General features: G+C 41.8%; 1 pseudogene across 1 annotated transcript; it reads right to left on the bottom strand.

Annotated features, from left to right (window-relative positions):
* Positions 1 to 28,667: 28,667 nt before the first annotated feature.
* Positions 28,668 to 100,591, bottom strand: LOC308353556 (ras and EF-hand domain-containing protein-like; annotated as a pseudogene). The gene is made up of 17 exons: positions 100,170 to 100,591; positions 77,964 to 78,110; positions 74,128 to 74,218; positions 67,930 to 68,025; positions 64,707 to 64,784; positions 62,110 to 62,225; positions 59,990 to 60,058; positions 58,290 to 58,374; positions 57,301 to 57,389; positions 46,570 to 46,804; positions 46,105 to 46,256; positions 45,841 to 45,988; positions 44,515 to 44,596; positions 43,161 to 43,275; positions 39,576 to 39,695; positions 36,684 to 36,760; positions 28,668 to 29,019 (listed from the first exon to the last, which is right to left on the bottom strand). The product of its transcript is annotated as a ras and EF-hand domain-containing protein-like (transcript).
* Positions 100,592 to 144,179: the final 43,588 nt, after the last annotated feature.

Below are 144,179 nucleotides of genomic sequence, written 5' to 3'. Positions count from 1 at the left end.
TTCTGGAATTGTTTTTAAGTAGAAAGTGTGGTCTTAACTGTCCCTAAGGCCCCTAGGACACACAACTCTAAAAACATCCTTTAAAGTCTGAGCAAGATAAGTTCCACCCCCCAAAATTTCCGGGTGAGAAGGGGTTATAAATATGGCACAATGATTTGATTTTTCAAACCTGGCCTTGTTCTGAAGGAGGCTGAGAAACTGATCCAGATTAAAGGAAACTAAAGATACACAGCAACTGGATGTAGTATGTCATCCTAGACTAAATCCTGTAAAGAGGTTTACACACACACACACACACACACACACACACACACAAGACATTACTTGATAACTTGATAAAAATGGAATGTGAGTGGGAGATTAGTTAAAAATTTTATGTCAATATGAAATTTACCAAAGGAGATAACTGTGGTGTCAGAGAATAGTCTTTTTCTGAAGAAATACACAATGAAATATTCAGGGAGAAAGTGCATGGTGCGTGAAATGTATTCTCAAATATTCAAGAATGTATGCATAGTTTTCATAGGCATATGTATGTCTTCCTATATAGAGAGAAGGGGAAGGAAGAAAGGAGAGAGAGATTGTAAACAGGTCAAAATCTTAATAGGAACATCTGGATAAAGGGTATATGGCTTTACCATCTATGGCTTTACCATCTATGCAACTTTTCCACAACTGTATTTTCAAATACATTTTAAAAATGAATTTAACCCAACCTTTGAGATTTCTGACTTTTTTTTAAATTTTTTATTTCTTTTCAGTGTAACAGTATTCATTGTTTTTTCACCACACCCTGTGCTCCATGCAATCCGTGCCCTCCCTAATACCCACCTCCCACCTGGTTCCCCCAACCTCCCACCTCCCGCCCCTTCAAAACCCTCAGGTTTTCAGAGTCCATGGTCTCTCATGGTTCACCTCCCCTTCCAATTTCCCTCAACTCCCTTCTCCTCTCCATCTACCCTTGTCCTCCATATTATTTGTTATGCTCCACAAATAAGTGAAACCATATGATACTTGACTCTCTCTGTTTGACTTATTTCACTCAGCATCATCTCTTCCAGTCCTGTCCATGTTGCTACTAAAGTTGGGTATTCGTCCTTTCTGATGGAGGCATAATACTCCATAGTGTATATGGACCACATCTTCCTTATCCATTCATCCGTCGAAGGGCATCTTGGTTCTTTCCACAGTTTGGCGACCGTGGCCATTGCTGCTATAAACATTGGGGTACAGATGGCCCTTCTTTTCACTACATCTGTATCTTTGGGGTAAATACCCAGCAGTGCAATTGCAGGGTCATAGGGAAGCTCTATTTTTAATTTCCTGAGGAATCTCCACCCTGTTCTCCAAAGTGGCTGCACCAGTTTGCATTCCCACCAACAGTGTAAGAGGGTTCCCCTTTCTCCACATCCTCTCCAACACACGTTGTTTCCTGTCTTGCTAATTTTGTCCATTCTAACTGGTGTAAGGTGGTATCTCAATGTGGTTTTGATTTGAATCTCCCTGATGGCTAGTGATGATGAACATTTTTTCATGTGTCTGGTAGCCATTTGTATGTCTTCATTGGAGAAGTGTCTGTTCATATCTTCTGCCCATTTTTTAATATGATCATCTGTTTTGTTTGTGTTGAGTTTGAGGAGTTCTTTATAGATCCTGGATATCAACCTTTTGTCTGTACTGTCATTTGCAAATATCTTCTCCCATTCCGTGGGTTGCCTCTTTGTTTTGTTGACTGTTTCTTTTGCTGTGCAGAAGCTTTTGATCTTGATGAAGTCCCAAAAGCACTTACTTTTAAATCCTTTACTTGTTTTAACAGCTTTATTGAAATACAGTTCACATACCATACAATTTACCCATTTAACATGTATAATTCCTTGATTTTCAGTATAGGCATCACCACAGTCAATTTTAAGATTTTTTTTTTTTTTTATTTGACAGAGAAAGATCACAAGTAGGCAGAGAGGCAGGCAGAGAGAGAGGAGGAAGCAGGCTCCCCGCTGAGCAGCAAGCCCGATGCGGGACTCGATCCCAGGACCCTGAGATCATGACCTGAGCCGAAGGCAGAGGCTTTAACCCACTGAGCCACCCAGGCGCCCACCACCACAGTCGATTTTAAAACGTTGTCATGACTTAAGAGAAACAAATCTGCAACCTTTTGCTATCATTCTCCTCTCTCTCCTCCCTGGAGCTCTAAGATGAGTCTATTTTCTGTTTTGTAGATTTCACTATTCTGGACACTTCATGTGAATGGAGTCATATGTGACCATTGGTGACTGGCTTCTTTCATTTAACATGTTTTTAAGGTTCATCCCTGTCGTGGCATTGGTTGGTCTTTTTTATTCCACAAAATATTATATCAGAGGAGTATGTTATATTTAATTGACCCATTTCTCAGTTGATGGATGTTTGAATTGCTTCCATCTTTTGACCTTATAAATAAGATAGCTATAAACATTTGTTTACAAGTTTTTGTGTAGACCTGTGTTTTCCTTTCTGGGGAGTATATACCAAGAAGTGGAACTGCTGGGTCCTGTGTTAACTCTATGTTTAACTTTTTGATCAACTGCCACACTGTTTCCAAATTAGCTGTGCCATTTTTCATTCCCACCAACGTTGCATGGGGGTGCTAATTTCTCCACATTCCCACCAACATTTGTATTCTTTTTGATTTTAGCCATCGTTGGAGGTGTGAAGTTTTGGTAAATATTGATTTTGATTTGCATTTTCCTGATGGTTAATGATATTGGGAAGTTTTCATCTACTCTTTTACTTTTAAGGGCATTTTGGGAAAGAGGGGAGTGTTTGATCTACTCCATTACAGGCGAAACACAGTAGTTTATTTGAACAGTAACATGACAAATTTTTCTTCCAAATATTTGAAAACACACAATGTCAAGCCTTTAACAACATATACGGTGTTCTTCTATACTTTTTGCATATTACAGTTACTGAGAGATTAAGGGACAGTGAAATTCTGCCCTGAATTTGCTCCATAAGATTACTTCTTCTGTGGGGTTGAGGAATTCACTCAGATGGCTCCTCGGGGTTGACTATAAGGCAGAGCAGAACTGATTGCCAAAGCCTCTAAAGCCCAGTGCCTTCTCGACACCAACGCTGCATACACCTGTTGTGAATAAGTGTGTAGCACAGGTGGTAAATACCAAAGGAATGTGAGAGCTTTGACGTGGACACATAGCGTATGTCTCAGAGATGGATGGCAAGATTTTTTAAAGGGGCTTTTGCACTTGAATCACAGTGTATCACACCCGCCCGATGATAATAGTGCAAGATGGGTGGCAGATATGTGGGAAGTTATATTGTTATATGTGCTCTTGGACATGTTTCTGTAGTAAAAACCATTAAAAAAAAAAGATGTAGTAAAACCATTTAAAAAAAAAAAAAAGATGTTGGGTGCCTCATAAGGACAGGGCAGAGGGGTCAGAAGGAGACCTGGCAAGGGTGGATCAGTCCATCAGGACTAGAAGTTAACTCTCTCTCAATAAAGACATTTCAGAAAGTATATTTCCTTTGAGATTGGGAAGGAAACCTCTTTCCGTATAACAGGAAGGAAGAGGAAAAAGAAAAATGGGGAGTTTGTTTTTTTTTTTTGAAGGATTTGGGTTTGTTTTGTTTTGTTTTGTGAGAGGCTCGATTACTGCTTGCTTGCTCCTCTGTGAGCTGTGGTCCAGCACATCTGCTGGGCACGTGAAGATGGCCTAAGTTTGAGGAAAGTAAAGGGAATTGGAAATAGATCTGAGGGCCACCTGGGTGTCTCGGTCGGTTAAGAATCTGCCTTCAGTTCAGGTGATGACCCTGGGGTCCTGGGCTTGAGTCCTGCTCCCTGCTTGGTAGGAAGCCTGCTTCTCCCTCTACCTCCGCCTCTCCCTCTGATTGTGCTCCTGCTCTCTGTCAAATAAAATTTAAAATAAAATAAATCAGATCTGGGTACACTGAGGAGAGCATGTACTAAGGAAATAGTGACCTAGCTCCATTTATTTTGACCCAGTTAGTAAGTCTTGGGTAAGTATTTGTGGAGTGAATGAATGATTTCCAGGTAGTGCTGGGGCTGAATTTCATGTGACATCAGTAGACTCGGTTGTGAGTAGACTCGGTTTTCACATGGGAGATTTAATCCAACAATAATCAGTTACATACAGAAAGGCATTTCTAAAAAAGGCAGAGAGACAAGATTTTGCCAGACAGGAAGCACTGAAGGGGATTAGATGGGGTCGTCCCCTTGTACTAGAGCCCGTTTTGTGTTGCTTTATTTTTTTAATTGAAGAATGGATGATGCAATATCACATTAGTGTCAGGTATGCAACTCTATGCTGTGCTGTGCTCACCATTACTGCAGCTACCACATGTCACCAGGTAACGCTGCTACAGGACCATGGACTCTATTTCCTATGCTGGACTGGTGCTTTTTACATGTTGGTTACCCGACAAGCCATCAGTGAGGAAAGGAAGAACAAGGCCTTGCTGGATAGGCAAGAAGTGGAAAGTGGATGATGTGGAGTCGAAAAATTAACAGGGACCTATAAGCTGGAAGGACAGGGGCATGAGGCAGAGGCACAGAGTGTCAGACTACGTGGTATTCCCGATGGCAGAAGTATTGCCGGGAATAAGCTCTACAGGGTGGCACAAAGTGCACTGCATTGGCCATAATGGACTCTAAAACGAGATTATGTAGGAACCGGCAGGCTGGGTTACTGGCTGATCTGTCCGCATAGATGTTAGAGCCTCCTGTACCCCCGCCTCACCTCTTCGGGTTCCCTGCCCGGGGCCCCTTCCCATCTATTGTCCCCCTCAGTGACTCCACAGCGTCAGCTCTGCATTCTTTCTGTGACCCCAACATTCAGATAGTGTAGGGCCAATGATAACCGGGACAAGAAGCTGCACGTGTGGTAGTGAGAGAGGTCATGGACATCTGGCTTTTTGTTTTAGCACTGAGCAGTCCTGAGACTGTCCAGAAGACTACTCAGGTGTTCTCTAGCACACTCACCCCATTTTGAGTCCCGGTCTGAGGTGGAGTTCCCTTCCCTCCAGAGCCCTGTTTTAAGTGTGGGAATGTGTGCCTTCTTGGCTACCCCCCTCCCCCCAAAAGAAAGCATTCCACGGAGTTCCATGATAAGTCTCCAAACATCTGTATCCTGGTACACAGTCTAGAACTCACCTCTGGTTCATAAGTTGCACGTCTTCTGGGGAAGAGCTACCAAGGCTCCACTAAGGCCGTGAATATTGAAGGTGGCATACCGCCAGCCTAGCCATAGTAAAGGCAGTATCTTATATATTGCCATCGAGTGTGGATGGAAGGCAGCCACCGAGATCACCTTCCCCCAAAGGGGATGCCATGCCTGACAGCCTGCAGGTATTGCTTGCATACTCAAGGAACAGAACCATGCCTTTTTGGTATAAGGCATCGGTAGGCTGTGCCAGATTCCAGTCTGCCTTAAAGTGGCGGTGCCTGGATCAGACTGAGGAAGGAGGGGAGCGGGACAGGGTCCTGAGAAGGGGATGATTAGACATAAACTTTTGTTCTACCAGCAAGGTCCCTCTTTCACCTTTCACTTCTTCAAAGGTGTCTTATCCTGGAAGGTGGTAGCTGCCTTGTCAACATTGCTACCACTAACAGCTAAGTGATGCTTTTGTTCTGCAAAAAACATCCTCAGTCCAGCAGCCTGAGGACACACCCAGGGAAGGGAAGCACTTCCAGTGGGAAACCTCAATGTCAAGTGTAACGTGACTCACAGGACAGATTCTTCAGCAGCATCTAGGGTATTCTTTGACGCTACCCCAACCAGCCCAAGATCAAGCCGAACAACACCCCGCCCCCCGAAAACACTCCCATTCAGAGTTCATCCACCTGTGGGATCCTCGGACCACTGACTTCTAAGTAATGATTAAGCTACTGTAACACAATAACAGTGAAGTAGCAACTGTGTCTTAATCATTATTTTCTGATAACTATGCCCGTCTTTGATCCTCCTCAGATATAGAAGACTTACTGTAAAGGGTGTGAAACATTCAATGAGGGGAGAGGTGTGAGCTACTATACATTTTCAGTAAGGCTAAGCCATGGGACAGGAGAGCCCTCCCATCTCCGCAAACTTCATCAGAGAGGGAATGGGCTTTTGGGGGCTTTGGGGAGCACATGATACATATTTCCCAAGAGGTCCAGGAGATTAGATTGGTCACCTTTTAGAAGCCGAAGGAAGCAATCAGTAACAGCTGAACTGATTTACCCCAAACCCATGCTCCCAAGACAGTACACACAACAGACATCAGTTTACTAGAGAAATATTGATTCTTCACAAGGGATTATTTTGGGGTAGGAAATGCCCCCCCAAACCCTCTCCCTGGAAATTCTGGAGAAGTTTCCTGTGTAAATAGTAGAGATGCAGTAAATGGTAGAGACACATCTTTGCCCACAGTGCCTGCAGGAGTCGTGAGAGTGGCTGGAGGCCACTGGGCAGCCTGATGCCCGCAGGTGGTCTTTCGCTGGGGCGCAGGCTCCCTGAGGGGCATGGAGAGGGGATACTTCTGATGCGGTAGCTGCTCCTTAAATGCCCCAACGTTCTGGGGCTGTCTGTCCTTGTTTCTGAGATGTCTGTTACTTCCAATAAGGCCTTGGCCAGCAAAGACTTCTTCTTGCTGGCAGGACCTGGTATTTGTCTCCTTACGGGCGGGAACCCTGTAGTTGAAAGGATACCCTGGGACAGGCTGTGCCTGGGCCGGCACTTGTGCTTTCTGCTGAGTTTTCCCAAACTTGGTTGGGGAGGGAATGGGCTGCTGAAGGCAGGTGCTGCCTGTTGCACGCAGACGCCCCATTCTCTCCTCTTGGAACTTCCCAACAGCTGTCATGATTTTCGGAGCTTCGGGCATCACGGGAAAGGCAGCTCTACCGTTAAGTAGGCCTCTGCTTTCCACAGATGATAGGGGACTGCGCTTCTCCTGGGAGTTTTCTTTCCGTCTGTGTTTTATAACAGGAGTAAGCCATTGTACAAAATCCCTCATCTTTTTTCTGAAAAGGCTTTCAGAAGGAGGCTGACCCTTCTGGGAAAGGCTTTCAGGAGGCAGCTGACCCTTCTGTGATAGGGTCTGGGAAGGCTGGCTTCCCAGCTTTACCTTCCATACCGCGTCCTGAGTAGGGAACCTCTTCTTCGATGCCCCATCTTCAGTAGGGAACCTGTTCGTCCTCGGTTGGCATGTTCCCAGTCCTGCATCCCCTCCACCACGCTCTTGTGCCTTGGAACCCGGAGGCCACATGGCCTTTGCAGCCGGTGGGGGATTCTTATTCTGGCACCTCCTTAAGACATGCTTAGGGACCCAGGGCTCCTGATGCTGTTCCATAGTAATTCCTGTGTCCTCTGGATGGACATGCAGCACCTGGGAAGCTCTCGTGTCCCCGCGGGAGACACCCTGAGTCAGTGAGGCCTTATAAGGCAAATGATCTGAGGCAGGGGGCAGGCCAGTGTATGGGGCTTGGGCCTGGCTACGCTCCCTGTCCTCCAGGGTAAGATTGAACTCATGCAAGAGTGGTTCCTTGACATGCAATGATTTAGGATCGTGCGGAATGGGTGTGTTTGGTGGGATGGTGGTTTTGACCTGATGCTCATTCCCCTGTATAATTTGGGAGCTAACTGGCTTGTCGGTTGTCAAGATGCTAGGTTGAGATTGATGTGTATGAAATTCCTTGGTCCTGAATATCTCCCTGGACTCTGGGGGCACAACAGCAGGTTCTGGATTCTTCAAGTTTGTGTCTTGTTGCCGTCCTCTTCCCTCACCAGAATTGGCACTCTTACCCTTTGGCCCACGTCTCAGTGCCCCTTGCCTTGTAGGCAGCCTTGGGGGCTGTCTGTTGCCTAAGGTGTCCTGTCTGACCGAGGTAAGAGCCTGGCTGCCGGCCTTTGTTTTCAGAGCATCCTCTGCCAACTGATGGGTGATATTAGAGGGCGATTGCCTCCGAAGTCTCTGTTCTTCCTTGCCCACAGTGGAGGTGGCAGGGAGAGGATGATCCGGGATGGGGGCCGAAGTTGCTGTTCCTGCTTGGTCTCCATGGAGAGATTTCAAGCTTCCACCAAGGGAGTATGTGGACTCTTTCGATTTAAAGTGCTGTGTGGATTCAAGGACCCTAGGGGGAAGGCCCCAAGTCACCCTCTTCTTAAGCCTTTTAATATGGTCTTCCAGCTTCTGGGCTGCACTAGGTTCAACAAAGGGACGCTCCTGGAAGGAATTCAGGGAGTAGTCCTCAACCTCTGATGGTGGCAAACTTCCCCGTTTTATTTCAGTCTGGGATCTCTCAGAAAGAAGTGGTGTCTGCTTCAGAGTATGCCATGAATTATGCACAGTCCCAGGCAACTGACCCTCACTGATTTCCTCAGACTTTCTGCGTAAATGTATCTTCAGGGCATTTTCAAGTTGTCTCTGACCCATAGTCTCCACAGACACCGTGGAGTTTTTCACGGATGGGCTTCTAAGTTCTTTCTCAGAACCATACCCCATATCATTCTCTGGGTTGTGTCCCTGATCCTTCTCCAGGTCATCTTCGTACTTTGCCAGGCCACCGTCCTCTGGCAGAATTCCTTCTGGGTCCTCCACATACACGCTTTTTGACATAGTCCATCTGATCTGACTCTTATTAGAGATCTCCGAGCGTCCGCCATGGCGCTGAGACTCAGGGAGCTGTGGAAGAGTCCTCGGACCGCTCATCAGTGCGAGACACTCATAGATCCTGCAGGGCAGGCGCCACCGGTGTTGGATGAGCCTCTTTCGAAGGTGACTCTCTAGTTTTCTCCGAAGCTCTTCATTCAGGGGAAACTGTCCGGGAGGGACAGAGATGACAACTTGGGCCTTGGTGGCCTTGTGACTGAGAGAAGGGTTAGGAGCTGAAGGACAGTAGTCCTCCTGGGATCTTTGGACTACAGTGGGTAAACCCCACACATGTTTCTGTACCTTCTGCAACACGTTCCATTCCAGATGGTGCGTTTCTGTTGACGTGAGACTCTGGGATTCATTCTGAGGTCTGTGAACACGCACTCCACAGATCTTGATGTCGGGTAGAGGGCCAGAAGGCAGGATTGGGAGTGGGGATTGAAAGTGGGCCTGGGGCTGGACATGAGGGCTGGGTAGGGGCTGGGTTTGAGGCAGGAGTTGAGGCGGGTTCTCAGGCAAGGATGGAGGAAGTGGATGGGGAACTACTGGGGATTCCTGCTCTGGGGAGACATTCGAGATGTTATCTGAGGCATCAGCCGCGGGTGGAAAGGACTCACTGTGCGGGGTTTGGAGACCCCAGAAGAACTGGATGGGGGTGTGCTGTAAATGGCCCTCCTCCAAGGTTGTAGGATATGGGCGCTGCTGATGCATAGGCAGCTCCTTTGATTGGTCTTTGCTGCTCCAGAAAGGAAGGGGGGATGCCAACTTGTGCTTATCAGCAATCCTTTCCCTTGGAAAAGAACCCTTTGTTTCCTTCCCCCTGACGAAGTCACACCTCTTTTGGACTTGTTTCTCTAGAAGTGCCGGGGCATCAGGGCTGAGAAGCGAGAGGTTACCAGGCTCTACAACGTTGGCTGCAGGCTCTCCCCTAGAAGAAGCCTCTGAAGAATGGAGGGCTTGATGGAAATCACGTGGAGCCAGGGTTGAAGGGAAGAAGTCTTTGGCATGAGTTTGCCAGTGAGGGAGGTCTAAAACTGACAAGCTGGAGGGGTCAATGCCTGTGATTGCTGGGACATAAGTAGGCAACCCACCAGAGCTCTGTTGGGGTGAGCTCTCTGGAACAGGCTTCCTTGAGATGGAAACAGAATCCAGATCTCTGGCCAGGGGTTGGAGAATTTACTTCAAGTTCACACCACTTTGCAGGGTGAACGTTTCAATATATCATAATTATGTTTTTAAATTATTTTTTGATATTAAAACATACAAATCAGGAGATAAGTGAGTATAGAGTAACACTTCAGAAGTACTATGCTGTGATCAAAGAGGCCTTGGCTTGAATCTCAGCTTTAGCATTTTCTACCTCATAAACTTGGGAAAGTAATTTGACTCCTTTAAATCCAGTTTTCTCAGGGTGCCTGAGTGGTCAGTTGGTTTAGTGTCTGCCTTTGGCTCGGGTCATGATCCCAGGGTTCTGGGATCACGCCCTCAGTCGGGCTCCCTATTCAGCGGGGTGTATGTTTCTCCCCCTGCCTGCTGGTCTCCCTGCTCAAGCTTTCCTCCCCTCTCTCTATCAAATAAATAAATAAATAAATTCTTTAAGAAAAAATAAAAATAAATTTTAAAATGCAGTTTCCTCATCTATCTACATTATAGAATTATTATAGTAATTGAACGAGATGAGGTACCGATGCATATTCCATATATTTAAAACTTATTTTGAGTACATCGAGCTCAAAAATATTATTTTTATCATTCTTTTTCATAGATTAACTTTTCATCCTTTTTGTTTGTCTGTTTGTGTCTTTTCAGACATCAGCAATACAAAGTTGGATAAAAATGAGTGCCTGCGGGGGCATCTGGGTGGCATGGTTGGGTAAGTGTCCGACTCGGTTTCAGCTCGGGTCATGATCTCAGGGTCTTGAGATCAAGCCCCACGTCCAGCTCCATGTTCAGTGTGGAATCTAGTTGAGATTCCCTGTCCTTCTCCCTCTGCCCCTCCCACTTGTGCTCGCTCTCCTTCTCTCTCTCTAACACACACACATACAGACAAATAAATAAATAAATCTTTAAAAAAACAAAAATGAGTGCCTGCCATCAAGGAGATTATATTCTAGGGGTGCCTGGGTTGCTCAGTTGGTTGATTGCCTGCCTTCAGCTCAGGTCATGATCCCAGAGTCCAGGGATCAAACCCCACATCCGGTGCCCTGCTCAGCAGGTAGCCTGCTTCTCCCTCTCCCTCTGCTCCTCCTCCCCACCCTGCTCATGCTCTCTCTCTCTGTCTCTTTCTCTCTCTCTCTCTCTCGAGCACTCATTCTCAAATAAATAAATAAAAAACCTTAAAAAGAAAAAGGAGACAGTATTCTATCAGAATAGATAGAATAGCACAAAATGGACTGTGGCAAATGCAAAAGCATCAGCATGAACAAAGTGCCACAAAAGCACGGAAAAGCAGCAATTAATTTTGCCTAGAAAGGGAGAATAGGGTTCTCAGAAAAGATTCCATAGCCTTATTTACCTTGATGGGGGGTTGGGAGGTGATCAAGGTATTCAATTAAATTTAGTTTTTGAGGAATTAACATGCACTTGGTATTGACGGCTGAGGGCACTAAAATATAAATAAGCTAACATCTCAACAGAATTACAGAATCAGAAAATACAGAGCTGGAAGGGACATAGGCTGGAGGCTGAGATGCTGACCTAGTACTTCCCCCACTCCCTTGCTGTTGAGTGTATCCACATAACTAGTTGTAAACGATGAATGGGGCAGAAGTGATGTGAACATTCCAGAACAGAGTATAGAAAAGAAAACCTAAGGGCACATATTCCCGTGGTGCAGGTACAAGATGGTAGAATTTCCGTGATAATGTGTCACCCAGGTTACACCACTGTACAAGCTGGGAATTCATTTTGGTGGTAGTAAATCACTCAGACTGGGGAGTTGCTTGTTACCATACCCTAACCCGAACATCCTGACGCACTCAGGTTGATAATGTTCAGGGAGCATGATGCCTCATTTTAAAGTGGAAGAAAACATGGTGTCAGAAGGAATAGGAGACGGGGCGCCTGGGTGGCTCAGTGGGTTAAAGCCTCTGCCTTCGGCTCAGGTCATGATCTCAGGGTTCTGGGATCAAGCCCCACATCGGGCTCTCTGCTCAGCAGGGAGCCTGCTTCCTCCTCTCTCTCTCTGCCTACTTGTGATCTCTCTCTCTGTCAAATAAATAAATAAAAATTTAAAAAAAAGAAGGAATAGGAGAAAGGATTGGCCTCAGATAAAGTGGGAGGTGGGGGTGGTTATGAAACCAACCGAAATGTGTAACTAAGCTGCACTTTCTAATATTTTCCCTCCTCGCACGTCAGTATTTTTCAGAATTTAATCTTAAGATCCTACTAAGGACATACACCCTCATTTGGCCAACAAAACCACAGTATGTCACAGGGTCGTAGTGCATATCAAGGTTACAAAAGCAGTTAGGAATTGCCTTAAGAAAAATCCATCTGTGTGTCTTTGCGTGCTACTTCAAAGCCACTCGACCCTCTGAAATCAGACTTCTTAGGATTAAATAGGCTATAAGTTTGAGACCTAGAGAATGTCACTTTTAACCTCTAGCAAATTTCCACAGCCAAGTGGTAAACTCTTCCCAAACGACATTTCTAACGGGAGGCCGACAGACTTCTAACTAAAGCAGTTCCAATGTGCCACTGTAATAACCTACTTCTTTTGATTGCATTTATTTTTAATGATTATTTTCCCTGCATGCCAATCCAACCTGTGCTGCCAACCCAGAGCGAGGGTGAGGGGAGGAGGCAGAAGACCAGGCACGTTGTCTTGGGCTGCACTGCCACCTAGAGGTTGCGCTGCGGAACTGACGCATTGCTATTCAGAAAGGCCTGTGGCCGCTGTTAAAAGGGGACCTTCCTCCACTGCACCCTGCTGGCTCAAGGAACTGAAACAAAATACATTATGCGGGGCGTGGGGGCGGGGGGCGCGGAGCATGACCCCTGCGTGCTTTCAGTGAAAAATTATTGCCTTGAAGAGGAGCCCCTTTAAGTCATATTTGCGACTTGCACTTGGGAAATGCTTTTCTCTCAACAGTTATTTTCAGCACAAGGGTTACAGTTGATTTGCACCTTGAACTGAATTGACAGAAAATCATTTGGAAGCGGATTGTTACAGAGTCTGAATAGGTCCATATGGTCGGAACTACAATTCAATTGCAAAAATAAAATTTATTCAGAACTTATTCAGGCTTGACTCAGAAGCCAGGAGGTGTACTGAGGGGATGGAAAGGACAAGGCCAAGGATGACTTGGTGACAGCCTAAATCCAGCAAATGAGAGTTTGACGGGAATAATCTTAATTGTTACGATTTTGAAGACAAACTCGAAATTCTTTCTCCTCAGGCAATGTCAACTTATATACAATGCAAAACATTTTCAATAACCACGAAGGACCTATATTTCATGAGAAAGTTATTTTCAACTGATTAATACAAACACACAGGTTCTGGGAAAAGATCATTTAGGCAGGTTTTGGGAAAGATAATGATTTAGTCAACATTATCAATGATACTGTCTTTTTTTTTTTAAGATTTTATTTATTTGCTTGAGAGAGCGAGAGAGAGCAAGGGGAGGGGCAGAGGGGGAGGGAGAAACAGACTCCTTGCTGAGCAGGGAGCCCAACTTGGGGCTCCATCCCAGGACTCCAGGATCATGAGGTGAGCTGAAGTTAGACATTAAACTGACTGAGCCACCCAGGTGCCCCCCAATAACACTTTCAATATGAGATGGGCAGAAACTGAGACAAATCATTCAAGAGCTCACGAATTTTCAGCTGCAACCTCTTTGTGACATTTTAAGACAATAATGATGGCACCTCTTAGAATTTAAGAGACACATCAATGTTCTAACTCCGGGGACGACCGATCACATGGCTGTTGCCATTTACATCATTGCCTGTGATCAAAAAGTGATGTGGAAAGGACAACAGAGAAAAGCCACAAAAGGGGGGGAAATGTATTTTGCAGCACAAAAAGCTTATTACCCATACAAGTACAAAATTCAAAATTAGGTGAATTAATAATTCCACTCATTGGAAGACATGGTCATTTTGAGAAGGGCACAGTTAAAATAACTGTTTCCATTTTCAAGTACTTATGCTTCCTTTGCTATTCTAGCACTTTACTCATTTAGTCCTCAAACAAGCCTACATGGTGTGGACTCTCACATCCCCATTTTACAGATGAAGACAGTGAGGTCCTGAGAAGTTAAGCAAACTTACAGGGAGAGCCTGAATCCGAACCCGGGTGGTTGGTCTGTCCTCAGAGTCTGTACTATACTATTAAACTAACTCAATAAAGAACACTTTCTATAGGGCAGGCAACTCAAGAAACCTGCTGCTTTTTTCTGTGAGGTTGTTCAAGATGGTTCCTCCACTCACGAAAGCCATTGCCTTCCTGAGGTCCATTCTGGCTGCCACTCTGGAGCTTTCCTTTACTGCTTGGATGACCATTCAGATCAGAACACCTCTGATAACAGGAGCAATAAGCCTTATCAGTGTCCAGGGACCTAATGGCTTTTACCACTGGATCCTTCTCTGGAGCTGAGCCAGCCCATTCTTCAGTCACCCCACCAGGAATTTCCCTTTCCTGCCCCGTGTACGTGTGTGCCTTCCCTCTCGGGCCTTGGGCAAAGGTGACTTTTCTGAGGTCAATTAGTATACCCTGTCTGAGGGAGATGTTCAATAAATATTTGAATAGGATCAATGAAGGTATTTCCGAAGCTTAATCAAGCCAGAGGCATTTTCAATATTGATGGAGTTCCTGGCAGCACTTCTAACCTCACCCAAGATCCCTGGTGGCTGAAGATGGAAAGTGGTCAATTGCCTGCAGGCATTCATTGTTCTCCCTAAGATGTCCTCTGGGAGAACTGGAACACTAAAAAGCTTTAATAAAAAGGATTTTACTGGTTCAAAAAAAAAATTTTTTTTTCAGCCAAGGGAAATAAGGCTCATCTGCAAATGTCATTAAACTAAATGTCTCTTTGTTGTACCTTTTAGATCCTTTCTGGTGAGGGTGAAAGGGAGGTCATTTAATTGTAATTCCCAAAAGCTGCCAGTCTGCATACAACATGTTCAGTTGCTTTAATTATTAAATCTCATGCTATCAAGACATAATAAAATCTAAATTATCCATGGGGTTGGAGGAAAGGAAAGTAGAGGGCTATGAAATCTTTCCCCTGGCACACCCCTAATATTATCTGTCAGGTTCAGAAGTATTGAGTAAACAAAAGAATGAACAAAAGAACCCACAAATCAACCAATGAAGAAATAAGTGAATGAAGGAACCACATATTCTGGGTCAACCAAAGGGTAAAACGTCATTAGAGGCAGCTGCTCTACTACACCCAGACAATGGACAACCAACCATGTAGACCATTCCCTTCTCGTACCTAGGCAGTGTCTGCAGCCAGGTGCATGCTGTCTAGTGACCTGGCTGGCCTGACCAGGAGTTGGCGGGCTCCAGGAAGCCAGAGAGCATTCATGGCACCATGCCCAAGAGAAGTGCCAGAGATAGAAGCCAGAGGAGTCTGTCAAAAGTGGGTTGTCAGGACAAAGGAGGCTGGTGGTGGGTATTGGGAGTCAAGAGAGCCAGAGTGAGGATCCAAAATGCTAACAAGCCAAAGGAGATAAGCCAAGCAGATTGGAATCAATGGGCAGAAGGGCCATTTTTGCCAGCACCAAGACCACCAGTATTTTGTTAGGCTGAGTTTTCGTTTTGCTTTGTGACTTTTTTTTAAAATGGGTAATATTTAAATATTATTAAATATTTAATATTTGCACATGAAGCAAACCTCAAAATGCTCTAAAGGATATACTGAGGGGTAAGCTCATTCTCACCCATGTCTCCTAGCTCCCCAATTTTCTTCTGGATCTTTCCACAGGTAGCCTGTACCTATATAAGCATGTGTGTATCTATAACCTTTATATCACAAACCATATCATATTATATGTATCAGACTCTTTCTTTTTCACTTAATAATGTCTTAGAAATGGTTCATAGCTGTATATGCAGAGCTGGGTCATTCTTCTAGAAGGCTACGTAATATTCCATTGCACAGGCACGCCATAATTTATTTACCCATTTTTAAAATATGTATTTAGTTCCCATTCCAAACTTTGCTACAGCAGATAATGTTGCGATGGTAGGCATTCTGCATGAGTGTGGACAGATCTGTAAAAGGGAAACTTTCACATCAAAAAGTATGTATATTCAGGTCCTTGAGAGCCAATGATCTCCACACCACATTTTTCTCTTGAATACTGACTAGAAGTATTTCAGAGAGAACTTTCCTACCTTCTTCTGTTTGATTTATTCAGTTTTATTCATCTTGGCCACGGACCCCAAAATAACCCAAAACAGAACACTCAATATCACCATCATTCTTTTAATAATTTAAAATTTTGGCTTTCAGCTCTCTGAAGCCAATTTAAATTACTGCTTGATTCTAAAGACTTACTCACATTTCCTCTCCTCACAGTTTTCCCTGGGATCAATCCCTTGCATTAAAAGTATAACACAAAGATGTCACCATAGGTATCACCTGCCCTTGATGGCATCTTCTGAAAAGTGGATATACCTGTGGGTGGGAAGGGGAAATGACAAAGCTTCCTAACTGAGCTGCTAGACTGTGAGTTCCTAGAGACTAAAATATTGTATCATATTCACCTGTCTCTTTCTCTCCTCCCCATCACATACCCCGCTCAATGCTACTGGCTATAGCAGGAATTCTGGAAATGTTTGGTGACTATATTATTTTCCTAGGGCAACTGTAATAAATTGCCATAAACTAGGTGGCTTAAAACAATATAAATTTATTCTCTTACAATTCTGGAGACCAGAAGTCCAAAATCAAGGTGTTGGTAGGGACATGTTTTCTCTAAAGTTTCTAGGGGAGAATTTGTCCTGTACTTTCTTCTTAGCTTCTGGTGTTGCTGGAAATGTTTGGTGTTCCTTGGCTTGTAGACACATCTCTCTAATCTCAGACTGCATCATCACACTACGTTTTTCCTGTGCGTCTCTTTCTCTTCTTATAAGGACACCAGACACATTGGATTAGGGACCAGCCTCACCAAGCATGATGTCATTTTAATCTGAGTACCCCGGCAGAGACCCTATTTCCAAGTAAGGTCATATTCACTGGTACCAAAGCCTAGGATTTTAACATATATTTTAGGGGGATACAATTTAACCCAGAACAGTGACTTAATGAGAAAAAATAAGTAAGCCCATACTTCATAGGAGAAAGAAGAGTAGGAAGGAAATTAAAAAGGAAGGGAAGAGGGGCGCCTGGGTGGCTCAGTGGGTTAAAGCCTCTGCCTTCAGCTCAGGTCATGATCTCAGGGTCCTGGAATCGAACCCCGCATCCGGCTCTCTGCTCCGCAGGGAGCCTGCTTCCCCCTCTCACTCTCTGCTTGCCTCTCTGCCTACTTGTGATCTCTGACTGTCAAATAAATAAATAAAATATTAAAAAAAAAAAGAAGGGAAGGAAAAAAGAAGGGAAAATCTGGATTTTTTCTTAAGACTTCAAGTATCATATTGGTGGGAAAGAAGCCACATGGAGTAGGTTTTCTGAATTTACATTCTGGTGAGTCACTACGTGATTTGTATTCCTTCATATAACAAGTTCACATGCACAGTTCTTTCCCCCAAGATCAGTAGTTAATTTCCTAAGTTTTTGCCATTATAAGGCTTACTTTTAAAAAATCACCTGATGGTGAGTACTTTGCCTTAAATACCCAGAGTATGGTAGGTTAGGGTCCTATTTACTTGTTTTTGAGGGAAAGAATTTTACTTCTATGCCTAACAGGGGAGTCACTAATAACCAGACCATATGCCTCTAGTTCTTCTCTCCTCTTTCTGCCTTGAAGCAGAGCCCCACACCCTCACACCCTCATCTCTGCACCCAACAGAAAGAAGAAGAAAGAAAAAGAGAGAAGGGAAGGGAAGGGAAGAAGGGATGGAGGAAGGAGAGAAGAAGAAATGAAGAAAGAATTCCTAAAAAGCAGGAGGAAGTGTGGTATCTTGAACTGTTGGCCTGAAGAGCGGAGACCTGGACTCTGTGTCCTGCTCTGAAACCACACAGATAATCTCAGGCTATCCCTGAACACCAGTTACCTCACCAATTAAAAACAAAGTGTCGCCAGCTAGACCCCACACACGACCTTCACTGCCCACCTGCTAGTACTCATTGACCTTGGTCCCACATTTTTCCTTACGCTCTTCTCTCTACAGTATCTCTTAGGCAGATATAAAGTGAAGTTGCCCCTGGAGAGAAGGCGACAGCCAGGACAGAAACTCCAGCGGGTCCAGACCACTCAGACCAGTCTGAGCTTAACCTCTGACTCGTGCCTGTGCAGATGGACTGTGGAGTGACCTCTAGAACGACCAACAACTACCTTTACCTCATTGTAATGCTAAAATCTCTGCCCAAGGAGGAGTACAAGCTGCATTTACATAACATACTATGTGTGTGCAGGAATGTTTCCTTAAGGTGCACTCATGACCTTATGCCTGCCTCTCCATATGGTGACAAGGCTGCTCTATCTAAATATTCATCCTAACCCTAAATAAAAGGAACCCATCCACCCTTGCTCGGGGAGTCACAGATTTGGAAATCATTCTCATTCTCCGTGATCTCCTTATTTGCTGCAAATAGAATCTTTGTGTAACAACTCAACCTGGCACAGTTTCTGACTCACCAAGGAGTGAAATCACGTTGGTTTGGTTACAGAGGCGCTTGGCACGGATAAGCTCTAAAATCCCTCTCAGCACTGGCATTAGTTCTATCCTGGACATCCACTCATTGGATTGGGTCCACAGAGAAGATAGTGTTTCTTCAGGTCACTATCCAGTTGGGAAATCAAGAACCAGTTCTAACGGGAATTTGAAGGCTTCCAATACTCAAGACTGAGGGAGAAAAACCTTATACAAACCATCCTCATTCTAAAACAAGAACTTTAAATGTCCTGGCCTGCCACAGGGAAAAAGGCATTCAGGTGGCTTCTTGAATTTGAATCAGAACAGTAGCCCCAGTACAATGTGATCGGTTCCTCTGGGCTCGGTGAGTCAAGACAATAGAAAGAAAAGATGTTTCCTATTCCTGTGCCCTTTTTTTTTCTAATATTTTATTTATTTGACAGACAGAGATCACAAGTAGGCAGAGAGGCAGGCAGAGAGAGAGGGGGAAGCAGGCTCCCTGCGGAGCAGAGAGCCCAATGCGGAGCTCTATCCCAGGACCCTGAGATCATGACCTGAGCCGAAGGCAGAGGCTTTAATCCACTGAGCCACCCAGGCCCCCCCCCACTTTTTTAAGTGAGATATTTTCTTCTCCAAGACCATTTAGACTCAATAAATTTGGGTGACCTTTGAGACGTACATTGTCTGAGATAGGGTGCTATTGTGGAAAGACTCAAACCAACCTGGGTTGGAAGCCCAGCTCTGCCACTTAGGCCCTAGATCCATTTAGCTAAGTCACTGGGCTTAGTTACACCCATTTCCTCATCTGCTAAAACAGGAGTTACTGCCAAGAATAACATGAGAAAACATGTAGAAAGCTTGTAGGACACAGAAAACACTTGGGAAATATGAGTTTTCCTATCTACAATAAGAAATATACATCCTGTGACTTACCCATATCTGAGCAGACCACAGGTCTGGTTTATGCTCTATTGGTATGCTCTGGTAAATATCTCACATCCCTTAGGATAGACCATCTTCATAAGGTCATGCTATGATATATGTTTTTAGTAATTTATCTGTGTACTTGCTCAGTGCTCCCACTGAAATCCCATCAAGTCTACAATCTCGGGAGTTTTAAACTCCTCAAAGGGCCATATCTGTTTATAGCCATTTGAATAGCCTCTAAAATGGTAAGAGGACAGAGTACACATCAGCCCAGTAGCTGATGGAGAAACCTGTGGGAATGCACATTCTCCTTTGCTACACGGCTGGAATTTCCAATGGCTCTATTTTCTCCAGTACTGACGGGATGGCCTCTTTTGTGATCTTGTCAACTAAATGATACATTCTTCAGAAAGAGGGAATATACCTTTTTTTTTTTTCTTTCTGCCCAGACTTTCAGAGAGTACTCCCCCTAATCCGTGCTATATAAATGTTTAATTGGCCAACTCTATGTCAAGTTGTGGCCATTTACATAAACGTAATGTTTAAAATGATAAATGTTCATTTCTTATTTTCAGAGAGCATTTGGAATTTTTTAAATCACCCGCATATATTTTTTTAAGTGAAAATTTTGGGTTGTGTACTTACTTATTTAGGTTTTCCAAATTAAAAGATTAAAAGGCAAAGTATTCAGGAGTCAAGCATTCTTTTTTTTTCTTTAAGTCACCCGATACTTGCAAACTGTGAAAAGAAAAAGATCATGGTATAAAATTATTGTGGATGTTGCAGTAGATAGAATTATGGTCCACCAAAGCACTGATCCACAGAACCTGTAAATATGTCACTTTATTGGCAAAGCTGGAAAAGACAATGAATGGATTATCCCCTAGAGCTACTAGAAGGAATGACTTCCTACTGACAGCTTGATTTTAGTCCCTGAAACCTATTTTTATACATAGGGCCTACAGAACTATAAGAATAAATTAGTGTTCTTTTTTTTAATTTTTTATTTCTTTTCAGAGTAACAATATTCATTGTTTTTTCACCACATCCAGTACTCCATGCAATCCGTGCCCTCCCTAATACCCCCCCAATACCCCCCTGGTTCCCCCAACCTCCCACCCCCCACCCCTTCAAAACCCTCAGGTTGTGTTCTTTTCAGTCATAAAGTTGGTGGTGATTTGTCAGATGGAGTAGAAAAATAAGACATTATATATATATATATATATATATATATATATATATATATATATACACATACACACACACACACACAACAGACTAATTATTTCCAAGTTTGAGATCAAAATTTAGAGATGCCACATGTAAGCAAACTAGAAAGACTGATGAATTAATTGCATTTTACATTCTTTTTAATTTTTGAAACTTAGAAGAAATGATCTTATCCAAAGGTCATGGGTAACACAGAATCAATAAGAAGGCTCAAGAACTCAGTGGAGATTATAGATGATAAGCAGAAACCAAGGGTAGCTAGGCTCTGGGGACTGTGGCCAAGGCCATGCCCTAGAGGGTCTGGGTTCCCTTACTATGGTGTGAGGAGTTTCTTAAGCACCCTCAGGTCTAGGTCACTCCTTTAGAGCACAAGGCTGGGTGGGAAGACAGTGAGAAGTCTAAAACCCTGGGTTTTAGGTGATGGGGAGAGGGAACATTTGTTCCTTTCAGCTTCTCTCAGGATCCATGGGGTTTTGTTTCTCACTAACATTCACGTCTTATGGGATTCCTGGTAAAGAAGAAGGGTGTTCAGATGCTGGTAGGAAAGGAAAAGACAAATGTCTACCACTGCTTCTGATCGTCTGAATTATCCAGCACAGCATTTAATCAAGAAATTTAAAATAGTGTTAAGACCCTTTTGTCTGTAGTTATAAAAACATAAATAAGTAACTGAAAACTTTTTAATGAAATTCAAATATTTAAATTAGAGAATGTTTTAAAATTGTGTTCCATATTGCAGAAACATTCCTCTTTTTCTCTCTCCTTCCATCCTTCTTACCTCCATCCCTCCCACCTTCTAGGTATATCATTTGAAAATTTGATGAGTTGGTTTCTGGAAAGAGGGTTTACCAAATATTGGCAATCTGGGAAGATATAGTGTGAGCTGCATACCGGATGTCTACAGCAAATATACACAGGGAGGGTATACAGCTCGTGCACGTGCGTTCTCTCTCTCTCTCTCTCCCTCCTTCTCTCTTTTTTTTTTTTTCCCCTAGCTACCTATGGCCTCCCACCATCTCCCAAGAGAGGAAAAAACAGAACACTCCTATGGAATGAGCAGCTAGTCCAAGCAACAGGGAATGAAGCAGCAAGCAGGAACTTCACCAGCATAAGGCAAGGACAGGAGTACACAGATCAGGATCAGGGCCGGATTTACCCTGCCATTCTGTCCTCAGATAAAAAGATGATGTAATGGCACTCTGTGGTGACAGCTCTCTTAAGTCACACTGTTCCAATCAGGATCAGTATCCTCTAGAACTGGTGATGTCTCTCAGACTGGGATCTTCCTTCACTGTCTCCCTGGATATTGGACTTTATACCATCCTATGCTGAATGTCTTAACTCTTGTATTCTGAGTCATACACTTTTCCTTGGTTGGAGCAAGTTCTCCTCAAGCATCTTTGAAAAGGTGTATAGTGTATAAGACAGAAGGTTTTTGAGACCTTGAATGTCTTGAAAATGTCATTATTACTGACCTAGTTTAGCTAGGTATAGAATTACAGTTTGGAAATAATTTTCCTTTGGAAACTTAAAGGTATTGCTACATTGTCATTTTGCTTCTGGTATTTCTGTTGAAAAATGCATAACCATTCTAATTCCTGTTTTCTATTTTTTTTTTCCCTCTCTGCAAACTTGGAAAGTTTTTTCACTGGGCAAAGAACCCTAATGACAACATGCTCTACGTCCATCCATTCTTCTGGGTTTTAGATAGGCTTTTCCAATCTAGCAAGTCATGTCTTTCAGTTCTGGAAATTTGTCTTGAATTATTTGACCATGTCACCTTATTTTCTCTGATGTCTCCTTGTGGAACAGCTGTTTTTGGACATTGGACTTCTTTCCACTCCTGGTTTCTGTGTGTTTCTTTCTGAATGACTCCTCAAATTTATCTTCCAAACTCTATAATATACTTTTTTTATACTTCTGCTCCCATGTGACTGTACCATCAACAAAACCATGGATATTCATAATTTACTCTAGATTGGTGTAGCCATCTCAAAATACAGCTTACATTCATGACTGCATCAAAAGTACGGTGCTTATTAGCTCTATCACCAGATCTTGTGCCAATAAAGCAATACGAATACCGCATTATTGCAAAATTTTTGAAATATCTTGAGAATAGTCTTTCAACAACGTTGGTTTCCTTTATTAGAAACATTAATCTGAGGGGATCCTGGGCTTCAGAGGAGTCTGTGGTGTAGGAAAGCTGAGACCCTGACCCAGAGGACTCAGAAGAGTCATAAGCCTGCTGAAGTATGCTCCAGGGTGGAGAAAGTTTACTTCACTCAGTCAAGTTTAAAGGGCTGCAGGAGGCAGAAATCATCTAGCATGGCAAGTACACAAGTCAGCTGATCATTGCAACCACTGATGAAATGTTATGATGGGCACTACAGGGAGACATCATGGAGGAAAGGGTCTAGCTCAGACTTCAGGGTCTGAGGAACCTGCTGGGAGGAACCGAGACACCCAGGGTAGACAGGAATTGGGCAGGCAAATGGACACGAGCAGACAGATGGTGCTCCAGGCAGAAAGCAGAGCCTGAGTAAAGGGTGGGGGAGAGAGGGTATGGTATGTCTGAGAACAGAGTTCCCCAAGCCGAAATATAGACTCTGACGTAGAGAAAGGGGAGGAGGAAGCAGAATGTGGATCTTCTTTATTTGTTCACAAATTTGTTGTCAACATCTACCAGAATATAATCTGCTTGAGAGTCTACCTTATTCACCCTCCATCCCCAGTGTCTAGAATCACTGTGAGCAAACAGGTAGGAGCCAGATCACAGAGGGCCTTAGAGATCATGAAAACTTTGGGGATTTCATCTAAGAGGGAAAAACATCTGTTTCTGGAATGACTGATCAAGAAAAGAAAATAGTTGTGGTGAATCAAAGAACCCCTAAAATGACACTGGAACTATTCATGAGATGCCCCCTGAAGGGATCTTTATCCAGCTCTTAAGTTCTGCCCTGCTGCATAGCAATGCGAGTGCCAGAAAACCGGCATGGAAAATTTTTCAGAAAGCCAAAATCCAAAGGTACAGAGAAACCCTACAAATGTATATGTCAAATGCTATGAAATATGGCTCATGAACTGCCAGCCTGAGAGGTCACAAGTTAAAGGACATTACAACTAAACCCCTATTCTACTAAAATATAAGAAATATAAATTTACAATATTTACAAATAAATCTGACACAGATACAGAAAAAATAAAGGAAATTGCTTAACTATTTGTAGAATTTTGCATTTGAAAATCCACTTGACCCTGTAATTTTGAGTTGAGGCATTTTTGCCTGTTTTCCATTTTCAGCTATGAAAACATATTTTAATATCTAGATCTGGAAAGAAAAGATGTAATTTTTACTTTAAATCTTGCAAAATAATATACTTTCCTGGAAATTAATTCCCCTCTTGTGGATGGTTGCATATACCCACTGGAGATCCTTCTCAACAGGCTACCTGTCATGGTATAAACATAAAGGTTACTTTTTATTTAGTTCAAGAGCCCCCTTACCCACTACCATGTCTACTGTCATTTACATTCACACTCTCAAACAGAGCTCTGGTGTTCTTCCCATCCCTTCAACTACTTGATCCAATTAGACTTTAATAAATGGCGGTCCTACACCTGAAAGGAATCCCTTCACGATTTCCCATTTTAACTTTCAGACCTTCACTTTTCTCTCAATGATTTCCTCCTCTTTCAATCCATCATACAATATCCTATGCCATGTGATACCCAACTTCATGTCCATTGAAATATCAAGAACATATATGGGAAGTAGTCAATGAACTTATGTCAAAGTGAGTCTTCTACAATGCCCCATCCCCCAGGTAATCTGGTAAATTTGAGTTCTGCTACTCATCCATGGCGGTTCCTAAGGTCCCGACCAAAACCAATGCAATCAATGGTGTTTCAAAACATCTTTTTAAAAAAGAAGGAAATTTTCATTTATTTATTTGAGAGAGAAAAAGAGCATGATTGGGAGGAGGGGCAGAGCGAGAGGGAGAAGCATACTCCCCGCTGAGCAGGGACACTCCCCCCTAAATGTGTCGCTCATTCCAGGACCCAGGGATCATGACCTGAGCTGAAAGCAGATGCTTAACCAACTGGGCCACCGTAGTGCCCCCAAAACATCTTTTTTTAATTGAGGGTGATCCAAGTGCCAGGTACTATTCCAAACCCTTTATATACATCCCGTGAGAATGGTACTTTTAGGGGCACCTGGGTGGCTCAGAGGATTAAGCCTCTGCCTTCAGCTCAGGTCATGATCTCAGGGTCCTAGAATCGTGTCCCGCATTGGGCTCTCTGCTCAACAGGGAGTCTGCTTCCCACCCCACCTCTGCCTGCCTCTCTGCCTACTTGTGATCTCTCTGTTAAATAAATAAAATCTTAAAAAAAAAAGAATGGTACTTTAATCTCTATTTTATCAAAGAAGACCCTGGGGTACACAGAGGGTAAGCCCCTTGTTCACTGTTACCCCAGTATTAGGAATATGAAGCTGGGTTCATACCCAGGCAGGCTGGCTGCAGAGCTCAGAACTGTGGCGATTAAAATATGCTGCCTCTTATTACACCATCCGTGACTACCGCATATGTGCCTCTGTGTGTTTGCAGAAACTCTCTGCAAAGCCTGCCTTATTTAAAGTTAATTATTTGCTCAGCCATTTCAGCACTGCATACAGCAGAAGGGAGGCAGCAGCAGACAAACGGCTCATGGCTCCAGGTATACGTCTAGTTCAGCAAGTAAAGGGCAGTAAGGATGCTGCTCAGTTAAAGAGGGTGCTGCACAGGTGAGAGCAGGTAGCCTCATCCTAGTTTATAGGGGCGGAGAGGGAAGACTTCCTGAAGGAAGTGATGTTTCAGCTAAAACAGGGGGATGAGCAGGAACTGGGGCCGTGTGGGGGATGGAAGGAGCAGAATGGGTGGCAGAGAAAGGGACTAACCCCTGAGGTCCTGAGGATGGCCAGGACACGTCCTGAAATTTTTCTACAAAAGCCTCACTGTTTCTAGCTGTCACACACCAAGCTGGTTGACCTGATGCCCCGCTGGCCACGGTGACACAGCTGGGCCACAATACCAAATGCCACGAATTCATTCTTTTCTCCAACCAGCCAGCTGCCCAGGCCCGAAAAGACAACTGTTTTAAAGACATGGTTTCATGCAGGCACACCCTAGAAATAAAGTTACTTCAGGGATGCCTGCGGTAAAGCTGAAGGGAACAGCCCGAAGACCAAAGGAAGCGTGCTTTATTGAATTTACAATGCATAAAATATTTGTAGCTCCTTAGACATTTGTATTGCTATAAAAATTATACTTTATGGTATAATTATTAACGGTTTGAAGAGAAATAAACAGTATAAACGAAATATGGCCGATACTATGAAAATGTAAACCATGTAAATCAAAATCACGAAACAATTATTTTATACTCAGAGGCCTACTTAATATACACATATGAAATTTCTTACACACATATACAATAAAAGCCCACAAAAGCCTTCACTCTGAAGCTGATCACTGTACAAATATGAAAAAAAATCTTTATCTTTTAACCTCAATTTTATCTTCAGCAAGAGGGTTGTGTGACTTGAGTTTATGCAAATCACATTTGGTATTAAATAATCAAATGTCACATATGTCATATAAAGCAGCAAGTGGAAAATATAAATTATGAAAATGCATGAGGCTAAAAGTTAACAGTGAAAAATGTCTCCTTATCCAACATTCTTTTCCATGATGAAATTAAAATATTATCCAGTATGTCAGGATACATTAAAAAAAAAAGAGCAGTGTGTAATTGTGATTTTAAAAGCCCTCAAAGGAAAAACTGAGTCAAGATGAATTAGTTGCACAAGACTATATGAATGTGCCACATTAATTCTAGGTTAAAAACATTTTTTTAATCAAAAATACACTTTGAAAACACTTTCCTGAAATGAAATGTTGGTGATAATGATGATTTCCCACTAATGCAGCTGAAAGAGCTTCTAAGTAGCTTTTCTTTAAAGAAGATTGCTCACCAGAGCTCTACTTCTCTGATTTGGGTTTTGTTACCAAAATATTTATCCAGGTTTGAATAAAGATGAGTGCTTTGTCTATCAAAGGCACCTATGTAATCTCCGTCCAAGTCAATCTGGGTGTACTAGCCATACGAGCCAGACACAAAAGCCAAGACAATACTTCTGTATCAAAGATATATTCTATGTACAAACTATCAGACAAATACAGAGAGACACCCTGGGGGGAAATAAAGGCAACACAGTAACAACTATACTCATAGAGTTTTGTGCAACTGCACCAAACACCTGAACAACCGTCCCATATGTCAACACACAGATCCTTTCTAACCCGGGTTCCAAAGATGCCGCAGAGGCAACCAGCAGTGGCAAAACGTGCATCTCACGATGGCACAGAAGTAACACCTCCTCCACCGCTCAGTTTGACACTATTCGACCAGCGAGGTGCTCTTTCTGGTCAAAAATGTAAACTTGGTGCGACCTAAGCCACTGAACAGAAATGCATGGTAGAGTTGCCAGGGATAGATCAAACTTTGCGGTAAAAACACCTAGATGTCAATAGAGAGAAGGCATGCTTTTGCAAACTCGAGGATGTCGTGGCTCTTTATAATCTTGGTGTGTAACATATCTGGTCAGTTTTCACTTAAAAGAAAATGAAGCTGGGGAATTAAAGATTTGATCATAAAAATCGTAAACAGGGGGAAAAACTGCCCATGGAATTGTTTTAATTCAACAAAAAGGAAAGTTATGAGCTTATGTAATACAATAAATAAGTTATTATTTAAGGTTTTTCCAGCAGACTACTTGGAAGCTGGAACTCTATGAACCAAGGTAAGTTCAAACCTCTAGTTGGGGATAACTTAATTGGTTCAAGGCCACTGAGAACCAAAAGCCAAAAACCAAAAACCAGGCTTCTCTAGGGTCAGGTGTTGACTCCTTCAGCTGTTAGACCTTTAAGTGGGGGAAATCTGGGAGGCACTGCAGGTTCTAGAAGGAGAGCAAGACCCACCACATTGTTGGTGAGGAGTCACTAGTCATATTAAACAAAGGACTATGATTTTCTATTCCTGCACCTCTTGTGAAGAGATGAGTTTCCAAAACTATATATAACATCTTTTTCACTGTTCATTATTTCAGGTAGTGAATGCTGGGCATGACAGAGTTCAGAGATTTGTACCATATTGGAGATTATGCTTGTAAATCATGGGAAGGTCTGAAACAATCATGCACATTTTCCTTGGGCAAAATGTTAAAGTGGTAGTGGTTTTTTTTTTAATGAGATATAATTCACATCCCATAAACTCCCCCCTTTAAACAATTCAGTGTTATTTCATGTATTTACCGAGTTAGCAGCCATTATCAAAGTATGTATTCCAGAACATTTTCATTCCCCAAAGAAACCACATCCCCATTAGTGGTCACTCCAGCTCCTGTCTTTCCTTAGCCATGGCCATGACTGGCTGGTATATATTTTTAAGTGAAGAGTGACAACTTTCCTGAGCATTGTACTTTTACCAGTGTGTGGCCTCCTATGATTTTCATTAGAATTTTTAACATGAAACTCAAACCACAGACTTTGTGGAGATGTCAGTACCTTGTTTTTTTTTTTTCTAACTTTTTGTCACACAAACATTTTTTCCTCTGTATATAAAATTAGATTTTTCTGTCTCCACTGAAGCCTCCATTATTTTTTCTCAATTCTGTTGTTTCAGAAATGAGAAAAATCAATGCCCCAATATTTAAAAAGTCCGACTAACCAGAGTCCTTATTAACTGTGGGTCATCGTGGTCTCCTTCCCACTCCTTACAGTGCACAGAATCGGAGAGGCCAAGGCCTGCAAGGCCAAGCTGCTTGTTTTGCAGGTGAGGAAACAGATCTATCGTGGGCTGCTGACACGTCTGAGTCCACAGGCTAGTTAACAGCAAAGCTAGGATGATAATCCCCTTTTACTAGTATTCTAGTAACAGATATTTGAAAAAAAATGTTGTTTTAGGTTATCTACAAAGTCAGCTACCATGTGAATCTACATCAGGACGTTTCTTCTATAGCTTTGATCTGAGCATATGATTTTTTTACCGTTTTTTTTTTTTTACATGTTCTCTTTTGAGACTCTGTAAGGACAAGATAAGTACCTTCAACCACAGGGCCCCAATCATTCACTGAAACATAGCAAAGAGCCAGGGCTCCAAAAGGATCTAAGAGCACAATTCCGAGGCCCACACTGTCAGCTTCCACCGGGCCGTGTCTGGAGGACGCACACCTCTGTGAGAAGCAAACAAGTCACAGACATCCAGGACTCTGGGCCTGAAGACCTGACAGGCCAAGGATGTTTGGGATTTAACTACTGCAACAGTTCTTCATCTGCGTTGACATTCTGGAACTGGTCCCGGTCAGATTGGTAATGGATTTGCTGTCATCTTCATCGGTCCTTTTTTTCACTTCCCTGGGGGAAGGGGGCAGGGGAGAGAGGGAGAGAGAGACAGAGACAGAGAGAGACAGAGACAGAGAGAATGCATTACTGAGGTACAAAACTAAACCACAAATTGTTCTGTAGAAATAAAAACAAGACGGCTGAAGCACTAGCTGTATGTCATCCGGACACTGTTCTTGCGAGGACCATGTGAATTTGTTGGGCCCCATTTTATACGTGCAGAAGCAAAGGCAAAGAAAGAAAGGTGAAGCGATTTCCCCTCAGCCACGTGGCTGGAGAAGCCACAGAGTCGGCTTGGAACCACGCCTGAACTCTGAGCACAAGGCCATGCTCATGCATGCACAAGGCAGGCACACATGAGACACACATGCACAGGAACACACACACACATGCACATGTGCACACACACACACACACACACACACACACCCTACTACTGCTCTCTCCTGTGGTCTCACATGCTTTCCAGTCTGCCACACGCACAGCTCACCCCTTAGCACTCTGGAACCTGGCTTCCATCGCCAACTAGTACTTGCTGGCCTTAACAAAAGCAATGATGACTTCAAAACCACTCTTTAATTATACAGGATCATGGAGACAATGAGGAATGCTTAAAATCCAGGAAAAAAAAATTCCTTCTGCCTCTTCCTAACTTTCCTTTAGAATGAACAGCTAGAGGCTACAGTGACAAAAGATCTCTAAAATCTTGTGAAAACCTCCTAGGCATAGTATCCTTCCAAGTGCATTCCTAGGGATGCCTGTGAAACATGTAGCCCCTGAATGGCACTCCTGACTGTGACAGCTCATCCCCAGAAGGCCCCCAAACAATCCTACCTTCCCCATCAAGTCTGGGGAGCGGCCATCATCAGCTATCCCTTCACAGTACTGGCTCTGTGACTGCTTAGATCAACAGAATGCAGGGGAAATGGTGGGCTGGGACTCCAAGCCAAGCATTAATAAGGCCTAGCTGCTCTCAGCTGCCAGGGCTCCTCAGTGGAGAGGGCCAGCAGAGGGACAAGGACCCTGGTGGCAGACACCCAGCCTCAGCTTTACCCCCACGGCGCCTGACCACAAATGCATGAGACACCCCAAGCAAGAACCTTCCAACTAGAGGAGACTTCCAGCTGAGATCAGGCCAATTCTGATAATTTCAAGAAACTAAAATGTGGTAGTTGTTTCAGGCAACCACATTTTGGTTTATTACAGAGCAGCAGATAACTGAACCTACTAAGAATTGGCATATTCCTAGTACAGCAACACTGTTCAAACAAAATATAATGTAATCTACATGTAATCTTAAATTTTTTAGTAGCCATATTAAAAAATGTAAAAAGAAACAGGTAAATTTAATTTTATTAATATATTTTAACTCAGTATAGAAAATATATTATCATTTAAGCATTTTATCAATAAAAATAATAATGAAGTATTTTATGATTTTTATACTGTCTTCAAAATCTAGTACACACTCAGTACCTACAGCACATCTCAATTTGGGTTCGTCACATTCAGGTGGCCCATAGCAGCCAAATTAGTCAGCAGGATTCCAGAAGGTGCTGATATGTGCTAACTTTTGAAAACCACTATACTGTGAGTTGGAAAGAAGATATCTCAGGAGAAGAAAAAAAAAAAGAAGAGGGAGGAATTAATTCTTGCTGAAGGCCAGCTAATAAATGCTATACTATATGTTTTCACATTTTTCTTATTTAATGCACATAAACAATTACACAACACAAACACACATGCAACCCTGACAGGTTACAGGCGAGATTATCCTCACTTCACAGACGAGGAAACAAAGACCCAGGAGAAGAAGGAAGGTACACAACACAACCCAGAACACTCCATAAGACTTGTTTCAGACTCCTGACCTCCAGAACTAGAATGTGATACACGTGCATTGCTGAAGCAACAACACTTGCGGGAATTTGTTACAGCAACAACAGAGAACTAATACAACTTCCAACTGCATCATCTCAGACATTTGATCATTCAACAAATGCTCAATTTATGCCAAGCACTGGGACCCTTTATTAGTGAGCACTGAAGGAGAGAGAGAAGGCTAAACAAATCATTCCCAGGTCCTGAGACAGCTGCTAACACACATGCATGGTACACAAGTCATGCTGGTCTGCAGGGAAGGAAGGTGTTGTGGAGATGGGGCTGTGTGGACACTTTGACACTGGAGGGACCTCCTGAAAGAACAGGAATTGACCTTCGCTTAATGAGGAAAGGAGATTCTAGGTGCAAGGAACAGTATGCATAAAGGCAAGGAGACATAAAAGAGCTTGGCCACAAGTAGAATTAAGTTTGCTGTGTCTACATGGACCAGTGGAACAGAGTAGAGAGCCCAGATATGGACCCTCAACTCTATGGTCAAATAATCTTCGACAAAACAGGAAAAAATATCCAGTGAAAAAAAGTCTCTTCAATAAATGGTGCTGGGAAAACGGGACAGCCATATGTAGAAGAATGAAACTCGACCATTCTCTTACACCGTACACAAAGATAAACTCAAAATGGATAAAAGACCTCAACGTGAGACAGGAATCCATCAGAATCCTCGAGGAGAACATAGGCAGTAACCTCTTTGATATCAGCCACAGCAACTTCTTTCAAGATATGTCTCCAAAGGCGAAGGAAACAAAAGCGAAAATGAACTTTTGGGACTTCATCAAGATCAAAAGCTTCTGCACAGCAAAAGAAACAGTCAACAAAACAAAGAGGCAACCCACGGAATGGGAGAAGATATTTGCAAATGACAGTACAGACAAAAGGTTGATATCCAGGATCTATAAAGAACTCCTCAAACTCAACACACACAAAACAGACAATCATATTAAAAAATACGCAGAAGATATGAACAGACACTTCTCCAATGAAGACATACAAATGGCTACCAGACACATGAAAAAATGTTCATCATCACTAGCCATCAGGGAGATTCAAATCAAAACCACATTGAGATACCACCTTACACCAGTTAGAACGGCCAAAATTAGCAAGACAGGAAACAACGTGTGTTGGAGAGGATGTGGAGAAAGGGGAACCCTCTTACGCTGTTGGTGGGAATGCAAACTGGTGCAGCCACTTTGGAGAACAGGGTGGAGATTCCTCAGGAAATTAAAAATAGAGCTTCCCTATGACCCTGCAATTGCACTGCTGGGTATTTACCCCAAAGATACAGATGTAGTGAAAAGAAGGGCCATCTGTACCCCAATGTTTATAGCAGCAATGGCCACGGTCGCCAAACTGTGGAAAGAACCAAGATGCCCTTCGACGGATGAATGGATAAGGAAGATGTGGTCCATATACACTATGGAGTATTATGCCTCCATCAGAAAGGACGAATACCCAACTTTAGTAGCAACATGGACAGGACTGGAAGAGATTATGCTGAGTGAAATAAGTCAAACAGAGAGAGTCAAGTATCATATGGTTTCACTTATTGGTGGAGCATAACAAATAATATAGAGGACAAGGGGAGATGGAGAAGAGAAGGGAGTTGAGGGAAATTGGAAGGGGAGTTGAACCATGAGAGACTACAGACTCTGAAAAACAACCTGAGGGTTTTGAAGGGGCGGGGGGTGGGAAGTTGGGGGAACCAGGTGGTGGGTATTAGGGAGGGTACGGATTGCATGGAGCACTGGGTGTGGTGAAAAAACAATGAATACTGTTATGCTGAAAATAAAAAAAAAAAAGTTTGCTGTGTCTACAGATTATCATTCCTTTGGGAAGTAAGATTAAGAGATGCAACCAGAAAGGTGGGTGAGGCCAGGCTGTGAGCGTTTGCACATGTTGGATACAGTCACGCCTCTGGAATTTCCTCTTGGTGGTGGGTGGGGATGTGGTTATGGAATTTTAAAAAGAGGTGGAGGTAAAAAATACAGAAATTGGAGAAGTCACCAGCTAGAGACAGTTCTAGAAGCCCTGGGGATAGACATTAGGCAGAGAGAAAGTAAAGAAGAAGAGAATGTGGAATGCAATCCTGAGATTGCCAACAGGGAAGCAACAAGCCAATGCACCAGAGTGGTGGCAACAAGCCCCAATGTTGCCACTTAGCAGCTGTGTCACTTTGAGCAGGATGATTAAGCATCCTAGTCCTCCACTTTCTTTTCTGTGCAATGGGTATACTAATCATAGCGCCTTCACAAGACAACTCACATCTCTCCCTTCTAGGCGGTCCAAAAGCTTCTATCAGCTACAATCATCTGACTGTCTGGTCAAATGTTTTCTCTCTCTCTCTCTGTTTTCCCCCCTCTCGTTACACTGCATGGCCTGCAAATATTCATTTCCTCGATACCGCTACTGAACCATGTATGGGGCCTCCACAGGCTGAGAGCTCACAATAATGCAGACATTTTATTGAACCTGAAAGCAAGTATTAGGGAGGAAAAATACATACCCACATGGTCCATCTGGCCTTTGGTTTCTCTAATCCACCATAAGTACAGGCATGTCCCTCCCACTTCAAGGAAATCAGACAGATATTCCAAACACCTACAATAGGTGTAAGCCTGGGAACACTACACTCTTTGACCAAAACAACCACATGCTTGACAACTGCATGTAAGGTGACTCTATCTCATCAGCAGATTTCCTCCCAACAGGCTCAGCTCCTGGGCTGAATGGAAATAACAGCCTGAGCACTTCTTGTGGTTTTTTTTTTTTTTTTCTTTCAAATCTCAGACCATTGATCAATTAAACACTTTGGAACTTGAATCTACTGCAAAATGCACAAAGCTTGTGGTTCTGGTGCTGGCAAGTTCACTTGCCAATGGACAATGATTGTGATAAATGTCCTGTCAGCACTGCGAGGAAACTGCATTTCTAGGAAACACTTTTCCTGGGATTGAGAGGTTTCCAGAAAAAAGCAATACTAGTAGTTCAGGGTGTTAACCAAACATTCATGGCCTCCCCTCAAAACAGAATTCTGTTTCAGACAGTGCAAATCCATAAACTCGTCTAGCTCACATTTTATGACATGAGACAGCATGAAAGCGGCCGTGATGGTAATTGTCTTGCAAGATCTAAATTGAGAACGTAACATATTTTACATTATACGTAACTTTCTAAAGGATGTAAAACCTTTTTTTAGATGATTTTATTTATTTATTTGAGAGAGAGAGAGATAGCAAGAGAGAGAGCATGAACAGTGGAGAGAGGGAGAAGCAGACTCCCCACTAAGCAGGGAACTCCATGTGGGACTTGATCCCAGGACTCTTGGATCATGACCTGAGCTGAAGGCAGACCCTTAACGGACTGAGTCACCCAGGTGCCTCAGGATGTAAAACTTTAAAAACGATCATTTCACCAGTGGCAACTCTACCATTTCCATGTAAGACTTAGGCACTTTAAAAATCAAATCTGAAGGCAGGATATAAAGCAAATTAAAATTTTTTAACATTTGCTTTATTTATAATTTCCATATTTAACACATCGCTAACATAACGAAACCAGGGACCTCACACCAGGCCATAATGCAACAACAACAATAAAATAACTCCCTGGTGAGTGATTCCCAAGGAGGGACCTTGTGATCAAAAGGCCTCTGTGCACAGGTGTGCTGGGTAAGGAAGCACAAGGCTGTGTGGGGACAGCAGAGAAAGCATAGGCAGCTCACAGCCTCGCCCACCATTACGATACAATAAAGAGCATCGATTCGGCACTCTTCACTTTAACTGTAATATGATCCTGTAAGACAATTAATTCAGCACGAAGTAGCAACTGGTATTCCGTGGCATACCGGCGGTTCTGTGTAGAACCACAGACTTGCAGAACCAGAGAGGAGCCTGGGGGTTGCTTCTCCAGCCCCCTCCCTCATTTTACAGACTAGAGATGCCAAGAGAGAGGAGGGACTCGTCCGACTCCACAGCTGTTTGAGGGGAGATTTAAGACTGTACTTTGAGCCTCCTGCACCGTGGTCCTCCATTAAGTGGGGCAGGAGGCAACAGCCTGGCAGGAGGCCTGCGCACAGCATCCTTCTCTGCTGGGCCCACCAACAGGTCAGCACCCCGCTGCCAAAGCTAGGGAGCCCCACCCCGGCCCGCTGTGATTCAGCTTTGGGCCCAGCGATGCTCTAAAGACCTGCAGGTCCTCCCCAACCCCCCCCTAGCCCAGCAAGCAGAGCACTTCTACCCAGGAATTCCCGGGTATGTTGTAGCAAAGTGCCAGCACAAACACCTGAGAAAGGACCAACACCTACCAGTTCAGCAGTGAGTCCACCGTCAGTGCATCTCACCCAGTTTCCCCCGCCGCCCCGCCCCCACTGCCTGTACTGAATGAGCCTTCTTTGGTCAAAATGGCCAGCGGCCCCTTCACACCCACAGGTACATGGAATCCATTATTTCACCCAGCTTAGTTTTACCTGGGCTCTTGTTTGACAAATGTGGTATGAGCCCATGATTCTCCTACTAATCACAGGCAGAAAACCATGTCATTCCCTTGAATCTACACAAGCTTAAATGTTTGCCTTTCTTCCACCTGATCTAGGTCACATTCAGAGTTAGTGTTGTCTTTGTTTCACACAAAGATGATTTCCAGCATGGTGCGGGCAGGTAGCTCTCTCTCGGACTGATATCAAAGGAGATAATGTTCAAAGATTCAGTTCGAGCCCAAGGCATCTGCCAAGGCCTGCCTCAGACTAATGCCAAGCAGACCATTTAAAGTCCTGGGGCCCATTTCCTGATTTTCTCAAGTGAGGGCAAGGATCTTGCCCAAGGCCCCGGTCTAAGCAGCCGGTAAGCATTATAAACAACGAGTCATCAACAGAAAAGCAGCATTGGAACACTGCGATGTATTTTACTTGTCACTGTATAGGAGCAGAAGAAGCCATCTATCATACTAAAGCTAAGATTCTTATAAAATCTCACATATGATCAGAAAAAAAACCTACACACCCCAAATTATGGCTTCACTTCGTCAGCAATTAAAGATCACTGGCCTGATTTTGTTCATGCTCATTTTCTTTTCATTTTTTCCTTTCTTTTTTCTTTTGGATATTTAATCTCTTTAGGCCAGTAAAGAATCATCTTTTCATTTGTGGCAGAAAACCAGGCAGAAGACGTAAATCTAAAAGATAATGTTGTTATTTCTTAAAATTCAAATTTACTCCAAGGATTAAAAAACACTCACATTTATGTCCAAGTTCCTTGAGGATGTAATTTTCAGTCTAATCTACATCCCCAAATATTATTTATTATTAACACCACTGCCTGAGCTTAATAATTACCTGAGTAATTATTTTAATAAAGTGCTTCCAACTGGCATGATACACAATTTGCTTTGTTGAGTTGCTTTTTTTCTCCTTTATCCCAGAAAATGTCAGAATAGGCAGTTAATTTAATAATAGTCTCTTGTGTTTAAAATCTGGTTCCTGGAAATGATTCATACAAGTCAACTATTAGCTTTGTGGTGACATTTTGCAGAAATGTCAGCGACACCTCAGATGCACCTGCTTTGTTTGGCAGTAAAGGTGCTTTGCCAACATTCACAGTGAATAAGCAGCACTACCAGTTTTTCTAAAATCCGTGTTCAATTGTTTCTCTAACCACCACTGAAATACGAGACAGTGTTTTCCAATGTATATTCACATTATGGTCCAGAAATCGGGCATATGCACCAACTACGTGAAAATACAATCCTGCATTCAGTTTTCCAAATATAAGACATTTTACCAAGCAAGATGGAGAACAGCTTCCACTATATTCGAGCCATCTTTGGCGCTGGTTTCACAGAATAATGCCCCATAGGTCTGTAGAAAAGAAATAAACACAATTAAATGAAGCCTTTACTTAAGGCTCCTGGAATTTTAGCTTTTGAAACCAACAAATAAAATAAACATATTCTCCTGTTGAGTATTCTAACAGCTAAGAAATAGGATCCATGGTTTTGATAGTGAATTTGGGTCTAGTTATTCCAGACACAATAGCTCCGAGTCAGGGGACTTTTTATTTTGCCTTAAAAGCAAGCCCAATACACCATTTCATGTTTTAAGGTTCTTATTCTCCACGGTCCTACCAGTTGCTACAAACGTTCTCTATCGGATAATCTGAGAGAGGTAAAAATGGTAGCTTAAGGTAACCACTCACGAATTAAATGTCCATCAAAAGTATGTCTCCTTTGGGCCAGCAGCTAACTTGCATCCCTTCACACTATCATCTTTGCCTTCAAGATTCAGTAACCTCCGTGTTGTTAAACCCAATGGATGCTGTCTAGGGCTCTATTACACTATCTCCCAGCAGTTGTGGATATGACCACTGATCATATCACTCTCCTGCTTCACACCTTTCAGTGTTTCCCATTCCTCTTCAAGTAACACTCAGATGCTTCCCCACAGCTGACAAGGCCTCGAGTCCATGTAGTCCCGGCCTAACTCCTAGTTTTACCCGCCACCCTCCTCCCTCGCTCTCAATGCTCTGGTTACTCTAATCTTCCCTCTGTTTCACTAATGTTCCAAATTCCCCCTTACCTCACGGTCTTTGCACCTGCTGTTCCCATTACCTGGGTTATGCCCATCAACCCCTTTCTCCAGGCTGACTCCTACTTACTTTTTGAATTTTTCCATAATCCTCCCCTGAAATCAAGTTTCAGTGTTGTCTAAGCCTGGCATGTCCCTGCCAGGTCTTGCTATTAGGAAACCTCACAGCCCTCTGCGTTTTCTCTGTACTGCACTTGCCACAGCTGTAATTGATGAAGTTAGTTTTGTGCATCTTTGTCTGGAGACAATGTCCTTTAAGGAAGGAGAATTGCAGGGGCCTTGGGCCTGGGTGTAGGTGACACAATTCTGTGTGGGATAAGGGGAGGATGTCATGGCTGCTCTGGAGCATGGAGAGAGAGAACAAAAAGAGGGGGTAAGAGTCCACAGTGGGACCTTTACCCAGGAGCCTGGGGAAAATCTATAAAAATTCTACAATGAATGTGAATGAATTTCCAGTGGAAATGCGTAGCGTTGTTTCCAAGTTTTATGGCTAGGATGTTATGGGGTGACATGGAGGATCTCTCCGAGGCTACAGGAGGGTAGGGGTCACAAGATGTGTAAGTGAGCAAACCTTGGGAACTCTGAAATCGTGAAGAGGGGATAAACCTGGCATGTGGCAGGGAATCCATGCTCTCTAAGGGGGCGTGTGGGACGATGTGGCACGTGGATTACATACATTTCCTGCGTATCCCCCAGAAATGAACTACATGAAGACACGGGCTGTCTGCTGTGTGCTCCAGTCTTTCCTTCACACATGATCAAGTGCATACGATTAAACGTGTTGAATGAATCTCTTCTGTGCTTCACTGCCTAGCTCTGATGTTTAGCATGTTTGGTTCATAGTTTTAAAGATTTTATTTATTTATTTGACAGAGAGAGATCACAAGTAGACAGAGAGGCAGGCAGAGAGAGAGAGAGGGAAGCAGGCTCCCTGCCGAGCAGAGAGCCTGATGCGGGACTCGATCCTAGGACCCTGAGATCATGACCTGAGCCGAAGGCAGAGGCTTAACCCACTGAGACACCCAGGCGCCCTGGTTCATAGTCTTTAAAACTTTAAGAAAGATTTTCCAACTTAAAACAGTGGCACTGACCCTTGTTTTTATAGTCCACGTGCCATACTACAGCGCAGGCTGTCCATGGGCTGAAGCAGACCACAGAGGCAGCCGTATCAAATCAGACTGCAATGGCGTGGACTTAGCCACCCGCAGGTACCTCTGATGCCTTGTTTGGGAAAGACAGGTCCTAAGGGGGCCCTGGAGCAGCCTCACACACTGGTAATAACAGGAGATAAATGCTGCCCCCAGTAATAAACTGGATCGAAATGAGTCTCATGTTCTATACAAGCATACAACCAAAAATAATCTTAGACTACTCAACTAAGCACAAATCTTAGAGGAAAAAAACAACTTTCCAAATTCTCTTCCAGCCAGGTAACACACTGCCCTTCGGCACAGTAACCTTCTGGAACTAAACCATGTTTTCTAAACAGGACACCCATTATTTTTCCTTGACGTGGATTCCAGAACTAGGAGGAGTCCAGGAACTGGCCGAGGGTGAGGAGGAAGGCAGGATACTTCTGGTTCCTTTGTCAATGCTCTCCAATGGGGAAAATTGCCCAAGTGATCATTTTACCTCCATGAGAGGTTTAATCCTTGGTACAATTACTTACATTCATTAAAGTGTGTGTGGCGAGGGTGGGGGTTGGGAGGGCACCTGGGTGGCGTAGTCAGTTAAGTGTCTGCCTTTGCTCAGGTCCTGGGATCAAGCCCTATGTCAGGCTCCCTATTCAGTGGGGAGCCTGTTTCTCCCTCTCCCTCTGCCCCTCCACTCCCCACCCCTGCTCATGCTCAAGCGTGCTCTTTCTCTCTCACTCTCAAATAAATAAATTTTAAAAAATAAAATAAAAATTAAAAAAATGGCAGGGAGACACTGGGAGTTCTGCCTGAATAAGAAGGCCAGTAGTCCCATCAGAAGGGGTGAAGGGTTGTCAAAGCACCTTGTTAATCGAATGTAGACAGGAGTGAAGGGTCGCCAACTGCAAAGCTCATGAATGGCTACGTTTATTCCAACAGCTCCATTTCACCCTTACCATGGCCAGTTTTTCTCCCAAGTATCCTGGGACACAATTCTGTTCCTCTGCTCCAGCAGCATCACGGAGATCAGCCTTGTTTCCTACCAACATGATAGGAACACTCTCCTGGGTTGCATCCTGCCAGGGGAAAAAAAGCCGTGTGTTCATCAAACACTGAATAAGTTCCACTGACAACAGCAGCTTCCACTCTCCAAATGCCCCGTGGGTTCTGCATGACCTGGAGGTCATATATTCCAGCCTCAAAATCTCTCTACAGAGAGCCAAACTACTTCCCATCACCAAGCGAAAACACTGAACTTCCGAGAGGTTAAACAAGAATTTGCAAAGGCCAGGGCCATGGTGCAAATGCTCCCCATCACCCCTGCCACCAGACGAACCAATATGAACTCAAGGGGCCTGACCACAGAGCTATATTTGGCTGTGGAACCCACACAATTTTCTGTGACTTTCACTCCAAACGGTGCTGATAACAAGTCAACTTCATTATCTTAGGCACAAAACACACAGGAAGATCCCTCAGCCATAACGGGATAAAAACAGAATGTGGGCGTTCTACACTTAACTGCAGTGCGGTTCACAACAAAAGCAAAATGTGAAGGTCCTAAAGGTTAACATTTTTCTTACGAGGAGTCAATTACCGATCATTCGAAGGAATCGATTCTAAGGCTAATGCTCCCAAATCCACCTTTGCAGGTCCACGTGAAACATGGGGAACAGAGCTGCATCGGAGGCCACCCCTCCCACCACCTGGCCGCTATACCGGCTGTGGCCCAGAAATCAGGTGAAACGCTTCATGTTTCTGCCTCAGTTTCCCCACTGGTAAAATGAAGGGGTTAGTAAGGGCACACTGCACCTAAGCAGGCTCTAATGAGAACAGAGAAAGCTAGCCTGACTGGCCCAGAAAAACAGGGTTTTGGTTCCCACACAAGAGCAGCAGCCCTGACTTTTGGCCGTGACCCTCTGCCGGGCCTCCAGGTACCAGCTGTGCTTCCGGTTTGGTGCTACACCTGCCACAGGATCAAGAAACGAGCCTTGAAAACAATGAAAACATCTGATTTCCCTTCTCTTCAGACCATTCTCCTCCGACCAAGGGCACCGAAGTGTAGTAACAGCAGAGGGGAGATGGGAATGGAGGGCCGTCCCTGAAACTAGGTGTCCATCGATGTGTTCATTAACCGTGTTCTTCTGCAAACTGTTCAGATTCCAAGGGGGCAACTTTGGAAGCCGCTCAACAAATACTCACTTAAGTGAGCCAAGAACCCAAGCATCTAAGTGACTTCCCTAAGTTATGTCAGTAAATACAGGCAACTCCTTCCAGTCTTGTCTCAAACAACATCAGGCCCTTTACTCTGCCCTCTTGTGTCCACAATATTTATCATTCTCTATCATTCCATTTATTTTATTTACTTGTTTGTTGCTTATTATGTTTCCCCTACTTGGATACAAGCTCCCCTACTGTGGGCGTATTCCAGGCTCTGGAACCTGCACAAAGGAGGGACTCCAAAAATACTCCGGAATGTGAAAAAGTCGGTTAGAGATCTCATGTCTCAAGTGTCTCCTCAACTCAACGTTCACCCAAGCATTCAACCAATACATTACTCACGACAGGTAAGTAAATGGCCACCATTTAATTTTACCCATGATTTTATTGCGCAATTTTGTAGCTCAGTGGTTTTTATCGAAATGTATTAATTATTAATTCACCACTGACATTCCATTACCCCGAAGCCCTTGGGCCTATCCCAACAATCACACTTTCCACCTGTGACTCTAGTGGCCACATAAACTGTCCCTACAGAATGTCCTTCAGTTAGAAAGGGCCATGACAAAGGTTTGTCATGCCCTTTTTTCCCAAAGGTAGAAGTCAAAAGCCAAGTAGTATCTAATTTTTCCCCATGACAAATTCAAGAGTTCATCTTGAATATAGTTTTTGTCCTTTTCAGACCCTATGAAAGGTGGTCCACAGAGCTGTAAAGGTCACTTACCATGTGTAGGTGATTAGCAAAGGATGGCAACTTATGGGGTCCAGGCACACCAGCTGTGGTGGTCACTAATGGCTATTTCAACCCTCTGACTGACCTTGCCTTTGGGCCGCCAGTCCTTGCACATCATGCAAAGACTTAAAATGCAGACTATGTCCAAAAGTTTTAACAATAAAAAGTTTTGCTGTGGATTTTAAATTTTCTGTGGGTACGAGTCCATTGGGATGATGTTATTCTCTGGACTTATCGTTCTCCCCAAGGGAGGTCTGTCTGTTCCCGTAAGCAGACGCTTCTCCTCTGTGCGTGGAATGTACCTAGGAACTCCACTCTGGACACCAAAAGCTTCTTTTCTCAACCTGCTGCTTACTCTGGCTCTTTATCACAGCAGCAACCAGGGCTGACTCAGGAGATCCAAGGCCCCCTTCAACCCCTCCCCTCTAAATAACCATAAACCAGGGTCATACACTTTCTCCAACTCAGGTTTCTCATAAAAAATGAGAGTAACATTACACTTCTTATTTCTTTCCTCAGATATGTTACAAAGATGTATATAACATGTGGAAATTTTGTGAAGTAAAAATGCTACATAAACGTCAACACACTTGCATCATATTTATAATAATTTTAGGTCATGATATTTCGCTAGGACAAAATGCACATTTCTTTGTCATTTCTCAGATCATTTCTTCAGTTAGAAAGATAATATAATTCTATTTTCTTACAGGGTATAAAATGGGCCCAATGGAAGACTCTAGAAGCTAAGTTGATATACAGCGATCAGTTCTTGCACTGTTTAATGCCTGTTAAAAATTAGAGATGATACACTAAATTGGAAAATTCTATTAGTCACTAGTTTTTTTTTTTCCAAGAGAGCATATTGAACCACAGCTTGAACTGAATTTTATGTTAATTAATAACCCATTAGCAGCACACTAAGTGTGGTCAAAATCATTTCCTACTTCTAGAAATTATTTACCATGAAACCAAAGGATATGAAAACTCCTCAGATGAAAGACACTATCTCATTTAACAAAAAAAAAAAAAAAAAAAAGCAGCACAGTTGTCACCATGTTTAAGATACCACTTGGTTAAAAAAAAAAAAAAAGTTTTACTGATTTTTGAGACTCTAAAAAAGAAAAAAAAACCACTTGGTATTTCAGGGGCACCCAAATTACCACCAGAATAAGGTTGAGGACACAGGTGCTAACGGAGCTGGGCCTTGCACGTGCTCATATCTGGCACACATGGGGGCCCCGTGCACACCCAGTCACATACACACCACCCCAGGCATTAAGAGCTGCTTCTTCTCAGGTTGCCCACAGTTGCAGTTACTTCCAAAGGGGTTCTGATTTTATCTGTAAGAAAACCAGAAGTTTTATTCCCAGAGCTCCCTTCAGTGGTACCCACGGCTCTGGGGAAACTCGCCCGGCTACCGAGGAAGAGACCAATACTGCCAAGCGCCATGAGACACTCCCCCTCTCACACCCAGTCAATGCTCTCTAATGGTGTGCACGTCAACAAAGAAGAGAAACCGCGTCTTCTAAGATGGCCCATGACGCCTGTGTAGTTTTTTCTTTGTTGCTGTGTTTTGATATCTTACCTCGATCATGTCCACCCATTCTCGAATACTGAGAAAGCTTTTCTCGCGCGTAACATCATACAACAGCAGAACGCCATCTGCTCTTCTGAAGTAAGACTTGGCGATACTTCTGAACCTGGCAAAGAGGAAAGCGTGTAAATACCAGTTCTAATCAGTCTGTTGGTCAGGTGCTACCCTTTCTTCATCTCTTTCATTCTCACTTTTTTCTCCCTTTCTAAGATAACCTCCATTTAGAAGAATCTCACGGCAACCTTGCACTGGGACAGAGCCACCTCAGAGGGCTGGAACGACTCAGTGGAGGGGAACAGAATAATTTGGGGTATGATCTACGAGAGCCAAACAATTTCTCCAAGAATATCTATAAACCCAAAGTATAACCAGGACAAGGCTGAGAGTATAATTTCTAAAAATTTCAGGTCCTGCAACAAGCTCCCAAACCCATGTGTGGGACACAGGGAAGGAGGGAAGGAGAGGCCCGAGAGAGAAAACTGTGGTCTGGGGGTGGGGAGGGAGTACTGGGGGGGTGGCATGGAAGAGGGCCTAATGGTGCGGAGTGCACAGCATGTCAGCTTTACACACACGGCACGTGGGCCGGTTTGCTAGCGCAAGAGCACACCCCTGCATGTGTGTCCCAACTCTAAACCAACTGCAACACTTAACAGCATCTTTAAAAAGGCCACGTCGACTACAAATGTTTTTTAAATACTGAAAGTCTCAGTGTCCTAGAGAATGCGAGCTCCCTGCAAGCAGCTTTTGTGGATTTGTGTCTGTTTCCTGTTGAATCTTTGGAGCCTAAATGGTGCCTGGTACGGGCACATATGGGTACGCAGCCCATCCTCGCTAGCTGAGCAACTGGGGAGATGCTATTTCCGAAGAGTTAGGCAGGATTAAATCCTACACTTGATCCTTCTGGTCATCGGCAATGCAGGCAAGAGAAGGCAAGGTCACCAGACATGAGTCTTCTACTTAGTTCGTGCCTCTGCCCTTGAATGGAGGGGAGCTGACAGATTCCCTTTTCTGTCTTTTATTGAGCCTGGCTAAGTGCCTCCTCACACCGGCACTGCATTCCAGGAGTGCTGCCTCGCCTACGTTCTCTCGTTCAGAAAGGGCACTCTCCTTTTGCCAACTGAACAGCGGCTCAGAGGAAGCCTGAAGACCTCCACACACAACTGACAGGTAAATGAAGGAGGAAAGAATGTGGGGACATGCAAACATTCCCCAAATCCTAATGCACTATGTAATTACACAGTGTATTATAATTATAGGATTATGAGCATCAAAAACCACCAAGTGTCCCACAAGGCTCGTCCATGCAGACTGAAGGTGAGCCCACAGTGCTGTGGGAAGCACTTGCCTCTCCTGACCAGCCGTATCCCAGAGCTGCAGGACTGTGGGCTCTCCGTCCACAAGGAGAGTTTTCATCTGAAAATCGACTCCTGAAAGAGAATTACAAGAGAACGTGGGGACCATGATGTAAATAGTTTCACTGGTTTTGACTCTCAAGCCCTCTGTAGATAAGACAAAAGCCAATAAGCCAAAGCTCAATGAGGTAGAGAGGGAAGAATGTAGCCTTCAAGGAGAGCGACCTTCAAACACTAATTACAAGTCAGAACACACATGTGTGCGCAGATGCACCCTCTGCAGGTTGGCTGAGCTGGGGAAGGCTTTTGGCTACAGACAAAAGGAAAATCTACGTTCTGTTTGTCTGTGTGATTACATGAAGTCGGTATGTCTCTGCGTGTTTATGTGTGTGTGCATGTGTACGTGTGTACGTGTGCATGTATCTGTGTGTGGATACGTGGGAGGTGTGCATATACACCATGCTCTTGAGCAACCGAACAAAACGCGGTGGTCTTTTCAGGAACCAAATCAAAGTGAACTTGCAGATTTGTTACCTTCAGGGGTATGATGAAGAACCATGAATTTACAAAGACGCCCATTGTGAAGAGGGTATAATCAATCTGTTCTAGTATTTCTCATCATCAAAGTAAGAACTCTTTAGATCAGGAAGAAAGGTAAACAATAATTTGCAAACCTTCAACTCCTTTTACTGATTAGTATGCAAATTTGGGAAATCAGGACACTTCCTCTCTTGTTCTCAGAACTGCTTACTCCTGTATTCCGCTGTAAAGGAGGGGAAGGGATCATACACCTGGCTATGATTTTGACCATGACAAAGTGGCCATCAACAATGTCACTTTGCCAAGTGACAGCTTATCAGAAAAGCTTTCGCCGGTCACCTTGTGTAAAACTGCACCTCTCTCCAAACTTCATCTTTTTTTCACCCATTGCTGTCCTTTCGGGTGAAGTTTCCTTGCAGGCTGGGATTTAGTTGCCTCTGTTCATTGTGTGTCCTTAGCACTTACAGCAGTATCGTGCTCCTAGGAGAAATCAGGAACTGTCTGCTGAATAAATGAATCTGTCATCTCTGGCTCTAAGCTTGGTCTGGCTGCTCTGACTGGCTAAGTGGATACCTCTGTCCTTTGTCAGTCTTCTTTTCCTAAAGTTGGGCCTTCACCAAAACAGAAGACCATTCTGTAGATAAGGATACACACACACACACACACCCCTATATATTATATATGTATACAGAGAGATCTGTGTATATACTTTCTATGGAAAATAAAATCAAGCTAAAAGAAGGTCATTTCCCCATTACCAACTGGAGAAGGAACCATACCCAGGGTGGCACTTGTATTTCCTCAAAATTCATTCTTGCAGAGCCTCATGAGGAAACTAGACTTCCCCACTGCAGCATCCCCAGCAAGCACAATCTTGTAAGCCTTCTGTGAGCTGGAAGATTTATGGTCGCCATCCACCATGTCTGTCTAGGGGGACAAAGCCACAGTGGGTGACAAAGGTCGTGCCAGTTGTCTTCCTAATAAGTTATAAGGCACCGAAAATTCACAGTGTTCATGAATAAAATATCCCAGAAACTACCTACCTGTGGTGACAGAGCTGAGATGGGCTTTCTTGAAGAACTGACGACGCTGCCCTCACTAGTTTCCAGTCTAAGAAACTAGTCTGGGGTTTCCAGTCTAAGATGGCAGCCACACTTTTGGCACCAAACATCTCTTCATCCTTTATATCAGGAGCCTGATTTTTGTTATTATTATTATTATTTTTTTTAGTCAGCCATTAAAAAACAAAGTCTCTCATTACACATATATATTATGGATTAAAGAGAAGAAAAATACGTAGATGAATCTATAGTCAGTTCTGTTATGGAACAGAGTAGCCCCAAATGGCCATCTGTGAAAATTTCTCCCTACCCTGATGAAGAAAAATACATTCTACTAACTATATTTCATATTTATAACCTTTAAGTCGTATTCCCATGACAGATACAAGTCAAACAGGGTGATAGATTTCTACCGAAGGTATGGCCCTGGGGCTTTCTGGGGCTTACATCTATGTCTGAAGCATCACCCCCAGAGCTCTCCTGCATGCCGTGTGACCTCTGAAGTGCCCTCTGGTGCTTGTATTCCACCTCTGAGTCATATTCGTTGGAGTCTCTCAGGGTAGACAAGCCGCTGTCAAAGCAGCTCTCAGGAAGGCTGTCCACCTCACAATTCACCCTCTGCACAGGGTCACAGAGGGCCAACGAGTCACAGTCCTCATCCACGTAGGAGGATCGGGATGACCTGGTGATAAAGGAGAAGACAGCTCTACCCGAGAGTTCACAAAGCTCAGGACTACACAGCAACGGACTCAAGAAGACCAACAACTCTCCCTTTTGCCAAGAATCATGATGTAGTCCATGACTATGCATCAGGGGAAACAAAATGTTCAGAGCAACACCAGCTCATTCTATGCAACAATCAATTAAGATAAAGACACTCAAGTCTAATATTTAATAAAAATGTAGCCATTTTTAAAAATCACATTCTGTATTTCCTAATAAGAAAGGAATTGCAGTGTCCAGAGCATAAATGCAATCTCAAGTTAAGAAAAATGTATGCAGGAGATGTGAACCTTTTTACTCTAATGTGGTCAGACCATACTCCAAATAGTTTGTCCATTTCTGGATAACAGCTCTACTTTTTAAAAGGGATGCTGACAACCTAGATGGGAAACGTAACCATGATGACTGCGAGACTCAAAATCCTCGGACACAAGAAACTGTGCCATGAGCTCAACTTCAGTCTTACTGGTGTCCCTCTTCAAATCCTCAGAGAAGCTGACACATGAAGATGAAGAATACATTCTCCTAGGTTGCACAAGACAAAATAAGGGCCAACTGATAAGCTTTTCTAGGAGTCATATTTCTTTTTTTTTTCAAAGATTTTATTTATTTATTTGACAGAGAGAGAGAGATCACAAGTAAGCTGAGAGGCAGGCAGAGAGAGAGGAAGGGAAGCAGACTCCCTGCTGAGCAGAGAGCCCGATGCGGGGCTCGATCCTAGGACCCTGGGATCATGACCTGAGCTGAAGGCAGAGGCTTTAACCCACTGAGCCACCCAGGCACCCCAGGAGTCATATTTCTAATCAACATGGTAAAAACGACAGGCAATTAGAAAGGTGTGGTACCAGAATATGACACAGGGAGTTTTCTGCCACTAGGTGTTGATATATAGTCTAGTAAGACGCTTGTAGAAGAAGTTTCACAGGGAGATCTCCCGGATAAAGGCAGGAACCCCTGGCTTCTATGGAAGTTTCCATTTGTGAAACTCTCTAACATCTTGTAAGTGAGGGAGAAATTAACATCCAACAAAAGAATCAAAAGAAACCGCATTATTTCCCTATTTACTTTTGCTTTTCCATTTGATTTTCCCAAAAACCTGTTTATACTGAAATAATGGGGCACATGCATGGCTCAGTCAGTTAAGTGTCAGACTCTTGGTTTCGGCTCATGTCATGATCTCAGTGTTGTGAGATGGAGTCCCATGGTGGGCTCCGTGCTCAGCTGAGTCTGCTTGAAGCTCTCTCTCCCTCTCGCTCTTCCCCTCCCGCTCATGTGCTCTCTCCCCAAAATAAATAAATAAATCTTTAAAAAAAACTATTTTAGTACCATTAGCAAATGCTTAAAATTAACTAAAAAAGTAAGAACCACCAAACCCTCCCTAAATATGTTACGTAATTACAAAGTCTTTCTCCTGGGGGCATAGTCAGACCATATTGCTAACTAGCAAGCTCTGAGTGTCTGTGTGCATACAAACATTTTTTTGTTGTTTCATCATTTATGAAATTATCCTTCTAAAACTTTTAGCCACACTATAAGGAACCTAGAAAACCATTCTCATTATAATATAGTACAAACTACTTCAGCTTCATATCATTATTAATCAGAACTTTTTTAAAAAACATTCAGATTTTTAATAAGAAGGGAAGAAGTGAAATACAGAACTGAGAAATCACTTCCATGAATATCTAGACTCCAAATTTAAAATATAGGTACAGATCAGATTTTCTCAAAGTCAACATACCCTTTAAAAAAGTAAACAATAAATGGTGCTGGGAAAACTGGACAGCTATATGAAGAAGAATGAAACTTGACCATTCTCTTACACCGTACACAAAGATAAACTCGAAATGGATAAAAGACCTCAACGTGAGACAGGAATCCATCAGAATCCTCGAGGAGAACATAGGCAGTAACCTCTTTGATATCAGCCACAGCAACTTCTTTCAAGATATGTCTCTAAAGGCGAAGGAAACAAAGGCAAAGATGAACTTCTGGGACTTCATCAAGATAAAAAGCTTCTGCACAGCAAAAGAAACAGTCATCAAAACAAAGAGGCAACCCACGGAATGGGAGAAGATATTTGCAAATGACAGTACAGATAAAAGGTTGATATCCAGGATCTATAAAGAACTCCTCAAACTCAACACACACAAAACAGATAATCATATTAAAAAATGGGCAGAAGATATGAACAGACACTTCTCCAATGAAGACATACAAATGGCTACCAGACACATGAAAAAATGTTCATCATCACTAGCCATCAGGGAGATTCAAATCAAAACCACATTGAGATACCACCTTACACCAGTTAGAATGGACAAAATTAGCAAGACAGGAAACAATGTGTGTTGGAGAGGATGTGGAGAAAGGGGAACCCTCTTACACTGCTGGTGGGAATGCAAACTGGTGCAGCCACTTTGGAGAACAGGGTGGAGATTCCTCAGGAAATTAAAAATAGATCTTCCCTATGACCCTGCAATTGCACTGCTGGGTATTTACCCCAAAGATACAGATGTAGTGAAAAGAAGGGCCATCTGTACCCCAATGTTTATAGCAGCAATGGCCACGGTCGCCAAACTGTGGAAAGAACCAAGATGCCCTTCAACGGATGAATGGATAAGGAAGATGTGGTCCATATACACTATGGAGTATTATGCCTCCATCAGAAAGGACGAATACCCAACTTTTGTAGCAACATGGACAGGACTGGAAGAGATTATGCTGAGTGAAATAAGTCAAACAGAGAAAGTCAAGTATCATATGGTTTCACTTATTGGTGGAGCATAACAAATAATATAGAGGACAAGGGTAGATGGAGAGGAGAAGGGAGTTGAGGGAAATTGGAAGGGGAGGTGAACCATGAGAGACTATGGACTCTGAAAAACAACCTGAGGGTTTTGAAGGGGCGGGGTGGGAGGGTGGGGGAACCAGGTGGTGGGTATTAGGGAGGGCACAGATTGCATGGAGCACTGGGTGTGGTGAAAAAACAATGAATACTGTTACGCTGAAAATAAATAAAAAATTAAAAAAAAAAAAAAAAGTAAACTATTCTTACCTGCCCAAAAATATTTTCATAAGTAAGTATGTACTGTTGGGGCCCATTCCACGTTAAAACCTGTTAAACCCCTAGGGCCTGCCTGGGCCTACTTAGCCATAGTGACTCCATGTTGCCTAGGTAGCCATTTTGTTGTTTAATAAATGCCTCAGCAGTTACCGATACCGGTTCTGAGTAACCATTGCTAAAACACATACCTAAAACAAGGCCATTTTGTTGTTTAATAAATGCCTCAGCAGTTACTAGTATCGGTTCCGGGTAACCGTTACTAAAACACACAGGTAGGAGACATCCAATCAGCCAAAGCCACATATGTAGAAGTCTGCGGCTGTGCCCTATAAAACTAGCCTATAAGACCAAGGCGCGGTCGCTCTCTTCGGAGGCGGCCCTGGCCGGTTAGTCTAACTTCTAATGCTTGGCGAAGAATAAGGCTTTGTATAACTTTCACTTTGTCTCAGTCTCTTTCCTTTGATAACAGACCCAACAGTATAAATATAGAACAAGCTATATTTTTGTTACAAATCTTAGAAAAACACAAAACTAAAACAAGTATACAAGTTAAAATCCAGTAAGGTCACAAAAGCAATAAAATTAAATTTAAAACATGTTTTTAAGTTTTTATATTAGCATCAAAAACTTCTGATATTAAACTTCTGATATTAAAATAATGACCTTCCAAAGAGGACATCAGTCCAGACCCTGGTGGCCCACTGGTTATTATTCAGGGTGATGAGAACAAGAGTGCTCTACTTCTGTCCCTCTGAGCCACTGGGGTGTGATGACTTTGTCCCTTAGAACCTACTCTTGAGGAGTTCTTAATCCAGTACGAATGAGCCCTATTCATGGTGTGTAATCTTTTCTAAAATGAACCATGGTAAAATTTCTGAAATAATTTTCCGTAATGTATCTTTTCCCCTATGTGCTTAGAATTGGTCTTAAATATCAGTCCAGGAAAATCACGCTGCACCCACATAGTTTTTTTTTTTTTTTTTTTTTTTTTTTTAATAAAGATTTTATTTCTTTATTTGACAGACATAGATCACAAGTAGGCAGAGAGGCAGGCAGAGAGAGAGAGGGGAGGAAGCAGGCTCCCTGCTGAGCAGAGAGCCCGATGCGGGGCTCGATCCCAGGACCCTGGGATCATGACCTGAGCCGAAGGCAGAGGCTTTAACCCACTGAGCCACCCAGGCGCCCCACCCACATAGTTTTTTAAAAGTAATGTCTTTTTCTCAATAACAGAACAACTGAGCTGCCTGCATGTCTACAAACCATCAACATTTGTTATTTCACAAATCACTGACAATAAAAACATCTGATACCTGTATAGCATTTTCCTCAAAGTGATCACCAATAAGCCCTGGTAATAAACCTTCCTGACCATTTTGCTTTTGCCAGGATAGTTAAGAACATTATTCTTGGGGTGCCTGGGTGGCTCAGTGGGTTAAGCCACTGCCTTCGGCTCAGGTCATGATCTCAGGGTCCTGGGATTGAGCCCCGCATCGGGCTCTCTGCTCAGCGGGGAGCCTGCTTCCCTCCCTCTCTCTCTCTGTCTGCCTCTCTGCCTACTTGTGATCTCTGTCAAATAAATAAAATCTTAAAAAATATATTTTAAAAAAAAGAACATTATTCTTTATTTTTTTATTGATTACAAGTTTTTATTTAAATTCTAGTTAGTTAACATATATGGTAAAATTGGTTTCAGGAGTAGAATTTGTGATTCATGACTTACATGTAATACCCAGTGCTATTTACAGCAAGTGCCCTCCTTAACACCTATCATCCATTTAGCTCATCCCCCACTGTTTTCCCTCCAACAACCCTCAGTTTGCTCTCTGCAGTTAAGAGTCTTTTATGATTTGCTTTCCTCTCTCTTTTGATCGTTTTTCTTCCCCTATGTTCTTCTGTTTTGTTTCTTAAATTCCACATATGAGTAAAATCATAGGTATTTGTCTTTCTGAGTTATTTTGCTTAGCACAATACACTCTAGTTCCATCACCATTGCAGCAAATGTCAAGATTCCATTCCTTCTGATGGCCAATATTTCATTGTAGATATATACCGCCTCTTCTTTTTCCATTCATCAGTTGACAGACATTTGGGCTCTTTCTATAATTTGGCTATTATTGATAATGCTGCCATAAACATTGGGGAGCATGTACCCCTTCAAATCATTATTTTTGTATCCTTTGGGTAAATACCTAGTAATGTAATTGCTGGGTCACAGGGTAATTCTTTTTTGACTTTTTGAGGAACCTCCATACTGTTTTCCACAGTGGCTGTACCAGTTTGCATTCCCAGCAACAGTGTAAGACGGTTCCTCTTTCTCCACATCCTCAGCAACATTTGTTTCCTGTGTTGTTAGTTTCAGCCATTCTGACAGGTGTAAGGTATCTCATCATGGTTTTGATTTGTAATTCCCTGATAATAAATGATCTTGAGCAACTTTTCATGTGTCTGTTAGCCATTTTGCATGTCTTCTTTGGAAAAATGTCTATTCATGACTTCTGCCCATTTCTTAACTGGATTATTTCTTTTGGGGTGTTGAGTTTGATTAAGGTCCTTATAGGTTTTGGATACTAATCCCTTATCAGATATGTCATTTGCAAATATCTTCTCCCATTATGTCAGTTGCCTTTTAGTTATGTTGACTGTTTCCTTTGCTGTGTAGAAGCTTTTTATCTTGATGAAGTCCCAATACTTCATTTTTACTTTTGTTTCTCTTGCCTCTGAAGATGTGTCTAGTTAGAAGCTGCTATGGCTAAGGCTTAAAAGGTTTCTGCCTGTGTTCTCCTCTAGGATTTTGATGGTTTCCTATCTCACATTCAAGTCTTTCATCCATTTTGAGTCTATTTTTGTTTGTGGTGTAAGGAAATGGTCCAGTTTCATTCTTCGGCGTGTGGCTGTTCAGTTTTCCCAACACCATTGGTTGAAGAGACTTTTTTCCATTGGATATTCTTTCCTGCTTTGTCAAAGATTAGTTGACCACATAGCTGTGGGTCTGTTTCTGGATTTCCTATTCTTTTCCATTGATCTATGTGTCTGCTTTTGTGCCAGTACCATACTGTCTTGACGATGACAACTTTGTAATAGAACTTGAAGTCCAGAATTGTGATGCCTTCAGCTTTGGTTTTCCTTTTCTTCTTCTTCTTTTTTTTTTTAAGATTTTGTTTATTTATTTGAAAGACAGTGCACAAAAGTGAGAAAGATCATGTGAGCATGGTGGGGGAGGGGCAAAGGGAGGGGGGCATGTGGACTCTCCCCTGAGCAGGAAGCCCAACCCAGGGCTCAATCCCAGGATCCCGGGATCATGACCTGAGCCGAGGCAGACAGTTAACTGACTGAGCCACCCAGGCACCCCTTTGCTTTTCTTTTTCAAGACTTTAGACTATTTGAGGTGTTTTCTCTTTGCATACAAATTTTACGGCTGTTTGTTCTAGTTCTGTGAAAAATGCTGGTGGTATTTTGATAGGGATTGTACTGAATGTGTAGATAGCTTTGGGTAAGCATAGACATTTTAACAATATTTTTTCTTCCAATCCATGAGCATGGAATGTTTTTCCATTTCTTTGTGCCTTCTTCGATATATTTCATAAGTGTTCTATAGTGCTCAGAGTACAGATCTTTTACCTCTTTGATTAGGTTTATATTTCATAAGTGTTCTATAGTGTTCAGAGTACAGATCTTTTATCTCTTTGGTTAGGTTTATTCATAGGTATCTTACGGTTTTGGTACAATTGTAAATGGGATCTCTCCCTTGACTTCTCTTTCTGCTGCTTCATTATTGGTGTATAGAAATGCAACAGATTTCTGTACATTGATTTTATATCCTGTGACTTTGCTGAATTCATGTTACTGGTTCTAGAAATTTTTTTGGTTAAAGTATCGTGTCATCTGCAAATGTGAAAGTTTACTTCTTACTTGTTGATTTGGGTGCTTTTTCTTTTTGTTGTCTGACTGCTGAGGCCAGGACTTCCAGTACTATGTTAAATAACAACTGAGAAAGCAGACATCCCTGTCTTATACCTGACCATAGAGGGAAAGCTCTCAGTTTTTCCCCTTTGAAGATGATATTAGCTGCGGGTCTTTCATACATGACGTTTATGATGTTGAGGTATGTTCCATCTATCCCTACTTTGTTGAGGGTTTTTATCAAGAATATATGCTGTATTTTATCAAATGCTTTTTTGGCATCTATTGAGGGGATCCTATAATTCTTTCTTTTTATCAACTGATTGATTTGTGAATATTGAACCACCTCTGCAGCCCAGGAATAAATCCCACTTGATCATGGTGAAAAACTGTTTTACTGTACTGTTGTATTCAATTTGCTAGTATCTTGTTGATAATTTTTACATCTGCGTTCATCAGGGATATTGATTGGCCTGTAATTCTTCTCTTTGGGGGGGGGGTCTTTGTCTGGTTTGGGGATCAAGGTAATACTGGTCTTGTAGAATTAATTTGGAGTTTTTCTTCAATTTCTATTTTATGGAACAGTTTGAGAAGTATAGGTATTAACTCTTCTTTAAAGATCTGGCAAAACCCTTTCCCTGGGAAGCCATCTGGCCCTGGGCTTTTGTTTGTTGGGAGGTTTTTAATTACTGGTTCAATTTCTTTCCTGGTTATGGGCCTGTTCAAATTTTCTATTTCTTCCTGCTTTAGTTTTGGTAGTTTGTATGTTTCTAGGAATTTATTATCCATTTCTTCGAGATTGCCCAATTTGTTGGCATGTAATATATAATACACAATATTGTCTTATAATTATTTCTATTTCTGTGGTATTAGTTGTGATCTCTCCTCTTTCTTTCATGATTCAATTCATCCTTTCTCCTTTTTTTTTTTTTTTGACAAGTCTGGATAGGAGTTTATCAATTTTATTAATTCTTTCAAAGAACTAGCTATTAGTTTCATTGATCTCTTGTTTTTTGTTTGTTTTGTATTGTTTATTTCTGCTCTCATCTTTATTATTTCCCCTTTTCTTTTGGATTTAGGCTTTATTTACTGTTCCCTTTCTAGCTTCTTTAGGAGTAAGATTGGATTGTGTATTTGGAACATTTCTTGCTTCTTGAGGTAGGTCTGTATTGCTATTTACTTCCCTCTTATGACTGCTTTTGCTTCATCTCAAAGGTTTTAGACTACCATGTTTTCATTTTCAGTCGCTTCCATGCATTTTTAAATTTCTTCTTTAATTTCCTGATCTTCGTGATCTTTCCAGGTTTTTTCTTGTGGTTGACTTCAAGTTGATATAGCATGGTGGTCTGAAAATATGAATGGTAGGATCTCAATCCTTTTGTACTTGTTGAGGCCTGATTTGTGACCCAGTATGTGATCTATTCTGGAGAATGTTCCATTGGCACTTGAAAAGAATATATATTATCCTGCTTTATGATGAACTGTTCTGAGTATATCTGTTAAGTCCAGCTGGTCCAGTGTGTCATTCAAAACCACTGGTTCCATGTTGATTTTCTGCTTAGATGATCTGCCCATTGCTGCAGGAGGATTGTTTTGGCATCCCCTACTGTTACAGTATTATTATCAATAAGTTTCTTTATGTTTGTTATTAATTGATTCATATATTTGGGTGCTCCCAAGTTGGGGGCATAAATATTTACAATTGTTGGATCTTCTTGTTGGATAGACCCCTTAATTATGATAGAGTACCCTTCTTCATCTCTTGTTATAGTCTTTGGTTTAATATTTATCATATCTGATATAAGTATGGCTACTCCAGCTTTCTTTAGATGTCCATTAGCATGAGAGATGGTTCTCCATCCCCTCATTTTCACTCTGGAGGAGACTTTAGGTCTAAAATGTGTTCCTTGGAAGGAGCATATAGATGGGTCTTGTTTTTTTATCCCTTTTGATACCCTATATCTTTTGACTGGAGCATTTCATTCATTTACAGTCAGAGTTATTATTGATAGATAAGAATTTAGTGCCATTGTATTCCTGTAAAGTCACTGCTTCTGGAGATTCTCTGTTCCTTTCTAGTCTTTGTTGCTTTTGGTCTTTCTGTCCCACAGAGAAGGCCCCCCTTAGTATTTCTTGCAGGGCTGATTTTGTGGTCAGGAACTCCTTTGGTTTTTGTTTGTCTGGAAAACTTTTTATCTCTCCTTCTACTTTGAATGCTAGCCTTGCTGGATAACGTATTCTTGGCTGCGTATTTTTCCCAGCATGTTGAATATATCACGCCACTCTCCACTGACCTGCCAGGTTTTGATGGAAAAATCTGCAGAACCATTCCTCTGCACCTCCTACCTACTACAATGTTTTCTCCCTCTAGTTCTGCATTTTGTTCTCTCAGTATTCAGACCTATTCTTGAGTATTTGGAAGATCTGATATTTATCTAGCTGTGTTTGAGGGACAAGGCAAGCATAGGGTCCCCCTACTGCTCTGCCATCTTAACTCTCAATACATTTTTATTCTTTAGAACAAAAGATCTCAAATGCAAAGGGAATGAATATGAATTGCAAAGTTGCATTGGAGGGGCACCTGGGTGGCTCAGTGGGTTAAGGCCTCTGCTTTTGGCTCAGGTCATGATCCCAGGGTCCTGGGATCAAGCCCCGCATCAGGCTCTCTGCTCAGCAGGGAGCCTGCTTCCTCCTCTCTCTCTGCCTGCTTCTCTGCCTGCTTGTGATCTCCCTCTGTCAAATAAATAAATAAAATCTTTAAAAAAAAAGTTCCATTGGAAATGGAGAGCTAGAAGCCCAAAGCTTATGCCTTAACTTCTACTTTCAAGGTTTGATAGCCACCAAATTTAACTTTTTAAGTAATAACAATGGACATATATATTTATACACACAAGTACACACAGGTAATCTTTCAGTCCTTGTCGCCAGATCTCGGGTTACATAGGACCAATATATCACTTCTTTTGATTCAAAATAGAGCTAAATTCTCACTTCTGTTAAATCTCTCTGACTCTTTCAATACAACAGCTCACAAACGTCTGCTAGTCATGTTTCTATTTGTTTTGAAGGTTTCCTCGAACACAGCTTACATAGTATTATGCTGAGCTATTAAACATTTGCAGATCATGCCAAGAGTCTCAACATCCTATCCCACGTATATGGCAATATCCAACACTATAGTTCTGCTTGCTTCCCTCTAAGAGTTTTCAGAGTTCACTTCTGAGGAACAAGATGCAATGAGAGAACGAGGTCAGGGGAAGCATACATAAAATCAAGTCATAACAAGGTCTTAAGGAAATCACTTTGCCCTCTCTGAAACTTTTTTACTTTGAATCTTTACAGGTTTCAGAAATTTTAAATAAGATAGCAGAAAATAGAAATTAGTGCCCAAAGTAGATTCTACTGTTTTAATTCCCCTCTAAGGAAATTTACTTTCCTTTTCACTCTGATCCAGAATTCAAATGAAAAGTAAGTAGGTGTTACCATAGCTGTCATAGCCCAGAGGATGAAGAGAATGACCATTAAATTTGGGACTGCTCCTAGAAATTGTATTCCCTGGTGATATATTACTTATGCGCTGAAATACATAAAATATATAAGCAACATTTTGTTATTCCATAAACACATAATACATATGCACATATATATATATCACACTAATTAACTTCTAATGTAATTAAAAGTTTGGTACCCTACATGAGTAAATGTGAGCACAAACACCAAGATAACTCCTGCAGTACTCTCTCTGCATTGTGTCTTAGATCCAAATCCCACTGCATGAGCCATAAAGGGCATCCTGGTTGCCTGCATTGTCTAGGACTCTGAATACCAACGTCTTTGGATTTATCTCTTCTCAAACCATAATTTGGCTCAGTGACTAAGCTAAAGGCTAAGGCCTAAAGCTAAGGTGAAGGAACCCTAAACTTGAAGCTGACCCGCAAAAGTGGGAGAAGAGGATTTCTGACACATGTAGTCAGGAAAATTTCCTCAAAATTCCAAGACAGGCATAGCTTGTTTCTGCAGCAGGGTTTTAAATCCAAGGCCCCCACTCTGATCATCTCATGACCTAAAGAATACTCAGTGTGTCTAAACACACTCCTCAGCCAGACGCACCTTCTCCCTCCTCTGAAATGGGAAGTATTTTCTCCTACTTCGATAAGATTTCCCATTTTTCTTCTATCATTACGATCTGTGCACATCTGAACTCCCTACTACACTATAAACTCTTCCAAGACCCAGGTCACACCTTACACATCTTTCTCTGGTTTCCTGGAACAGCTAACAGACAGTTGGTGAACATCTAGGCATTTATCTCGGCAGAAGGATAGCATATCCTTTAATTTGGGAAAATGTTGCCTCCTCTATTTAAATGGAATAGTTTCACATTTTTGTAAGTTCCCCCTTTAAGAAAATACATGATCTTCATCAAAACACTCTACTATAAGAATAGAATGTATTACAAAATTCTACTACATACCCAAGATCTGTTGAACTTGCTGTAACTGCTTTCAAGGGCACTCCTAAGGCCATCATTACTGTCATGTAACTTCCGGTGAGCTGTTCTACACAGCAAATAGACAAACAAACAGATAAGGGAAGTTGGGGTAAAAGCCACCTTCTTCACAGGCTGCGAAGTTCAGAACACTGAGTTACTTACCACCTCTTGCAACTTTCTACCACTCCTCTTCAAACCTCATGAACTGAGATCATAATTCACTACTAGAACTACAACTTAATTGATGTATTACCTCTCTTTTAAAGGTCTCAAGGCATTTCAGGAATTAGCTATGCTGTTGGAATCCACTGTTCCCTCAGGTAGCTTCACAGTGTAAATAGGTTTCTTGAAGGTCTCTGTTTCCTAAATGCCTAGACCCAGGTGGCCCTATGTGCCACTCTCTGTCCCTGTGCACATGTCCCAGCCAGGCGTAGATGCAATGTGTTATGTCACACTTCTTTCTCCCGGCTACTCCCATGTCTTCCTTATGGCGTGATGCTGCCCACCAGGCACTGTCAGGTACCGATGAAATGTTCTGATGTTGACTCTGGGTTCAAATCCCATGCAGGCATGTACCTTCCATATCATTGATGGGAGTCATCTGACCTGTCAGAGCGGCGGCAATGTCTTCTATAAACTGAGGACAATAACAGAGCCTCCCCCTGAGAATGGCCAATCTGTCTCTACTTAAGGCTGGTCCATCCTTCAGATCTCAGCTCCACCAGAACACTTCCTGGAACTTCCTGGTTAGGAGAAAGTTCTGCACTATATGCCCTCAGTAGGCACATCCCTTTCCCCCCACCACTTCTTTGGCATTTTAATGTTTATGTCTATAATAAGCCATCAGTTTCCATCTTCTTCCCCTAAATGGGCCCCATAAAGAGACAGAGAGACTTTTTTCTTTTTTTTTTTACTTGCCATTCTATGCTCAGTTCCTGGCATACCTGACCTATAAAAAGTGTTGAATAAAGTCTGCTGGACGAATGAATAAATGAATGAGCAGGATTACTATAACATGTCAACTCTGTAACTGCTACAGGTGAGACTTAACAATCACTCAAAATGGGGAAAACAAACTTGCCAAGTCTGATCCTCCTTCATCTGGGGAGACAAACCAGAACTTACATGGGTAGAAGAGAGCGCTGAGGTAGAGGAGGGGGAGGTCTTGTGGGGAAGGCCCTCAGAGGCTGGGATTATGGTAACTTGGGTGTGAAGTTGATAAGCAGGTGTAATATTTCCAGTAGGGTTAAAAAAAAAAAAAAACAACAACCTAAGAAAAATCGCCGTCTCACCAAGAACAATATGTTGGGCAAGAATGATTGTGGGTGTCTGGTGCTCTGACGTGAGCTAACAGGAGATTCCTGACAGCCTCCCGGTGTGCTGAGCTGCAGAGACAGCCGCTGAGGTCTGAGCCCTGAGTCTTTACGGAGGTGTAACAACATCTCACCTGACTTTCGAGGACTTAGAGAGAATTATACTCTAGTCCCTGGATTTGAATAGTTTATTTAGGATTAAAAGCAGGGGAAGGCCAAGTGCTGAATGCACCACAGCGAGAAGAAATCCACATGGACCTGCAAACCCAGTCTTGAGAATATGACCACTCGTGTGACATGGACCACATGTCTCATTCACAAAACATTAGGAAAATGTAAATGTAATAAGCATTTTATATGAGAACTTACTGGAGTATTTCAATTTGCCTCTCAAGACTATTTCGATCTTCTGTGTACTCTCGGATTATTTCCAGATCCCTGAAAACCATACTTTAAGTTTGAACCAGAATTAGGTATGCAGTCCTGCCTTACACCTATCCTCCAGACCCCCCTTCACCTTTCTCAAAGATCTGTGTCCTTGGCCATGGTTTTCTATCGTTCAGTCCCTCTGTGTGGTCAGCAGCCCCACACGCCTGCATATCCCCGCTCTGCTTCCTGTGCGAGGTCTTGTTCTCCCTCCCAAAGCCAGCTCCATTCCTCACGGCACCATGACGCTTCACCTTCTGCTAAACCCCCTCTCCCCAGGCACTCATTACCAGTCCCTTCAACCCAGCCTGCTCTCTCTACTTTGACCCTCCGCTGCTCTTTCTCTGCTTTAACGCAATCCCAGCCCAACTATTTTTCTCCTTCCTTGTGATTCCTTCTCCTCTCCCTGCCTGGCTCTCCCGTCCTCACCGTAAAACAAAGAGAAGTCCACCGGACCAGGGTCTCTCCATCTGTCATAAAGCCATGCTCAGTGATTCCTGTTGCTTTATTACAAAGCTCTGGCCTCCTCTTGGTAATGTCCCCTGAGAACTTCAGTCACTCACCACCAGCCCCTATTCAAGCCCCACATTGGGCTCCCTGCTCTGCTGGAAAGCCTGCTTCTCCCTCTTCCACTCCCCCTGCTTGTGTTCTCTCTCTCACGGTCTCTCTCTATCAAATAAATAAATAAAATCTTTAAGAAAATAAAATTTAAATAAAGGTTCCCAACTGACGATAGGAATTCAAGCTCTTTAGCCAAAAATGCCGGGCCCTTGCATTATAGCCTTAAACTGGCTTTTAAATTTTTAGATTTTGTTTAACTTTTACTCTTCCATTCGAAATACCTTTTCCTATCCAGAGGTCTGAGCACTGTTCCCCAAGCCAGTCTTACCTGTCCCTCTGTTCTTGCCTCTGCCTTCCTTACTGCTCACTTAGAACAACTCTGAGACTCTTAAGAGTCTCTGAAATGGAGAGACTAAAAGTCTGTATCTCATAGGACATTCTATGGATTGCACGAGTTAATGCTAGGAAGGTCCTGTGCACAGTGCCTGCCAGATGGCAGGGCCGCCTGCGTAACCTCACTGACATTGCCCCTGCCCCCCCGAAACCCCGATCAGCACAGGCCAGCTCCTCCCAAGCTGACCTCAAGCGTCTCCTCTCTAATAAATCTCTTCACCTCTTCTGAATAAAAAGGACAACTTTATCTACCATCACATGGCAATGGACCCAACCAGCAACACTGCTGGGACTGTTTCTGACACTGCTCAGCTCTAATAAGCTCCGTAACCTTTCAGCTTCGTGGCTTTCTCAAAGAACCTGAACTTCTCATACAGCAGAGACCACATCTTTGCTTTTCTTTTTTTCATATATTCCACACTCATTACTCCTTCTATAAGTCAGGAACCTGTATACAATAAGTACTTAAATGTTTCACAGCTGACCATTACAGAACCTTGTGATTAAGGTTTGCAAGCAAATAAAACAAAAAGCATGATATTTTCCCCAAGTGTACAAGTTTATATAGACACATGCACACACATGGATGTATATATCTCCATATACGCATTTGTATGCAAATCTGTGAATGCAAATACCCACATAAGTATCCATTTATATGGACATATATGGGTATAAGGATATATATGGATACTTACATTGGAATTTGCATATATACACACACATATATGTATATATATCATACATACATATACATGTATATGTATACATACGTGTATGTACCTCTGTGTATGTGCACTTCAATTAGCACTGACCGCCGACATTTTAGGTATACTCTTCTGTTCCCAGTAATTCAAACATCTATTAAGCCCCACACTCTCCAAAGCAGTCAATAATTATACTAATTAATCTTTTTGTTAAAAAAAATTTTTAACGCAAAAAATTACTAGGAAATAGGACACTGAAAGTGAAATCTTTGGAAAGCAAAGAACATACCAGCAAGGTCAATAAATAACCCTTTATGATTACGTAGCTGACTTCATTCTCATGGATGGCCATCTAGACAAACAACCCGCTCAAACTAAAGAATAAAATGTCAAGTTTCATACATTTCTGAATTCAGAGTCTGATCGGCATAATCACTTTTCAAAGCATCTAATTCACTCTGAAGAAAGGCTATATTTGTCTGTGCTTCTAAAAGATCTTTCTTAACTTTCTGATTTTCCTGAAGGAAAGGAATAGCACAAGCATTAGATTTCGGGCATCTTCCACCCGGGAGAGTCAAGCGTAATGGAACCTCACACCCCACCCCCACACCTCCACAGTCCTTCAAATCTTGGGTGTTTGAAGAACTAGTTACCAATTCAAGGTGATTTGAAAATATCATAAGGTAGTAAAGTCTCAAAAAGGTAAATCTTTGAAATTGTTCTTTTTTTTTTTATTTTCAAATTTTATTTATTTTTTTTTTAATTTTTTTATTTATTTTCAGCGGAACAGTATTCATTGTTTTTTCACCACACCCAGTGCTCCATGCAATCTGTGCCCTCCCTAATACCCACCACCTGGTTTCCCCACCCTCCCACCCCCCGCCCCTTCAAAACCCTCAGGTTGTTTTTCAGTGAAATTGTTCTTTTTTTAACGTTTGACATTTGGTGCCAAAAAAAAAACTCCAGTCAAGACATGATCGTGATGTACTTTAACATGTTATTGGCAAATTAACTCAGATCAAACACGTAAACATCTGTTTTACTCAATGAGAGCTATGAATCTACTGACAAATATGCTGTGAAATTAACAGTACTTATCACCGGGCAGACTGGCTAATTTTTACAATATATCTCATCACCTAACATTTGTGATTTTTGCACTTAAAAATAGTGTGGTTTTTTTAAAAAGTCTGTTTTTCTTAAAAAAGAAGAAAAAAACACTGGAGGCTTCCAGTACAAAATGATGGGACTGAACACTCTTCATTCCCTTTGAAGACCCCATTCCCATGAAATACCAAATAACATGAAATAAACCAATACAGGTTACAAGAATGCAAGAGGGGCCCCCCAACAGTCAAGTGAATTAAATACGTTTCTGGAAGATAGAAACTGGATGGAAATGTGCTGACAGAAGAGAAGAGAACAGGAGCATAGTAGGTCTGGAACAGGCGTGAGAAAGGTTGTACCACAGAGCAAAGGAGGAGGCAATTAGCTGGGCAGGACCCACCCGCCAACAGGTGGAAAAGGAGCTTAAAAACAGAGATTAAACTTGTGTATTAAGGCATGCAGCCCGCAGCCCCCAGGTCATCCTCTCTTACACTAGCAAAGAAGAGCAGATAGTCAGATTCAATTCCCAAGGCAGTAACACAGGGCTTGTCTTTTTAAAAAGAACTGAAGTGGGTGCCTGGGTGGCACAGTCAGTTAAGCATCCAACTCTTGGTTTGGGCTCAAGTCCTGATTTCAGGGTCATGAGATAGAGCCCCGCCTCAGGTTCGGTGCTCAGCGTGGAGTCTGTTTCAGATTCCCTGCCTCTCCTTCTGCCCCCACTTGCTCTCTCTCTCTTTCAAACAAATAAATAAAATCTTTAAAAAGAAAAAGAACTGAATGACCCCTATACAGTGTCCTAAGGCTTCTTATCCATATCCCACTCATTCCGGTCATCAGGGGTCCCCCATTCCAACAGCCAGCTTCACACACACAGCTCCTAGGAAGACACCCTCTCAGGGAGGAGGTCCCGAGGTAAACAGACCTATTTACCTAGGTGCACTGGAATCCTACACCAGCTGCCTAAAATGTTCAGAAATTCCAGAATGATGTATGGGTAGAGAGTTTAAAAAACAATCAGTCCAATAAGAACTGAAATTTTGGAGACTCCAAAATTAACATTTTCAAGGAGAAAAAACAAATTCCACGCATTAGGAAGAATAAATAAGAAGTTGGAAGGCATCAGTGGATGATATCCTGAAGATGTCAGAGTTTCTTTTTACAAGAAACCAAAAACTCAACCAGGAAATGCAAGAAAAATAAGCAACTCTACAAGAAAGTCATGATCCAAATACAGAGCTAACTAAGATGTGGCAAAATTTGGAACCAGTGGCACATTCCAACGTGACCATGAAGCTAGGAGCCTTCTCTTCTGAGTGGTATGGGGATAATGAATGGAGAGAAAGAAATGCACTTGCAGCAAGCTGGCTCACTTCTGGGCTCGGCAATGAGAGTATATAGAGTCCTAACAAAGGAAATGTTCACTAGTGGCTTTTAACTTTTCAAGAGTCCACCTAAAAACAAAATAAAGACAACTTAATGATGATGATAAAACAGATACAAAAGCTGTCAATTTGGCAACAGAAAGACCAAAGGCAGGGTCACAAAGATGGGAAAGGGACAGAAAGAGGAACGCTGGAGGAAGAAAAGGGCAATTATCCCCTCATCCCACAAAGCCAGAGATGCAGAGCAGAGCTGAAGTTGCAGGAATGCAGGGTTAACTATGTGAAGTGCAAGGGCCATGCCTCCATTGCTGTGAGTAAGAAATAAATAAAAGCAGGTGGGGAATCATTGAGGATACTAGCCTGAATAACATGTTTGGTCAAAGGTACATCAAAGGCTTTCTCTCACTGCAGTATTAATTTCTCTCCATCCCCGGAACACCGATAAACAGCACAATCGTGTCTAGTTATCGAAGAGGAAATGTATTTCTGGGAATGAAAGGTGATTCTTACCATTGATAAATCATAAATTTGCTTTTTTAAGGCAGCCACATCTTCTTTTTGACTTAGGTGTTTTGATTGTTCTTCTAGCTGAAAGAACAAATAAAAGCTGTTCATGTACAAACTCACTTTGGATTGATTCAGTTAAGTGTATTAGTATCCTTGAATATATAGCTATAGGAATTCTAAAAGTCTTCAATTTTCGACATGATACAACTTTGTAAATCATTAAGCTACATATAATCCATGAGGATTTGAAAACTTGGTTTCAATAATTTAAGCATTTAAAAAGGGTTTTTTTTTTCTTTTTTTCTTTTTTTCTTTCTTTCTTTTTTTTTTTTTTTTTGGCTTAATGAATTTCCTTTGAAACAACTGAACAGCCCTTTTGGGAAGCCATTCAACTATTAAGTGACCTAACTTCACCTTTTCAGTTACGTTGCATATGAGTCTGGACCTTTATATTCTCCTAGAAATTTATCTGTACTTAACACTTTCTACCCTGTATTATAATTATTTACGAATGCCTTACCTCTCCCACCAGAGTCCAAGATTTTTAACAGCAGTGTTAGCGTCAGATTCACTTCTTTTTTTCACAGTGATTCCAGTAAATGCTTACTAGAATAACTGAAATCAGTAACATTTAAGTGTGATAGGAAGCTAGTGACATATGCACCCAGACTCTATGGATGTATACCGCAGCTTGCTTTCTGGGTGACTTGTCAGTATCACCAGACTAAACCAGCTCAGGAGCATCTCTAACATGGAAAACTAAAACGTCTCTCCTACAAAGAGCCGACAGTCCCTGGAAACGGTGGGGATCCGTGGGTTTCCATTACTGAGTAGTTACGCAGTGACCAAAATGAAGCTAAATTTCATCACACTAAGTCAAAGCCTAAGTAATGGGATGCTGGACTTTCTTCAACTTACCAGATGCTTCTATTAAAAGTTTTCACACGAGACCACGACTCTGCCCCCTGGCTAGCTCTGAGAAGAGCCCCTGATTTTTTCAGATGCATGCCAATTTCAGAGAAGAAAAATGGGGGGGGGAAACTAGGTTCCTAGGGCACCTGGATGGCTCAGTGGGTTAAAGCCTCTGCCTTCAGCTCAGGTCATGATCCCAGGGTCCTGGGATCGAGCCCCGCATCGGGCTCTCTGCTCAGCGGGGAGCCTGCTTCCCTTCCTCTCTCTCTGCCTGCCTCTCTGTCTACTTGTGATCTCTGTCAAATAAGTAAATAAAAATCCTAAAAAAAAAAAAAAAAAAACTAGTTTCCTCAGAATCCATGGCCTAGGGTAATGGCAATCATAATCAATTTGGAATCTTTTCCATAGTTTAAGCCTTTAACATTCCCTAATGTAAATCCCCATCCGCTCTCTTATAAAAAAGCCTCCCCAGCAGGCGGGAAGTCTGGTACAAGTGAGAAAGCACAAACAGTGTAGCGAACCACTCCACGGCTTATTAGCACTGTGACTCGAGGACTCCGTGTCCTCAGCAGCGAAAGCAGCATATTCACCTCTCCTCAGAGAAAGCTTGAGAATTAAATTTAAAAATGGTGAAAAAGAGCTTATTAAACTATAAAGTCAGTAACATCTCAGCTATTATGCTGAGACGGGACAGTCAATTATTTTTTTTAAAGATTTTATTTATTTATTTATTTGACAGACAGAGATCAGAAGTAAGCAGAGAGGCAGGCAGAAAGAGGCGGGGGAAGCAGGCTCCCTGCTGAGCAGAGAGACCGATGTGGGGCTCGATCCCAGGACCCTGGGATCATGACCTGAGCCAAAGGCAGAGGCTTTAACCCACTGAGCCACCCAGGCGCCCGGGACAGTCAATTATTAATCCCATTTTACAAATGAGAAACGAAATGATAAAATAACAAAGTCAATTGTCCCAGGTGCAACTGGCAGAAAGTGGCAGAGCCACGATGAGGACTCTGGTCCCATCACTTCTGACTCTTACTGTCCAGGGCCTATGTGGTCCTCATCATATGCCTCATCGTGGCAAGAAATTGTGTGTCTTTTCTGCATAACTTGCTTTTAGCCTAAAGATGTCAGAAGACAGGAAAATAACTAAGGACCAGGATGAGGAGATCTGTGACTCTGGCATCAGCAAGGGATTGGTCTGTTCAAATTGTGCAATTCAAGCATCTCATCTCTGGTCTAATGGCCTCTGTCAACTAGAGAAAAGGCTGACATTGATCATAATTTCCCAAGAAGGCTATTGGGGAGAACTTTTAATAATCTCAGAGGTTTGAACTGCAATAGACTATAAAATACAGCTAATCGTCACTTAATCTCATTGACTATAAACACTGGAAAGAGCATTAAATGTTAGCACATGAACAACCAGAGAACCAAAGTGATGTGCCCAAGTCCACAGTGCCACTTTCAGGAATGATTCTTTTTAAAGTACCCGTTTTCACTTTAACCAAGGTATTTCTGCTTGCTACAGAGACAACCCACACCCAAGTGGTGGATCCAGTACCAAGCTGCAGAGAGCCTGGGCCGGCAGCGGAGAGCCAATGGGATGTACCTCTTCCCAAACTCTGCTCTCAGTGATGTCAACTTGGCAGCTTAAAATTGTAATGATGGGAGCGTTAACACCATGGAAATCAGCAAATATTACAGATTTGTGCCTGACTCCCTCCCCTCTCCAGAGCCCGTTGTTAAGTAGCTACCAGCACATCACAGGGTGAAGAATACCTTACTCATTAGAGAGCAAACACAGCAAAGGCCAAACCCAATCACACCTTTGCTCACATTTCAGCAAGTTCTCTCCTACCTCCTACTAATCAGGGGTGCCCTACATGTGGAACTTTCTGCACAGAACAAGAATATTTACTTTATTTAATAAATATTCACCGAATACTGACCATTGCTGTTAGCTGGAGGCAAGGATATGAGAATATGTGACCAGTAAAGACAGGATCCCTCCTGTCCTGAGCAGAGTCCACTGAACATGTGGGCACTGAGGGTACCCGAGGAAGGAAAACTGGGGTTTGATGGACAACTGTCCAAGGGGTCAGAAATACTTATTAGACCTGTGCAGAAGAAAGGCTGCCCTTGAAACAGAAAATCAGGGACCTTTAAAAAACCATCTTTCAGGAAGTCCAGTTTGACTCTGAAATCTGATTCCAACTGCTGCTTTAATATGATTCCCAATGTTTTCAGTGGCTAAAAACTTAAACACCCTGATATACTGAGGCTATTCCTAGAAGCCTCTCTGCCACAAACCTACCTTTTTAAGTTTCTTTATTGTCACCTGCAGATCCCCTACTTCTGTTTCATACTGACGTCTGAGGTCACTGAGGGCTTCCTCAGCCTTATGTTTTTCCTTTAAAAAAAAAAAAAAGAAAAAAAAAGATTTTACTGATTTAAATAGGTTTTTCAAGGCCCCGTTGAGCGCGAAATGTATTGTGTCAAACTAAGGCTGATCCCAAGTCTCCCACACAGGGAGGGCAAGAAGGGATGGCAGAAGTAAACCAATTGACTCTCAAGGTACAGCTCTTATGGAATTGAAACCTGTGCAAGTGAAAGCTGACATGCACACATCACCTGGAGAGACGCCCCTAAGACTATCACTCATGTTGTGACAGGAGGCCAGGGAGCATCTAGTAACTAGTTTAGTTAATTACTGCTGTTGTTAATTAAAATATACAGCAAGAGCCCAAGTGCTTGCCTGCACCCTATCATGGCATCAGGGCCCAGGAAGGTCCAGTGGGTGTATCCTTCTTCCAAGAGCTTACACCTTACCTGAATTCAAATCACATCACCTGCAAATTTCTACGCTAAGTGCTTCTGCACGGGCTGGCTCTTCTCAGATGTACCCTGCCTGGATCAGAGAATGCCAAGGGGCACACCAGGAGGTCAAGGCCTGCAGCTCCCAGGAGCCCAGACATCTTCAAATTTCCCTTTCCTCTTCACAAAGCATGGAACTTTATGCCCTATGCTTAGAACTCAAATACATTTTTATGTTAATAGCCAGTGAAACTGAGTGTTCAGATATGCACTGATAGCCTCCTATATGCCAACACTCCTGAGCACAGAGGGACAGCGCAGGAGCAACAAAGACCAACACGCATCCTGGTGGGAGAGGAAAGGAAGCAAAGATGATCTCAGGAAGCAATACAAGAAGAAGCTAGCAGTGAGATGTGACAGGAAGTGAGTCGGGAGGTAAGGTAAGGCCTCTCTGCAGGGGAGACATGACCCCATGTCTCAACACCTGCCGGAGTTACACGGTCTTACATCCCTCTTACTGGCTGTCTAGCTGAGACGACTTACTTGAAGCCTCCATTTCCTTACTGGATTAATGTGAGGATTATATTAAATTATCCAAGTAAATTAAATAATCCATATAAATTAAATAATCCATGTAAATTAAATCTTCTATGCTTAGGAGGAAATGTCTGGAGAAGAACATCTTCACTCATGGTAACCTTGTTTTAAGCGAGTCTCTTGAGTTTATTCAGCTTTACAGGTGAGGAAGCAAGTGTTGCCCCCTCACAGGCAGATGAAGACATGAAGCCTTCCAATGAGCATCTACCTCAGACAGCCTTCCTGGCATCTTGGCAAGTCTTCTCACTAAAACCAGCGCCGTGACACTAAACATAACGTTTATGGTGTAAAAATATTTGGTTCAGAGCTTAATAAAGGAAATCACCACTATGTAGCTCTTTCCATTCCCAACCTGTCACGGGCAGACGCCCAGAGATCGGACGGGGGTTCGTTACAGTAACTTAGGTAGAAATGGTGGTGCTTCAGACCAACTCATCACAAACTTCCAGGAAACTGAAAGGGAGGGAAGCCTTCCCAACTCATTCTGTGAGACCAGCACTGGCCTGAAACAAAAATCAAACACATTAAGAGAAACCCACAAGCCAATATCTTTTATGAATATGGATGCAAAAATAATAAACAAAATTTAGCAAAATGAATTAACCAAGATATAAAAATGAAAATACATCATAACTAAGTGGGGTTTATCCCCAGACTGCAAGTGTGTTTTAATACTTGAAAATCAATGTAATTACCACATTGATGGTCGAAAAAAGAGAAAAGCCATGATCATTTCAATAGCTACAGAAAAAGCATTTGATGAAATCCAACATTCCATTCCTAATTAGAACAACAACTCTTAGCCAACCAGGAACATGCTCAAAATTCAATAAAGGGCATCTATGAACAACATGCCACCAACATCGTATTTCTTGTTAAGAGAGAGATTGTAGATAAGGATGTCTGCTCTCACTTTCCTTGTTCTAACCAGTGCAATAAAGAGAGAAAAATGAAGTGATCATTCACGTCAGAAAGAGAGACATAAAGCTGTCTTTATTCATAGATTACATACCATTTACCTAAAAAATCTGATGGAATCTACCCAAAAAGCTACTGAGTGTGAGCAATGTAAACAAATATGATAGGGTATAAGATGTGTATGTAAAAATCAGGTGTATTTCTATATATTCACAATGGGAAACCAGAAATTGAAATTTTTTAAAAAATTTTTTTATTTATTTTCAGCGTAACAGTATTCATTGTTTTTGCACCACACCCTGTGCTCCATGCAATCTGTGCCCTCCCTAATACCCACCACCTGGTTCCCCCAACCTCCCACCCCCTGCCCCTTCAAAACCCTCAAGTTATTTTTCAGAGTCCATAGTCTCTCATGGTTCACCTCCCCTTCCAATTTCTCTCAACTCTCTTCTCCTCTCCATCTACCCTTGTCCTCTATATTATTTGTTATGCTCCACAAATAAGTGAAACCATATGATACTTGACTCTCTCTGCTTGACTTATTTCACTCAGCATCATCTCTTCCAGTCCTGTCCATGTTGCTACAAAAGTTGGGTATTCGTCCTTTCTGATGGAGGCATAATACTCCGTAGTGTATATGGACCACATCTTCCTTATCCATTCATCCGTTGAAGGGCATCTTGGTTCTTTCCACAGTTTGGCGACTGTGGCCATTGCTGCTATAAACATTGAAATGGATAAAAGACCTCAATGTGAGACAGGAATCCATCAGAATCCTCGAGGAGAACATAGGCAGTAACCTCTTTGATATCAGCCACAGCAATTTCTTTCAAGATATGTCTCCAAAGGTGAAGGAAACAAAAGCGAAAATGAACTTTTGGGACTTCATCAAGATCAAAAGCTTCTGCACAGCAAAAGAAACAGTCAACAAAACAAAGAGGCAACCCACGGAATGGGAGAAGATATTTGCAAATGACAGTACAGACAAAAGGTTGATATCCAGGATCTATAATGAACTCCTCAAACTCAACACACACAAAACAGACAATCATATTAAAAAATACGCAGAAGATATGAACAGACACTTCTCCAATGAAGACATACAAATGGCTACCAGACACATGAAAAAATGTTCATCATCACTAGCCATCAGGGAGATTCAAATCAAAACCACATTGAGATACCACCTTACACCAGTTAGAATGGCCAAAATTAGCAAGACAGGAAACAACATGTGTTGGAGAGGATGTGGAGAAAGGGGAACCCTCTTACACTGTTGGTGGGAATGCAAACTGGTGCAGCCACTTTGGATAACAGAAATTGAAATTTTTAACAACATTGTTTAGAGTAGCATTAAAATATCAAATACTTAGGAATGAATCTGAGGAAAGACTTATAAGATCCGTATGCTCTATAGTACAAAACACTGCTAAGAAAATTTAAAGAAGTCCTAAATAGATGGAGAATACATCCAGTTTATGAATCAAATTACTCATTATTGTTAAGATGCCAATTCTCCCCATATTGATCTATAAATGCAATAAAATCAAATCAACCCCCAGAAGGTCTGGGTTTTCTTTTTTTGTTTTTAAGAAACTGAAAAGCTGATGCTATAGAAATTAAGGGATATAAAACAGCCAAGACAACTTTGAAAAAGAACAAAGTTGAAGAACTAATATTTCTTGATCTCAAGACTTATTATAAAGCAACAGTCACCAAAACAATGTAATACTGGCATGAAGCAATCAGTGGAACACACCAGAGAGCCCAGAAATAAAGCCACACAAATACAGTAAACCAACGTGGGACAAAGTGCAAAGGCAATTCAATGGAGAACAAATAATCTCCAACAAACGGTGCTGGAACAGCTGGATATCCACCTGCAAAAAAATAGGAACTTTGACCCATATCTTGAAAAATTGATCCTAAATGTAAAATCTAAAACAAACAAAACCTACAGAAGAAAAGAGCAGAATAATTTTTGTGACCTTGTGTTAGGTCAAGATTTCTTAGACGCCAAAAGCATGATCCATTAAAGAAAAATTGACAAATCGGACTTCATCAAAATGAAAAATTTCTACTCTTCAAAATACACTGTTAGGAGAATGAAAAGACAAGTAACCATGTGGGAGAGAATTTTAAAATCAGAATATATAAAGAGCTCTCAAAACTCCATAACGGGTGCTTGGGTGGTGCAGTCAGTTAAGTGTCTGACTCTTGGTTTCGGGTCAGATCAGATCTCGAGGTCCTGGGGTCGGGCTCTGTGCAGAGTCGGCTTGAGATTCTCTCTCCCTCTGCCCCTCTTGCTCGTGCTCTCTCTCTCTAATAAATAAATTAGTCCAAAAGAAAACTATATTTAAAAAAAATAAAATCCTGCATAATAAGAAAACCACCTAATTTTCAAAGTGAACAGAAGATTTTAACAGATATTTCACAGAAGAAGATACCCAGTGGTTGCCTGGCAAGGAAGGCAGAGGAGGGAGGAAGGGAAGCATGACAAAGGGGCCTGAGGAAATTTAGATGGTGGACGGATAACACCATTATCTTGACTGTGGTGGTGGTTTCATGGAGTATGGGTACACCCAGTGTTATCATATTCTGTACTGTAAATATGCAGCTCCTTGTCTGTCAATTCTACTTCAAGAAAGCCATTACAGTCTAAAATACTGACCTGGAGCAATGGAACAACACTGTTGGGGAAAAAGGAGTCAAGGTCAGGAAGAGGTGAATATGGCCAGAAGACTGCAAGGAGGCATCAAGGAGACGGGGAGAATTTCTCTAAGCTTGGTTGAGTTCGGGAAAATGGAAAGGAGGGGCACAGAAAACAGATGGAGAGAAGGAAGAGCGATGATCACGCCGGACCAGAGCTGTGCGGTGAAGAACCACAGGGAGCCGAGCTGAGCCAAATATGAAGTTACAGGGTGTGGGGGTCCTGGTAAGGGCTCCACCACCAACTACAAGTCTGCTGGTTAAGAAGCAGTGAGACTGATGGCAGGAGAGCACATGCGCTTTTAAGTGTTCGATGAAGGAATGAGCACACAGATTAAATGCACGGAGAGGGAAAAAAGGCAGAAAAAATATATATGATTTTCCTGTTTCTAGACTACAACAACTGGAGTGCCAACAGAAGAATGGGATCTCCACTGCACTAAAGCGGGCCCATGGACTGTGAGCCACTGACTCTGCAGAACATGACGTCCCAACAGTTACTCAACTCGCCAGTAAGAGATAAGACAACGAAGAGACCCAAAGTCATATATGGGGTACAGCAGGCCAAGGCAAAGAATCTGGAAGGACACAAAGTATGAAGAGCCACGGAAAAGAGCAGGCCGGCCACAGCCAGGATGCAGCCAGCACGCCTCAGGCCCGGTGCTAGGCACTCACGTACATCATCAGGCTGGGTCTCCGTGAAGCAGGCTGGTGCATTACCCCATTCTAAAAATGGCACCACCAAGGTCAGAGGTCCAGTTATTTTCCCAGGGCCACCTGCCTGGGCAAAGGCAGAGCCGGGAAGCACATTAAGGCCAATCAGATGCTAATACTCAGGCCCTTCTCACTGCATCCTGCTGCCTCTTGGAGTTAACAGGGCAAATGAACAGAGAATGTCCAACCCAACATTAGCCTTACAGGTAAGTCTATTTTCCGTTTCCAGTAAACATTCATACCCAGCTGTAGTTTATAAGGAAAAAAGACAAACATTGCTTCTATGGAAATCAGTGAAGGTAAGCAAGTTTCGACTGTAGAGTTCACTCAGTGATGAATAAAAGTACTTTTTATTATAAAACACTGAAGTTCACAGACAGAATTTTAATTTCCCTGCAATCTAGATTTAAAGTTGGCAGTGGGCATGGTCAGGGAGACTGTGGCATAAAAACTGAGCCACCCTTCTCTACCCCAGGGGGGCTCTGCCTTCTTCCTCGGGCCTCCACTCTCACAGCACCTCGACAGAGAGGCCCCGACCCGCTGACCTCTTCTCCCCATCATTGTTGACCACACTTGCTCTTTACTCACAGCTACTGAAATTATCTACTTTATTTGATCATTTATTATCTCTCTCTCCCCTTGCTCTCCCCCCAAAACTGCTACCAAAAATAGCCCCATGGAACACCCTGCCCGGTGCCCGGTCTGTAAAAGGCGATCCATCAGGAATCATGGAAAGAAAGGGCCAATCCCACAAACTCACATCTTTACGCGTCTTGTGTTCTGCTGCCTGAATCCTCTGATCCATTTCCTCTTCCAACTCACTCAGCTGCATGGCTGCCTTGTCCTGGGCTCTGAATTTCAAGAGGGTGCACACTTTTTCACTGCAACATGCAGAGACAGCTTCAACCTCGTCTATCTCAACCCCTATGTTACAGATGTGGAGAAACACACTATTTTAAATAGTATTCCCTGTTCTTCCACATCATAAAACAGGATTAGCACTCTGACCACTTGGGTGTAAAATAACATTAAAACTAGATATTTAGTAAATGGTATAAATTAGACAAAATAGTGTTAACCTAGATTGTGACAAAGAACAGCTAAAGATATCAAATCACTGGGAAGCTCTTGATAAATTCTGAAAATCCTTTTTGCTCCCATGATTGAGTGACAATCCTAGACCAAAAAACAAAACAAAACAAAAAAAACGCATAGAAAACACATCTTTAGACAGAATTCTGAAATGTTATTGTATAAAACACACAATGTTATATGCTACGGTTAGAAGGGAAAAAAAAGGAATCTCAACAATTATTTCTAATCCGCTTCCTAAAGTTCTAGAATAAAACTAGTCTTTACATTGTAGAAAAATTCTATTTCCTTTACTAATGTTGTCCCTAAATCTCCTCTCTACAGATGCAGAGCACACTGATTTGCCAAAAAGTTAGAAATGGGAACATGTCATTGAGGAGAGTTGTGGCATAGTTTTCCTAAGGAACTGGCTAGTATGGAGACATCTGTCACTCTACAATGGTCGAGGCTGCAGATTAAACCCTAAAAAAATGGATTTTTTATTCTCTCTCTCTGATGTATGTCCGATTATCTAAGTTTCTCATTCATAAGTCTTACCTATTCAACTAGATGACAAGAGCCACCAGGGGACTTAGAGGGTCAATGACATGACATTGATAAAAAGCAGACAACAGAACCTAACATGGGGCGCCTGGGTGGCTCAGTGGGTTAAAGCCTCTGCCTTCGGCTCAGGTCATGATCCCAGGGTCCTGGGATGGAGCCCCACATTGGGTTCTCTGCTCAGCAGGGAGCCTGCTTCCTTTCCTCTCTCTCTGCCTGCCTCTCTGCCTACTTGTGATCTCTGTTTATCAAATAAATAAATAAAATCTTAAAAAAAAAAAAAAAGAACGTAACAGAAGATCTCCTGTCTCCCAGTTTGATGGCTCTGGGATACCATTTTTCCTGCTTTCCACTTGCTGGCTCCCTTGTTAACACGGTCTGTGCATACATTACTTTAATTTCTATATAAAGTGTCAAGTGAGTCCTGAGGGGTGGGGAGAAGGCCCCAAAATAAAATTCTGAGTGACTTACTGCTATTTTCCCCTTGTGTTTACTTCATTCTTACCTGACAGCCTGCCTGAAGAGATGTTAACCTCATTTGGAAAGTTAGCTATTTCTGGTTCGTTTATAAATACCTGCTATAAGACATCTAAGAACTACTTATCTCCACAGAAAGTTTGTTTGGTCTGCTCAATTCTGGGACTATAAAACAGCCAAGTCCCACATCCCTCCTCCCCCTATTACCATTTTTCCAACCGCTCCTTCTCGATATCCAGGATTGCTCCTGAATGTGTTCTTTCCACCTTCCTCACTTCTGAGCAACTTTTTTTTTTTTTTTATAAGTTAGGTCTAAGTCTATAAGGACACCGTGTTTGCCCCAGCAATTCCTAGCTCATAGTGAAATGTCTGGCATGATGAAGACTGTCCACTCTATCCTAGTCCAGGGCTCCCATCTGGACACTGCCCATCCTTCAGGTCCAAGTGCAGAGTGAAAAGATAGAGATCTGCCCCCATCCACAACCCCAGGTGAGGGTGATGGTCCTCAGCTAAGAACACAGGAGGACTTCACAGTCATCATTGAAGCACTTTAGTGAGGTCTCTGGTAGTTGGGACAGAGTCTGACTAAGGCTCCCACCCCAACAGCTGAGCAGCAGCGAGGAGACAAGCAGGAACACAGCTCAGCACAGGTAAGACATTCCCTCCGCAGAGGCACAGCAGCCTGGCTGGTGATGAGAACATGAAGAATGACATTCTTTTTTCCCTTGTGGGTTTATATGGTACTATCCTTAAAGGTCACATATAAATTCGTGTGTGTCTGTGCACATGCATGTGCATGGAAGTTTGTCTGTTTTAACAGATATTCCTGGACACTCTGAAAACTCAATAAGTGGGTCTGTGAATCACCCCTAGTTTACAGAATTTGGAGTTCATAGGACCGCCCTACTCTCCTACTGAAAACCCCTAGAAGACAAATTTGAGAGAAAATTTCATGAAATGTTCATGATACCTCTACTCTCGCATGACTCCAGAACTATAAAAAGTCCTATGTAGCATCAATGTTTGAAAACACTCCTATATTTTAATTTCCTTCACTTAAACTCCAAAAGGTTAACTAGATAGCTTGATCATCATGTGGAAGGAAAGAATAGAGAGACCGAGGCATACCCTCTCCTGCCCCCTTGTAGGTGGGGTACATCCTATCAAAGGGGCCTTTACAAGTTCTGGGCAGAGGCCAGCAGGACGTGCCTCACACTCAGAGACACTGGTGAAATGGCCACCACGAGAAGCCACTACGGGGCAGAACAGCCAGGAATTACAACAAACAAAATGCTCTCTTTCCCACTAAAGCCAGAGGACTGCAGTCCTTCTAGGGAACAGAGAGGCTGACGTTTGGACTGTAACACGTGTAACCCCTTCCTCTGCCCTGGGCTGCTGGTCAAACCGGTAAGTTATCCTATGTAAACCAGCTACGGCTTACACAAGCCATAGGACGGTACGGGCTTACAGTTTTCTGTCTTCCAGTTCAGGCTGGGTGAGGAGGGCCAGAGACAGGAAGAATCCCACCACTGAGCACCCACCATGTGGTCAGCCTGGGGCAGGGGGCTTCACCTGGGACATCATCTCCTGGCCCTCCACACCCTGAGAATGTGGACGTTTACAGTCTTGTTCTATAGATGCAGGTTCCTGCCCAAAGTCACACACGAGCCCATGACCAGGCCAGGCTTCAAGGGCTGTCCTGTCTGCCTCTCCAGATGAGACATTTCCGGTAGGCTTCAAGAGGATGGATATACAGTAACAAACCTGTCAGAACTGTTCTGTATGGAATCATTGGTCTTGAAAAGTTTATAGGATAGGATCACGGTGACCTACTGATGGACTGCTGGCTGTCCTTAAAGCGTCCTGCCCGACTCAGCCTTCATGCTGGCCCAGCTTAGGAAGCTCCAGATGCCCGAGGTTCGGGACGTCCACCCACATCATAATGGGATCGTGCAGTTCAGTCCACGTGCCTCCTGGACACAGAGCCAGTGAAAGGACCTCCCCATACCACTCAGAAAGGAAGGGCTTTGGGGCACCTGGGTGGCTTAGATGGTTAAGCATCTAACTTTGCATTTTGGTGCAGCTCATGATCTCAGGGTCATCAACTCAAGCCCTATGTTGGACTCCACGTCCACATATGAGCCTGCTTAAGATTCTCTCTCCCTCTACCCCTCTGCCACATCCCCACTCACATTCTCTCTATATATATATTTAAAAAAAAGAGAAGAAGAGGGGTGCCTGTGTGGCTCAGTCGTTTAAGCATCTGCCTTCAGCTCAGGTCATGATCCCAAGGTCCTGGGGTCGAGCCCCATGTCAGGCTCCCTGCTCAGCGGAAAGCCTGCTTTTCCTTCTCCCACTCCTTTTTGTGTTCCCTCTCTTGCTGTCTCTCTCTGTCAAACAAGTAAATAAATCTTTAACAAAAAAGAAGAAGAAGGAGAAGAAAAAGAAGAAGAAAAAGAAGAAGAAAGACAGGAAGGCCTTTAATACCTCTTCACTGGAATGGCCAGGTTTTCCATTTCTGTGCTCTGCAGTTTGATCTCACGGATAAAGTTCCTTATAACATGCTCGTACGACTGAATTAGTCTTCGCTCCACAAGGTTGATGTTTAGATACAAGGTACTAACTTGCTCTTTTCTGCCAAAAAAAAAAAAATTAAAATTAAACAAAGTAAAAAATAAAAAGGCAAATTTTCAGAATACTTTCAGGAATGAGACACATAAGAACCAAAAAAAGCAACAATAACAGAAGGACCAGAAAGGAAAGAAGAGCAGGCAGGCAGTGATGCTGTGGCACTACCCTTCGTATTTTTTTTTTAAGAATTTATTTATTTATCTGACAGAGACAGAGAGAGAGATCACAAGTAGGCAGAGAGGCAGGCAGAGAGAGGGGAGGAAGCAGGCTCCCCACTGAGCAAAGAGCCCAATGCAGGGCTTGATCCCAGGACCCTGAGATCATGACCTGAGCTAAAGGCAGAGGCTTTAACCCACTGAGAAACCCAGGCGCCCTCTCTGTATTTTTGAAATGGAACAGCAAGTTTATTATTTCCTAGATGTATTGAGGTATGACTGATAAATAAAAACTGTATATATTTAGGTTTCCCAGTCATGATTTGGTGCTAGAAAATGTAGACTGGTGAGGGAAGAGAAAGGCATAGAGAGGGATTGACAGGAAGGGGCATTTTTGTTATTACCGCAGGTATTTTTTTTAAAGATTTTGTTTATTTATGTGACAGACAGAGACACAGCGAGAGGGGGGAAAGGGGCAGAGGGGTGGGAAAGGGAGAAGCAGGCTTCCCGCTGAGCAGAGAGCCCGATGCAGTGCCGGATCCCAGGACCCTGGAATCAGCACCGGAGCCGAAGGCAGAGGCTTAAGGACTGAGGCATCCAGGTGCCACTTGCAGGTATTTTTTTTTAACAGAAAGGTAAATAGGGGGCATCTGATTGGCTCAGCTGGTATGACATGTGACTCTTGATCTCAAGATCATAAGTTCAAGCCCCACACTGGGCATGGAGCCCACTTGAATGAATGAATGAATGAATGAGTAGAAATAAAAATAGAACTTGAAAAAAGAAAGGTAATAAGAGGTACAGGGAAAAAAGGTAACCATTAAACTGATGAATAACATGTTCCACTAATCTCTGATAAGACATATTTCAGCCTTTATGATCATAAGAGTGAATGTACCTGTTATTTTATAGTCAGTTAAAAATTACTTCACATAAATTCACATGTATTTATATGTGACCATCCTAGCTGTCATTATTAACTTTTATTAAAAGATACATATTCCAGAGTCGTTTCAAAAGAAAAACTGGGCAACTCAGCTGCTGGAGGACAAAGGAGTGAGTCAGTGAGGCTAGCAGTGCTCCTGATTCAGGTTCAGTGGCTGATACCCTAAGGGTACAGAGAGAAGACTCTGTGAAGACACAGGAAGGTGGCCATCAAAAAGCCAAGGAGACAGGCCTCATCAAGAACAAACTCCACAGGGGCACCTGGGTGGCTCAGTGGGTTAAAGCCTCTGCCTTTGGCTCAGGTCATGATCCCAGGGTCCTGGGATCGAGCCCAGCATCGGGCTCTCTGCTCAGCAGGGAGCCTGCTTCCCTTCCTCTCTCTGCCAGCCTCTCAGCCTACTTGTGATCTCTGCCTGTCAAGTGGATGAATAAAATCTTAAAAAAAAAAATAGAGAACACTCAGTTAAATCTGAATTTAAAAAAAAAAAAAAAGAACAAACTCCATAGGCACCTTGATCTGAGACTTCTAGCCTCCAGAACTGTATGAAAATAAATTTCAGCTGTTTAAGCCACCAGTCTGGTATTTGTTACTAGAAATTCCTAGGCAACCACAGCAAACAACAAAAGGTCCAAGGTCCCAGAATGACTTAGTGGCAGAGCTGGGATTCCACCCGTCTGAAGCTGAAGACCACAAGATTCGCCAGAATGTTATTTTGCTTCCCAATTGTGTTAACGCATCTGAGCCGTAGCAGAAGAAATGGGATCCAAAATTAATTCACAGAACTACAAAACCCTGAAAAATGTGAGGTATATATTAACCTAGAGGCTTAGTTAAGCATGGCCTCAAGGTGTGTCCGTGAGGTATAAACTCCCCCAGGTTTATGCTTATAAATAAACTTCTCCGTCTGTGCAGAGGCCAATTATGATTGAAAAGAACTGCTCAAGTGAAATATTATTAATAAAGCTGCTGGATTAAGTCCCTTTATTTGATACAAGATGCAGGAAGCGGCCATCATCCCTCCCATCAGAGCTGAATACAAACACTAGTTGCAATAGTGAGCTGTATTTACTGGAGCAGTAAACAAAACAAAACAAAAATACTCTTGGACTGTCCCATGCAATTTCAATGCATAACAAGATCATTACCTTCTTGCCTTTTGTCAGTTACTGATCACCAGCAAGATACAAAACATAAAAACTTTCTCCTTAATGGGAACCTGCCTGTCAGAGATGGCTATTAAGATACTGTCACCTAGAGTCCTTGCTTCTTGACTAACAGCACAACAAAATGTTTACAAGTACAGGTCACCAGATTTCAGGACTTTCTGCAAATTTCAAAAATAAGAAAGAAACACAATAATTTATAAAACTTTTGCTGCTCTTGACATTATAGAGTTTCAGAAATGGTATTATGAAAAATATCTGCCAGATATTTTAGCAGAAATATGTGATATGGTTAATCATTGTGCTATAGACTACATGAATATTCATCTGTCCTGCTTCCTATTACAGGGCACACTTCCCAGAACCCCAGGCAGGTAGACGAGGGTCATGTGACTAGTTCTGGTAAATGGAACAGGAAGAGAAATGGTATGTTGGCCACTTCCACACTTGTTCCCTAAAATCCTTCATTAGATTCTGAGCTTCTATTCATTCATATCCTCCCTCTTTCTCTCTCTCTCTCAGCATCTCTCCCTCCATCCCCCTTCCCGCTCCTTCTCTACCTCCCTCCATCTCTCTTCCTCATCCCCACAGCTGAAGTGAAGAATTCCAATATGGCGAAGCCATGCGAGAGAACGTGCTTGGCTTCCTGAATCACCACACTGAGCTTAACTGCTCAGCAGGGCTGTATGACCGCCTCAATCTGAATGACATACAAGAAAGAAATGTTTGTATTTTGTAAAGCCACTCAGACTTGCAACTTCTTTGTTACAGTCAGTTTGAACTTAAAAGTTTGGCATAATAGTTTCCTATTTTGTTTTGTTTTGTTTTGTTTTTTTAATTATACTCTTCCAGATTAAATTACTTCCTCATCTTTTTCTTTGATAGTTTCTTAACTATGTAAAAGCTTCTATGACCAGGGTAAATCCTTAGCACCACCACCTGCTCTCTCTCAGGGAACAAAAGACTACACGGAAGCATCCTATACTGAGGCAGACACTTATTAGGCACCTTACATATGTAGTCCAGGCAGTGATCCAGAAGTTACATCACTAGTCACTAAATCCTCACGGCAACCCTACAAAGAAGTTATCACCAGCATCCTGTTTACCAAAGAGGAAACTGAGGCAGAGACAGCTAAATACTATCCCGGTAGCAGAGTCAGGATTCCAACTCAGCCCATCTGGCTCCAGAGTCCAGCTTCCCACGGAAGAACTAGCCCTTTGTGCCAAAACTAAAGGCTGAAGTGGTCTTAAGGGGCCCCAAGGGCATGTCTCCACCAAAGAAAATTTAACATAACAGGATTTTTAAAAAATTGCTTTGGAGGAGGCTATGCATTATTGCTGCAAGGATTGTCCACATTACAAAGGGTCTCCTTTAAAGAATGACGGCATGATGAGGATTAAAATCAGGTAATCTTATAAAATTTGGTTTACCTACAGCTATTTGGTTGGAAAGCACTATTGCAGACAATAAGGCGCCCTCCCACACCCCCCAGCCCCCATATATCTGTGTATTTCATTTGGTCTGTTTCCGTGAAACTAGAGAACCATGTGGATTATGCCAAGAAACAGCCAACAGAACACACTTGGTTATTCTGATATCTGATGGAGAAAACAAAACAAAAATTTTAAAAAACCACCTTGAAAATGACAGTACAGATAAAAGGTTGATATCCAGGATCTATAAAGAACTCCTCAAACTCAACACACACAAAACAGATAATCATACTAAAAAATGGGCAGAAGATATGAACAGACACTTCTCCAATGAAGACATACAAATGGCTACCAGACACATGAAAAAATGTTCATCATCACTAGCCATCAGGGAGATTCAAATCAAAACCACATTGAGATACCACCTTACACCAGTTAGAATGGCCAAAATTAGCAAGACAGGAAACAATGTGTGTTGGAGAGGATGTGGAGAAAGGGGAACCCTCTTACACTGTTGGTGGGAATGCAAACTGGTGCAGCCACTTTGGAGAACAGGGTGGAGATTCCTCAGGAAATTAAAAATAGATCTTCCCTATGACCCTGCAATTGCACTGCTGGGTATTTACCCCAAAGATACAGATGTAGTGAAAAGAAGGGCCATCTGTACCCCAATGTTTATAGCAGCAATGGCCACGGTCGCCAAACTGTGGAAAGAACCAAGATGCCCTTCAACGGATGAATGGATAAGGAAGATGTGGTCCATATACACTATGGAGTATTATGCCTCCATCAGAAAGGACGAATACCCAACTTTTGTAGCAACATGGACAGGACTGGAAGAGATTATGCTGAGTGAAATAAGTCAAACAGAGAAAGTCAAGTATCATATGGTTTCACTTATTGGTGGAGCATAACAAATAATATAGAGGACAAGGGTAGATGGAGAGGAGAAGGGAGTTGAGGGAAATTGGAAGGGGAGGTGAACCATGAGAGACTATGGACTCTGAAAAACAACCTGAGGGTTTTGAAGGGGCGGGGTGGGAGGGTGGGGGAACCAGGTGGTGGGTATTAGGGAGGGCACACATTGCATGGAGCACTGGGTGTGGTGAAAAAACAATGAATACTGTTACGCTGAAAATAAATAAAAAATTAAAAAAAAAAAAAACCACCTTGCTGCAGCAAGAGATGATACCTGGTCCCTCTCTGTGGGCTTTAAATGCTATGCCTTGCCCAAGCAGCTAAACACATGTGGGTCCTTCCGCTCAACAGACTTGGTGCCAAGACAATCTTTGTTGTGCTCCTAAGAGTGCCGCAGGCACGGCCTCCCCCGGTGTCCCTGCTCCCCACGCCAGAGGTTAAGCAAGCAGAGAACGCACAATGCCGCACACACAGCTCTGTTTCCTTCTGGCCTGACCCCAGGTGGCACATGGGAGGACTGAGAAGGGTGCCTTGTGGTGACAAGGACCAAAGTGCTTTTGATCCATTGAGTCTGGGGCCTCATCTCACGTGGTTACATTTTGTTACAAATACCACCCAGAGCGGTTTACAGGTGCATTTGACAAACACTAGGTAAAAATTAAGAGTCAAGCCATAGGTTTTAGTCGATCAAGACAATACACATTGTCTACCCTTCTGTGCCAAGAAAGTCTCTAATACTAAACATAATCTATGTCTGAAGGAAGAGAGTGAATGAAAGGCAGAGAAAGACATCAGAGAAATGCAGATCAGAGAAAAACACACCCTGAATTACCAATTAGATTTAGATGTTTAAAACCTGGGCCTATAATATTACGCAGCCATCAAAAAAAAGAAAGAAAGAAATCTTTCCATTTGCAACAACGTGGATGGGACTAGAGGGTATTGTGCTAAGTGAAATAAGTCAATCAGAGAAAGATAATTATCATATGATCTCACTCCTATGTGGAATTTAAGGAAAAAAACAGGGTCATAGGGGAAGAGAAGAAAAAAATAAAAGATAAAACCAGAGAGGGAGAAAAACCATAAGAAACTCTTAATCACAGAAAACAAACTGAGGGTTGCTGGAGGGGAGGGGACGGAGGGCTGGGGTAACAGGGTGATGGACATTAAGGAGGACATGTGATGTAATGAGCACTGGGTGTTATATAAGACTGATGAATCATAGGCCTGTACCTCTGAAACAACAATACATTATGTGTTAATTAACTGCATTTAAATAAAAAATTTAAATTAAAAAAATCTGAGCCTATGCATCTCAATTGATAAATTACAAGACAATTTGTTAAAAAAAAAAAAAAGAAAAGACAAGAAGACAGTGGGGGTGGGTAATTACCGATGAACAATTCACAACTTAGAATTTTACAATGGTCCGGGGGAAATAAGCATTTTAAGTCACAAATATTCCCACTGAGACTGAAAAGGCTATTACATGAACTTAGAAGAAAAACAGGTCCACTTAAGATGTGTACGAATTATAAAAGGGTGACATATTTTCACAGGATTGACACTTACCATATACAGATAACTCTACATCGACGTGTATACACCAGAGTAGTGTACTGAGAATGCCTGAACACCTCAGCTCTACGGACACCTCTGGGCAATAGTCAAGCACAGATAACGCCACTGCACACTAAGGAACACGGTGACCCAGTAAGATCGTTAGGAAAACTGTCTCTTAGATCCCGAGTCTCGCTGCATTAAGCATTAAAATAGGGGGCTAACGTAGTCATTCAAACATAAGTCAATTAGATCTAAAACTCAAGACAGTTTTCTACGAACAAAAGCAAACAGTATAAAGCACCAATGTCTGCATCATCCTACAGCAGCGTCCGGCATAAGAAAACTAACATTATGACCCCACCATCTGAGTGCAGGAAATTAAAACATCCATGCCACCTAAGGCATGGATGCTAGATCCTGGAAGTAAAATGTTAAGAAACAGACTGGGTTCCTTTCCCCCATTAGACCCACCATGAAAATTAAGTATAAGATATCCTGGCAGTATAGGCAGGGGACCATGACCAGCACTTGGGGGATAGCCTAAGGGATGAGTAGATGTCAATTAGGCAGCCAGTGGGAAAGGGGTGAGGGGGTGGTGGCCAATCCCGGGCACCAAAATCCACAGGCTGAAGGGGAAGGATTGCGGGGGGGCACGGGTAAGGCAGCCGCTCCTGTAACCAGAAGAAGCCGGTGGGGCTGGACAGCCAGCAGCAGGGGAGGCAGCAACAGCATCAGACGTGGACATGGGGTGAGAAGTCAGCAGGAGCCAGAAGGCACAGCAAAGACATGGGAGGACACAGTTATTGAGAGGGTGGGAGGCCACTGGAAGTGTCATACGGAAGCAATGACTTCATCAAGTCTGCATCTTAACTACTCCCATCTTCATAAACTTTTGGCTAAAGCAGAAAAATAAGCACATGATTTTGCAACAAGTCTGTGGGGGATAAAACTAAATCTAAGTCCAGTGTCACTGAATCCAGAAATGTACAACTTCAGAAGTTTTCATGAACTTCGACTTTTCTTTGTTACAGAATATGTAAAATTATAGACAATTAGAATCTGATCATACCAACAGATCACCTGAACAGAATAGAGAGCCCATAAAGAAACCTGCCTGAATACAGTTGACAGATATTTGACAAAGGAGCAAACGTAATACAGGAGCAAAGATAGTCTTTTCAACAAGTGGTGCTAGAACAACTGGGCTTCCTCTTGAAAAAGAACAAATATAGACACAAACATTAAATCATTCACCAAAATGAAGTCAAAATGGATCACAGACCTAAACATAAAATGCAAAACTATAAAACTTCTAGAATATAAGGAGAAAACCTAGATGACCACGGGTATGGTGACAAGTTCTTAGATACAACACCAAAAGCATAATCATGAGAAAAAGAATTGATAAGCTAGACTTCACTAAACTTAAAAACTGCTCTTTGAAAGACAATGGCAAGAAAATGAGAGGATAAGCCACAGACTGTAGGAAACATCTGTAAAAGACACAACTGTCATCTAAAATATACCCCCCCAAAATCCTTAAAACTCAACAATAACAAACAACCTGATTTAAAAAATGGGTCAAAGACCTTAATGAATACTTCACCAAAGAAGATATACAGATGACAAGCACATGAAAAAATGCTCCACATTATATGGCATCAGGGAAATGAAAATTAAAACAATGAGATAGCACCACATACCTATTATAATGGCCAAATTCCAGAACATGACAACATCAAATGCTGGTGAGGATGTGGAGCAACAGGAACTCTCCTTCATTGCTGTCGGGAATGCAAAATGGTAGTCACTTGGGAGGACACCGTGACAATTTCTTAAGAGACCAAACTCGCTCATAACCACACAGTCTAGCAATCAGTGCTTCTTGGTGTTTATCCAAAGGAGTTGAAAACTTATGTCAGCACAAAAACTTGTATATGAACAGGTACAGCCACTTCGGTCATAACTGCCAAAACTGGGCAGCAACCAAGATGTTCTTCAGTGGGGTGAGTGGGTAAAGTATGGTACATCCAGATGAGGAAATATTAACCAACACCTGAAAAATGAGCCACCAAGCCATGAGAAGATATAGAGGAACTTTAAATGCATATTACTATGCAAAGGAAACCAATCTGAAAAGATTACATACTACATAATTCCAACTCTATGACATTCTGGAAAATGCAAAACTTGGGGACAGTAAGAGACCAGAGGTTACCAGGGATTGGAGGGGAAGGGATAGGACGAATAGGTGAAACACAGAGGATTTTTAGGGCAATGAAAATACTCTGTAAGATAATATGATAATGGGTATGTATCACTGTACCTTTGCCTAAACCCATATAATGTACATGAGTGAACCCTAACGTAAAATAAGGAATTTGGATGGTTATAATGTGTAAATGTAGGTTTATCAATTGTAACAAATATATGATTCTGATACAGGTTTGCTGATGAAGGGGGAGGCTGTGAAGGTGTGGGGGCAGAGGGGATATGGGAAATCTCTGTACCTTCCTCTTAATTCTTCTACAAACCTAAAACCACTCTAAAAAAATAAATCTTTTTTTTTAATCTGACCGTTATTTCTCTTTTGTGGTAAGAAAAAGGGGTATATTCCTACTCAGGTGACACCAGCTGATCTTTCTAGATGCCCTGAGCCAACCATATGGTCATTTGTCAGTAAGTGGAAAGGCTTATCCTTTTACTCCCACACAAGTTAGATAAAAGTTACTGACTTCAAAACATACTTTTATTACATAGTACACATACTTTCAGAACAAATCCCAACTAACTGGAAAATAAATGCCAACAACTAAATCTAGCTCTGCGCCTAGAACAGGCGGCAGTAGCTCTCTTTGTGAAGTTCATGTCTTTCCCTCCAGACACGGTGTGCTGTGTGTGCCTCTCTGCCCACCATCAGCCTGACGCCAGCCGCCTCTAACTTGAAGTGATTCTGGCCTGTGGTCTCACAAAAGCTCTCGCTTGTCATTAACTCAGTCACAAAGTGATTATCTGATTCCCCTTCTAGAGAAAACAATGGTCTCTTCAGCTTGGTTCCACCATCCCACAGAGAGACAAGCCAGTCCAGCGGCCCGGGCCTTCCTTGGCTCTGCTTTGCTGCTGCTCAGAAGATGGTCCAGCCCAGGTGTTCAACCACCAGTGCCGCACCCAGGCCCCCTGCCCAAATACATCTCCCACAGGTAAAATTCTTTCGGGATTCCCATGGCCTTGAGACGTATTGTACTTCCCGAAGTACTTAGATGGGTAGCATTCCTGCCAAGATTTTAAAATGGAAACTCCCTGGGAGATGATTCAAAGTCTAGAAACGTTTCAAATTGCAAATTGCTTCCTATTTGAAATCACTGACATTTAGTTACTGGGGGTTCGCCAATGGAGGGAGGAAGACAGAAACAGCAAGCGGCACGGTGCTGAAGGTTTGGGGAGGGCACGTTGCGCACCGCTGAGGGCTGCTTCAGTCATGAGTGAATAATGCCTGGGGGAAGTGTAATGGCCTGGCTAGACCAAATGCTTCCTCCTCATATCCTGGCTTTGTGAACCAGGGCAAAACACTTAGCCTCCTGCGCTTCATACAGTTTCCTCAGACATAAAGTGAGGAAAGTGATGGAAGCTTCCACATAACGTAATTCACCCAGACCGAAACAAACACAATCCAGGCACATTGTAGGGAACTGATAAATGTTGGCCATCATCACGATCTGTCAATGCTCTTGACTCCTCTGCCCTAATGAGTTAGAAAGAAGTAGGTATTTATCTCCTGTGTATCTCTGGGTTGTGTTTTGGGGAAAGAGCCAAAAGGGAGAAAGCAGCATGGTGTGGAAACTTCATGGACAGAAATGTTGTCTTATGGGAGCCAGTGCAGGGAAAACTGAGAAATGAAAATTGGGTCATGGCTGAGGTCAGTGCTCAAAGCTCACAGTCCAAGGGTATGATAGCATGATTTATAAGACATATATATTTGGTCATTCAGATGACCCAAAATGCATTTCTTAGACATATTTTGTCTTCATCCACAATTCCTAAAAACTTTCAAAGCCATAAGGGTGAAACGGGACTCTCTTTATTAATGAAGGTGATTTTTAGACACCCCCCCCCCAAAGAGGTGGATAGTTGCCAGGAGGACCAACCGTGTGATTAAAGGTTAAAACTTTCAGTCTCCTACTCCATACCCTGACCTTCAGGGAGAGAAGAGAGGCTGGAGGTTGAATCAGCCAATGGCCAACAACTTAGCTTATCATGACTACATAATGAACCCTCCATATAAAACCCAGGAGAATATCTTTTTGGTCCTTTTGGGAGAGCTTCCATAGTTGGGAAACCAGAACACTTCATGTGCTGCTGAGCCAGGCCCCAGACTCCACGAGGACAGAAACTCCTCTGGTCAGGACCTCATTCTGTGTATCTCTTCATATGGCTATTGGTCCATACTCGGTCTTACCCTTTAATAAAGTGGCAAATGTAAGTAGACGTCTCCCTGAGTGCTGTGAGCCTCGCTAGTGAATTAACTGAACTTAAGGAGGAGATTACTGGAACCTCCCATCAGTCAGAAGCACACATAACCGCCTGGGGCTTGTGACTGGTGTCTGAACTGGGGGATGGGGCAGTGGAATCTGATGCTATCTCCAAGTAGACAGTGTCAGAATTGAGCTAAATTCTCGAACACATTGCTGGTGTCCAAAGACTGCTTTTTTTGGGGGGATGGGGGGTCATACCCACACATGGGAATTGGGTCCAAGTACTCCAAAAGAAGGGGTCAGTAAAAGTTTTCGGTAAAGCACCAGTCAGAAAATATTTACAATTTCTGTTGCAAATACTCAACACTGCCACTGTAGCATGAAAACAAACACAGACAACACACAAATGAATAAGCTTAACTGTGCTCCAATCAAACATTATTTACACAAACAGGCCGAGGGCCCAACGGGCCCTCCTTGGATCCCTGTTATAGTTTGTTAACATAAGGAAGGCCCTGAGCACAGTAATGAGGATGGGGCAGTGCAGGCCTAGCCTTCTACATACAAGGAAACAAGGCTTTGGTCACATCCTGCCCCTACGTGCACATCAATTTATATTTATTTATGGACACCACACTGTCAGTGTGCTCTGTATGTGTACACACACATGGGAGAATAGGTACCTCTTTACTTAAGAGTACTGACAATGCACATTCATTCTCCCGGTATTTCTCTTCTATCAGTTTACCTGGAGTCAAGTTTAATGTAGGCATAATCTAGTAATGTTAGGGCAAGTTGGTGTATTTACACAGAAAATTTCTGTTTTGGTAAGAAAGATAGGAGTTGGGAAGAAAATAAAGTGCCACTTCAGTTCCTGCACAAAATTTTTCTTTAGGTGACATCTGTCTCCTTCCTGGGTTTACCCAGGACAATCTTATACTGTTGTCCTATATTCTGTCCACTTTGACTTTAAAAAAAAAAAAAAGGAAAATTCTGGATAAATGTTCATGAAAAAGCTACATTTAGAGTACGTAGCTATTAACTGTTGTTGAACTCCTCACTAACTATGCATTAAAGTTATTAACAGCTGCATTACAATAAGCCAAGGGAAGCTGGTGGATTTGCACCTTTTACCTCCAGCTTTTACCCGGGAGTGTGTGACACACGCTTGCGGTGGCGAAACTTCTCATGAACAAGTGGCTAAATGGGAAGACAACCAGTGATAAACCCATCTCTCCTTTCCTGACCCTTTTCAGACACAGCATAACAAGGCTCTTCCTTTCAGGAGCCAGGAATAGAATATTCACTGATAAAACAAGTTAGACTTGGATAAGAGAAGCTGGAGACTGATAAGTCCGCAGGTCTCAGAGTGTGCGGGAGAAAGCCTGGGGACGGCTGCCCTGCTGGCCGCCTGGGTGACCAGTCCATTGTGCTACTCTTTGCCAGGCGGCTGTTTGGCCAAATCAGCGGGAACTAAGGAAATCAGAGGCACAGGGTACAGAAAACAGAAGTCGGAGGGTCCTCCCACACAGCAATAAGAAGTATCTGGAATGCTCCTGCTACTGGAATTTAACCAGGTTAGTACAACTAGTTATTTTGTTGAATGGTAATGCTTTACTATTTTGCAATAAACTCTTCTGGCAACCATGACAAGGAACAACAAAGGTGCACGCTAAATAAAAAAGTTAAGAACCAAATTTCCTCTCTACAAGAATGATGGTGATAAACGTGTAACTTGCTCAAAATGTTTGTCAGCGGTCACTGCTGAGGGGAGCCCGAGGACACATGACACCTGAATGGAATGTGGTATCCTGGACAGGATGCTAGAGTGCAAAAAGGACATTAGGGGGAAAACTGAGGAAATATTAATAAACTATGGACTTAAATTAATACTAAAGTACCAATATCAGTTCACTGATTGTGACAAGTGTACAGCACCAATACAAGATGTTAATCATGGGGGAAAGTGGGTACACGTAATAGGGGAACTCTGTGATGTCTTCACAGTTTTTCTGTAAATCTAAAAATATTCCAAACAAAATAATTTTTTTTTAAGTTTATCAACATTTAGCCTCCACCATGGTGGACCAGAATGATACCATTAACCACCAAAACCAGAAGACAACAAATTTCCTGAAAAAGCATCAGCATCTGTCTTTTAGGAAAACTGTTCAGGGTCTACGAGGTCACTCATGCAGCTGCAGAATGAGAGCATATAAAGTAGGACCTTTCCCTTCAATCAAAAGACGATGCTTCTGTATTGGTTCTGTGCATTTTCACTTCCAAGTTTCCTTGTACAAATACACATGGTGAAGTGACAGGTGCTTACGTGCCTCCATTAGCCAAAAAAGAACTTTGCAGAGGTAAGTGAGGCCAGTTTGTTATCATTCTGATCAATGCCTCAAAAAGAAAATCAGTTGAGTTAATTCCAATAATGGTTTGATTTCGTTTTTTCCATCCACTTCATGGCGTCCCAGTAAAGCTTTTAGAAATTCATTCTGTGGAAGATAAAACTTCCGAACTTACTACAAATGTTACTATAAATTTCGTGAAATATAAAAGTAAAGCACTGTGGTTAAAAATTATCATAATTTTTACTAAATTAAGCCATTTGTGAAGTAGAAATACATGTGGAAATGGTGCTGGTGCATTTGATGGCATCCAGACAGGCTTTGATATTCTACCAACTGAAAGAGAAGCTGTTGCTATCAGAATTTCAAATATATTCACACATATAATTACAGCATCTAAACATTTTTGTCGAGATTACTTTTTCTCTGTGGCTTATCACATTCAGGTTTTGGAAACATTTGAACCTTTGAAGAACTACTTAGCAAATCGTCCTATGTTTGCTGTAAACCTGCCTCCTAAGTTGGCATTACATTTTGCTCAAAATCTGTTGGAAAACTTTTATCAAATTTATAAAAACTGTCTTCAGCTTTTGAAACTGTTAACAGATTGGAATTAATTGAAAAATACGCCTGAAAACAGGAAGGCACTGATGAACTAAACAGATGAGATTGAGAGCTCAAATGTTGCACAAATTCAATCCCAAAATTCCATAATTATGATTTGGAATATCTCAACTTCCTATTTTTATTTGATTACATTTATGCTCTGAATCAAAATGAAATGAAATTGAAAAGGCCTACGACTTTGAAGCATCTCAATATGGGAAAACATTCATAAGAGTCATAAATGGAAACAAACTTATCCTACAAGTCTTATCTTGCAAAACTTAAGAAAGAAATCTGTCAAAGTGTTTGTCAAAGAAAGCTCTGCAAAGGGAGGCAGAAAACACAGAGCTTGTGACCATCAAGGGAAGAAATATTCATTCACATACGTAAGAATCAACACTTCTCAATACCAAAACTAAGTTGAGAATATCCTCCATTTATAAGAATTTGCTCTAAGCTTGTTGCACAGTTTTCTCTATGATTGTATGTCAGCACTTGGACAGGGAATGTTTTCTCCATTAAAAACATGATGACCTGCAGAGAAGAGTCAATTGCTCAATGTCAATAATTTCAAATTTAATAATCAAAGTCTTCTAAAGAACATTACAAGCAATCTGATAGGGCAGAAAAAGCATAAAAGACCACAATGAAAAAAAAAAGACATATTCCTCAGGAAAGTACAAGATAAGAAACTGATTAAAGTACTTAAGTATTTTCTAAAAGTAACTGGTCCACTTACACAATTTTTTAAATCTTCAATAACTGGTCGCAACATTTTCTTTGCCTTAATGTATATAAAATGTGTATGCATTTTAGAAATAACTTTTTTTGATGTTTTTGATAGAACTATGTCAGAGGATCACACATAAAATAAAAACATAATTTGTCAGACAATAAAACAATATTCCAATAAGGTTACATAATTTTAAGTACATTAATTCCTCTCATTTAATTTGTAAGAAAATTCTGGTTTGGGGGATCAATTTTATAACCACTCTACTTCCTGTATCATTTCCTTCAACCTCCTCATATTCTAAGCACTCTTAGGTGCTCACTGTCCCCCAATAGTTTGCACAGTGCCCAACAAGTAATACATAAATTTTCAAAAAAGGAGACACTGTTCAGATCAAATATGTCATGGGAAACACCTTCACCCCCTCCTGGATGAATTACAGTTCAACACTGGCCTCTAATCAAAATCACAGCCTTTTGTAGTTCCTGTCCAGAAACCAAACCCTACACATCAGTCAAGGCTCTCCCCAAAGCTGCCTCCTCCATGAAGCCTGCCCTGACTGTTCCAACCAGAAGAAATCTTCCTCTTCAGATCTCCTGCCACACCAAATCTGAAGCTCTGTGTACTGAGTGTTCTGCGGATGCTTACCTTCCCAGTTACCTATCAGCCTCCATATCCCTTGCAGCACTAGAGATCTGACCCCACAGGATCCTGCATAAATGAAGGAGAACAGAGCCTGGAGAAGGAGGACTCAGTGGGAGCCTAACCAGAGAGGGTGGAGCTCTATGCTGGATCTGAGGCTGACCAAGGAAGGCTGTAGTGAGGACGGAGCAGACGAACTTTGTTGGTCAGGGTCGGGGACAAGACTAACTGTGGGAAATCTGACAGCCAAGCTGAGAGGGGCCAATCCCCTTCTGAACACTGAGAAAGCAGGGCATTCCAGAAAGCACATCTGAACTCTACCAGCCAGAGTGTTCACTGAGGTTGCTGAAATCGGAACTCCAGCTGAATGGTTGAACTAATGTTGTGAATCCTGAATATATTTCCTCAATAATAAAGAAGGATGCATTTGTAACAGAGGAATATGTATGTTTAAGTTTCTAAACATTATGATATACATGTGAATCCTCAAAGCACAAATTAAATTACAGGATTTTATGTAGGTCAACACAGATTTAAAATATTGTGTTATGCAGACAACGCACAAGCATCCTCTATAAAAGATAAGGATTTGCCTGTCTTTTTAAAAAATCTCCAAAAGACTTCTTAATATCATGAGTACCACTAAAGAGCACATTTTTCTCTACTAAAATTAGCCTATTCTGGGATATAAGTGCAACCTACCTCTTCACTCTGCAGCAAACCTATTTTTTTTGAATTTGTATATAATAGGTATTGAAAAAATCTACTACTAATTATTGATTGGTCGGCATTTAATGCTAAATTATTATAGATATCATGGAAAGATAACTGTTTGGTGCCTAAGCTATAGTCACATTTTCTTCAACAGCTGAATCTTGACCTTACGCTGGAGTATGGATGATACTATTGTAGATCATACCAGCCTGCTCTGGCCTTCTTAAAAACCTCTCTTGAGGGTTACAAGAGTTTGCTCTGAAAGATCATGTAATTAAACGAGAGAGTTTTTCCACGCATCCTCGAACTAACTTAAATTAAAACTATTTGTACACATGGTAGTGTTTGTTGAGTTCCTGCACAAAAAGTGTATCAAAGAACTTTTTAATCTACTTTTTTTAAAGAATCATTGATTTTTACCTATCTCCCTTCCTACCTAACCGTCAAACATAAAGATAAATCGATAATGGCTTTCCAGTCTCTATTTTACGCAGTGCTGGATCAAAAAGACCAAACTAAAGTCAAATTAGCTATAGAGATTTCCTTACAAATTTTCTAGAACGCTTGAAAGTAAAATGTTGTTGACATCATTAATTTGACACTTCAACAGTTAAGACCTTCTGAGAGATCTCTGGTCTCCATTCGGTGGCACCTGGGGCATATTTTCCACAAGGGAGAAACTTCCCGAGCTACACTTTATTGCTTATCAACTGTCCACTTCATTGCTTCCCCAGCACCCAGCAGGAAAGTTTAATTACTTTTTCATTTGATTTTCTCAACAACCGAAGCGTGATTTTCTGGAATGTAATTTAAAAAAAGAAGGTAGCCATGGGATCCAGCCCAGCATTGGGCTCTCTGCTCAGCAGGGAGCCTGCTTCCTCCTCATTCTCTGCCTGCCTCTCTGCCTACTTGTGATCTCTGTCTGTCAAATAAATAAACAAAATCTTTTAAAAAAAGAAAAAAAGAAGGTAGCCAGAAATCCTATTAAAACCTGACTTCCTCACTTTATACCAGGAACAGTTGCCCTGAAAACTAATCCACTTTTGAGTTCCCAGAGCTGCAGCCCACTAAAAGAGCCAACTACCTTCAGATATGCAAACACTATCTCCTGAAGGAATCTGACCTCAACACCTCCTGAGAGCTGAGAAAAGGAAAACTGGTCTCTTAATTGAGTCATCAACTTAACTCACCCCTTCATCATATTAAAAAAAAGAAAAAGAAAAAAAAAGGAATTTCAATGCACTGTGCATTTACATTTATCTCAGTTTATATTTTTCATCCCAAGCCTTTATTCCCCCTTAGTTTGCCGTTCTGGTTCCCTGTGGCATGAACTGACCTCCGCACTCATCTGTGTGGATAACATCCCCTCTGGGCAGTGCAACTGGTCCAAAACCCAGAGACAAAATGGAAAGAAATGTTGAATGGCTGCTTTCAATCCAAATACTAAAGAAGGAGCTGTAAGAGGGTTATTATAATAATTCATTTGAGTGGACAAGGAGAACCCACAAAGCTGTAGTATCTGTTTACTTCCATGAATAGTTTTTGTAGCATTTCCTTAAGACTCATAAAAAAAGCATTACAAATAATTTCATTGACCATCTGTTGGGCTGGGGGCCAATGAGACAGGTGCAAGCTCACAACCTTGCCAGACTCCCGTGGGTTCATCCAAGCATAAGCCCATGCCCACTCTTGGCTAGACACCTCCTTCTCACATGTATTCATAATAATATAATTGAATGTTCGTGCTTATCTAAGTGGCATAATTTCTACAAAGATAATTTAGAACTATCATGTCTACTTTGAGGAACTTTCAAAATGAGCAGAGGGGAAAAGGGGCTAACACAGGAATAAAAATTATTAAGACTGAAAAAAAAAAAAAAGACAATGATTTCAAAATGGCAGCAGTACCCCAGCCACCTAAAATTCGGAGATCTGACACCAAGAAGAATCGAAAAGAAGGCTGAAAAGCAAGAAAGAATGAAAAGCAGCCTCTGAGACACCCCTGCTCATTATAGGAATAACCTGTAGGTACAGGAATAACCCTGTAGGGGTTTGAAAACACTATTCTAAAATATGGGATCATGTGCTTTGTGTATCTTTGGCAGACAAGGTACCCAGGAAAGAAGAACTGACAATAATGAATAAAACTTAGCAGCCTTACAGAAAGAACAGAAAATGTATACAGGAACCCAAAAACCCAAGCTGAATAACCATCTTTGCAAACATGGGGTATCGCTATACTACAGCCCAAGATGAAAGCTTCACGATTATGACCGTGAGTTAGCAAGGGAATCTCAAAATTATTTTGAAATTATTAAAGGCAATGCATTGTATGTGTCCATACGTTTACCAAAAGACATGTGACAGGCTGCTCATTATAGGAGTAATAGCCACAATGCAGAAATTTCCCAAATGACCATTAGTAGTGAAACGGGTCAACTGTCGTATCTTCACACAGAGGGATACACTACAGCAATGGAAATGACAGATGTACAACTCCAAGCTCATGAACATATGGTTGGGGACAGGAGGGTAAATACACTGTTTGAGCCCCTCTGTGTAAGTAAAAACAGTAACAACAATAGGCAAAGGATAATGACTAACCTGGTGGTGAGGGCAACAGGGATTGGAAGGGAGCACTGAGGGCTTCTGCAGATGTGGTAAAATGTTCTGTTTCTTGATCTGGATGCTGATTATGGGAGTGTTCTGTCGGGGAAGATTCAGCAAGGTGTGTGCAGGTAAGCTCTGTGCACTGTGCTGTATGCCTATCTGTCTTTGAAGAATACATTCACAAAATACACCCATATCCTTGGTGAACTATCAGTTACTTATCTTCAGGGTAAATTCAGTCATGAATGCTTCACAACTCAGATTTCAGATAACCAGAGGCAACCCAAGGCAGAATTTTGGAGTACATGAAGTTCACCTTTGCTACCTTCTACGTCTTTAACATGCTCTTTCTGGATCTTTTCTATCTTTTCATACTGAACTCCCAACCCAACGTGGCCATGTCCCATACCGTCACTTCTCATTTCTCTGGCAGACTTAAATACATGCACAAATCACCAAGGATCTTGTTAAAATACAGGTCCTTCCACAGGTTTATGACGGGGCCTCGGAGTCTGCAGTTCTAGAACCACTACCAGGTGCTACCAATGCTGCAGTCTGAGGCCCTTGAACAGCAATGCCTGAGAAAAGATGGGATTTAAAAGCAGTGTCTGCTGATGAACTAAAAAAATGCCTCATTCTAAGAATATGAGTGTGGAACCACTGGCTTTCTTATGGCTGAATTTTAAGACCTCTATCTGGTGGAACACATCCGGGCTGCCCTAAGCCTCTCAAATTCCATCCTTGGTAGCAACTACCAACTCAGGAACCAAAACCAGTGGTTGGAAATGGTAAAGAAAGAATGTGTCCCTACTCTAAAGAATTTCCTACTGTTTCTCATTAAAACTTCAGCCTTTGGACTTCTTGGTATAATGTCTTTCCCACAGCATTTTCAGGAAGGAGGGTGGGGATGAGGGAGAAGGAAGAAAGAAGTGAGCAAGCAAGCAATGGTTTGCTCAGGCAAAGGCTGCAGTGTGCAATGCTGGCATAGCTTGCCACAGGGCAAAGGCTGCTTCAATCCAAAATGCCTCTTCTGTCAGCTGCTCAGTTCAGACTTAGAGATACTGAGGTAAAGAGTGGGACTGCAGGGTAAGGATGGAGGGGTAGAGATGAACTTGAAAAATAAGCCCATCTGGGGGTAGCTGCGTGGCTCAGGTGATAAAGTGTCTGAGTTTTAGTTTCAGCTCAGGTCAGGATCTCAGAATCTTGGGATTGAGCCCCACATCAGGCTCCCCACACAGCACAGAGTCTACTTCTCACCCTCACCTCCCTCTGTCCCTCCCCTCGATCGTGCATACACTCTCTCCCACTCTCTCTGAAATGGATGAATGAATCTTTTTAAAAAAGAAAGAAAAGAAAAATAAGCTCATTTCTCCAGGGCCCATCTCAGAGCCATAAATACATGGAGGGCAAGCCTTTTCTTGGCCGATAGAAAAATGATAGTAACTTTAAAGTTGCCACAGAAATGTGGTATGTTGTTTTGGAGTGTTTCAGCATTTGGAAGGAGGTACAAGAGATGTACAGGGATATTTCTAGATTCTGCTAAATAACTGAAAGGTTTTTGGTACATATTTTACACCCTAGAAGCATTTAAAAATGCTCTTTGATCTTTTCAAAACTGATTCCCAAGACACAAGTAATCTCAAAAACTTAGAATATCTGAAAAAGTTTCTTAGTGGCTGTGGTTCTTCTTACGTGTCGACCTGGTGAGGCTACTGTACTCAAGTATTCGTCATACATGTCTAGATATTGCTGTGAAGGTATTTTGTAAATCAGAGTAGCATTTAAATCAGTAGACTCTACGTAAAGTACATTACCCTCCATAATGTGGGCACGACTCACCCCATTAACTGAAGACAGTAAGATAAAGACTGACCTCCCCAAGGAAGAAGGCATTCTGCCAGCAGACTGCCATCACACTCCGGGGCCACACTGACTCTTCCCTGGTCTCCAGCCTCCTGGTCTACCCCCCTGCAGAGCTGGGACTCGCCTGCCTCCACAATCAATGAGCCAACTCCTTAAAAAATTTTTTTTCTCTCTCTGACACACACACACACACACACACACACACACACACACACACACACAGAGTCTTTATTGTTTCTGTTTCTCCAGGGAACCCTAAATAACACGGTGATTTGAATCACTGCACTTTGGTGCTAAGGACACACACAAAAATTTACCAGCTTCACAGCATATGCAAGCTAGCACTGCCTAAAAGAGTTAAAAAAGATTATTCAACTTACTCAGTTGAATAAATTGAATTCAATAAGAACTGAATTACTTTTCAGTTGCTGAGCAACAACTTTAAGTGTCATTCGGCGGAGTAGGTCACTTTTTAAGGCCCAAACGCTCAGCTAGATCATAATATTTTTAATTGTTGCCAGGGCTCATTAGGATTGTAACAACCTGTCTGAAAGATAAGCAGACTTTTGCGGACTGACAGATTTTCACTGGCCTGGAGACAGCTTATTCACTGTAATCTATTAGCAGCAAGGTGATGCATTATCCCTTTAGACCAGTACAAAGCCTCCAAATCGATACACACGGAATCAACCTCACTCAAGATCCTGGATTTGTGCCTTGCTCTAGCCCCTCATGAATCTGCACTCAAGACCAGGACTGCTCTGCCACAATTGTGTTCCACAACTGAGGTAGGAGGTGGGAGGAGGAGGAGGAGGTGGGACTCCCAAGCCAGCAGGTCCAAGCTGTGAATGGGTGAGCAAGACTACTGATCCTCCCAGGGCTATTTGGTTTTCTGAGTTTTATGTCTAAGATATGCAAGCTGCCTTTCATCCATAATCCAAACAGCAGGAATACATTTTACAGCATTAACATGTTTAGAGTGTCTGAGGAAGAAGTGAATATAGCAGTTCAAGACACACCATGACAGGAAGGAAAGCACAGAGGCAAATTACTCTTGAATAAAACCTAAGCATCTTTCCACGCCTGGCCCTGCAGGCATTTCCTTTCCCCCGAGAATTAAGTTAGTAACTTGATATCATTTCTGTCAGAGCCATAGAGAATTTATTATATAACTTTCTCATTTTATTCCATTGTATAAAACAGTTTTTCAGTTCAACAACATATGGAATCAAATCCCTGCTCTTTCATTAATCAGTCAAGTTCCTTAAAGTCTTACGGGCCTATATTTCTGGGTCTAAATTTCTCCAATTAGAAATGAGAAAATCCACATCCCGGGGTTGTTGCAAAAATTAAATGAACGAATTCTGTAAAATGCCTAATACATGGTAGGTATCAATGAGTAGGTAAGTCCAACAACACAAATGCCCAACATGTTTCGTCTTCTATGTTGTAGGAAAACAACAAATACAAGAACTACTACGTATCAGGGACGCCAGTTTGACAATCCGCAGCTCACAGCTCTGGGGTGCAGCCAGGGGCCCTTGCTAGAAGGTGCGATGAGATCTGGAGGGCGCTCCTAAACTCTGTCTGGGAACAAACTCTTGATGCTGCAGATTTCACTGCGGCCCCGGTAATTAATAAAGTGACTTTTGCAAGGCTCAGAAGTGAGCAGGCGAAACTTTCTCCCCAAACCCTGACTCTGAACGCACTCCCTTTCTTCAACTTTAGGGGGATCTCCCCTCAGAATAGTTGGACAGAGAAAAGCAACTCAGAATGAAGAGCTGAGTCGCGTTGGTCTGCTCACCCTGCGGGTTAAAAGGGAGACGCCAGCGCACAGGTGAGGGCAGGTAACACCATCCTCACCTCCCGCCCTCCAACCCACACAGGCACCTGGGGATGAATTTGGCCTGGTCTCCAAGTCGCGCCTGGAAGTCCTGCCAATGCTGGCCAGCGCTCGCCCGACCCCAGGGGGCTGCCAGCGCGTCCCCTTAGTCCTCGTCCTCTTGGCTGTCCTCGGGGTCGGGTCCCGCCTGAGCTGAGGCGGACGCGGTCTCCCGTGGAGCCCAGCCTCGGTGCCGCCCCCCGCGGCAGAACCCACGGAAGCCGCGCGCGAACTCCTGGAAGGTGATGGTGCCGTCGCGGTCAGCGTCTAGCCGCTGGAACACGGCCTCGGCGTCGGCCGGCCGCATGCGCAGCTCCGCGCATAGCGCGCCGAACTCCTCCCGCTCCAGGCGCCCCGAGCGGTTCGCCTCGCAGGCAGCGAAGAGCGAGTGCAGGTGGGCCAGCTCCTCCCGGTCCCCGTCCGCCTCCATCCCGCCCGGCGAGGGTAGCCCAGACGGCTCCGGGGCGCGACGGGGCGTGAGGCCCGCTGGGACAGCGGTGACAGGGGTTAGTCCGGGGCCACCTGCTGCCGCTGGGAGCCGCGTTGAGTAGGCCTCCTCAGGCTGGTTCGGCCGCTTGCAGGTATGTCCGCGCGCGGCGGGGCGCCTGCGCGGGCCGGAGGAGGGGCCTCCAACGCTGTCCCGCGCGCGGCCCTTTCCCGCCCGGGAGCGGGACTCCGCGTACAGCGCAGCAGCGGCCGCCCGAGATTGAGCTCCCCGCGGGGCGGCCCTCACACTTTCCGCTCGGGCCCCGCTCCGCCCAGCCAGGTAGGAGGGACGCCTGGCTCGGGCTCCCACGCCTCAGGGACAGGGAAGCCCGCTGTCCCTTCTGCGCCAGGCTCCAGCCGGCCAAGACGGGTTTGGGGCCTCTTGGACTTGGGATACCCGGCCCGAACCGGGGCTGCAGCGGTAGCGTTTGCCAAGGTCTTTGGAGTAAAACACTGGTTGCTCGGTTAAAGCCAAGAGCTAGCAGGAGTGTGCAAAGCTACCTGGACAAAAAGAGGAAAGGAAGAGAGGGGTAGGACTCCAAATTGGTTAACGCTATGCGTATTTCAGTCTCTTGTTATTCCGGAACATTGGTAAACGTCTGCATATACAAGCTTTCTTGCAAACTTATCTACGAGATTTACCAGAACACCCCATTTTCTGATTTTACTGGCTTTCCTTAATCCATGTCCTCCCAACATTAAGTTCCAACTGGTCAATACACATCAGAAATCACATAGATCTTCCTGATCCCCGCATCCGAATAATTTTTCTCGGTCCTTGTCTCCACAACCTGAGAAAGAATTAGTAATCAAAATCCTTTGGCAGGCAGCGACAGTTATAAACTAGGGTGATTTTTAAAAAATTTTTAGATAAATCTTAGGGAAATCTTATGTCCAAGTGCATGTTACCCTTTGATTTTAAACACTTATTTCAGCAGTGCTATTGTTTCTTTAATACTGACTGCTTAATGGGTACAAGATTTTAAAAATTCGATCATTTTGATCTTTCTTTTTTTCAATCTGACCCTGTTTGCAAGAGACCCTCCTCACTCTGTCATGTGACTTATGGGAATGTTCCCTCCAGTGATTCTAATAGCCTGTGAAAATGCATTTGGGTGATTTTTACTGTATTTACATTATACATTCCCTCCACGCTTTACACTGTCTTTTATGTACAGCCATTTTTTTTGTTATGACTCCGTATTTCCATTTTTATCTCATTCTGGATTTTCTTCATTGCTTATTACTGTGTTTTTTTTTATTATGATTAAAATAAAGTAGGGGATTTGACAGACATCCCTCCGGGCTGCTGTTCCTAAACATAAGACTAAGTGCTAACTATCTGAGGAACTGTTAATTCTTGAATAGTACAATAAACAGAGTCAATGCTCAGCATCTATCAAGCCATAAATACCACTGATAATTATCATCTATAAATTTAACTGGTAAATTATGAGAGGCATTCCATTAGAGGCCCTGATCTTAGCAGTCTAATTGCTAAGTGAATATAGTTCCATTCAAGTGGACAGCTAACACATCAAAATGAATTTTATCATTATTGCAATATAAATTGTTATTGAGTTTATGTGCCTTCCTGTTTATTCTAAAGATTGATTTTTCCGTATAAGCGAAGAAGTGGCTAGCTAAATGATGCCCTTAAAGCTTTAGAAATAGACTTGTTAAACTCAACCTTTCAAGTATTATTATCATTATACTGTTAGTAATTACTAAATATCTGTAGTTTTCAAAATAGATGAGTTAATATTTTTAACTGCTTAGACAGAAGTGCTTTCTTGAAGACTGCTCCTCCAACTTCATTCCTGAATTCACTTTGACCATTGCCCTCAGTTTCTAAATTCTTGTATTTTTTGACCTGCTTTGCCCTTTCACTGAGTCCCTTGACTGAAAAGTCATCAAGAAATACAGATCCTTGCAAATGTCTTGTGTACACATCTTTTCATTTCCCGTGACAATGATCTACTCCAAACCCACTCTAAGTGATCTACCACTGCATAACAACACAACAATCACTTAGTCATTTAAAACAACAACTATTTCATTTGTTCATGGTCATTAACTTGGGCAGGGTTGGGTAAGTAGTTTTTCTGCAGGCTTGCCTAAGATTATGTAGTCATGGTGGTTTCACTGTGGTTACATGGTGTTAGAAGGCCTCACTCATCTCTGGAAGTTGGTGTTGGTTGTTAGTTGGACCATATGTCTTCAAAAGGCTATCATGGGCTTTGTTACATGGGGACAATGTTCCAAGAGGCTAAGTCCCAACACACAAATGCATTTCAAGCCTCAGCTTATGTCATGGGTGCTGATATTCCATTGATCAAGGCAAGCCAACATGGCCAGCAAAGCCAACATGGCCGGCAAAGCCAACATGGCCAACAAGGCAAGCCAGCATACCTTCAATGTGGGAAGGGACTATACAAGATCACAGAGAGAAGGACTTGTACTTTATTAGGGGCCCTTATTGTAACAATGTATCAGACCATACTTAAAGTACTGGGAGTTCCTAGTGGGTTGCTTTCATATTTTAAGTGTTTTTTTTTATACATCATTAAGCCTATGGCAGAGATGATCAGGGGAAACAGAAGAGGAGGTAATGAAGCTTAAGTCTAATTCATTAGGCACAAGTACAAATTGACAACCATCTGAAATTGTCATGTAAATCAGTGAGAAAATAATTGATTTATAGAAAAGTAAGGAACCTCCAGTTTATCTAAAACATGCGATGCTTCTGCAAACCCATTCACGAGTTGCTGAGGAATGCTTCTGAGTATCTTCAGCAATATACTCAGGGGAAGGCCAAGGTTATGTAATCTGTCTCTCTAAGTTTTTCAAGAAGGAGGGAGAAGAAAGAAATAGGAAGCATTTCTTTTCTGTTCTAGCATCCAGAAACAGCTAGTGAGAAATTGGAGATAACAGAGCAACCTTTGAGAGCCAATGAATTGGTAGGTAAAGAGAGCTTGCCTTGTATTTATTAGCATGACTTTGAGAAAGATCAGCTTGCTCTGTGGCTACCCAAGGATTTTAAAAATCAGAGATAATCTTGTTAGAGTGTGTTTCTCAAAACAGTGAAAAGATACTATGTGATCAAATACACTTCTAAAACACAAATAAATTTGGAAAAGAATCCTATTCTGCCCCTTCTTGGATAAGATAAAGAAAGCGGTTTATACTTGCTTAAGCTAGAATTTCCTAAATGTATTTGACTATGAAAGTAGGGTTTTGGGTTTGGTTTGGTTTTTGTTTCAATTTCTGAGGGCTTTCCACCAAGTTAGTGATCTTGAGAACATTCTTTGGGAAACCAATGACCAGAGTAATGAGTCATGAGAAATTATTCCTTTGCCCCAATATCATAAATTGACCCAATTTCCTATAACTGGGAATGAGCACAACCCCCTAATCTCCTCTTCACTCAGTAAAATGGGAGAGGCTTTTAGTGGAAGCCTGTTGTAATCTACCCTATAGGATTTCCTTCAGGTACAACAGCCTTCCTCAGAGTCACTTAACACTCCAGTTACTCTGCCCCAGAAAGATCCAATGAGCCTGTTGAGATGGCACAAAATATCCAAGTAATGGCATACCACTGAGGGACCAATTAGGAGGTTCAGAAATTTCTCAAACATAGGCACCCCTGCAAGACCTTGAGTCTTACTGCGTCATGAATATCTGCCATGGCTTGCTGTTCCTAAGGAAGTTACAAGAAAATTTTGAAGATTTTACAAAAAAAGAATGTGTCCACAAATTTACATCATAGTAATTTACTTGCTCTTTAAGTAAACCTGGAAAAAAGAGAAAAGAATAATGTAACACTGATATACACAAAATTGCAAATATGAACATTTTGCCAGATTTTTTTTTATTTTTAGAAAATACAGCATTATGGATCCATCCAGATGAACTTCCTCTTTGATTGCGTATTGTTTCTCTAATCAGTATACAGCGTTGTTGTGTGTGTGTACGTGTTGGCAGTTTCAGACTTTGGGAAATCATGAATTATAGACAATTAGTACGGAATGTCTACCCTGCTCTGGTTTGTGAAATGGTGTTTATACTGTTTAGAACACTATAGAGTTGGTTTGATTGAAATTGAAAAAAGGATCCTCTCTCTATTGAATTACCTTTGTCAGAAATCAAATGACCATACATGTATGGGTCTTTTTCTGAACTTTTTATTCTGTCTTCTTGACTATCAAGCAATGATCACATTGCTTGATAGTAAGTCTCAAAATCAAGTAGGATAAGTTCTACAGCTTTGTTATTCTTTTTCCAAATTGTTTTGGATATTTCTTGGTCTTAGGTATTTCCATATAAATTTTAAGATCAGTTTTTCAATTTATACTTATATATCTGGCATTGAGATTGTGTTGAATCTTATAGATCAATATTAGGAGAATTGATATCTTAATATTAAGTCTGCCTATCAATAAACATGTTGTATCCCTCATTTATTTGTTTCCAGCATATAAAATTCAATTGATTTTGGAATTTTGACAAACTTGTATTCTGAGACTTTGCTCAACTCACTTATTAGTTTTAGTAGTGATCTGGTAGAATTCTTAGAATATTCTCCTTACACAGTCATGTCGTCTGTGGGAAGAAAAGGGTGGTTTTACTTCTTCATTTCCCATCTGAATGTGTTTTCTTTTTCTTGCTTTATTGCACTAGTTTGGACTTCTACTACAATGTAGAATTACAGTGGTAAGAACAGATCTCCTTGCTTTGTTCCTAATCATGGGGGAATCATTCACTCTTCCACTGTTGATTGTAACGTTAACAGTAGAGTTTTTGTAGATGCTTTTTATAGGGTTTAGGAATTTCTCCTCTATTCCTACATTGCTGAGAATATTTATCATGGATGGATTTTGCATTTTGTTAGATGCTTTCAGCATCTAGAGGGTAATGGTTTTTCCCCTCCATTATCCTGTTAATGTGATGAATTATATTGATGAATTTTCAAATTTTAGTCCAGCTTTTACTTTTGTGGGGTCTCACAGCTTCTTCACACGGCCCCTCCCTCAGGATAGTTAGACTTCCTACATGGTGCCTCAGGGCTCCAACCATGAGTGTTCAAAGAGTCTTGGGCCAAGGCTGCAAGGATTCTTACAACCTAGCCTCAGAAGTCTTCAGTGTTAGTTCAGCTACCTTCTATTGGTCAAGCTAATCACTAAGGCCAACGCTGACTCAAAAGGAGGGTAAATAGTCACAATCACTCAATGAGAGGAGTAGTAAAGAATTTTTGACCATCTTTAATCTACCACACATTTTTTGCTCTGAGTTGGGCTTTATATTACACCCTTTTTGTTTTCTACATCTCTGTCTGAAGTGGGATGGGCTATTTCTCTCTTCAGCTCTGTCTACCCTATTTACCTGATATTCCCCTCCCCTGCTTTAGACCTCAACTTAGGTATCATTTTTTTTTTAAGATTTTTTTTTAATTTATTTGGCAGACAGAGATCAGAAGTAGGCAGAGAGTCAGGCAGAGAGAGAGGAGGATGCAGGCTCCCTGCAGAGCAGAGAGCCCGATGCAGGGCTCGATCCCAGGACCCTGGGATCATGACCTGAGCTGAAGGCAGAGGCTTTAACCCACTGAGCCACCCAGGCGTCCCCCTCAACTTAGGTATCATTTGCCTGACTTTCCAAAAAGAGATTATGCTTCCCTCTTAAGTGTCCCCATAGGACCCCATTTTCACCTCCATACCTACTGCACATGCGGATCTGTCCTTCAGCCATACTGTTTCCCAAACATTAAGCATTCTTTTTAAGACTCTGTACTTCATCTACAATATTCCCTCTGCCCAGGATCCTTTCCCTGTTTTGCCACCATACAATCATATTTCATCCTTCAAATATCCTTTCACAAAGTTAGGCTTCCCAATTTGGGAGATAAAACTAAATCTGAGGTTGAGTGCTATGACTAAAATCACACAGCTACTAGAACTAGGATTCAAACCAGATCGTCCGATTCAAGTGCTCCATGGCACTTGTACATGGCACAAGTACCAAAGGCTCTCTTGCTCGGCCCCGTCCCCTATGCATTCTACCCAACAGTCAGCCTTGAGGCTGTTCGAGTTTACTTTGCCTGTGTGTCTAGTTAGCTGTAGATACCAAGCAATTTGTATCTCCTCAGAAAGTAGTGGAGGTCAAGCCCCCTTGCCCTCGCTGTAGAACAACTCTGAGTTGACCCGTACAATCTTCAGCATTGGGACTGAGACAAAGTTATCTACAGTGACGTTAACTCGATGTCAGTGGTGCACTGTTGCTTATCCTCCTTCCCTTGACTGTTCTACCTGCCCCACTTTGCTTACCTTCCGTGTCCACGTGAATCCTCATCCCAGTGTCTGGGTAACCTGCCATACAGTGCACACCTACTTCCTTTGCATGAAATAGTCACAACAGAGACTCAAGTCAAAGGGCATGACCCTGTGGGATATATGGGCTCCCCAGAAGCCACTACAATGTCCTGATACAAGTTCTGAAGAAATAAACTATTGGGCATTGCTGTATTACATATAAAACCATGGTGCATACAATTAAATATGTATAGCACATAAAAGGAAAATATTCCTTCCAGAGTTAATTGACATATTATTCTCTTATAACACACTGAGTGACTCAAAAGTAGATTTCAGTTTACCAATTAGGAATCTCAGGTAAAAGTTTAAATACATTATAAACAAATAGTACAAACTGGCAAGAAAATACCAATATTTAAAATTGTATCATTTTTTATTTTATTATGGGGGGTAGAGATGTTTGACATACAAAAATGGATTATTTTTTATAAGATCTCAACACAGTACCATGCAATTATTCCTTGATTGTCTACCTCTTAAGTCAAAAATAATTTATATCTTGCTTTAATTGGGAATATTTCTGGGCATATTTAACTTAATATATTGTTAATATCTTTATTACTAGAAATTCTATTTTCCTGAAAACATTAGCATCATATAATACTTGAACCCTTTTGAAAGACTCTTTTATTTTGCACAGGTCAGAAGTGACAATGCAACCATAAAGATGGAGAATCTTCAACCAAAAAAAAAAAAAAAAGTGAAAAGACAAGACCTCCAATTATGTGGAGTGGAAACAGTGGAGCCTAGATTCTAAGCATGGTAAGTGCATGAACATTCTTTATGTTAAGTACTTTCTGTTTCTCAAGGAGAAAGATAGCATCAAACTTGAGAACATCAAGTACATTTTTAAATTTTGTCGCCTTAGTGAGGTATGGTGAGAATATCTGAAGTTGAAGACCAGCTATAATTTTTGTGCTATCTGAGAATTCATGAAAACTTGGTTTGGTCTTAAATGAAGTTACCAGAAGCTATTTTCTGGGAAATATTTAATGATAAGCTAGAACTCTGTGTTGATAAAATGGAAGCAACACTGAGGATTTATAAATAATAATACAAATATTAAATAATAAACAAACAATACACAGCTAATATCAAGTTTTCATTTTGTGATGACATTTAAGACTGAAAGAGAAACAAGTGGACAAAAACCAACATTCTCTTACCATCTACAGTTTTCGCAAAGTTTCCGAACCACATCCAGGGTGACATTCTTGCAGAAACTGAGTTTCATGTGTTCCAAACTAATTTGACAATAATTAGCCAATGTACAAACTCTGGAAAGAGAAAGAGAACAAAAAGTTATGAGAATAGATAGTGAAGCGTACTTTTTTACAAAGTTTTCAAAAACTCAGCCCCCAAATTTACCTTGGCCTTGCACGTTCACTAACCCCACGCTATCCCTCCTCCCCTACCAGTCCTGCCCTCCCATCCAGACAGAGACTGCAAACATAGTTCCGTAAAAGAAGCACATACAATGAACACACCTAATAAAATTTCCCGACCAAAAACCAAAACAAAACAAAACAAAAAAAGTAAAGATGACGGGGCAAAGATCTAAAGATGTCAGATTCTACTTGGAGATACTTAGAGAAAGGGTAATAGTAGATAAATCCAGAGGGTTATTACGGTGTTGTAATTTTGATGGGTATTTAGTAATAATGAAGTAAAAGTGATCGTTATCTTAACGTCTGGCACCAGACTTACTCCCAGAAGGGACCTGTCTTTGTTTGGGCTAATACTGTGCTAGACGTTTGTAGGAGGAAAGGGCCTGCAGAACAACACGTGATAGTTCTGCCACTCTTCATGAACAGGGATAGGTTTTTCTCCCTCCTGACAGCTGGGTAAAGACCGTGGAGAGGGGAGAGTCAGAAGGCAAAAAAATGGGGCACAGCCAGAGCCGGCAAGGTGAAATTGACAGGACACTTGAGACTGAGAGAAGGTGTTCTCTTTGTTGTGATGTAGGCCTTTCTTTGGGTTCCCTGAAACATTTCTACTGAGGTTTATTTCGCTCACAACTGAGATAGAAGAGGCTGAGTCACCATTGTGCATGTGAGAGGGAGCAGGACCCCAAGAAGCACAAGACGGGAGGGGACCTGAGAGTGTAAGTCCTACCCCAGGATTTGTCAAAATCATGAGCATGGAATTTTGGTAACTTCGAAGAGTTTACCTAGATCTCGGGAGTAAAATGTCCTCTCCCAGGACAAGGGATCCGTGTATAACCTAAATTGTTAGTCCTCGGAGGATGACTCCTGGACCAGCAGCATCAACATCACCTAAGAAATTGTTAGAAAATTTGGGGGAGAGAGGCTTCACTCCTGACCCACTAAATCAGAAACTTCAGGGTTGGGGCTCAATAGTCTGTGCATATAGGGGTGTGTGTGTGTGTGTGTGTGTGTGCTTAAGATTTTGTATATTTATTTGAGAAAGGGAGAGAGAGAGAGCGAGAGCACATGGAAGGAGGGACAGAGGGAGAGGGAGAACATCTCTAGCAGACTCTGCGCTGAGCACAGAGCCAGACGTGGGGCTCAATCTCATGACCCCAAGATCATGACCTGAGCTGAAATCAAGAGTGGGATGCTCACCTAAGTGCCCCACAAGAGCCTGTGTTTTAACAAGTCTTCTGAGTGATCCTGGTGTACATAAAAATTGAGAATTACTGATCTTAACGATGGTTCACAGCCTTGGCCACACAGCAGATCCACCTGTGATCCGATGATTAGCAAATATGGATGCCAGAGAATCACTGTCAGTGATTCTACCAATCTAAACAAATTGTACTTCTATGAAACAGATTTCTGAAAATGAATCTATAGGTTAAAGTAAAACATTTCTGGAAAGCAGGATTTTTTAATGACCTTCTAGTTGGGGTCCCTAAAAATAGTAATTCTGATTTAACAGAATCCATGTTCAGTATTTGTGCCCTCTATAAGCAATAATTCTTCTGTCCATTTCAGACTCTTCTGTTAGGCTAGTTACCAGGTTTCCATTTAAAATTGGGGGACTGTAGGAAGGCAGGTAAGAATGGAGAATAGCAAGAAGGGGGGAAAGTTGGGGCAAGTAGTTTTGCAGCAAACATATTTCCTCCATCCCCAGAACTGTTGGGAAATGGGACAGTCATCAACGTCAGAAACATGAGATAGTCCCATGGAGATAAAGCCATGCCAACGTTAAAGGCAAAGGAACTTTCAAACTTAAATGCTAAGTATCATCATCTTTTCTCTCCAGATACAGACCCAGATAGTATGTGTGGCCTGTACTCACTATCAAAGATGATCTGGTTGGGGTTTTGAATGTTTCACATAGCATACCACGGAGAGTTCTCCTAATGTTAACAAGGGCAAGGGGAAAGCTTCCTTAGACTGTCCCTGAAATAATTCCCCATGTTTCATGCTGGTGAAAGCACATATCTGTAGTAAGAAATCTATGCTTTTCAATGTTAAAAGAATATTATACATACAAAAAACTCCACAATTTCTGTCCTCATCTTTAAAATGGACATTTTCTTAGGGCACCTGGGTGGCTCAGTCAGTTAAGCCTCTGCCGTCTGCTCGGGTCATGATCCCAGGGTACTGCTCACATCAGACTTCACTGCTGGGTAGGAGTTTCCTTCTCCCTCTCCTTCTGCCCCTCCCCCAACTCATGCTCTCTCTTTTCTCTCTCTGTCTCATTTTCAAATAAATAGGTAAAATCTTTTAAAGAAAAAAGAAAATGGACACTTTCTCTAGTTTTCAATTAATAACAGAAAAATTGGAGGACTTTAAATAGCTTGATAATATCCATAAATATTGAAATTCTGATATCTCTTTGGGTCCCACTGAATGATTAGGCCAGTGCTCTCTAAGCAATAGTAATAATTATGAAAATTCAAAGTTCTTTACAATGGGTTTATTCAAATTGAGTAATGATAATTTTTACTTTCTGAGAAATAACCACCTTAAATAAGTAGCATGAGTGTATGCATAGTGAATAATACTTATTATTTGAATAAAAATAATTTTAATGGTATTTATAAACAAATAATAATGCCTAACACAGAGTGCTTTTCATAGTCTGGGCCCCTAAATCTTTTCCTGAGTTAAGTCACTTACTCCCCACGTAGACCCTGAGGCAGGACCTATCATTTTCATCTTCATGTTACTGATGAGGAAAGTGAGGCACAGAAAGGTTTAGTATCTCATCCAAGGTCACCCAGCTAATAAAAGAGCTGAGGTTTGGGCCAGGGAATTGGGCTCCAAAGTCCATGCTAAATCAATCCTGCCTCTCAAATGAAACAAAAGATTTAGACTACTTGCACAAGAAGAATTAAATGAGTGTTTTCCTGAATGTTTTAGTTAGAGATCTTATCGCCTCACAGGAAAAAAAAAAAAAAGTAATCTGCTTCTCATTCCTGAGAGTCTATTAGTAAATGAGTGGGCAAGACTCTGTTTGATAATTGTTCCTGTTCATTTCTGGTCCAAACCTCAATGATAATATAAAAACCACAGGACACAGACCCAGGTTTCTGTTGCGTGTTTTCATGAGCATGAGAACAGTGTTTCATGTTCTCCTCTAAGAAAACAAATTCACTAACGTGAGGAAGGCAATGTAAGGACAGGTTTCACATTGCTGTACATGTTTCTTTCAGGCTATTCAACCATTTCCGGAAGTCCCCATCGCTTTCAGAATAGAACATTCTTTTCTCTTACAATCAAATAAATCCTGCTCAGATAGGCTCTGCTGTAGAGGTACCCCTGCTCCGAGAGATGCAGTAAAACAATCAGACACCCGTGCCTGTCGTATATTTGCCTATTTGATCTCCTCTCTCTGAATTAAGCTACTGAACTGCTGGCTTGGGGGCAGTAAACAAGGCAACGTAACTGGTTTTGAATTCACACATGAATTAACTGAATGTTTTATTGGAGATGAAGTAAAATAGAAAAGGAAGATCCTGAGGTGGCATGAAGCAGATAGTCCAGTAAGAGTGCCAGGAGAGCCAACAAAAATGGCGATGTTGCCATAGTTACCAATAAACACACACACACACACACACACACACACACACACACACACAGGCAGCCTACAATCTCCATGTTGGTAAGATAGTGAAAACCAATAAAATAATCTCTCCTCTGTACTTTAATTAGTATGTTCCAGCCTTTGGAGATAAGCCAGAATGAAAAAAAAATGTCTTTAATTCTGCCTGTTAGTAGATTCTAGCCTTATGAAACCCTCTCTGAAGTGAAGCCTCTGGTACATATCAGTGTAATTAGAGACACAGCACCCTTCTACCATGAATGTAGTCTCCTAATTAGGGAACTGACCTGAGCTGTGGATCATTCATGCGGGCCGCCCGCCAACGGTAATACAGGAAAGACTCGGGTTCCAGTCAAGTCACACTTTTGTTAGTTCTGTATCACCCAGACGAGCGACTTTTGTCTCAGAGACAAAATCAGTAAAAGCTAACAGTGGCTTATCATTAGCCCAGTGCACTGTATATTCACTTTTTTCTTTGTTATATTTCAGTCAGACATTTACAAGTGAAATCTAAACACGTATAGTAAGCTGATCAGTGGGATCATAAGCACAGCCTTTATCCAGATACTCACAGATAAAAGACAAAATGAAAGTAAGGTCAGTGGGGGGTGGGAATGGGGGGTGGGGGGGTTCCATCTGTAATGTGGCTTAAGCATAATTTAAAAATTGGACCGGAAGGAAAAGTAGGCCTCAAGGCTATAATGAAGTACATTTATGATGTCTTCCTTTCTATTCTAATCTACTGATTTTTCCCATAGAGATATGTAGGATCTGACAAGCATCCTCTGTCTGCCAACTGCGGCATCCATTATGAAGATCATAGACAGACGTGATTAGAAAGAGGGATGATATTGGTGAAGTCGCAAAGAGGAGAGGAAGCATGTTGGTTCTGTAAATCTAACAGAAGTGTGTGTGGGCCCAGTGGTCTGCTAATCCAAGGGCATAGATCTGTGGTAAATACTGTCATAAATGAATGGAAAAGACCGGGGTAGTTTGAATTCATGTCTATTTTACATGCCCCTCTTATTTTCATTTGGGCCCATTTTCCAGACCCTGAATCTAGTATATATATGCAGTTCCACAAGACAAAACCAAGTATAACCTTTATGTTTTATATAAATATTAAATAATATTAAATATTTTATATTTATATAGTTGAGGGTCTATTTCTGGGCTCTCTATTCTGTTCCATTGCTCTATATGTCTGTTTCTGTGCTAGTACCATACTGTCTTGATGATTACAGCTTTGCAATAGAGCTTGAAGTCCAGAATTGTGATGCCACCAACTTTGGCTTTTTTTTCAATACTCCTTTCGCTATTCGAGGTCTTTTCTGGTTCCATATAAATTTTAGGATTATTTGTTCTATTTCTTTTTTAAAAAGTGGATGGGATTTTGATAGGGATTGCATTAAATGCATAGATTGCTTTAGGTAGAATAGACATTGTCACAATATTTGTTCTTCCAATCCATGAGCATGGAATATTTTTCCATTTCTTTGTGTCTTCCTCAATTTCTTTCATGAGTACTTTATAGTTTTCTGAGTATAGATTCTTTGCCTCTTTGGTTAGGTTTATTCCTAGGTATCTTATGGTTTTGGGTGCGATTGTAAATGGGACTGACTCCTCAATTTCTCTTTCTTCTGTCTTGTTGTTAGTGTAAAGAAATGCAACTGATTTCTGTGCATTGACTTTATATCCTGACACTTTACTGAATTCCTGTACAAGTTCTAGCAGTTTTGGAGTGGAGCCTTTTGGGTTTTCCACATATAGTATCATATCATCTGCAAAGAGTGATATTTGACGACTTCTTTGCCGATTTGGATGCCTTTAATTTCTTTTTATTGTCTGATTGCTGAGGCTAGGACTTCTAGTACTGTGTTGAACAGCAGTGGTGATAACGGACATTCTTGCCGTGTTCCTGATCTTAGCGGAAAAGCTTTCAGTTTTTCTCCATTGAGAATGATATTTGCAGTGGGTTTTTCATAGATGGCTTTGATAATATTGAGGTATGTGCCCTCTATCCCTACACTTTGAAGAGTTTTAATCAGGAAGGGATTCTGCACTTTGTCAAATGCTTTTTCAGCATCTATTGAGAGTATCATATGGTTCTTGTTCTTTCTTTTATTAATGTATCGTATCACATTGATGGATTTGCGGATGTTGAACCAACCTTACAGCCCTGGAATAAATCCCACTTGGTCGTGGTGAATAATCCTTTTAATGTACTGTTGGATCCTGTTGGCCAGTATTTTGGTGAGAATTTTCGCATCTGTGTTCATCAAGGATATTGGCCTGTAATTCTCTTTTTTGATGGGATCCTTGTCTGGTTTTGGGATCAAGGTGATGCTGGCCTCATAAAATGAGTTTGGAAGTTTTCCTTCTATTTCTATTTTTTGGAACAGTTTCAGGAGAATAGGAATTAATTCTTCTTTAAATGTTTGGTAGAATTCTCCTGGGAAGCCATCTGGTCCTGGACTTTTGTTTGTTTGGAGCTTTTTGATGACTGTTTCAATCTCCTTACTGGTTATAGGTCTGTTCAGGTTTTCTATTTCTTCCTGGTTCAGTTGTGGTAGTTTATATATCTCTAGAAATGTATCCATTTCTTCCAGATTGTCGAATTTGTTGGCGTATAGTTGCTCATAATATGTTCTTAACTGTTTGTATTGCTTTGGTGTTGGTTGTGATCTCTCCTCTTTCATTCATGATTTTATTAATTTGGGTCCTTTCTCTTTTCTTTTTGATGAGTCTGGCCAGGGGTTTGTCAATCTTATTAATTCTTTCAAAGAACCAGCTCCTAGTTTCATTGATTTGTTCTGCTGTTCTTTTGGTTTCTATTTCACTGCTTTCTGCTCTGATCTTTATTGTTTCTCTTCTCCTGCTGGGTTTAGCTTTCTTTGTTGTTCTTTCTCCAGCTCCTTTAGGTGTAGGGTTAGGTTGTGTATTTGAGACCTTACTTGTTTCTTGAGAAAGGCTTGTACTGCTATATATTTTCCTCTCAGGACTGCCTTTGTTGTGTCCCACAGATTTTGAACCATTGTATTTTCATTATCGTTAGTTTCCATGAATTTTTTCAATTCTTCTTTAATTTCCTGGTTGACCCATTCATTTTTTAGAAGGATGCTGTTTAGTCTCCATGTATTTGCATGCTTTCCAAATTTCGTCTTGTGATTGAGTTCTAGCTTCAGAGCATTGTGGTCTGTAAATATGCAGGGAATGACCCCAATCTTTTGATACCGGTTGAGACCTGATTTATGACCCAGGATGTGGTCTATTCTGGAGAATGTTCCATGTGCACTAGAGAAGAATGTGCATTCTGTTGCTTTGGGATGGAATGTTCTGAATATATCTGTGATGTCCATCTGGTCCAGTGTGTCATTTAAGGCCTTTATTTCCTTGTTGATCTTTTGCTTAGATGATCTGTCCATTTCAGTGAGGGAGTGTTAAAGTCCCCTGCTTGTATTACTGTCGATGTATTTCTTTGATTTTGTTATTAATTGGTTTATATAGTTGGCTGCTCCCATGTTAGGGGCATAGATATTTAAGATTGTTAGGTCTTCTTGTTGGACAGACCCTTTGAGTATGATATAGTGTCCTTCCTCATCTCTTATTATAGTCTTTGGCTTAAAATCTAATTGATCTGATATAAGGATTGCCACCCCAGCTTTCTTCTGATGTCCATTAGCATGGTACATTGTTTTCCACCCCCTCACTTTAAATCTGGAGGTGTCTTCGAGTCTAAAATGAGTTTCTTGTAGGCAGAATATTGATGGTTTTTTTTTTTTTATCCATTCTGATACCCTGTGTCTTTTGATTGGGGCATTTAGCCCATTACCATTCAGGGTAACTATGGAGAGATAAGAATTTAGTGCCATTGTATTGCCTGTAAGGTGACTGTTACTGTATATTGTCTCTGTTTCTTTCTGATCTACTACTTTTAGGGTCTCTCTCGTTGCTTAGAGGACCCCTTTCAATATTTCCTGTAGAGCTGGTTTGGTGTTTGCAAATTCTTTCAGCTTTTGTTTGTCCTGGAAGCTCTTTATCTCTCCTTCTATTTTCAATGATAGCCTAGCCAGATATAGTATTCTTGGCTGCATGTTTTTCTCATTTAGTGCTCTGAATATATCATGCCAGTTCTTTCTGGCCTGCCAGGTCTCTGTGGATAGGTCCGCTGCCAATCTAATGTTTTTACCCTTGTATGTTACAGACATCTTTTCCCGGGCTGCTCTCAGGATTTTCTCTTTGTCGCTAAGACTTGTAAATTTTACTATCAGGCGACGAGGTGTGGACCTATTTTTATTGATTTTGAGGGGCGTTCTTAGCATCTCCTGGACTTTGATGTTTGTTCCCTTTGCCATATTAGGGAAATTCTCTCCAATAATTGTCTCCAATATACCTTCTGCTCCCATCTCTCTTTCTTCTTCTGGAATCCCAATTATTCTAATGTTGTGTCGTCTCATGGTGTCACTTATCTCTCGAATTCTCTCCTCGTGGTCCAGTATTTGTTTGTCTCTCTTTTGCTCAGCTTCTTTATTCTCTGTTATTGGGTCTTCTATGTCACTAATTCTTTCTTCTGCCTCATTTATCCTAGCAGTGAGAGCTTCCATTTTTGATTGCACCTCATTAATAGCTTTTTTGATTTCAACTTGGTTAGATTTTAGTTCTTTTATTTCTCCAGAAAGGGCTTTTATCTCTCCGGAGAGGGTTTCTCTAATATCTTCTATGCCTTTTTCGAGCCCGGCTAGATCTTTGAGAATCGTCATTCTGAGCTCTAGATCTGTCATATTACCAATGTCCATATTGATTAAGCCCCCAGCCTTCAGTACTGCCTCTTGTTCTTTTTTTTGTGGTGAGTTTTTACACCTTGTCATTTTGTCCAGATAAGATTTGCTTTCTCCTCCTCTGGAATTCCGCTGTTCTTGGTGAGTGAAGTTGATCTTGGCTGGTTTTCTTTTTGATCTTCTGGGGGAGGGGCCTGTTGTAGTGATTCTCAAGTGTCTTTTCCCCGAGGCGGAATTGCCCTGCCCTTATCAGGAGCCAGGCTAATTAATCCGCTTGGGTTCGCTTTTGGGAGCTTTTGTTCCCTGAGCGCTTTCCGTAGAGTTCTGGAGGACGGGAATGAAGATGGAGGCCTCCCAATCACCGGCACAGAGGAGCCGAGAGCTCGGGGTCCCGCTCCTTAGTGTGCCCTCAGAGAAAGGTGCCCAACCGCCCCCATCTCCCTGGCCTCTGTTCGCACCTGGAGGAAAGCGCTCAGTTGCCTGCACTTGGAGAAAAGTGCCTGGTTGCTTCCATCTCCATGGCCTCCAGCCGCACTCCGAGCCCACCCAGCTTGCGACCAGCTCAAGGTAACCCCGGGCTGAGAGCCTACTCTTCGGCTTTGTCGCTGTAGCCGGCTTCCCTGCTCTAATACCTGAGAGCTCTGCGGCACTCAGACACCCCCGGTCCTTCTGTGACCCTGCGGGACCTGGGGTTACGCTGACCTCGCATGGGCTTCCCCCCGGTTTAGCCTCTGGAGCGATGTCCCTCCGTGGAGCAGACTTTTAAAAGTCCTGATTTTGTGCTCCGTTGCTCCGCCCGCTTGCCGGGAGCCGGCCCCTCCCCCGCGGTCTGTCTTCCCGTCGCTTTGGATTCACTTCTCCCCAGGTCCTACCTTTCAGAAAGTGATCAATTTTCTGTTTCTAGAATTGTCGCTCTTCTTCTCTTCGATTTCCCATTGGATTTGTAGGTGTTCGCAATGGTTAGATAAACTATCTATCTGATCTCCTGCTACCCTATGTCATCTCAGCCTGCTACTTCTCCGCCATCTTGACTCCTCCCTCCAATAAATAAAATCTTTAAAAAAAACAAAGAAAATTTTAAATCTTCAAGATATTGTACAAAATCATTATGTTCTGAATCTCCCCAATGCTACAAATATTTAACTTTATGCATAAATCATGAATGTGCCATATATACATATATATATATATATATATATATATATTTATATGTGTGTGTGTGTCTGTGAGCACATCTCTTTGTGTATTTTTCCCATAATATTTTTGGGACTATTTTGGGAATATCTGTAAATCTGGCTTAGAACATTTTGCAATCCCATTCTTCCCACCTCAAAAGAGGAAAACTGTGTAACAAAACGAAAAGCACACTCCAGATCATTTTTACAGTTGCAGGATCCTGACATTTTTCCATAAATGAAGCGTGTTTTCCGTGTGTTATCTTGGTGATCCCAATTTCCCAAAGACATGAGCAACTCCTTGTAAATTTCCAAACAAAACAAACTCGGCAAGTGTGGTAGTTGCATTTCTGAGAAATTCAGCACATACTAAAACTGTGCAAAAATTACTTTGAGTGTCTATGTAAAGTCATCTATGCTCGGATAATTATAAAGTGCTTTCTTACCTGCATGAAAGTCCAATCGGACATTAAAATATCATGGTGGGGGGGGGCGTCCGGGTGGCTCAGTGGGTTAAAGCCTCTGCCTTCAACTCAGGTCATGATCCCAGGATGCTGGGATCAAGCCCTGCATCAGGCTCTCTGCTCAGCAGGGAGCTTGCTTCCTCCTCTCTCTGCCTGCTTGTGATCTCTGTCTGTCAAATAAATAAAATCTTAAAAAAAAAAACATTTAAAATATCATGGGGGATACGTGTTATGGGTTGAAGTGTGATTCCCAAAACTTTACATTTTGAAGCCCCTTCCCCAGTGCCTCAGAATGTGACCTTATTAGGGAATAGATTCATTGTAGATGTAATTAGTGAAGATGAGGTCGAACTGGTGTAGGGCGGGCCTATAATCCCATAAGCCTGTTGGTGGTACCCTGCTATGACCATCCTTTCCGACTAATATAACATGGATCTGGGCGCGGTCTCAGAGGATAGCTCTTCATACTCTTTTCACTTTTTACACCAGGTGAATGTAGTACCCATCCAACAGATTACATTTTTGTGCAGTCTTATGCCAAAGAGATAATGTTTTATGGGGAGTGAGGGGATAGGGAGGGAGAAAGCCATCAGAACCCAATCCATACTGTTTCCCCCGGGGGGAAAAGCGTCCGGTGTGCGGCCAGTACTGATACCTGAAAAGCAGCCCCACATCTCTGGAGAAGTCCTTCGGCCCTTGCTCTGTCATGGCCTGGACAACATGGCGGCAGCAGTGCAGAGAGAGAGAACGGGGCCGGTGGCCAGCCGCAGCCGCGAGCCAGTCATCCTCTAGGATGCAGCAGTCTGTGATCCAGACCTGCTTCCCTGGGAGTTAAAAATAATAATAATAAATAAAACCAAAGACCTTAAGGAGCTCCCCTCCAATAGCACCCTCAGGATAAGGCCCATTCCAGGTGTACTCTCTTGTGCCATCAAGGTTACTGAGCACCCGCATGTGCTAGGCACTGTGGTGCACCTGGAGATAGAACCACATAGACAGGTCCCTGTTCTCAGGCTGCTCAGCTGGGAGAGGCAGACCTCTAAGGGAGGATCATGTGTGCAAGGTCACCAGCAACCCTGACCAGTGCTCGAGTAAAGATGCTGGAAGATTGTATGAAGGGTAACGTTGGAGTTAGAGAAGCCTTCCCCAGGAAGAGGCATTTGTGCTGATGTGAGAATCTGCACGGAAGGGAGAAGGGAAAGAGCTTGGCACAGGGAAGGGAAGAAAGGCTGGTGTCACCTGCATTTGCACAGTGGGGTGTGCGGTGACCCAAGATGAGGTGGCAAAGAGTCACACTGCATGCGACCTTGTGGCCTAGGATGAGGGTCGGAACCCAGTGATTTTAAGCAAGGATCCATCTTGAGTTTTAAAAACAGATCACTTTGGCTACCTTGTAGAGATGTGATAGGTCATTGTTAACACTCCCCATTCTCTTTAGGGCAAAATGATTTCCGACAACAATTATTATTTCCTGGAGCTGTTCAGGTTTAGTGCAAAACCTTTAAACGTACTTTTTTAAGACATTATCTAAAATCAACAAATCACTTCATGTATGAGCAAAAAGTGGACATATCAAACTTTTGCTGTTGAAAATTTTAAACATATAAATTCTCTATGTGGTTACATGAAATAAGGGAACCAAAGTAACTCTTTATATTCCCTGTGCTATGATCGTGTAATTTGGATCAGCCATTTAAATGCTTGAATGTGAAGCTCCAGAAGACACACAGTCATGAACTAAACTTTCATAAGATGTGGATTGATGCAGCCATGTGAGTCAGGGACCCGCTGTGTTACTGAGCACTCAAGGATCCATTTCCACGTAGAATACAATGTTTACCAAAGGGTAAGTATTGCAAATGGATTCATTTAAAGCTCATATATTAATTATTAGAATTCCAGAGCAACTGCAACAGTTGTATACAACTTAGGTTAAGATTTACTTTTCCACGGGCATCTGAGTGGCTCAGTGGGTTAAGCCTCTGCCTTCGGCTCAGGTCATGATCTCAGAGTCCTGGGATCGAGCCCCACATCGGGATCCCTGCTCAGCAGGGAGCCTGCTTCCCCCTCTCTCTCTGCCTCCCTCTCTGCCTACTTGTGATCTCTCTCTCTCTCTCTCTCTCTCTCAAATAAATAAATAAAAAATCTTAAAAAAAAAAAAAGATTTTCTTTTCCAGCAATGAGTACTTCATTGCTGAAACCATTTAGAATTGCCTTTGCCTTTGCATGGTGATAATAGGTTTAGTAGGTAACTTTTAGTAGGTTTTCTTACTGCTTTTAAACTCTTTACAGTCAATGTACCTCCTTCCTAATGCACCTAGGGCACATCTCCGCCCTCTGCCCCCAGCCCTCAGGACACCACTGGTGTGGAGAAAGCATTGAAGGAGAGCAAGGCATCTGGAGAAGGCCAGTAGGAGGGAAGCCAGTGGCAGAGAAAACAGAGGCTTGTTAGGGCTTTGTGACTGATTGGACATTCAGATGGGGAAAGGAATGAAGCCACACCCAGTGGCCTGCTGGGCACCCAGGGGGATGGACTCATTGGTATGTAAATGGGGACTGATGCCACAAGAATGGCCTGGGAAGGGAGGGTTGTGCAGTAGTGCTGAACCTTGATGAGCTCTAACAGGGAGAAGGGAGTATGTTGGCAAATATTATTTCCATTTTGCAACTGGAAAACCAAGGCACTGAGCAATTACATCACTTTTCCAAAAGCAACTTAGGAGATACCAGGGTTGATTTTTGGCTTCATCTTGCACACACAATCACTTGGTCAAACTGTGTTTTGAGAAAGAACCATCTCTGGGAGATGTTGAAAAGAAACACAAGGTCTATCACTCTGCCATTGCAGTGAGGAGTTGCCTACAGACGTTACCAGTGTCTGGCGCAGCTGGAACGTAGAGCTAAAGAGGACATGGTATGAAGAGAGCAACACAGACTTGCTTCTCTCTGAAAACAGGTTTGTTTTACGTGACATGTAGTTTCAGGAAGTCCAGGAAGGCTACCAAAGATGTAGAAGAAAGCCCACAGAGCCTGGCATCACCAAAACTAAAAGGAGAGGACATTTCAGGGAGAAAGACTTCTTCTCTGATATCCCTGGCACCGAAGCCTGGGGTCTTCACATGTGGTAGGGGCTCAATACTTGCAAGGTGGCAGGAAATCATATAGACCAGAAGTCGCACTAGGCTAAGGATCCATCCCCTGGATCTAGATCCAGCTCTAAGGAAACTTAATGTGTAGCCTTTTTTAAAAAAAAAATTTTCAGTGTTCCAAAATTCATTGTTTATGCACCACACCCAGTGATCAATGCAATACATTCCCTCCTTAATACCCATTACCAGGCTCACCCAAATCCCCACCCCCGCCCCTCCAAAACCCTCAGTTTGTTTCTCAGAGTTCAGTCTCTCTTGGTGTGTCTCCCCCTCCAGTTTACCCCAACTCACTTCTCTGCTCCTTCTTCCAATGTCTTCCATGTTATTCCTTATGCTCCACAAGTGAAACAATATGATAATTCACTCTCTCTGCTTGACTTATTTCACTCAGCATAATCTCCTCCAGTCCTGTCCATGTTGATACAAAAGTTGGGTATTCATCCTTTCTGATGGAGGTGTAATACTCCATAGTATATATGGACCATATCTTCTTTTTTTTTTTTTTTAAGATTTTTTTTTTTTAAATTCATTTGACAGAGAAAGATCACAAGTAGGCAGAGAGGCAGGCAGAGAGAGAGGAGGAGCAGGCTCCCCGCTGAGCAGAGAGCCCGATGTGGGGCTCGATCCCAGGACCCTGAGATCATGACCTGAGCCGAAGGCAGAGGCTTTAACCCACTGAGCCACCCAGGCGCCCCTGGACCATATCTTCTTTATCCATTCATCCATTGAAGGGCATCTTGGTTCTTTCCACAGTTCGGCGACATACACACATACTGAAAATTGTAACTGAGACCTAACTCAGAAACCTTACCTATTTTTTCCCATCAATCTCTCCAACCTCATGTACAGTATTGATAGGGCCTATTGTAACAAAGAGATAATTAAAATCTCAGGCACGGTTGACAAGACTAAATCTTGCTAACCACATAAACCCCTTCTATGCAGTTAGTGACACTGCACTCAGAATAAAGTGAGCATACCACTGGAGAATTTGGATGACCAGTGTTTTCTACTCTGGCCCAATGAAATATTCTATGCTGCTTGATTCTGCCAAAAGAATACCTTCAGAAAATTGTTTTGCAGAGAGTAACATAAAATACATAGTCGAGCCTTAAATAACACAGATATGAACTACACGGGTCCACTTACACACAGAACTTTTTAATAAATACAGTACAGGACTAAATGTGTTTTCTCTTATGATTTTTTTAAATATTTTTTTTCTCTAGCTTACTTTATTGTATGAATATTGTATATAAAGCATATAGTGTACACAACATGTGTTAATCAACTGTTTATGTTATCAGTAAAGATTTTGGTCAATAGTGAGCTACTAGGAGTTTGGGGGAATCAAGTTACACACAGATATTCTCCTGCATGAGGGGCCAGCCCTCCTCACCCCCACATCAGTCAAGGGTCAATTGCAGTGGAGATTAGAAATAAGTTTGATCAATTCCAACTCAACTGCTATGACTTTAGTGAAGACAAAGGTTACTAGGTCTCCTCAATTCTCTCTTATTACTGCTTATAGAAATCTGCTGTCCTCTGCATATTCAAGGGAACCCACTATTTACTGTAAATGTTCCCAGGCACTACGAATCATTCCAGAGTTTAAGAAGACCATCTCTAATGCTATGGAAACCACAGAGAAGGTTTATGTCAATTTCATGTCACAAGGCAGTTTTTGTTTTGTTTCTCCATCACAGGGACCCTGAGCTGCCTTCTGTACTTTCCCTGGAATGACAGTGCCCTTTCTTCTGTAACCTAGTAATTCAGCTGTCTAAGACTTTCAAATTCCACCCCATGCCATAGAAGTCTCATACAGACCCATTGTGTGATACTATTTAATGATATTTTATTTCTCTTGATTTTATCTTCTAGTCCTTGGCACGAGTGGGCCTTCAGGGAAATAAAAAGATAAAACTTTCAGAAGCAACACCTAAAAAAAAAAAGGCAGCTCCTGCCAATATAGTGAAGAGTCTGTGGCACATTCTCAGGCAGGTATGGCAGACCCAGGTGTGTCCCACGTGGTCATGGAATACCATTTTACTGAGGCCTCGCCCTGACACCTGCTTAGTGCCCAGAAGTTGTCAAATAACCTTTCCACAGCTCCTTAGGAAGTCTGCATAGAATAGTGGAGAATGCATAGGATACAGAGCCAGGATGCCTTGTTTAAAGTCCTGGATCTGGTATTTATTGCTGTGTGACCTTTTAAGAGTTACTTCATCTCTCTGGGCTCCAGCAACTATGAACTCTGGATGGCTTTGAGGGTAAAAAGTAGGCAATACAACAGCTCACATCCTGGTCTACATTCAGCCACTTGCCAGCTCTCAGTCAATATGGCCTCAAATGCCTTATTATAAAACAAGGACAATAATATCTTCCCTGTTTGCACAGTGTTGCTATTATAAGGAAAGGAGAGATGAGCTATTAGAAAGCCCTGTGAACTATACAATCTTCAAAGATTGAAGGAACACTCTCCTTGGGCCTCCTTACCTTATCCATTTGCCTGTTAAGGTCTCATTTAAAAGTCCAAACCCTTCTAGAACCCTTTCTCCCCAGCACAGAAAGTACCATCCACAGTCCTATGTTCAGTAGTGTGATTCCAGATGGGTCAGGAACTCCAGAACACTGGGTCTCTGCTGCCTTGCAGTCACAGCGAGAAAACTGACAGCTGGGCAGAAAGCTGACCCCTCCCCCTTCCCTGCCCTCACTCCCTGGGTACACAGGATTGTCTTTGAAATATGAAAAAAATCAGGAACTTTCAAAGCAGTATAAGTTGGAGCATGATTTCTGTAAGTTCTTGATCAAGGTTGGCTGACCTTCTTTCTACCCCACGGCAATTCCCTTGCTCACGATCTGATTTTTTTTTTTTAAGTTTGCCTTTTCCTTCCTCCACACCAGCAGACACCTTTCCTCCTGCTTATGTTTTTAAAAAAGAATATTTATATCCACAGACTTACTAAAGTGTTCAACAAAGGTGAAATTACAAATACTATATTTTAGGTTCTCCACTATCTAAGGAAGTCATAGCAGAAGGTGTTTTTATCCCTGTTTTAGAATTTAAAAAATTAAAAGGCAAGAGTCAGAAAGGCTGGGTGATGTGCTCCAAGGCCACATAGAGAGTATGTGGCCAAGCCTGGCCCCACACGCCAGCTTGCTGACTCAAGGTCAATATTCTGACCATTATACCTTGTGGGTTCCGTAAGAAACACAAGAGGTGCAGCCAAGAAGGAACATTCTAGCCACCTATAATAAACAGACATCCTGAATCCTGAAGTAAACCAGAAAGTTAAAAAAGGAAAAGGTCATTGACTCCAAGAATAACAGGCAGCATTTTGGGGTCATTCAGTCTCCCAGAGTCATGTTCAGAGGGCCAAAAACACACTTCAGGGACCTTAGGATTCCTGGATGTCTCTGTCTCTTTTTCCCTTCACAGTGCCTAAATTCCATACATTTTCTTCCAGTGAAAAATGCAAACAAGTGCCTCCGTTTTCTTTTTAGAACTAGGATGGTGTGGAGGTAGAAATACTTCAAAGTACTAATGAGAATATTCTGGAAGAAAAAATGCATATAATTTTCTCCACTTTTTGCATTTGCTCCAGCATACAGACAGACAGAGCCAGTTTGGTGCTTGGATTTGTCAGTCAGCTTCCAGCAAGGTTTGCTTTCAGAAATTTCAGGGCAGCAGTTTGGTGCAGTGAAAAGAACCCCAACTCTGTCACCAGCAGACTTGAGTTTCCATCCCAGAATCTGTCACTTAATAGCTATGTGGCCCTGCGATGCACTTATCCTGCCTGGAATCATGGGAGTATCTGTTGGAAAGTTATAGCCGGTATCATAAACTTTTTTTTTTTTTGACAGAGAGAGATCATAATTAGGCAGAGGCAGGTGGAGGGTGGGGGAAGCAGGCTCCCTGCTGAGCAGAGAGCCCAATGTGGGGCTCGATCCCAGGACCCTGAGATCATGACCTGAGCCAAAGGCAGAGGCTTAACCCACTGAGCTACCCAGGCACCCCCCAGTATCACAAACTTATGACTCACGGGCTTTACAGTGTCCACAGACATAATTTCCTTGACTCCCAAAACTGTGAAATGTACGTTATAAATTCCTTTAGAGGAGGCCTGCCTTCTCCTGTTTGGCACACTCTGTTCTCCCCTACGGTCTTATACTGACCTGCGTTAGGGTTTGTGTTCTGCGGCCAGGCCCATGGACCTCTTCTTCAGGAGTCCCATGAGGGTGTCAAATCTCCTAGCATAGAGCAAACCCTGAGGCAATATTCTGAGTGCTCTGTGCAACCCGAGAAGTGGCATTCTGCAATTTGAGTTTCAACTTCCAGTCTCTGTTGCTGCCCCCTCCTCTTCTCCCCTTTTCCCATGATGGAGTGCCCAGGGCATAGTCCTTGGGCCTCTCCCCTTTCTTATTCCCATTGGCAACCCCATCCAGTCTCATGGCTTCAAATATGACCTACATACTGATGATTCCCAAATGTGTAGATTTTACCCAATGTGTTCCCGAACAGACACATCAGGAACCCAAGTCTCACTTATCTAACTGCATGCATGACTCTCTCCACTTGACTATCGAAAGGTGGGATAATCATACATTTGTTTCTCTAGAACCTTTCTGGTTTACATAGGAGAGTCTTGGATTATGCTTGTGGTCCCAACAGCATCCCATCTGATCTAGCTTGTGTCCTGGATTTTCCATTTTTTATTAGATTTATTTCCCTTTTTTAAAATAGATTTTACTTATTTATTTGAGGGAGAGAGAGCATGAGCAAGGGGAGTGATGGAGCGAGAGGGAGAAACAGGCTTCCCACTGAGCAAGGAGCCGGAAGCTAGACTCAATCCCAGGACCCTGAGATCATGACCTGAGCTCAAGGCAGATGGTTAACAGAATAAGCCACCCAGGCACCCCAGGATTTTTCATTTTTAATGAAATATTATCATTATTATTTTATTACAGTGAGCTGGGATGGGTTTGTGAGGTCTCCACTTTGTACTTCCAACTCCTGCTTTGGTCTTGCTTAATAATATGGAAGATGCATAGGCAGTAAACAGAGTTTTCACATTAACATGTGGTTCCATTTAAAATAACTCATCTCCGGTGCCTGGGTGGCTCAGTGGGTTAAAGCTTCTGCCTTCAGCTCAGGTTATGATCCCAGGGTCCTGGGATCCAGCCCCACATCGGGATCTCTGCTCAGCAGGGAGCCTGCTTCCTCCTCTCTCTCTGCCTGCTTCTCTGCCTACTTGTGATCTCCGTCTGTCAAATAAATAAATAAAATTTAAAATAAAATAAAATAACCCATCTCTCTCTTCCCAACCATTCCAAGATGAAACCTAATCCCCCCTCTCAAATACAGCATTGAAGACATTTACTGCTTTAAAGAAAGTCTGGACAGAAGAGAAGGCTAACTCAGGGGCACCTGGGTGGCTCAGTCGGTTAAGCATCCAACTCTTGACTTCAGCTCAGCTCATGGTCTCAGGGTTGTAAGATCGAGTTCCATATCCAGCTCTGTGCTGGGTGTGGAACACCTCCCTCACCTCAATCGAGCAATCAATCAGTCAATGAAGTAAGAGTTGGCTAACTCCTGGTATCAGGTGGCGGAAGGAAAAACACTGGAAGCTCCTACAGCAACCAGCCCCTTGGCACACCAGTCAGTGTTCTGGAGGCTTCTGTGGCCTACAAAATGAAGACACAGCTGCCAGTCAGTGAGGTCAGGGGTCAGTAAAGGAATTACAGGTCAGGTGGACATAAAAAATATGCAGGAAATAGAGTGAGCACAGACCTACGAGTAGTCTTAGTAGTTTAGTGAACTTGGTTACAGAGGTCTTGTCTTTTACATGGTATTAATCTATAACTACCTATTTATTTTATCATTTGAGAACAGTTTTTGAGTTTTTATTATTATTTTTTAATTTATTTTTATTATTATTTTTAAAATTTTATTTTTTCAGTGTTCCAAGATTCATTGTTTATATGGTATTTCAAAATATTTATAAATATTTACAAATATTAAAGGGGAATCATTATAAATTTTTACAAATATATCTAATATTTGTAAGTAATATTTGTAAGCTTTATAGATACATATATAAATTACAAAAGAGTGTATGAATAGGTGTTAAGATTTATATGCAAGGTAAAAATATGCTTTCTCTCTTCAATGCATAACCTCCAGCAAATTTAGAAAAGTCTGAGCTTTTAAAAAGTGCTTTGTAAGTTAACCTTAATGTTCTACACTTACACTGAACATTTTATAAGTAAGACCTCTAAATTGTTGGTACCCCTTGTTCTGCATCACTTGAAAATTTTTTAATAAAATGTTCAATGAATGGGGTATCAAAACTTTCAGCTTTTGCAATTTGCTTTTAAAAGTTTCGGTGATAAAAACTAATGCTTAAAGGCAGAAATTTCATGAACTATAATCTATAAAAACAAAGAAGGAATTGAAAAAATTTAATAGTCATAATTCACATAGGCAATAATATTTAGCTTTGAAATTCCTTAACTGTGCTTTTGGATATCCTGATGTATAGCAATGCTCTTTTCATGGAGCATCCTATTTTTAATTGGATAATTTTATATTCTACATTGAAATGAAACAGAATTGAGAAAGTACACAAATTTTCACCATTTACATTTGGAAAAACATTGAAAATAATCATAAATAACTTATTTGATGAATTTTATCTTATAAAATATTTGTTGAATAAACACAAAACTTATGAAAATATTATAGCTGCTATATTTACAAATTTCAATATGGAAAAATTAGAATTCAGACTATTTTTCACTCTAGAGGACTTACTATAAGCTCACTAGGTATCCAGACATCTATAAAGAGCACTGATTTAAAATATGATGGCCTACTGGGGCGTCTGGGTGGCTCAGTGGATTAAGCCGCTGCCTTCAGCTCAGGTCATGATCTCAGGGTCCTGGGATCGAGCCCTGCATCTGCCTCAGCATCCCTGCTGAGCAGAGAGCCTGCTTCCCCCTCTCTCTCTGCCTACTTGTGATCTCTCTCTCTGTCAAGTAAATAAATAAAATTTAAAAAAAAATAAAAAATAAAATAAAATATGATGGCCTACAGATGAAAATCAATAGAAAGTATCAGTAATTTCAAAATTGTAATCATAGTGTAACCACTTTCTCAAGCAAAAACTAAGGAAGTTTGTTGCCAGAAGATTTGCCTTGACAGATATGTTAAAAGAAATTATTTAGAGAGAAGGAAAATCATATAGATCAGAAATCCAGATCTGCAAAAAGAAAAGAGCATCAGTAAAAGAGTAAGTGAAGGTAAAATAAAACCTCTTTTTCTTATTTTTAATTTTTCTAACTATTACAGTTTGTTCAAAACATTAAGAGCAACAATGTGCTTGATTATGTAGGCATATGTATATGAAATGAATGGCAGCAATGATAAATGGGACAGGAAGGCAGAATTAGAATTACTTTGTTATAATGCACTGTAATGTACTCACACCACCTGTGAAGCAGTACAGTGTGAGTTGAACGTGGACTTGGATTAGTTGTAAGTGTATATTGCGAGCCCTAGGGCAATCACAAAAAAAAGTTAGGAAAAAAAATATAACTTATATGCTAAGAAAGGAGAAAAATGAAATCATATAAAATACTCAATGAAACCTACAAAAGGCAGAAAAGAGAGCAGAATAGGAACAAAGTACTAGGACAACAAATAGAAAACTGTAAGGAATGTGGCAAATATTAATCCAACTATGTCACTTGCAACAGTGCAACTGTACCAGCTAAAAGACAGAGATTGTCATAATGCATCAAAATACAAGATCCAACTACATGCTGTCTACAAGAAGCCCACTCTAAATATAAAGACACATGTAGATAAAAAGTAAATGAATGGAGATATGCTATGATAACACTAATCAAAAGAAAGCAGGAGTAGTTATACTAATTTCAGACAGACTTTAGGGAAAGGAACATTATCGGGGATAAAGATGGTAATTACATAATTATGAAAGGGTCCATTCTCCAAGAATACCTAATAATCCTTAAAACATCTGTTCCTAACAATAGAGCACCAAGCTTATGAGGCAAAAACTGATAGAATTGCAAGGAGAAATAGATGAATCCACTATTCTAACTGGAGACTTCAACAACCCTCTCTCAGAACTGGACAGATCCAGCAGCCAGAAAATCACTACAGACACAGTTGAACTCAACACCACTGCCAATCAACTGTACACAATGGACATCCATAGACTATGTCATCCAACAACAGCAGAATACACATTCTTCTCAAGCTCGTGTGGAATACGAACCAACACAGACCACACTCTGGGCCATAAAATATATCTTAACAAATAAATTTAAAAGAACATAAATCATACAACGTCTGTTCTCATACCATAAGGAAATTCAACTAGAAATTAATAACATAAAAATAGTTGGAAAACCCCCAAATGCTTGGAAATTTAAAAATATACTTCTGAATAACACACTCAGAACATCCAATATGATATTAAAGGAGAACAAGGGTGGATAACTGATACTACCTAACTTCAAGTCTCACTGTAAATCTACAGTAATTAAGGTATTATGCTACTGTTGAAAGAATAAACAAATAGATCACTGGAACAGAATAGACAGCCCAGCAAAATACCTCTATAAATAGAGTCAACTGATGTTTTTTTAAAAAGGACAAAGGCAATACAAAGAAGCGAAGATAGTTTGTTCATGAAATGATGCTAGAACAATTGGACAGCCACATAAAAACAAAAATGAATGTCAATATAGACTTTACACCATTCGCAAAAATTAACACAGAATGCATCACAAACTGAAATGTAACAGGCCAAAGTATAAAGCTTCTAGAAGGTAACATAGGAGAAAACCTAGATGACCCGGGGTGTGGTTTTGCCTTTATAGATAACAACACCAAAGATAGGATCCATGAAATGCATAACTGAGAAGTTGTATTTCATCAATTTTAAAATTTCTGCTCTGCAAAAGACCTATCAAAAGAATAAGAAGACAAGCCACAGACTGGGAGAAAATATTTGCAAATGATACATCTGATAGAGGTCTGTTATCCAAAACATACAAAGAATTCTTAAAACTCAACAACAAGAAAACAAACATCAGCACTAAAAAATGGGTCAAAGACCTTCACAGGCACCTCACACCCAAGAAGATATACAGGTAACAAGCATATGGAAAAAATGCTCTACACTATAAATCTTCAGGGAAATGAAAATTAAAACAACAACGAGATACTATTGCACACCTATCTGAATGGCCGAAATATGGAGCACTGACAACACCAAAGGTTGACCAGAGTGTGGAACAACAGAGACTCACTCGCTGCTGGTGGAAATGTACAATCACTTTGGAAGACAGCTTGGCATTTTCTTACAAAACTAAATATGCTCTTACCATCCAATCCAGCAGTTGAGTTCCTTGGTATCTACCCTAAGGAGTTAAAACTTATGTCCATACAAAAGCCTGCACAGAGATGTTTACCGCACTTCACCTCTGTTCATAATTGCCCAAACTCAGAAGCAAATAAAACGTCCAGGAGATGAATGGGCCAACTGCACTACATCCAGACAATGGGATATTATTGAGCATTAAACATTAAACATTAATGAGCTATCCAGCTCATTAGGTGCATATTACTAAGTCACTGAAGCCAATCTGAAAAGACTATTCACTTGGATGATTAACTCCTCCTTCATCTGCCCCAAGCTATTCTCAAGCCTGAGTGAAACTTTTTTTTTTAAAAAGTAGAATTTGAATATCACCACTTTGCAATACCTAAGGGATTAATAAACGTAAGCATTGAATATCAACAGGTGCTTACGCCACACTGAAAAAGCAACATCTAGACATTTTACTTCCTGATGGAAGAACACAATGCCATTTGAAAGGTATCTGACAGGGGCACCTGGGTGGCTCAGTGGGTTAAAGCCTCTGCCTTTGGCTCAGGTTGTGATCCCAGGGTCCTGGGATCGAGCCCAGCATGTGGCTCTCTGCTCAGTGGGGAGCCTGCTTCCCTCTCTCTCTCTGCCTGCCTCTCTGCCTACTTGTGATCTCTGTCAAATAAATAGATAAAGATCTTTTAAAAAAATAAGTAAAATAAAAGGTATCTGACAAAAATAAAACCTGAATCTGAGTAGACCTCTAAGGCTAATTAATAATGTATAGGAAGAACTGGGGCAGAGAGACATGTTGGAGAGCTCCAAAAGATACCATCAGCAAATCCAGAATGTGGAAGTCTCCACAACGTCAGCAACAGCAATCTGGATTTTTCCACAAATAAACTAAAGAGTTAAAAAAACAAACTAAGGGGAGAGGGGAGAACTTACAGATTAAAACAGACTAAAAGATGCCTCAACCAGTTGAAAGTGTGTCCCTTATTTGGATCCTGCTTTTTTTTAAAAAAAAAAAAAAGACTAAAATATGACATTTATGGGAGAAATAGAAGGATATTGGTTGGGTATGTGATGATATTAGCATGTTATTATTAGTTGTGTGGGGCATAATGGTATTGCAATTATGTTTTTTAAATGTCTGCTCAATGAACTCCAATGCCTTCTCCTCTTCCTCAGGATTAAGAGCTACAGTTCTTACAATAGCTGTGTGGTAAAACCTATAGAGAATGGCTCTTTTCCCTATCACTTTATCTCTTATTATTCTTCCTCTTAGCTAGTAGGTAATTAGGAGCAAGAGAGGGTTCCTGTGGGTGGTGAAAGCCAGTGTACTAGACAGTATTAACCAGAACAAACTAGAAGTCATGTAAAACTGAATAGTCCTAATATCCTAACATGTCTAAGCTACTCTTCAACTTCCAATACAGAAGCATTTATAAACCCTTTCCCTAAAATAAAATCATAATTTAGATTTGAGTTGTACTTGAAATAAATAAAGAGTAAATAGGACATCGAGAGGAAGATATGCCTGAGTATATTAAAGGGAGGATAAATGCAGAAGCTCCAGATTATGAACAAACTAAGGCTCGTCCCTAGCAGATGCACAGTCATCACTCCCCCTCCCCTCAGTGACACACCGTCTCCCTCCCCTCTCCCACAATAAAGAGCACAGACCTTGACTTAACCACGGGTGAACAACACATGACAGCTCGAGGTAAAGGTCAGGTTGATGCAGCCCTCCCTTCCCAACTCAGCGCTAGGAAGACTGCATATTCCTCCACTCCAGCCCGAAAGCTGACTGTTGAACTCTCGGAAAGGCTCAACATAATTGTGAACCGAAGCAACCTGGCCCTTGTCCACAGAGCAAATACAAGAGTGACGGAGCCTCCCCCGAGGTGGCCAGACACAGACACTGCTGGCGAGGGCAGCCTGCGTGACCTGGTAAGAACTCTTAATTACATTTGACACACACGGTTGCAAATAGGGACGGGAAGTCACAAGGAAAGCACTGTTGCACCCGTAAGCCTTCTCTAAACAACCAACCAGAAAGACAAGTGCAGGAACTGGCTGTGGACGCCCATTGACACAAAACCCGGGAGCCACTGTATAAAGTAACAGGCAACCCTACGGCCACGTTAGCAGTAAGACGCTGTGGGGAGTATGCTGTGGCCATCCACACAATGCATGTGTGTGTGGGTGTGTACGCACAGTGAGTCTTCTCGAATCCCACAGCTCTTGTTCGGGATCCTTCTTTAGTGGTATTATGTTTCCAGGCGGTTTTGCATGGGCCTGAGGTCACAAACAATGGGCAGCTCCTCCTCTCCCCTGCCTTACCCCACCCCCACCCCAGGCGGATCACCTGATGGATGAAGGATTCCTCTAGTTACTGCAACGCAAGCTCTGCTCCCAGCTGAGCTCTGAGCCCGGAAGTCATCAGTTCTCTGATGCCATTCACCGTGGACTCCAGTTGGGAACTCAAAACCACGTCGGATCTCAGCGCAACTACACAGGGAGAGCAGGTTCTCTTCAGCTCTTCTGCAATTGAGGTTGAGGTCCAAGATCCCAACATCCAAAGAAGAGAAGCTCTCTGCCAGGTACGGAAGTTCAAGAGCAGCAGGGCCTGGAGCAGACTCCCTGGGTTCGAATCCCAGCTTTGCCACTTCCCAGCTCTGTGGTCTGCGGAAGTTCATCCCCATACTTCTATTTCCTAATCAGCAAATGGGGTCAAAGTAGCAGGTTCTTCAGAAGGTCCTAAAAAGGATTTAATTAGTCAATACAGTTGAGGGTCTTAGAACAGTGCCAGGCACAAAAGTGAGACTTATTTATGAGTCCCTAAATAAGAGGTAAATAAGTAAGAAGTAAGCAGAAAATACCTTGGGAAAAAACTCATGTGATGGAAATAGCACTGGAATTGGCCTCGGGGATGGTGGCTGGCATCTCCTTGCTCTACCACAAACTAGCAAATATCTTAGGTAAATCACTTAGAGTCTTTAGAGCTTATTTTCTGGCAATACCAGTCTCTTCCCGGGATTGCTGTGAAAGCCTAGGAGACGTTCAAGACAGTAACACTTTGCAAATACATATTCTACAAACGCCGGGGATATGCCTCTTGCATTTTCTTTCTCTTGCAACAGCTCTATTGACACAGAATTCACATACCATACAACTCACCCACTTAAAGTGTGCAATTCAGAGACTTTTTGTGTTTTCACAGTTTTGCGACCATCACTATAACCAACTGTAGAACATTTTTAACATCCCCCACAAGAAATCCCATCGGCTTTAGCAGTCACCCCCCATTACTCACTCTCCCTCCCCCAGAGCTAGGTAACTGCTAATCTACTTTCTGTCTATATAAATTTGCCTACTATGGACATTTCATAGAAATTGAATAATATAATGTATGGTGTTTTGTGTTAGGGTTCTCTGACTTGACATAATGTTTTCAAGTTTCATCCAAGTGGTATTAGTACTTTATTCCTTTATATGACTGAATAATACTCTATTATATAGATATATCACATTTTATTATCCTCAGTTGATGACCATTTGGGTTGTTTCTACTTTTTGGCTATTATGACGAAAGCTGCTCTGAAAATTCCAGTATGGATTTTTGTGTGGACCTATATTTTCAGTTCTCCTGGGCATGTATCCAGAAGTGAAATTGTTGGGTTATATGGTTAATTTGATACTTAACTTTTTGAGGAACAGCTAAATGTTTTCCAAAGAGCCTGCTCCACCAGTCTTACCAGTTTCTGTACATCCCTGTCAATACTTGAAATTATGTCTTTTTTTTATAGCCATCTTAGTAGGTGTGATGAAATGGTATCTCACCATGGCTTTGACTTGCATTTCCCTGATGGATAATGGTGTTGAGCATCTTTTAATGTGCTTCTTGGTCATTTGTGTATCTTCTTTGGAGAAATGTCTATTCAGATCCTTTGCTCATTTTTAATTGGGTTATCTGTCTTCCTATTATTGAATGGTTGGAGTTCTTTATATATTCCAGACACAAATCCCTTACTCCAATATTCCTTATTCCCACCACCTCCTTTGTACCATTATTGGCAAACATATTACGTTTCTGTATGTGATAGATCCACGGTACAATTAAATATATATCACTTTGTATGGTTGCTTTTTGAATCCATTAATATAAGGAAGAAGAAATGTGCATTCATCCTGTCTTTTATAATAACATAATAAGTTTTACCAGTGTTCTTCGTTTTTTTCTGTATGGATTTAAATTACTATCTAAATGGTTTGAAGAACTTCCTTTAGTATTTCTTGTAGGGTGGGTTGGCTGGCAACAAATTCTTTATCTTTGTTTATCTAGGAATGTCTGCTATCATTTTCATTTTTGAAAGATGGTTTCACTAAATATAAGATTCTTGGTTGACAGATTTTCTTGTTTGTGTGTTTACTTTTCAGATTTTGACTAGGACATCCAACTGCCTTCTGGTCTCCATTGTTTCTGGTGAAAAGTTTCAGGTGAGATGTTACTCTTATTGCAATTTCTTTGTATGTCATTTGTCATTCTTCTCTTGCCACTTTCAAGATTTTCTCTTTATCTTTGGCTTTCAATATTTTTACTACAACATGTCCTCGTGTGGATCACTTTGCATTTATCTATGTAGAGTTCGTTGAGCTTCTTGATGTACATTGTTTTCTCATCAGTTTTCTTTCTCTCTTCTCCATTGGTGACTTTCATTATGTGTGTGGTGGTGTGTTTACTGGTTTTCTTCATTCTCTCCTTTTTCTCTCTGTTGGTTTCATGATTTCTGTCTTCAAGCTTGTTAATTTGTTCTTTTGTTGGTTCAGATCTACTGCTGAACCCCTGTAGTGACAATTTCCAGGAACTTTAAATGGTTGTTTTTAAATAATCTTCACAAGGTGTGGTTGTTTCATTGGGGAGTAAGTCTTCAGAGCTCCTCATGCTGTCATTGCAGAAGTGGAAGTCCCTCCTGTGTTCTTTATTGTTCACCTCCTCAAAAGCATTAAATTTGAAAACATTTTTTCTCCCCATTAGTCCACTTTACTGTTAAAAAACACCATATCAGGGTGTCTGGGTGGTCAGTCAGTTAGGCATCTTGGTTTCAGCTCAGGTCCTGATCTCAGGGTTGTGGGATCGAGCCCCTCGTTGGGTTCCACACTCAGCAGGGAGTCTGCTTGGGATTCTCTCTCTCTCCCTCTGCCCTTTCCCTATACACTCTCTCTCTTTATCTCTCTCTCTAAAAGAAATAAATAAATCTTTTTTTAAAAACCACCATATCTTACACTGAAGTACCACTCAAGCCCTTGCTAGTTGATAAGTCTTGTAAGCAGTTCTTGCCTCATCCCTCTGCATCATTATTCACTCCCTCCTGGAGATTTTCTTCTCCCCTGGTTTCACTATTCACATTACCCAAAACCATAAAATGGCTAGGTTTCCTGAAGCAGGCCCTTTCCTTCTCTCTACTTTTAAATGCTGGTGTAACTGGTGGAGGGTGTTTACACTGTCTCTCTTCCCTTAGTACCTGGATGCCCTGACAGCCTCATCCACACTGATGACCACCAGTTCATGTCTCCAGCCAAAACCTTTCCTTGAGCCCCAGCACCCAATTGCCTACCGGACATTTCTGTTGTAACTCACAGACACCTCAAATTTAATAAACACAGCTAAGATTGGACTCCCCCTTTTCTCCAAAGCTTATTTCTCTTTTCTTTTATATTTCATATTCTGCTTAATTATACCCAACTGTCTAATCACCTAAACCAGGAAGCTGGGAGCTTTCCTCAGGTACTCCTCTCTTCTCACATTCTACTGTCCTGAGAACTGGGCTTTTTCCACAAAGTCCCTGCCTTAACTCAAGCTCTCATTGTTTGCCAACCAGCCTAGCATAACATTCCATTCTTCCCCACTGCCAGTCCATCCTCTACATGGCAACCAAGGTAATCTTCCTAAATCTCAAATCTGATTATGTGATTCCTTGCCAAAACATTTTTATTACCACTGCTATTGTCTACAATCATGTTCCCTAATTGCAGTGATCTAAGTACAGCTTTCACAATTTTTTGCCGTAACTATTATCGTTGTCATCAAACATTTATTTGCATGGCATATTTAACATTATTTATTTACCTAGATTTATTTCAAGAGGAAATTTGATCTTTATATTCGAAAAATCAATATCATTGGTCATAAGGAAGAGAATTAGAAAAATAAATCCATAGCTATTAAAACAAAAAATACTTGTCTAAGTAGCCTTTAAACCTTCTTGCTTCACAGCATTAATACACTTACCACTGAGAAACCCAGTCTTAGAGCAAAATCATTGTCACCATACAGAAAGCAAAGACTTTCAAACCTCAGATAAGGGTAAAGCAGAAGATGGCTTATTCCAAGGGATGAATATTATTGTGGTTTTTGTTTCTTCAGTATCTACAGTGCCAAGCCAGTCCAATGAGAAAGGGTAACCAACATTAGATAAGTTGCATCAAAGCAAGGACCATGTCTCTTTCATTTACCACCTGTCATTCATAGCCCATCAAACACTAGAGTACCTAGAGTGTGGGAGGTGCTTACTGAATATTTCCTGAATAAATGTACCTTGAAAAAACCACTCTAATTGCAAAGAGATTTCTCTGACAAGTTCATATTTTATCAAAAAACAAGTAACTTGATATTTTGCTAAATAAACAAGGAGAGCATAGTGTGAATAATATGTTGCCATTTCCATCACACATGCACACACATGTGTGCACATGCATGCATGCACACATGAATGACTGCAGTGACTACCTTTTAAAAGATAGGGTTGGCTCCAACTAGAAAAATTGAAAAATAGAGAATGAAGATTTTTTTCACTATATTACACTTGATAGCACTTGAATTTTATTCTATAGGTACATGTATTACTTTAAGAAAATGTTTTTAAGCCAAGTGCAAAATATAGGAATCAAAACCAAGAGGAAAATTTTTTTAAGTCATATAACATGTACCTCTATATCAGGTTGGTTAAAAATTATACTAACCTGCATCTTGCAATCAAACAAAAAATGAAAAGCAAGCATGATTAAAGAAGAAATTTGAACCTATGAGAATGAAGCAGATATAGTGAAGAATAAATAGCCAGCCACTTTAAATGCAACCGGATGTCTAGGTCTGAAAAATCTGTAATTTTACAGAAGTCAGTATCTTTGCCAATTATGAATAAGGAAACCAGGAATGGACCAATGGATAAATGTTACTCTTGTTTCCAAAACATGGCTAAAGGAAAACTTTTTGAAATATTTGATCAATAAATATGACACAAATCACAGTAAAACTTCTAAAACACATTGATCTAAGAAAAAGAAGATCATTAGATCTAAGGAAAAGAAGAGAACTACTATTTATTGTGTTGCTGCATCAGGCAATGTGGTGGGTGTTTTACCTAATGTTCTCAGTTTAAAATAATCACTGTAGGGATGCTTACAGGGAAATGTTGCTCTGATTGGCCAGATCTGGGCCCTGTCTTCTTGGAAATCATGATGAACCCAATTGAAGAAAGACTGCTTCCTCAGAGGGAACTGGAATGCCATTACCAAAATGAAAATAGAGGCTAGGAATTCAAGAGGGACATTCACCTACAACAAATTGTAGCCTTAACTCCACTAATAGAAGCAAAGCACGGATCTCGGGATGTGAAAATGCATGTGGAGTTCTGTCGGAATTTATCTGCTTAGTTTTGTGATACATTTTTAAGTGAGACTTTGTTAAGAAGACCATACATCTCGGATTTCCCTGGACAGTCCCTGTTTACATTCTTTTGTCTCCCTGTAATTATTAGGCACCCCTTTTATTCTCAAATGTTCCCCAATAACGGAGAAGTAAATTAGAAGACGATGTTAGATCTTGGCAAATAAGAGAGCATTAGGAGGTGATGTGTGTTCAAAATGGTGAAAGTCTGAACTGAAAAGAAAAAAGAAAAGTAAAAGGAAAGTGCTGGAGAAACCAGGGGTGTTTATCCAAGAGAAAGCTATTATGAGATATGAGAGTTGACTTCAAATATTTGAAGGACACCCACTTAAAGAGAAGGGCTAGGATAGAATTGTTTTGTGTGATTCCAGAAGACAGCCTATACCATGGGCAGAGCTTCACGGAGTAGGTTTTATCTTTACATACGAAAAATTTCTGAGCACTAGCTGGATGGAAGAACCAGAATGGGAGACAGCCTCAGATTCCTGAGAAGGGTTTGTGCCCAAGCATCAGAGAATATAATGATGTGATTGCCATCAGACCACAGATCCTCAAGACTAAACATGATCAAACCTAAAAGAAAAATTAGGATAAAGCAGCAGATGAAGAAGGGATGGATTTTTGTGTAATTACAAGATTTGGAGGAGGCAGAAATGGTCCCCAGAGCTAAGCATCTTCTCCCCTGAACCCCTGTGATCCAGCCTGTGACACTGGTGTCATGGAAGGATCAACAGAGCGTTTCCTTAAAGAGTTATTACCTCAGGTGTGACAGCAGCGTGGTAATCAGTGGTCATTTTTTCGTGCAAGATAATTTCCTGAACACAGTAATTTCCCAGTCAGAAGAGAGATGTGACCATGAGAAATAGCACATGCCTCCAAACCATTTCAGATTACAGCATCATTACTTCCTCCCCAAACACCACCAATTAAAAAGCTATTTAATCCAAGTCACGTGAGAAGACTGATGTTCACACGTCCCTCTCACTATTTGACTAAATATAAAACAAGGCAACATTCTGGTCAATTCTTCATCACTATCATATTATAAAACACAGTTAACAAAGACTTGTTGTTGACTAGAAATTGAACTTCAACTTTAAAACCCTTTTCACTTGCTTAGACACATTCATGTTTGTGGTGTCTTGGTCTGAGGAATTTGTGTGTAGGCACATGAAGGACTCCTATGTCCAGCAAGGTAGCCAGCAACCATATGAGGCCATTTAAATAAATTAAAAAAAAATTTTAAATTAGAAGTGTATTTATTTCCTCACATTTCAGTGTTTTTGCTTATAGTCATATGTGGCTAGTGGCTACCACAAATACAGAGCATTTCCATGATTATAGAAAGTTTTATTAAACAGCACTGTTCTATAGTCTATATTGAATTTCCATCTGTGTGTTTTTGTCCCTTTTATAAATGTAATCATTCAATATATACTCTTTATGTGTCTCATTTCTTCTGTTTAACATTGTGAGTTCCATCTGTGTTTTTGTTTATAGCAGTACTTCTTTCATTTCCATTTTAGTAATGAATTGTATCAATAGACAATTTACTGATCCATGCTACTCTTGATGGACATTTAGATTATATCCAGTTATGACTATCACAAATAAAGCTGCTATGAAAATGCTTTTCATTCACATATGTATGTGATTTTGTTGAATAGATGCCTACCAGCCGAATCGCTCAACCCACTTTTTACCAAAATAGCAAATGAAACAGAATGGAACTGAGTGGAATGGAATGGAATGAAGCAGAATGTAATACAATAAAGTAGAAATAAGAATACATCACATGTAGTAAGGTTAAGTGTTTTTTTAAATTAATTAATTTGACAGAGATCACAAGTAGGCAGAGAGGCAGGCAGAGAGAGAGGGGGGGGAAGCAGGCTCCCTGCTGAGCAGAGAGCCTGATGCGGGGCTCGATCCCAGGACCCTGAGATCATGACCTGAGCTGAAGGCAGAGGCTTAACCTGCTGAGCCACCCAGGTGCCCCAAGTATTTTTTTTTTTTAAGATTTTATTTATTTGAGAGAGTGAGAGCACACACACAAGCAGCCGGAGGGGCAGAGAGAGAGGGAGAAGGAGACTCCCCACTGAGTAGAGAGCCTGACGGTGCTTAATCCCAGGACCCTGGGATCATGACCTGAGCTGGAGGCAGATACTTAACTGACTAAGCCACCCAGGTGCCCCAAGTATTGTTTTTCAAAAAACCTTCATTCAGTCATACATGTTTGCTGAGAAATGATATAAAATGTATTTCTGTGAGGGGCACCTGGGTGGCTCAGTCTTTAAGCATTTGCCTTGCCTCAGGTCATGACCCCAGGGTCCTGGAATCGAGTCCTGCATTGGGCTCCCTGCTCAGCCGGAAGTCTGCTTCTCTCTCTCTCACCCCCACCCCCAACCCCCACTTGTGTTCCCTCTCTCACTGTCTCTCTCTCTCTCTCTGTGTGTGTCAAATAAATAAATAAAAATTTTTAAAAAGTGTATTTCTGTGAGTCACAATCAATATAATTTGTAAGCACTACATCGATATCTTTAAAATCTGTGTTTCTAGACCAAAGTGGCCATAAACAAAACTTTGCAGGGTGGTGGGAGTTTTTTCTTTGGGGAGAAGGGTAGGGATAGTTAAAATGAGGGGAAAGGGAAGTCTGTGCTTGGTGGTACTTGTCAACACAGTGGCCCAAGGTGAGCATTTCCTAGATAGGAGATGGGGAAAGGGCTCCCTCTCGAAAAATGAACTAGACACATGTGGACCATATACAAAATCTTGCACTGCATAACCTTTAAATTGAATACCCTTGGCAGAAGTAACACATCAACACATAAAGTTCCATGAGAGGTGGGAGAGATTTTCCTGGGGATTTTTTTTTTAATATTTTATTTATTTATTTGACAGAGAGAGATCACAGGCAGAGAGGCAGGCAGAGAGGGAGGAAGCAGGCTCCCCGCCGAGCAGAGAGCCCAATGTGGGGCTTGATCCCAGGACCCCGGGATCATGACCCGAGCTGAAGGCAGAGGCTTAAACCACTGAGCCACCCAGGTACCCCTCCTGGGGATATTTTTGAGAAGGCAAAAGAGGTAGAAGAAGGTAGAAGGTTATATCTGGCAAACTTGCTCTCTTTCATAGTCTTGCCCGGACCCTACAGAATGGGACCCGTGGACCTGGGGGCTTCCGTTGCTGGGCTGATATTAACCTGGCATCTCTCCCTAGCACTGGGCATAAACACTAAGGCAGAATTCTGAGATCAGGGAATTCAGATACCCAGGGATCTTTGTCTTAGTCCTTTGTTACTCAGCCTAACTTGGGTCCACCCGGTGGCATCAATGCAGACACAACGTTCTCATCATTGACAGCTGGAACTGCCAGTGTATTAATTACACTGGTGGGCTTTATGTTCATCCTGTCTCTCTGCCTGGAAAGCCTCTCTCCTTCCTCTTGGGCTGCAAAACTCCTAGATGTTACTCTGACCAGCTCAGCAAACCTGCTGCTTACAATTTCAAGCTCAATCCCATGCTCCTTTTCCTGTGCCTAATCCTGCTGTTGTACTAGTGAAATTGTACCTTAAAATCGTTCTCTGTTAATGCCTGTTTGCCCAGTTAGTTTTCCTTGTGGGTGGCAAGTGGTGTTATCTTTTTATTTCTTAGCACCAAGCAATACTAGGCCCATAAAAGGCACTTCATAAATAACTGATTAATATATATGGATTGGAGACCATGTCTATGAAATTGACTGTTGGGTGCATTCATCACATAAAATACAATTTATTTATAAAACACAGGACCTAAACAGCATCAAGAAAAGTAACATGAAACATCACTGCCTAAAAAAGAAAAAAAAAACAAAAACAAAAACCCCAACATTACAGAAGTATTTCTCCTACTAAGAATTTATTCCTGTGAAAAGCCTTTTCTCTGAGCAGCTGGCTTGTTTTTCTTTTCTGGAGCAATGAGAATTTTGTGATTCCTCATGCTCACCTCGCTTGAGGCCCGGGAAAACTGAGAGTCCATTATGCAGTGACTTTACAATTATGAAAAGATTTAAAACGAGCACCAAATTATATGTATTTATTTCCACTTGCCTTTATTTTTTTATGTGACCCTTATTTTTGTTTTGCCCTGATATCATTATGAAATAAAATTTGTATTTCTTATTGATATACATTTTTTCTAAATACCTTAAAAATCTTTTAGGAAAAAGTATGGAGTACATAGGTAAATAATAACACAAGACAAATGTTTTTAACTATCTACAAAACTACTTGTTTACCTAATTTGGTAAACAAAAATAAAAATTCCATGGTAATACTGTGCTAACTCTCTCTCAATACTTATCCACTCCTGGAAACAAAAAAGCACAACCAGTCTGGATCATTCTCCAGAGTAAGTGTCCACTCTTACTCACAGCGAGTTGGACTCTAGTTAGAAGAAGGAGTCTGGTGTGGTTCCCTTGGCTGCTTGACAGTCACGTAACCGCTCAAAACATTCGGCTTCATTTGCAGGATCCCCGCCCAGGAGTCCTGCTTACTATAAACAACACACCTGATGTCGAAAACACTAATGCACAGTGTCTGAGATACAAGAGTCTGCTGCTTCTAGCCATTCAGTGTTGTTAACACTGCCAGTTGCCATTAGCCTCAAGTTGTACTGTGAGAATGTCACAGAAGCCAAAATCTCTGACTAGTAGCAAGGGAAAAGCAGACCAATCAAGAGACATCAGCACCTTCTCAGATGTATTTGTTTATGGCCTTAAAGCTCCTGTGGACTAAATCATGAAAAGCGGGAGTTTCCTACACCTATACCATGTCACTGGACAACCAAAGATTTATGCTGTACATCAAAGCGATTCTGTGATTCAATTTTTTAAAATTCCAATTTAAATGTAATTCCTTTGAATCATGTTCAGTAAGACTATTTAATTCAAAAACAATTGTTTCTAATAAAGAATTACATCATCAGGATTAGTGTAAACACTTAGGCAAATAAACTCATATTTTGGGTTCAATTAGTCAATTACATTATCATTAGCAGAATGGTCAGATAGACCAAATGGAACAGAATATAAAAGTCTAGGGAAAAAAATGTAAGTATAAAAGTATTTGGGCAATTTACCATTTGAGCAAACAAAAAACAAAAACAAAAACAACTTTAGATTCCAAAACTTGCCAAATGTCAGATGGGTGAAATATTTAAATATAGGAGAGGAATTCATAAAAATAGCAGAAGAAAATTTGAATAAATATTTAACAACCTCTAAAGTATAAATGTGTGGTTTTTAAAAAAAAAACACAAAATTAGAAACCATAAAAAGGTTTCTTTATATTAACATTTCACACTGGCTCATCAAAACAAGACTATAGAAAAAAGGCAGATGACAAACTAGAGAAACATTTTGTAAGATACATACTAGGACACTGAAACATTTCTACTTCAGCACCCAAGGCATGGTG

Source organism: Martes martes (assembly GCF_963455335.1).
Source record: "Martes martes genome assembly, chromosome: 12".
Lineage (NCBI taxonomy): Eukaryota > Metazoa > Chordata > Mammalia > Carnivora > Mustelidae > Martes > Martes martes.
The sequence above is the reverse complement of the archived record's forward strand: the minus strand, read 5'-3'. Positions and strand labels throughout refer to the sequence as shown.